Genomic DNA, 144,179 nt, shown 5'->3' on the forward strand with positions numbered 1-144,179 from the left:
AATCGCTGCTCCAGAACATGTAGTGGATAATAACTTAATAATATTTTAATATATACCGTTAATATAGTCATATGCGGCGCCAGGATTTTGGTAATGTGGGTGCAGGGAAGGAAGGCATAACACATCCTAACACTATTTCCAGAACGCTCTGCTTTATAGAGCCTTAATATCTCAAAAATAATCCCTAAGTCTTACTGAAAAAAAGAAAAGAAAAAAATCTGAGAATCGAACTTAATGTCGGTGAAACTGCACCCACTGCATCCAGTGGTGTCGCCTATGAATAGGATCGATAATAGGCTATCTTTTAAAACAACTAAATGTTTTTAATCCAATGTTCTCTGGATTGCTGCCAGAGCGAGTGTTCCTGTGCTGAGCTTTCGTTACCATACAGCGGCAACATCTTCAGAGCTAGAATGATTTACTATTCTATATTTTGTGAAGAGCAAATTCAATCAAAACTGTAAATACACCTCGAACACCGCCATTTTGCATAGCGCGAACCAACTACTCGCATCAAGCAAAGCTGTCTTTTCTGCAAATTCATAGATACACCCAAAATAATGAAATTGCACACACACGCAAAGATAGGCAGATCACAATGTGCAAAGATAGGCAAGTCATGCGTCTCCCTACCTTTTCAGATCCACTTTCATCCCTGATTACACGTATATACCTAGGTAGTTAATGATTCAAAATCAACTCTAGAAATAAACAAACAAACGGTATCCAGTTATAAAAATTTAATGACAATAATCGAGATTCATACAAAACTGGCCCTAATATGATATCACAGTCAAGTTGCCTATAGTCCCAGAAGTGCAAAATACGTAATGACTACGCATCTAGATGTAACCAATGTTACCTAGAGGTATATAAAAATAAAATTGCTTTGATGACATGATACAAATACCTGTCGTATAAGACATCAGTTAAAAAAAATGACTAGATATTTAATGAACATAATTGATTATCTTATCACTCAAAACCACTTGCACAATGACAATTGCAAGAATGAGCTACGTCAAAATACCTCGATAGGTTACAATCTGAGGGACCACATTGTTTCTTATTTGTCTTCTTCATCCTCCTGATCGTCATCCTCGTCGTCTCCTGCACACTTCAATTCACGGCCCTCATCCACTGACTGCAACTCAACACTACTGCTTTCAGAGAGCTGGAGAAGTTCGCACCGTGACAGCATTTCTTGTTGAACAGCAATATGATGAAGTAAACCTTGATTAACGTAGAAAGTGGAATGTCTATCTATAACATTCGGTGATACACTGGGATGCAGGAGGCCGTAAGAACCATCTGGACGGAAACCCACAGGCAACGACACCAAAACTTGAGGTGAAGAATCAACCTTCGGAACCATGTACTGCTGCTTTCCATCACCATGGCCAACAGCTTCTGGCGAAGAGTCGTCACAACCACCGGACAGAGTTATGCACTGCTGTTGTTGCCCAATCCCTGCTGAGTGGCCAGGAACTGGACTTACCATCAAGAGCCCTCCTTGATATGCCGGGACCACAGCTGGTGGAGACCTAGGACAGCAAAGACATTCTCCTGGATAAGGAGCACCAGGAATAACTGGAATCTGAACATGTGCAGGAGCTAGAACACCCTGTTGAGGAACTGGTACAGGAAACACTGGAGGAGGAACATTCGTTGCTGGAGGAAAAGGAACATAAAATGGAGGTGGTGATGGACTAACTGCAGGAGGATGGAAACTAGCGTATTTCTGCATGGATGTTGGACTCTGTTCGAAGCCAACTGATACTCCAGGTGACATAGGCGGCATGGATTGAAATTGGGATACAAAAACAGGTCTAGGTGGGAAGTTTCGAGCAGGAACCGCTACAGCAGGGTAACGTGGACCCCAACAATCGCCGTACCCTCCTCGAGATCTGCACATTCCTCTCCCCTGGGGAAGAGATGTTGGCTGAACTGGTGAACTGTTGATGAAAAAATTCTGTTGTAGCACTCTCGCCCTGCCATTACTCCTTGCAGATCGACGATTACTCTGCGTCCCGGGTCGCGATGTAGAGGCCATCTTCTTATCCTTCTGAGAGTTTAAGCAGCAAGAACTGTGTCGACGTGAACAACTCTGAGTAGCACGGATGCGGAAGCGAGGAGGCGGGTCCCAATACTTTTGAGCCAGGAACACTCCAGGGCAATTTACATGCTGAAAACAAAAGAAGAAGCATAGAATTAGTACAAATAGAAACAAAAAATGAAAGAAAACAAGATAAAACACACAAGTTCTTTTAAAAGCATTAATCTAAAATGAACATAGTTTTAAAAGCTTTAAACCAGAATCAATATAGTTATCACAAGACTATAGACGCGGACCCAAAAAGAGGGAAAACCTGCCTTAAAGTCCCACCCGGAACCGAACCTGGGCGTTCCAAGTGAAAGGCGAGCTCATGAGGAAATTCAAATAAAGTAGAGTGATTGGCACTGTTTCATAGAAATTGCAAGAGGCAATGAATCTACTGCGGATGTCCGGGTCCTGCATAATTCATTGATGTTTTCAAATTGTTCTACTACACAGAACAAATCAGAAATTAAAATCCTCAATAGTAATTTGTCCTGTAGTCAAAGATTTCCTAAACATCTCATGCCAAATTATTCATAAGTAGAATGTGGTAAAGGACATGATACTTAAACACTAGCGTAATTATAAATATATAATGCTACAATAATTACAGTTCACAACTATAATACTCACTTTTGATTGCTCAAAATTAGATAATGTCAACAGAGCATGTACGCATGAACTTATTTCGGGAGGAATCCAAAGATTTTCGATTCAATATTAGGTCAAATTATAGGAATAAATGTAAAATTACCCCTAAAATTATACTTATTTCACAGAAAAATTTTGATTTCGCAGCGGTACAGACCCCCAGGACCCATCCCTTGCGTACGGCAACGAATTCTTGCTTGTAATGACCAAATAATTCTCCATACTAGGCAATTACAGCTATTCTATACATTATGTATGATGTCTAAATTAAATTTCTAATCTTACACCGAAAGCACAGTCTATGACTCACTTGAATATTTGTTCCGCTTCTCTCGAGAATGAGTTATATTGTTCCAAGGGCGAAACAGTTAGGAACATAGGTTTAGATTTAATGAACGTAGTATATCTGCTTTAGACTATACAATCATATATGATTTATTGTGAAGAAAAAAATCTCAATGCATTTTACGATTTCCGAATTTAACTCCTGATATGCGCACACATCTTTTATTTTCAAGTATTTAAGAAAATGAATGAACATCCTTGAACAGTAGCGGATCTAGGCCAGGGGGCCTACCCTCCCCCCAATATTTTTGAGTGCCAAAATAATTTAAGCTATTATTTACATATATATCTGAAAGTTTATACTAAACTCACGATACACCTATCACAATCTGGGCATATGGCTCTCCCCCCCCCCACATTTTTACCTTCTAGACCCGCCTCTGTTGTTGAACTACTATTTGAACTGACTTGGTCTAAAATATTGTGAAAGCATGCGTGCAAAGCCACATATAAGAAAGAGGCACGTAATCCAAATAAATAAGTAGACCTATTTAAATGATAATCCAAAGAAATAAGCATAAAACATCAAGTAGAGAATAACAAAATGTCGAAAAAGAAAACAGGACTGTAATGCAGCCACCGATATACAGTAGCAGCACGGGGCGAATAAGTTTATGGGAAGATTCGAACCCCTTCACTCTTTAGGATACGATAAATGAAAGCATAATAATAAAAATCCGTAACGTAAAAACACTACCACTTTCGGTTTCAATATTAATTTAGAAAATACGGTCTTACAATTCAAAATGATCAAATGTTATACTACATTAGGAAACGCTACGTTAACACCGGCATTAAATCATACCTGCTCATAGGACATGAGTATTAAATGCAATGATCATTTTTGCTTATTCTTTGTCAGTTGACTTGTCTGTTGGACCGGAGAATAGCATTCCTTTCAACACCACGAGACAACGACCTATAGTTTAAGGCGGGACTTCGTAACGCGCTCAAATTCCAAGGGGCTCTTACAGGGTATCAAACTCAGGATCCCGCGCACCAATGTAAAGTAATGTGAAATATATAACGTGCCTGTCCTGACATTTTCGCAAGAGACAAAAGCCATTTAGAGCAGGGCGCAAAATTTCAAAGTCATGAGCACTCGCCAATCCAAAAATGATGGACGCTAATATCTCTCACGTAGAAAGTATTGTAGATCCCCGCCCCCCAAACAGCCTTTGAAAAATTAAAATGAAATGAGATTTATGAGCTTTACGTCCCACGATTATGCCGGCTAGGCTAAAGGACAAGGTGGTGATGAGAAATGAATGAAATGGTGGTATAAAGAAAGTGGTAGGAAACGGAAGAACCCCGAGGAAACTTACGCACACGGCGATTGACCACCACAACGCAGTCTTCGGTCTGACAAAGAAAAAGATTACATCTCTCGCGTTGACGCGCCAGGAGCGAGTTACAACTTTCCGATTGAGGGTGGGAAAGTGGGGTGAGTTACAACGTTGTGAAGACTTCACATTCTGTGCTTTCTCTCATACACTGACAACTATTTTCGTGCGGAACAGGAACTGCGCTGCCCTGTGAGTTTATGCAGAAACATTCCTACTGAACACTGATCGCCAGATCTAAACTTCTAGCTGCCAATGGCGACCTGGCGACCGGAAATTGTGCCCCCTAACCCAGAGGCACTAAATTTAGTATAGGTAGATCGTCACCATATCCAGTCGCGTACGAAGCCGGTTTTTCTATATTACTTTGGTGGGATATTGGATTGTCAAAATATATGCAAAAAGCAGCGATCAATACCTAGAACGCTGGATGTTAGTGGTGGTGATTCAGAGTCCAGGGCCGTCCCCTCCAGCACCAGGACCACAAGAGACGCAAACCTACAGCTTAACGGGAATGCGAACCACATTATGGCAAGTCCAAAATGACTAACCTTAGTACCGACTGCAAAAACTTCCGGGAACACTAAGGTGTTTGGTGATGGTTTCAATAACATTCAAGTACCACTTTAGCAAGAAGAGACACGTGAGATGGACCGGGAATTAATCAGGTCAACAATGAAGGCGCTGCTCTTAGCTAATATATTTTTCACTCATTATTTTACCTTCTTTTTCGACTTGGGAGTAGATATTATAGTATTGACACCTAACCCGTATCTTTCTTCTCCTATAAGGGACTCAATTGTATAAAGGCTAAGCTTAGGACTTAGCCATACCTAACACCAGGACGATGAAACCAGTGAAAATGCCTTTCACGGACCAGCCCAATCTGCAGACGGTCCTATAAGCTACTTTCTCTGTACGTTTCACGAAGGAATTTTTACGCCTCTTACAACTTAAATCTGCTCCAGAGAGGGGGGGGGGATTTTAATACTACTACTTAGAGCTACTTTTAAGAGTCCCAAACTCTGGGATGGGTTTTATTTATATATAAAATAAGAAAGTTCCATCATCTGGGGGAGGCGATGCCCTCCTGGATCCGCCCCTGGTCTGCTTTCAGACAACTTATGTCCTAGAACATTGGGCCCCCCAATGTTTGTCTTCTCCCCATGATATAGATGTTGCTACGTGAATTTTCGAAATCGATACTTGGACGAGACCTCCGAAGTTATCTAGAAATTTGCTTCGAGTTTAAAATAATGGGACAAACACATAGTTTGAATAATAAGCATAGTACTAATGCGTGCACTCCAAATATATGTTATTAAAGATCCACTTATGTATGGTCATGCATTATGAAAGTCAAAAGTAAGTTACATATTTATGCAGTCGTATACTGACTGAATAGGGTTAAATTTAGCCTGTGGGACTACCACGACACTTAACCTCGAAAATTTGAAAGACACCAGATAAAATAGATAACCCTTTCGAAAAAGACACTGACTAAACTACATTAAAACGTCGATATTCATGCAACGATAAATGACACTATGATTGATTGCAAGAAATAACAATTACGTAATCTGATGTCAAATATTTAAACCAAAGCTCACCTATAACTAAACATTATCATGAATACAGAACAGCAATGCAGTTAAACCAGCGCTTGATAAAGACTACTTAGGAGTTTCACAAACCAAATATATCTTACAACCAAATGTATCTTGGTTGAATGCAAAAGAAATTCTTGAATGTTCAAAACATTAACTTAATATTTAACTGTCAAAATTTCAGAAAGTAAATTCCTGGCACGCACGAATTAAAATACAAGCAGCATAACTGCTTAACACCATTGCAAATCACTAATATGAAAATTCAAAACAAAACACTGCTGAAATTTTGCACGTAAATAACAATAAATTGTTCCTAGATGTTAAAAACAACAGATGGTGCATAATCTACCCTTCGATATTAAATAATGTCATGCACTCAATGGGAACAAACAGAATGAGACTAGTAATTCAGCAACACCCTTATTCAGTACAACTGTAAAACATACAGCTTAAAAACCACAAAGAAACAGGAACAAGAGTACATATATCAATTATCCATACATACATATTCCTCTTGAATAGTGTCCTGAATTAGGGACAGAAAATCAGTAAAGGTTTCCGGCTACTAAAAGATCAAAAGAACTCGTAGCAAGATTATAGCTAGACGTTAAAATCTTGACTGTGCTAAAACAGTAAAATCTTGACTACGCTAACCCCAATGATAGTTTCCTAGTAACAACGATAAGTCCTTCCCGTAGCCAGAAGACTAAGAACCGGCAGGGGGGAGGAAATAATCATCTGAAGCTACATAGTTCAACAGTACAAAAGTGCCATTATTATATGAAATATCATTTCCCTTGACGGACGAGCTACGTAGAAATAAAATAATTTTGAACAACTTAGCCCAGTCTAATGTGATCAGCGGCGCACCGGAACCCCAACAAAACTTCCTAATTAAACATACAGTCAGTATACTCTCTGAATATGCAGAGTCGTTCTGACGCGCGATTAGAGCCATACTAAAGAATTCGACTAACACGCTTCTTATAGTAGTCAGGCCTTTAGTATACCCTATAACGCTAATCATACATCAAATCGACTCTGCATATAACTCTCTTTGTTCAACAGGGAAATGATTGATGTAGCATGAAGACTTTACACTTCATCTGTATGTTAAGTCTTAATCTAGTTAACATCTTAATCTAGTTTTATCATTTATTTCCGAAAATATAAGTGGAAATGTTTTACAATTACTTATCGTCTTTTAGGGTGCAGAATAATACCCGTTCAATACTACACAATCGTAGTGCAGAAAACAAAATAATCCGTCCCTCCCCCCCTCACTTCTTAAATTAAACCACGAAACATTCTCAAGGAGTTACCTCAAAGAATAAACCATATTATATCCGTTTTGGGAGCAATTTCCTTTAGAAATAAACGTGCAGAATTTTAAATCACTAATAAATGAAGGTGTTTGTCACACTGCAGCAAATGGTTAAAAAAAAAAAAAAAATCTGAGTTAAGGTTTACCACAATTGCAAATTTAGAAGTAAAATTCAATACTATGCGCGGAAAGACGTTTGAAAGGAACAAATACCTGAAGGCGACAGAATTAAATACAAAGTAATACAGCTGTATTTTGGATTTGCAAGTGCAGGGTTACCAGTGTAAAAGCGTTACAAGTGCTTTACGACGGTAAATTGACTAAGTGCCTTGACTCGATTAGATAGCATTCGTGGCTTTAGTGGATCGAATATATACATATATATATATATATATAGAGAGAGAGAGAGAGAGAGTAGTTTTATACTATACATCCGGAAGTAATATTTGTATGCAAATCGTAAAAGAACTGTATCTTTTCAATAACTAGCTCTGATGCCCAAGGGCGCCGATCCTGTGAGGCCCGGGCCCCCCAAATCTCATGTGGGCCCCTATTGTACTTATGAATATACAATACTTGGCATAATTTGGATGCAATTTGTCTTAAAATTCTCATTATATATATATACCTTCTGCATCTTAATGCCTCCCCCCCAAATTTACAAAGAAACTGGAGCACTTGCTAGTAGCCTCTTTGAATTTCACCAATAGGCCTACTAAATGGAGTAATGTCGCTCAGCCCAAATGTCCTAAACGACAATAAGGAAAATTGTGAAAGAACTATAACTTTTCGAAGAATATCTGAAGTAGTGTGACCCAGACGAAAAATTTATTATTCTGCTGTAAATTACTTGACTGATAGCTCAGCGCCCCTCCCTCAACAGCGCGGAAGTATAACTTGAAACTGAATCACAGGAGCATTAAAAACGTGTACGCTAACCACTTAGTCAGGAGTGAGCTCTGCAGTCAGCAATAGAAACAGCGGCTCACGAAGAACGATATCCGTAAGAGGGAACAGAGATTAACTGAAGATATCAGAGAACTCAAGTAAACAAGCCACCTTCATTCAACGATCTAACCATCTGATTGCTCCATTATTTAAAAAAGAAAAAAAAAATCCAGCTGATAAGCTCCCTCACTGCTAACCCAAACCCGCATTTAGGTAAGTGTTATTATGCGCTCGAGCACAGGGAAGCAGAGTTTAGGGAGTGCTAAATGTTTGGACATTTTAACAGATTCACAATAAAGTAATATTTAAAAGTAGCAACCCGCAAGCGCAGTGTCCCGCGCAAGCAGGAGAAAACATATCAATGTGCTTAATTTGTTCTATTTACAGTGGTTCTATTTAATTAGCTAGCTTATCTGATTGTTTCTAAGCAGTCATCCTCTCCCACCCCAGGTGTGAGTGAACTTTAACAGCATGAAAACTGATCCTGTATGACAAGTTAACAGCTATCTCAAAAACTATGAATTCAGCACTAATATTTATCGATCTTTTACGATTTTTTTTTGTAAATCCCGCCCTCTCCCTGGGGAGTGGGAGTATGACATTGAAGTTGAATTGGATTAGAATTGTCACTATTCTAGTAGCAACCTCAAAAACTATGTATTCAACTTTAATACTGGTCGTTTTCGATTATTTACAAAATTCCCCCATGTTATTGTAATAAGGAATTTGCACGCCCATATCTCAGCTTAGATGCGACCTACGGAGATGAAACAAAGTTATTTGGATAATTTTTCTGAGAGCTTTAAAACATACAGAATTTCATATTTCTATCTATTACGATTCATCTATCTAACACCACATAATAATCATCATTGAGAGAATTAGACCATTTAAAATTACGTTGTAACACCTGTAACTTGCAATACCTAAACCAGCGTTTCCCAACCGGTGTGCCGCGGCACACTGGTGTGCCGCGAATGGGCCGCTAGTGTGCCGCGAGGAAATCGAAAAAAAATTATTAATTCTATAGAAATCAAATGCAAGGGAAAATGTATATTTGTATTTCACATTACTATGAACCTCTACTATAAATCTACAATTTTAAGTTTCATACTGTGTTACTTTTCTGTACATTTTTAATGCTGGAAAACGTGTTTATCATTGTCATGACCATCATTGCTTCTTTATTGTTGCAGACTATTTCGTAACTTGAAATTTTAATATATCATTCAATAAATTCAACAAAGCAAATATGCATACAAATTACCTACATTTGTGTTTTAAAAGTATAGGAGTTTTGTTTATTTATTCGTTATTTAGTGATCTTCCCTTTTAGTTAAAGGTTAGATACAGTTTTCGAAAGAGAAAGTGGATTTTTAAAAACCCGAGTCCTATATTTCATTGCAATTTGTTTTCTATTTTAAAATTAGAATGAAAAATAAGCATAATGATTTACCACGAGGGAAAATCAGTGATCGAGCTTTCTTCTCTGTAAGGAGATCAGTAATGACATAAAAATACCACGGTATTTTATATTTCAAATAATAATAGTAATAATATATATATATAGTCTAATATATGGGTGTGCCGCGAGAATTCAAGTTACACCTATAGTGTGCCGCAAGTTGAAAAAGGTTGGGAAACGCTGACCTAAACTGTTACTCAACAAGAGCTGGCATATTTGCAAAATCAGGGCTTACTTCCCTGTCTCAGACGTAAGCTTGCGCGGGAGCGGGAAGTCATTTAGACTACAAGGGGCGAACAATATATAAATACTGGCCTGGGCTAAGCGGCTAGGATACGTGCATTAGGTATGCTATACCCAGGCTGAATTTCCGGGAGCTCAGGTGATCCGGATCCCACTTAAAGCTGTAGGTCCACGCCTTATATAGCCTCGCTGCTGGAAGAGACGCTATAGTGAAAAGCAAATCAATCCAGACGATCATACCAAATTTTCACAAAAGAAAATCGCTCAAGATTGCACAACAAAATGCGTATGTCGTATTTGCCATTAACACATGAAATTAACACAATGTCAGACTAAAATGTCAGCACTATACAGAACCCATGAAAACGAAGAAATGTGTTACGTATACATTCGCGACCCTCACAAGCTTCACACGGAAGACCGTTTTTGTTTAAACTGCAATATATTTTAGTAGACTATGATAGGTATACCATGAGATTAGTGAAACTTGTACAATAGTAATAACACAAATGAAATATTAATATTATTAATCAGAAATCTTCGTCTGATACCACCAATGGAAAAATGAATCAACTAACCAAGAGATCAGAAATAATACACAACAACATAGAAAAATACTGTCTTTCTGACAACAAAACAACCTAGATCATTTCCGATCCCGCGTACTCCAATAGTACTATTTCCAAAATAACAAGGAAGTAGCCTCTCAAAAATTCACAACGGCATATACAAAGTCATATACTTGGCTCTAACACAGAGGTTTTCAAAGTGTGCGGCGCGCCACCCTGGGGGGCAAAGCTTGTAAGGGGAGGCACGAGGAGTTTTAAAAGAAGATCCTACAAAGGAGCATATTTATAACGCAACACGCATACTTACGTCTGCATCCTTCCTCCTTAGTAATACAACATTTAAATGTGTCAGTTTTTGTTATGTATATTCTCTCTCTGCTCGTATTTTATAAATCTTAACATAAATGTCTGACTTACCACAATTTATAATTATTAACACCAGCTAATAACATTAAAAGGTTAATGATATTTCCATTACTGATCAACAAAATAAGTATAGTTTATCATAATGATAGTCTTTCTTTTAGGGGCACATGGCATTTTTGACAGGAGAGAAGAGTTCAGACCTTGTCGGTTGAGGGAAGCCCCAACTGTAAAAAGTTTCAAAACCCCTGCTCTAACCAATCTTTAAAAATGAAATTTCAAGTAACTTGCTTGAGGAAACTACAGTAGGCACTCAAAGCAATGAAGATAAAACTACCCAAAAGACGTCGAATCAATGTTTCTCACCATTGCAATTACGCACATTATTTCCCCAAATGTCATAAATGATCTCAAAATTTACTGTTGAATGCCAGAGCACGTGTATTAAAGTACGTGTACAGAATCAATCAACCTAACAAATACTCAGAATTACCGTATACTGGCTAAAATTCCTCTCAATTCAAAACAATATGATTACGACCTTCTCCGAATAACAACAGTTTATCCAATACCCACGACATTGTGACACATTTGCTTGACATTATTACCACCAATATAGATTATTAACAAAATAAGAGAGTGGTTTACGCAAAGATGTTCGGTATTAAACCTCACATGAGGAAAAAAGTATGGAAAAACAAACATTTATCGTACAAAAATCATAATTGTCCTGAAAGAATACGGGATTAAATGTCTGAAACACCCAAAGTAAATACTGAAGACTGCCTCTACCACTGGAAGCTTTCACCGGTAGCTTCCCTTAAGAATATTTCAATTAAATAAAAAATCCCCTATGATATATATAAGCATTTTAAAATTTTGCGACACATTCCATAAGACTGTGTGACACACTACTTTGCGGCAACGTATCCCTGGCATCCACTGATGCAGTTCATCGTAAAATTCCCAGGTGTAAGAACGAAAGAGGTAAAAATAAAAATACGTAACATGTTTATGTTTAATTTAAACATGCCTGGAACACCCCATCCCACCGCCTAAGGTCATGACCTTGAACACAACAAATGCAGAACCAAGCAGACAAAAAGACCAGCATGAGTCATCCGGAAAAATTCTGCACAACCCCAACACCTGTTAGAGGGTAAAAGATAATAATCAATGTCTGAAAGAAAAATTAATAAGTTACAAAACGAAGAGGCTAGGTCATGTATCCAAAACAACTTTATGTCAATACGTAACAGAGCACTTACAGATAAGTACATAAAACTACAAATGGATAATATGGAGGGATTGGACGAAATGGCCAAAATCCTTAATAATAATAATAATAATAATAATAATAATAATAATAATAATAATAATAATAATAATAATAATAATAATAAAAGAGAGAAAAGAAACTGGGAACAGATAAAACTTGTTGTAACATCATTTGCAGCCAAGCAGAACTTGGGTTCACAACGACTACAACCACTCGAGTTGACTCCTTTTCGTTAAATTTAAAAAAAAATACAGATGTAAATAATAACTTATGCAGAAGTCTTAAAATATTGAATTAAAAAAAAAAATTCTATCCATCCTACCAGAAAAGTCTCTGGTTATCGATGGAATAAGGATATTCAGTGGAAAACCACCCAGAAACTGTTCACTGAAACATTACTTTTACAGAACAAACAATCCTAAAGACATCCATAGCATGATCTTACTTATAACGCCCTGTAAGATTAAGAACAGAAATCAACACCTTCCCCTAGCAAATGCCACTACAAATGTCCAATTTTTTTCTTTGGGAGGAGTCCAATATCGTCAACCAGGCATGCATCTATGTAACTGCTACTACATTTTAAGAAAAAAAAAATATATAGAACTAGATTGTCTTTATGAGATGTAAGATCAAATTTTCACCAATCATTTCCCCGTCAAACAAACCCAGGAAATAGTATATTGGGAAATAGTACAAATGTATATTGAGCTAGTAAGGCTGGGGAGGGGGGTAGCCCGAACCCAATGGACCCCCTTGTCCAATTCACTTTCAGCAACATCCAATCCGTGTGACCTCTCTCACATTTCACTCAATCCATAAACAATAATTAGAAAACATAAACATAGCAACCAGAGATTTGAGCCATTTATAGAAAATTTCCTCCGGGCGACCATGAATGACAGCACTCGTTTTTTCTTATTTACCACCTCGAAACGGCAACAAACAATCATACTGATTGCTTCAAAATGGAAAAGTTCAATAAATTATTACCCCTAGCCGGTCAAATATTCCTACATATTAAACCCAATTAATCGGAAACATCCTCTACAACCAGCTTCACGCTTGCACTAACAAATGGCATGCATATATTGTATTATATTTTGAACTCACAATAATATTACCTTTTCCCACTGGCCTAACACTTGGAAAACATCATGAATCTCTCATTTAACGGTTATGAAATGACAAAACCATCAGAAATATGCACACGAAAACATCTTACACAAAATAAATACGGCGCACACAGGGGGACTTTCGGGGTTTAAACCATTTACTATTATAACTACTATGTGAAATATTGATCAGCATCGTTTCTACCGTAAAAATAAATGTTACAAAGAAGAGTATAGTGCACGAAACGTCTATAATCCACCAGTAAACACAATACAAATCCACCTCAGACAGCCATACGTCCGGGATTTAAGTTTGTGTCCGAAACCTTCGCATTAGTCAATGGAAGGCCGCGAAATTTCGCTCAATCCGGGCAAGCGGCCTGCTGTAGACTTTCATTTTAAAAAAAGCGATAAAGTTTTCCCCGGGAAAATATTTTCATCATAAAAATGAACTGCCAATCAGAAAATAAAGCAATCGCATAAAATGCATTTCACGTAAAGGTAATGAGTAAAATACTTTTGGTATTTCAAGTCAAGAATTTTTACTCCTGAATACCCCCACCCCTATGCCGTTCCAAAAGGTGTTTGGGAATGGTGTTCAGAAATCACGATAAGCGTAACCTGAGGGTAGGTAGAGAGGGAAAGAAACACAACTTACAAATACGATATTCGAGTATTATCCTCAACACGTCACCATTTACACCCACATTGAGAAAAAAATCCCTCGAAACGCAATTAATATATTAAAAATTAACCTTCAATACTCAAACCAACAAAATTCCCTATATTTCCTTAAAACTGAAACAATTGCAAAACTATTCTAGAGAATAGGCATTCCCTCCTGTAATAACTAAATATTAAAAAGCATTAAAACTTCGAATCGAAAAAACCTTTCGACCTACACTTGGACACAGGCAGACTAATAATGAGATGAATAGAAATCAAATTGATCCTTTCAAAAAGAAATAATTCTGTCAAGGACTACACCTGATGCACGTGAACATGAATTTTCTCCATGGCTACAAACGACGTTGTACTAACCCCTTTACAAATCGGTTACCAATGGATTACCGATAAAATTATCCTAAGAAATTAAAAAAAGAAACTGTGAAGCAAGTAAAATTAATGCAAACACTATAAGAAAGCTGCACAATAACAATTAACCCACCACAAAAAACACAAAACACGAAGTACTGCAACCAATAACAAAATAAAATTACCATCCATTGCTGAGAGAACCTTGCCTCGCCTTAAGTAAAACGTAAGTATACTAAAGATAGATCGAATGTTTACTCTATCAATAGAAACTTAAAAACTAATAACTATGCATCGAAATAGTAGTGCAGCCTAAGAAATGATCAATACCTCGCATTCACTAGATGAATCCATAGCCTCAGCACTTATCTCCCTAAAACTTTACTGCTAATGGCCCTCTCTCGAATTCACAACACTAAATGACAAGTGACACACCTGGGTCAAACCAGCTGGACATTAGGTCAAAAGAAGTGAAAGTCGTACCTGATTGGCTGAGGGTAGTTTACATTCAACAACGTCAACTTTTAATTGGACACACCTGTGTTGTTTATTTTGTGCTTTAATGAATCGCTTCTAAGTGGAAGGAATTTCCTTAAATGTGTCAAAACATTTAGAAAATGCTATTATTCAATTCAAATAAAACATTTAAAGGTCTTGTATTGACAAAATTAAACATACTTATAATACTCTAATATCTGGAGCTCTTTCTTAATAGACCCATAATGTGACATTATAGGCCTATATTAAATAATAGTGAAAAAATAATATTTAAAGCTAAAATTATAAAGTATTAATTTATTTACGCCAAAATTTTTACTATTCTTATAAATTTCATCGAATATAATTTTCAAGATGTGAAACCTCATATACTTCAAATTTGTCCCTAACATTTTATGCTGCTTGAAATCTGATTTATGCTAATAATATGCGTAAGTTCACCATGTACTGCCATTGACAAAATTAAAACATGCTTATATGCCTAAAGCTGTTTTCTTACAGGCCTATAGTAAATAATGTTGAAAAAATATTAAAAGTCAAATTACATATATATTTCACGAAGTTTTCACTGTTCCTATAAATTTCATCAAATATAATTTCCACGACGTGGAACCTCATATACTTCAAATTTGTCCCTAACATTTTATACTGCTTGAAACATGATTTATGCTGATAATATTCGTAAATTGTTCGTGTTAATTTAATGTTCTTAAAGACACCTGGCTGCTCATAGCACTTTGAAGATTGCAGCTCCAATTTTAGTTAATTTGATTTGAGTTTAACGTCTCTTTTAGCATCGAGGCTATACGAGAAACTCCAGTTTTAGGTTTGCATAATAAACCTAACAGATTGTCATGGTTTCTTTGGAATAATTAATGAACTAGACTTTACTTGAGAAGATTATTCTCAAACATAAGCGTCTTAATGAACTATTTATGAGAAAAAAAATGAAAAACCCCTGCCTCGAAACAAGAAGTGTACACTTAGCTGAAATTCTCTGTAACTATCAGGCCGTATTGTACTAATGATTAATAAATGTGTTCGAGTACTCGTAAGTACGTAGTGCTTTCAATTTCGGATCTGAAGCGTGCTCGTACCTATGTGGATAGCGTACGTGCCTTTGGCGTAGGAGACCCAGGTTCGACTTCTGGTTCGGATTCCACGTTAACCTATAGGCCCACGTCTCATATAGACTCGTTGCTGAACCTAGATAACGAAACACATTCTTGCTTAAAGTACGAGAGAATCAAGTGCAATTACCAAAGTCATGAGAAAAAGAGACAAAGCTTGTACTGTACACTTAAGTGAATAAACATTTTTTATATTGTAAGATTCATTTATGATAGTATATTTATTTGTAGAAGTTATTGGCCGAAACTAAATCATATTTAGAAACCATTGATGATGATGATCTGACTTACCATAATTTATAATTAACAACACCAGCTAATAACATTGAAAGGTGTAGTCAGTGCGTACAATGTAGATCACCTGAAGTAATGAGATATTTCCATTAGAGATCAACAAATGGAACATAGTTTATCATAATGAAAGTCTTTCTATTAGGGACACATGGCATTTTTGACAGGAGAGAAGGGTTCAGACTACGGTGGTTGAGGGAAGCCCCAACTGTAAAAACTTCGAAAACCCATCTTTAAAAATTAAATTTCAAGTAACTTGCTTGAGGAAACTACAGTAGGCACTCAAAGCAATGAAGATAAAACTACCCAAAAGACGTCGAATCCATGTTTCTCACCATTGCAATTACGCAAATTATTTCCCCAAATGTCACAAATGATCTCAAAATTTACTGACGCATGCCAGAGCACGTGTATTAAAGTACATGTACAGAATCATTCAACCTAACAAATGCTCAGAATTACCGTATACTGGCCAAAATTTCTCTCAATTCAAAACAATATGATTACGACCTTCTCCGACTAACAACACAGTTTACCAAACACCTACGAGATTGTGACACATTTGCTTGACATTATTACCACTAATATAGATTATTAACAAAATAAGAGTGGTTTACGTAGTATGTAGTAATACTTCTATGAAGTAATTATGAAGTATATATGTAAATATGAAGTATGTAAATATGAAGAATGCAAATTGTGTTATAACTGTTAGTAATAGTTTCAATTAGTTATTAACTGTCAATTAGTAATAGCTATAGTTTCTGTTTTTGTTACATTTCAATAACTTTTACAATTTAAATACTATTCTGGACGAAGTCTATTGCAACTATGTTGTCTAATGACTAATAAAGTATTCTATTCTATTCTACGCAAAGATGTTCGGTGTTAAACCTCACACGAGGAAAAAAGTATGGAAAAACAAACATTTATCGTACAAAAATCATAATTGTCCTGAAAGAATACGGGATTAAATGTCTGAAACACCCAAAGTAAATACAGAAGACTGCCCCTGCCACTGGAAATTTTCACCGCCAGCTTCCCTCAAGAATATTTCAATTAAATATGAAATTCCCTATGATCTATATAAGCAATTTCAAATTTCGCGACATCCCATAAGACTGTGTGACACACTACTTTGCCGCGAGGTATTTCCTGGCATCCACTGATGCAGTTCATCCTGAAATTCCGAGGTGTAAGAGCGAAAATAGTAAAAATAAATATACGTAACAAGTTTAATTTAAACATGCCTGGAACGCCCCAATCCCACCGCCTAAGTTCATGACCTTGAACACAACAAATGCAGAATTCACCTTAACAAGCAGACAAAATGACTAGCATCCGGAAAAATTCTGCACAACCCCAAAACCTGTTAGAGGGTAAAAGGTAATAATCAATGTCTGAAAGTAAAATTAATAAGGTTCAAAACCAAGAGGCTAGGTCATGTATCCAAAACAACTTGAAGTCGATGCGTAAGAGAGGACTTACAGATAAGTACATAAAACTACAAATATATAATATTAAGGGATCGGATGAAATGCCCAAAATCCTTAATAATAACAATAACAATAATAATAATAATAATATACCCGAGTTGACTCCTTTTCGTTAAATTTAAAACAAATACAGATGTAAACGATAACTTATCGTGAAGTCTTAAAATATCGAATTAAAAAAAAAGAAAAAAAAGAAAAAGCATCTTCCCGACCAATCCTACCAGTAATCAACACCTTCCTCTAGCAAATGCCACTACAAATGAGTGTCCAATTCAGGCATGAATCCACAGTTTTTGCTTTGGGAGGAATGCAATATCGTCAACCACTGCATATATGTAGAATTGAACGGGAATTATTATGTACTAGAAAAGACGGTAAGTAATTGTAAAATACTGCTACTACATTTTCAGAAAAAATATCATAGAACTAGATTGTTTTTATGAGATGAACTGTAAGATCAAATTTTCACCAATCATTTTCCCGTTAAACAAACACAGCTTTATTGAGAAATAGTACAAACGTATATTGAGCTAGTAAGCTTGGGGAGGGGGGTAGCCTGAACCCATGGATCCCGTTGTCCAATTCACTTTCAGCAACATCCAATCCGTGTGACTTCCCTCTCTCATTTCACTCAATCCATGAGCAATAATTAGAAAACATAACAAAGATTTCGTCAAAGACATTGGAATCGAAAAAAAAAACGAAAAAAAAACTTGAATCTAAAAAATAAACTCGAATGCCTATACCAAATTGACTTGAGAGAATATTCCTGATTAAACAATGCGGAGAAATATTTGCCTAATTAAGAGTAAGTATTCGTTGAAGCCACCCAGCCTTGACAAATCGGAAGCAAGTATTTGTTCACGTTGCGAGCTGCACTTTTCAAGCAATCCATACGCACGAACGTACTTCCATGAATATAAATTGGATGATTTTGCATCAGTTCCACCAGTATAAGAATTCTAAAATATATACAATTTCCTCTGGCCTTCTTGAAGAAAGTGTACTTCGTTACATATGATCATACATTATTATGAGCGAAATATCATATGCATATGCATGTCTGTCCTTTTACCAAATCCCTGAGGAGATATGAAACGAAAATGAACGACCATAATCGTCATTAGTCCTAACGGTGTTTCTGGCAGTTTATCTTTGCTCAGTACTTCACATCACCAGTTTGAAAAAAGAAAAGAAAAAAAAAAACGAAAAACATTCTGCCTTATCCCAGAAAAGCATCCACCCCCGATCTCAAATTTGAATTAGTGTCAACAAATGTGACAAAAGTTAATACCCATTGTAATAGGCTTGATATAATGATGAGGTACTCTAGTTGATATAGACTTAGAATACTAATATTGACATACAATAGTGAAAATTCATCCATAAATGGAAAACAACACTCGTTTCCTTTATTTACCAGCTCGAAACGGCAACAAATAATCATCCTCGTTGGTCGAAAATAAAAAAGTTCAATACATAATTTCCTGTAACCGGCCAAATATTCCTCCATATTAACTAATTGGAAACATAGGGCCTACTCGAAAACCAGCTCTACACTTGCACTAACAAATGGCATATACGTATTGTATTGTATTTTGAAATCACAATAATATTACCTTTTCCCATTGGCCTAACAAGAGGAAAACATCATTATGTTCTAATTTAATGGTTATGAAATGATAAAACCATAAGAAATACGCACACGAAAATATACACAGAAAATGAAGACGGCGCATATAGGGGAAGGGGGACTTCCGGGAACTCCCTCTCAAGCAAGATCTGTAAAATAACAATTTACTATTATAACTGTTTCATGTAGAATCTTGACCACCACGCTTCTACCACAAAATAAATGTTACAAAGAACAGTATAGTGCAAGATTTAGCACGAAACGTCTATAATCCACCTGTAAACATACTACAAATCCACCTTAGACAGTCATACGTCCGTGATTTAATTTTCTGTCCGGAACCTTCGAACTAGTGAATAGAAGGCCGCGAAATTTCGCTGTCCGGCAAAGCGGCCTTGTGTAGACTTTCATTTTAAAAAAAAGCGATAAAGTTTTCCCCGGGAAAACACTTTCATCAGAAAAATAAACTGCCAATCAGGAAATAAGGCAATCGTAAAAAATGCATTTCATGTAAAGGTAATGAGAAAAATATTCTTGGTACTCCAAGTTAGTAATTTTTACTTCTGAATACCCCCAACCGTACGCTGTTCCAAAAGACGTTTGGGAATGGTGTTCAGAAATCACGATAAGCGTAACCTGAGGGTAGGTAGAGAGGGAATGAAACGCAACTTACCAAATACGATATTCGAGGATTGTCCCTAATACGCCACCATTTAAACTCACACTGAAAAAAAAAAATCCCTCGAAACGTAATTAATATATTAAAAGTTAACCTTCAATACTCAAACCAACCAGAATACGAAACTTCCTATATTTACTTAAAATTGAAACAATTGCAAAACTATTCTAGAGAATAGGCATTCCCCCCTGTAATAACTAAATATTAAAAAGCACTAAAACTTCAAATCGAAAAAGGCTTTCGACCTACACTTGGACACAAGCAGACTAATAATGAGACGAATAGAAATCAAATTGATCCTTTCAAGGACTACACCTGATGTACGTGAACATGAATTTTCTCCATGGCTACAAAAGACGTCGAACTAACCCCTTTACAAATTGGTTACCAATGGATTACTTCTAAAATTATTCTAAGAAATTGAAAAAAAAAAAAGAAAGAAAAAACGGCGAAGTAAGTTACCAATTTTAATGCATTTGCAATTTTAATGCATTTTAATGCAGTTACCTTAAAAAGCTACACAATAACAATCTAACCCTCCACAAAAACCACAAAACGCGAAGTACTGCTGTCAATAACAAAATAAAATTACCATTCATTGCTACGAGAACCCCGCCTTGCCTTAAGTAAAACGTAAGTATACTAAAGATAGATCGAATGTTCACTCTATCAATAGAAATTTAAAAATTAATAACTATGCAACGAAATAGTAGTGCAGTCTAAGATAACAAACGATCAATACCTCGCATTCACTAGATGAATCCATAGCCTCAGCACTTATCTCCGCTAAAATTTTACTGCTAATGGTCCTCTCTCGAATTTACAACACTAAATGACAAGTGACACACCTGGGTCAAACCAGCTGGACATTAGGTCAAAAGAAGTGAAAGTCGTACCTGATTGGCTGAGGGTAGTTTACATTCAACAACGTCAACTTTTAATTGGACACACCTGTGTTGTTTATTTTGTTTTTAATGAATCGCTTCTTAGTGGAAGGAATTTCCTTAAATGTGTCAAAACATTTCAAAAATGATATTATTCAACTCAAATAAAACATTTAAAGTTCTGGTATTGACAAAATTAAACATTCTTATAATACTTTAATATCTGGAGCTCTTTCTTAATAGAACCATAACGTGACATTATAGGCCTATATTAAATAATAGTCAAAAAATAATATCAAAAGCTAAATTATAAAGTATTAATTTATGCACGAGATATATCTCGCCAATATTTTTACTGTTCCTATAAATTTCATCGAATATAATTTTCAAGATGTGAAACCTCATATACTTCAAATTTGTCCCTAACATTTTATGCTGCTTGAAATCTGATCTATGCAAATATCCGTAAGTTCACCCTGTACTGCCATTGACAAAATTAAAACATGCTCATATGCCTAAAGCTGTTTTCTCACAGGCCTATATTAAATAATGTTGAAAAAATCTTAAAAGCCAAAATATAAAGTATTAATTCATGTAGGAGATATATTTCAGAAAGTTTTCACTGTTCCTATAAATTTCATCGAATATAATTTCCAAGACGTGAAACCTCATATACTTCAAATTTGTCCCTAACATTTTATGCTGCTTGAAACATGATTAATGTTCTTAAAGACACCTGGTTGTTCATAGCACTTTGAAGATTGCAGCTCCAGTTTTAGTTAATTTGATTTGAGTTTAACGTTACTTTTAGCATCGAGGCTATACGAGAAACTCCAGTTTTAGGTTTGCATAATAAATCTAACAGATTGTCATGGTTTCTTTGAAATAATTAAGGAACTAGACTTTATTTGAGAAGATTATTCTCAAACATAAGCGTCTTAATGAACTATTTTTGAGAAAAAAAAAATGAAAAACCCCTGCCTCGAAACAAGAAGTGTACACTTAGCTGAAATTCTCTGTAACTATCAGGCCGTATTGTACTAATGATTAATAAATGTGTTCGAGTACTCGTAAGTACGTAGTGCTTTCCATTTCGGATCTGAAGCGTGCTCGTGCCTATGTGGATAGCGTACGCGCCTTTGGCGTAGGAGACCCAGGTTCGACTTCTGGTGAGAGCTCGTGGTTCGGATTCCACGTTAAGCTATAGACCCACGGCTCATATAGACTTGTTGCTGAACGGGAGGATAGACTAAAAATTCAATTTCGGATCTATTAATTTGTCACGTCTACTATATGAATAGTAATTATAACGTCTCAAGACAAGCTTCTCGGCTGCATTTTCTTTTTCCACACTAGTTAAATTAAAGTTTACTTTTCGTTCAGCGTAGAAGATACGGGACGTGGACGTACAGTTCAGATGGATTCCGAACCGACTTAATGAGTCCAAATTTTCGAAGCCTCTCGAACTGGGAATCGAACCCAGCACCCCGTGCACCAAAGATGTAGGTAGCCCAATGGAAAATTCCTGTTCCAGCACGTCAGACGCGGCTATTCATAGGATTATTATTATCATTATACCTGCAAAAATATCTAAACTTAAAAAATAAAAACTTTACGTACGTTACTACCAACAGAAAAAAATAAAACTTTCAGATGAATGGAAGTTTGTCTTTTTAATTCTTTTCGGTGGATAGTCATTTAAAAGAATATATTTAATTTATAGAGCAGTTCTTATTAGATATTACAGAGAAATATTTGGCCAATTGGCGCGTTCAGTGCACAGGAGAATCAGTCTTCTTTTGGTCATTTTGAACTATTTTATATCTAAGATCTCTATCCGAAGCTATTTTCAGAGCTTATATTGATTGATGTGCAGCTATTATAAACATATAACTCATACAAACTTTATGCAATTGTCACGCGTTTTAAGCAAGAATTTCTTTCATTATCTAGTTTCGATCAATCGAACTGTTTTGGGTTGCAATTTTGTATCAGTTTATATCCGTGCTTACATTTCTCTGAACAAATTGAATGACTTTACGTCAATTCCGACAGTTTTAGATTTCAGTGTATCAAGATCTAAATTTACACATGATAAATTGTCACTTACGATGTTTCTTGGTACATTACTAAGAGCAAAATAACAGGCATGTGTAGGTTCCCTGTGATATAGCATAGTCCTTAAAAAGTTCTTCCTATACATCTTTATTACGAAGAAAGAAAGAAAAAAGTTTTCCTCGGAAAGAGTATTTCTTTATATCTCCACATGAAGTTTTGCCAATTTAATAAATGTTGTGCAGCTCCCTCGTGGCTAAGCGGTTAGTACACACGCCTTTGGCGTTGGAGACCCGGCTTCGATTCCCGGCACGAGCTCATGTAGTTTAGATTTCATGTTAAGCTGTAGGTCCACGTCTCATACAACCTCTTTGCTGAAAGGAGACGGTATATGATGAAACTGAAAATCAAATAAATTTTGGGAAAGTTGCTTTCGGATGTAATATATCTAACATAAATTATTATAGTTTATTTAGATTGCTTCCGATTGGCCAAAACTAGATAACGAAACACATTCTTGCTTAAATACAAGGGAATCAAATGCAATCACCAAAGTTATGAGAAAAAGAGACAAAGTTTGTACTGTACACTTAGTGTTGTAAATAGAAAAAAAAAACGTTCGTATTTTTTCTGAAATGTACGTTTTTTTTAGAAAAAAAACATTGCCTCTCGTTTTTTTTCTAAATTTCGTTTTTTTTCAAATAGTCATTTGTAATGTATCTTACGTCATTTAAGTCTGAAGTATTTTTATGTAGGTGGAATTACCATAAAATGCAACATAAATTAAACACTAGATACTGATACGGTACAAATATTTTACAATTTATATGAGTAGCGTACCTACTAATAATCCGGGTTTCTGTACTGTTTCACCAATATCAACGAAGAAATAAAAGTATAAATGAACATTTGTTTTATTCGTGAAAGTAGGCCTTTAATAAGAACGAAAATAATATCACGAACAGTATAAAATGCAAATAACTTGTCTAAAGGTAAAAACTAATACTAATTTACTAACATTTTTCTGAATATCATATATAAATAATTTGTCGACTAGATATATGATATGCATTGCTGGCTCTACCATATGTGCAACACGTGCATTTGCACTGTTCTGCAATATCTGTCATAAGTATTTTATTTAAAATAAATATTTCTTGTTGAAGATAGACTTCATGATCATGGTAGCTAAATTTACTAAGCCAGAGGTGCCCACAAGGGAGGGGGGGCTATGACGCAAATTGCATCATTGAAATATTTGGGGGGTTAAAAATCTATATAAATATGCTTGAGGGTGTGTAAAAATTAATCGAAAAGATTTTTTTTTTCATGGAAGAACACCTACGGATAGACAATTGACGGGGGGTGCGTCATGGACATGAGGGGGTGGGCACCACTGACTAAGCTGACCTTCTACTTGAATACTACATTCATAAATTATGTTTAGGTCGCATTAGTTTAAGTCACATGATCAGTGCTAAAGCAAATGGTAAAATAAATCCCAGAATAAATTGCTTGATTGTTGTCAAATACAGGAACTCAATTCTCGAATGCATGTCCCCTTTGGTTAGTTATCAAAGTTCTGATACGAAAGCTTCTCTTGTCTTTGTCGCAAATAAGATCATTATCATGGAAGGTGGAAACACTTTAAAAAAATAACAGATGTAGAAGGAAAATCAAGAAATAAAGATAAAAGAGCTAGTTGCACTATAATTGCAAACTGATATGTTGAGATTGAAACTCGATATTGAATTCTATAAAAAGGATTATCATCTTTCAGATGTATTTGCTTTATCTTTCAATAACATAAAAGATTAATATTTAAAGAAAAATACAGACACAACAATATTGTATTTGTATTAAGTATTTAAACCTTTTGAGTGCGAGTGTAGTTTCCCTCCCTTTCGTTGTTCATGCTGGAGTAGCATACTTAAAATCGCGACTTTTAAGATTTGTTCTTTCTGGAGAAAGATTTAGGCGGCAAATTACGTCATTGCGCGGGCGACAAATTGCCTAGGGCCGGCCCGATGATATGTACACTCATGTCCACAATGATTGTCGCATATCTATAACTGTCTCCTTTAAGAATATAATTTGATAATGATTTTGCAGGGTACTTTTAATACTGATGCTGTGTGTATAATCGGAAAATGTATATTTGTGGTAAATTTCAAAGGAAAAGAATTATAAATACGAAAATGAGAAAGAGTAAAAGAAACTGTTTCTAAATGGACAAGAAAGTTTATTTTCGTTTTATTGTTCTTATTTACTGCTGTTTTGACATGAAATTTACCGCATACATGTCTTTGCCGATTATACACATACTAACATTATAAGAAATACTAGGCGGATTCGTTATCAAATTATATTCCTACAACAACATATTTATAGACATGCGACAATAATCTTGGACATGAGTGTACATACAAGATATGAATATAGGATGACATAATTTGAAGTAATGTAGGGTGTTTCAAAATGAATATTAGGGTTTTGAAACTTGTAGTATCTATTACAATTAACTTACAATTATAAGTGTTATCAAATAAAAGAGCAACTCAAACAGTTTTGTACACACGCATGCCATGCATTATTTCCTCTGTCTGCCGTTAGAAAGAGCAAGTAGCAAAGATGGAGACTAGAGACCAGAAAGCTTTGTGTGTTTTAACTTTGCAAAGACTGAATCTGTATTTACAGTGCAAACGTCTGGGTGAATTGAATGTTTTGTGCCATATGGCGGAAAGTTTATGGGCCTTTCTCACCTATTGACTCAATGTGTGGCATGTGACGAATGAAGCTCACATCGAACACTTGAAGCAAAAACTATTTGAGGTGTTCTTTTATTTTATGTATCGTTTATAATTGTAGATAAAATGTAATAAGTACTACGAAGACTTAATTCCCCGATATTCATTTTGAAACACCCTGCATTTCTCAGCATCAGTATTGGAACTAAGATGTAAAAAGAGAGATTGTGATTGTTTACAACAACGATATTATTATTAGTCAAGACTATAATTACTACAACAACACAAGTTAGTATTCAAAAAAATGTAATTAAATGTACACTCGTAACCCTTTCGGATCCAGGTGGCCACAGTGGCACATACGGGTGTGTCAATTTTTTAATCCGCTCTTGTATGGTCACTAATTAAGATATCGGTATATATATTTTTTTGCCAAATATGGTTGGTTTATAGTTTATCATTTTAGTTCCTTTTTCTTCTGTGTGTCGAATTTCCCTCTCAAATTTCACTCCAGTCAAAAATTCGAGAATTTTCGAATTTTTTTTATTACTTTTCCCTGGAGCTTCATTCGTTGTAGAGAGACCTCCTTAAGACTTGTCAGGTAGATACATCGGATGGATACCTAATTGTTGACATCAATTGGACGGGCTTGCGCGCAGTGTTACCAACTACGGAAATTAAAATCTCCTTAAGTTTGGGCGAAAAATTGGAAATTTTTGTTATAAACCGTACCTATACGTCCGAATGCAAGTCAACTTACGCCAGTCGAACATTTGTTCTTACTGAACAAACTCGGGTACATATCGTTACAGGGGGGTAATTAGGGGACGCACGAAAAATTCGGATTAAGGTTCTAACTCTTGATTTTCCCCTACTTTTCTCTTTATCGAAATATATTTTCGGTAATTAAAAGCATTGTTTCTTAAATATCGCCATGATAATTGTAGGATTTATTAGTAATGTACCAGTGTTTATTTTAAGATAGTTTTCGTCTGTCTGGTAGCAGTGTTGCCAGCTACAGAAAATTTTTATTCAAGATGTTAGGGGAAAATTACGTGTTTTGTCTATTATATCACTCTTGTTGGCTACATAGGAACAAAAGTGCCAGTATCTGAAAGTCTTGTCTTTACCCATCACAACGCACTATAGACAGTTTCAATAGGATAGTTAGGGGAAGTACAGTTAAGGTTTACAGTAGACCTTGTTCTCTGAGTGGAAAGATAACTGTGATTTTTTTAGGTAGACTGAAATATTTTTAATGACCTGCTTACTTTATTAGATATCGCCACAATACTTGTAGGGTATATTATAGAGATACCAAAGCTTCTTTTAAGATAGTTTGTGTGTGTTGCCAGCTACAGAAAATTCTTTTTCCGATTTTAGGGAGAAATTTTGAAAAAAATTCCCTTTTTGTCTCTATTATTTCCCTCTTGTTGGCTACATTCGAACAAACGTACCACTGTCTGAAAGCCTCGTCCTTAGCCTACACAGCACACCATAAAAAGTTTCGGTATAATAATTAGGGGAAGTACAGTTAAGGCTTATAATAAACTATGTTCTGTAAATGTTAAGAAAATTGTGAATTTCTGAGGTAGAATTAGATATTTTTTAAAAAAATCATGCTTACTTTGTTAGATATCGCCATGATACTTGTAGGTAGTATTCTTGGGGTATGAAGGTTTACTTTCAGATAGTTTACGTCTGTTTTATGGCAGTGTTTCCAGCCAAAACAATTAATTCCCGATTTTAAGTTAAAAAAATTGGCAAATTTCCCTTTTCCCTCTATTATTTCCCTACGCTACGTTGCAACAAATGTACCACTACCTAAACGCCTTCTCTTTAGCCTACAGAACGCACTATAAAAAGTTTCAATAGGATAATTAGAGAAGCTGTAGCCCCGACATATCTGGTGGGTTTTGCTTCTGAGGCGTAAAAAGTGTCAAAATTTCATGTGTATGGAAACAGAGAATTTTTTCTTTCTCTCTTTGAATGGAAGCCAGCGACTTTAGGTTTTTACTGTACCTTGTCAACGCATCAAATAATTTTTTTAGGTGACTTAGACCCATATGGCAACAGTGGTGCTAGATACAAAAAATCTTGAAATTCGGTTAGGGATTTTTTGTAAATTTTCACCCCTACATTTCCCTCAGTAATTTCCCACCCGCTCGCAACACTGCAATGTAACGTACACCAAAAAATAGCCGCTTTCCTTTTCTAAGAAACAAGGTCTTAACCATATCAATAGGGTAAATGGTTTTTGAGCAATAAGTCACTAACTGACAAAGTAGGAAAACGCCAAAAATGATCTGAGTCGAGAGGAATAATCACACGATTTTGCTCGTATAGGTACAAGGAAACAAACGATTTGTAAGTTACGAGGGCTTCGACTCAAGTTCTATTGATTATTTCAATAATCTTCAACATAAATCAATAAATAATAGCTGCCAGAAAAAAAACAGACATTTGAAAAAAAACATGAAAAAGAACGATGTTTTTTATTGAAAAAAAACTTCACAGAAAAAAAACCGTTTTTTTACAACACTATGTACACTTAAGTGAATAAACTTTTTTTTTTTTTTTTTTTTTTTTTTTACAATGTAAGATTCATTTATGAGAGTTTATTTATTTGTAAAAGTTATTGGCCGAAACTAAATCATATTTAGAAATCATTACTTGTGACTGGCCAAATGTTTGTCACCTTATTTAATATAAAGTATTCTATAAAGCCAACGTGGTTTTCTGAATTCCTTTTCACTAATAAATGAAATGAATACATGGGTGTGTTGGTGAGGGAGAGTCCCAGTTTACGGGTAGTTTTCAATTTTAAACAATGAATTTGAAACCATTATAAATTGTATGAGCGAGGAAATGTGCCATTGGAATTTTATATTTTGGGCTAATAAGGGGCCATTTAGGTAGGAAAATGAAATACTTTTTCGAGGAAAATAATTATCTTTCCTTCATTTGAAGTAAACTTAAAGAAGCTCTGGCTTCGAATAATAAATGTTCAGATTTTCTAAAAAATTGCCTCTAGAGGTTGGCGAGGAGTTGCACTTGAGAAGTCACAGAGGACGGACGCACCTGACGATCGCTCTGCGAGTGAGAAGTGTAGCCATATCATGGGTGTTTCTATAACCCAGTGGAGAGCAAGAATAGGGACTTTCAACAGAACTAAATACAAGCAGCATGTGAATCGCAGCGAGCTTATCGATAACAAAGGATGGACAGGAAGGGCAGTGTGTTTAGCAATAGTGTTGGTGTTACTATGGATAGGAAACGTCGAACAGCATCCAGGCCCAGGTAACAAGGATAGCATAGACCGAAAGATAGAAGACATCCTGGAAAGAATTACCAACATGGAACCGGCGATTCAAAAGATAGGGAACATAGACTGCAAAATTGACAGGATAGAAACGAAGATGAACCAGCTAACATCAGAAGTAAAGAACCTACAACACGAGATGACTAAGCTCAAAGAGGAAAACGACATTCTGCGGAGAAGATTGACAGAATTGGAGTCAAAACAAGACTATCTGGAAAATCAAAGTAAAAGGAATAACCTGATCTTTCGCAATGTGGAAGTGCGGAGTGAGGGCCGAGTGTCATGGAAAGACTGTGAGGACGCGGTGAAGGCAGTGATAGTTGATAAATTAGGTGTTGCTATAAAGGATGACGATATCGAACGCGCACATTTTATTCCGTCAGGTCGTAAAACATCTGATATTGTGGTGAAATTTTTGAGATACACAAAGAAAAAAGAGGTGTTAGATGCCAAGGCCAAGTTGAAGCACAGCAAAATAATAATTCACGAACAGTTTTCGCAAAAGATATCACAAGAACGGAAACTATTAACGGACAAAATGTTAGCAGCGCGAAAAGAAGGAAAATTTGCCTCGTTAGTGTTTAACAAACTGAAAATAGACGGGGAAACATTCAAAGCGGATTTAACAAAAAATGTGGTTTTTAAAGTGAGCGGTGTTTCCAGAAGTGAAAGTGAACATGTTAGTGGAATTGGCAACGCTGATGAGGTCAGCAATAGTGGTGACAAAGAACATACAAATACCTTAGACAGATGGTTACGCCCCAGGGGACCAAGAGACACTGGAACACGGCGCGGCAAAGTGACAACGGACAAGGCATAGGATAGCGCAGGTACCACCCCCCGAAGTCAGCAGGTGAGTGAGAATTGCAATTCTAAAGATAACACGAGGTCAAAGACATTGAAGATATGCTGTCTAAATGTGGAAGGGTTAGCAGGGAAAATACAAAATAAGGACTTCGTTCGCTACATGGGGCAGTTCCACATTTTTGCCTGTGTGGAGACGTGGGGGACAAAACATAGTGACTTTCAGTTACCAGGTTACGTAGTATACAATAAAACAAAGCAAAAGGCAAGTAAATATGGGCGCGCGCCATCGGGTATCACAGTTTTTATTAGGGAATCAATTAAATACGCTAGTTGTATTGAAATGACACAGTGTTCAGATGTGATGTGGATAAAATTTTCGAATCCGATTGGTTTATGGATAGGAATTATATACAACCATCCACAAAACTCTAAATTTGCAAATGAACATTTCTTTGAAGAGTTAGAAGCAAATATTTTACAATTTGAAGACGACGGGAACAGGGATATAATAATCATGGGTGATTTTAATGCTAGGTCTGGGGAACTAGATGACGGGGCTAATATTGCAACCGATAAATACGACAGATTAGAACTGAATAATAGTGCGTCACTCCCAGAGAGGAGTAATCAAGATAAAATAGTTAACCAAAATGGAAAAAAACTCATTAATTTCTGTAATGCCTGTAATTTTGCTATTGTAAATGGTAGAGTAGAGGGTGACGAGGAAGGGAAATTCACATATCTAAGTGAGCAGGGGTGTAGCACGATAGATTATTGTTTGAGTGCGTTGCACACATATGATCGCGTAACTCGCTTTACAGTAGGTGACCTGATTGACTCCAAACATCAGCCTATAATAGTAGAATTAAACAGCACAAAACACAACCACGCAAGCGATCAGCTCTATAATGAGCACTACACACACACACAACCAGATAAGGGGCAAACTCAAAGTGTATTGAAATACAAATGGCAGAAAAGCAATGAAGAGAAATTCAAACAAAATCTGGACAATCCTCTAACAGAACTATACCTAATAGGCATAAACACATATGTAAACAGCAGAGATATTGAATCTGCAAACTCAATTCTAAACAAATTACTATACTCAGTGGGGGGGATCATGAAGATTGACAACACTAAAGTAATCAACAATAAAAGTCCATGGTATGATGCCGATTGCATCGCTGCGCGTCGGGAAGCAACTTCAGCATTACGTACATTTAAACGAGTCAGAGGGGATTCTAATCTACTAACGGAATATCTGAAGAAGCGGAACCGATACAAAGAAGTATGTAAAAACAAAAGGAAAGAATGGAGTGAACTGTGGTTCCAGAGTTTACAAACAGCACTAGATACAAACGATAGTAGATGGGGGGCACCTGACACCCGGTAGCTGAAAAATCGCCTTTTTTTCCATGGTCTCCTGAGAGCAAGGACTCAATTTTCCACTGTCTCACGATACGCTATGACCCACGCCCCGTCAACTCATGGTCTTTTACGACCTCCATGTTAGGGGTGTATTCATTCCCTTTTATGACCACTTTTAAGGGGGTGTACTCGTTCCCTTTTATGAGTACTTTTTAGGGGTGAACTCGTTCTCTTTTATGGCCATTTTTCCAACCCCTACGAACATCAGACTACGTAACACACAGCAGAGCAGATAACAGATAAGAGTACGTAACATAACAAGGTGTACTCGTTCCCTTTTTATGAGCATATTTTTGAACCCCTATTTTAACATAGCAGATAATACATAACATAACAAGGGTGTACTCGTTCCCTTTTATGAGCATATTTTCCAACCCCTATTTTAACACATAGCAAAGCAGATAACACATAAGAGTACGTAACACACAGTACGTAACATAACAAGGGTGTACTCGTTCTCTTTTATGAGCATATTTTTCAACCCCTATAACACATAAGGCTACGTAACACACAACAGAACAGATAACACATAAGAGTACGTAACATAACAAGGATGTACTCGTTCTCTTTTATGAGCATATTTTCCAACCCTTATTATAACATAGCACAGATTACATAGCAGATCTAATACAAGAGTATGGCTTATTTTCCAACCCCTATTTTAACATAGCAGAAATTATGAACACACTGCAGAACAGATAATACATAGCACAGCTAATAAAAGAGCATGGCATATTTTCCAACCCCTATTTTAACATAGCAAAAATTACACTGAGACTATGAACACACAACATTTTAGGGGTGTACTCGTTCTCTTTTATGAGCATATTTTCCAACCCTTATTATAACATAGCACAGATTACATAGCAGATCTAATACAAGAGTATGGTTTATTTTCCAACCCTTATTTTACCATAACAGAGATTACGAAACATAGCGGACATAGCACAGGGGGTGTATTCATTTTCTCCACCCCTAATTGAACGTAGCAGAAATTACACTGAGACTACGAACACACAGCAGACCAGAGAATACATCAAATTCATTCCCTTTTATGAGTGCATTTTAAGGGGTGTACTCGTTTTCAACCCCTATTTTAAGACAATGAATACCTATGTAACATAGCGATTCGATACGCTCTTTGAACCGATTTGGATGAAACTCAGCATATGGGGGATTTCGACCATGCTGAGTACGAATATTATACTTATTTTTACCTGGGTCCTATAGTTTATGTGGCATACGCCCTTTCTATGACAATTTGAACCGATTTGGATGAAACTCGGCATATGGGGTTTTCAACCATGCTGATTACGAATATCATATTTATTTTTACCTAGGTTTATAGTTTATGTGGGATACGCCCTTTCTATGACAATTTTAACCGATTTGGATGAAACTCGGTACAGGGGAGTTTTCGGACATGCGGATTACGAATATCATACCTATTTTTACCTAGGTCTTATAGTTTATGTGGGATACGCCCTTCCTATGACAATTTTATCCAATTTGGATGAAACTCGGTATATGGGGGTTTTCGACCATGCTGAGTACGAATATCATACTTATTTTTACCTGAGTCCTATTGTTTATGTGGGATACGCCCTTTGTATGACAATTTTAACCGATTTGGATAAAACTCGGCATATGGGGGTTTTCGCACATGTTGATTACAAATATCATACCTATTTTTACTTGGGTCTTATAGTTTAAGTGGCATACGCCCTTTGTATGACAATTTTAACCGATTTGGATGAAACTCGGTATAAGGGGGTTTTCGGACATGCTGATTACGAATATCATACCTATTTTTACCTTGGTGTTATAGTTTGTGGGATACGCCCTTTGTATGACACTTAAAGCCCAATCACTCGTAAACGAAGCAACATATTGTGGTGGTGATTCCACATTTAGCAATTGGTCATCAACTACTGCAAGTTCCAAAATAATGATCATCGAGGTCAAAGGTCAACATACTTAAAACCTAATAACTCAAAACCAGAGCCACATATTGTGGTGGTGATTCCACATTTAGCAATTGGTCATCAACTACTGCAAGTTCCAAAATAATGATCATCGAGGTCAAAGGTCAACATACTTAAAACCTAATAACACGAAAACTGAGCCATATATTGAGGTGGTGTTTCCACATTTATTAATCGGTCACCAACTACTACAAGTTCCAAAATACCGATCATCGAGGTCAAAGGTCAACATACTTAAAACCTAATAACACGAAAACTGAGCCACATATTGAGGTGCTGTTTCCACATTTAGTAATTGGTCATCAGGTACTACATGTTCCAAAATACTGATCATCGAGGTCAAAGGTCAACATACTTAAAACCTAATAACACGAAAACAGGGCCACATATTGAGATGGTGTTTCCAAATCTAGTAATCGGTCATCAGGTACTACAAGTTCCATAATAATGACCATCGAGGTCAAAGGTCAACATACTTAAAACCTAATAACACGAAAACGGGGCCACATATTGAGATGGTGTTTCCAAATCTAGTAATCGGTCATCAGGTACTACAAGTTCCATAATAATGACCATCGAGGTCAAAGGTCAACATACTTAAAACCTAATAACACGAAAACGGGGCCACATATTGAGATGGTGTTTCCACATTTAGTAATTGGTCATCAGGTACTACATATTCCAAAATACTGATCATCGAGGTCAAAGGTCAACATACTTAAAGCCTAATAACACGAAAACGGAGCCACATATTGAGATGGTGTTGCCACATTTAGTAATTGGTCATCAACTACTACAAGTTCCAAAATAATGACCATCGTGGTCAAAAGGTTAAAGTACTTAAAACCAAATCACTCGAAAACGGAGGCACATATTGAGGTGCGGTTTCCAAATCTAGTAATAGGTCATCAACTAGTACACGTTAAAAAACGTACTGACTTTCGAGGTCAAAGGTCAAACTCGAAAACGAAGCAACATATTGATGGGCGGTTTCCACATTTAGTAATCGGCCACCAACTACTACATGTCCTAAAGGTACTTACCACGGAGGTCAAAAATCAGACTAGTAAACGAAGCAACATATTGAGGTGGTGTTTCCACATTTAGTAATTGGTTACCAGCAACTACATGCCCCAAAAAAGGTCAAATATTTAAACCAGAATAACTCGTAGATTGAGCGTCGGAAAATTTTTGTACCAAGGAGAAAATGTGAAGGAGGAATAAATTTGAGTGCCCTATTGAATTTTGTACAAACGAGAAATCTCATTTGCAACTAGCTTAGAATTTCTGTACCTGTTTGGGTTATTCAAAATTTGGATAGACTAAGAAAGCAAGATATGCCATTTTAACCAGCTGAGAATTTAAAGAAACAAAGCTGAACCTACTCAATTTTCTATCGACGAGAAATGCCATTTCAACTACCCCAGAATTTATGTGCCTTTTTGTGCTAAGGTCTATTTTAACTCTTCTTGACTAATTAGATAAACGAAGGAATATTGTACCAATGATAAATGCCATTTTTTCTAGACCATGTTCTAATATTTAAACAAACGAAGGGGTGAATTTGATTGAGCTATTCAATTTTGCACCAATGAGAAATAGCAGCGTATTTTAAATAAACAAACAATCGGATAAATTTAACCGGCTTAGAAGTGTACTATTTAAACAAACGAAGGTCTCTTGAGTGAGATTTCTAACTAACTCAGAATTTCATTTCATTTTGAAATACTCAAATTTGGATGGAGTGTTTAGTTTTGTTCGAACCAGAAAAAATTGATTGGATTATTTCCTTATGTACCAACTGGAAAAAGGGAAGGGCCATTAATCAAATAAATGAAGGAATAAATTTGGGTAGAATATTTAGTTTTGTACCTAGCAAAATTAGAAAAAGAAGTGAAGAACGAATAAAATCTGGATGGACTATTTTCTTATGTACCAACAAACAAAATGGAGCACCAGCGACAAAAAAGAAACCGAAGAAGGAATAAATTTGGGTGACCTATTCAGTTTGCAGAATCAGCATTCTATACTTTTTTCTGCCATTCATTGGGGGTGTCCTATTTCTTTTCGTGCCAACGAGACCATTTTTAACCGACTTAGAATTTGTACCAAACAGAAAAGAGGAGCTACACGATTAAACAAAGCAATCAATTTTTAACTAGCTCAGAATTTCTAGACCATGTTGTACTATTTAAACAAACGAAGAGATAAATGTGTGTGACCTATTCACTTTTGTACCAAGCAAAATAAGAAAAAGAAGTGAAGAACGAATAAAATTTGGATGGCCTATTTTTCTTTTTACCAACAAAAATGGAGCACCAACGACAAAAAGGAAACCGAAGGAGGAATAAATTTGGGTGACCTAATCAGTTTTGTACTAATCAGAAAAAAAGCGAAGAAGGTAAAATTTAAATAGCTCAGTATTTATGTACATTTTTGTACTACTAAAATAAACGAAGGAATAAATTTGGGTGTTCTACAGAAGAAAACGGGGAAGGGGCATTTTATTTAATTTTGTAGTACTCAAAATATACAAAGATATAAATTTGTGTGACCCATTCGGTTTTGTTGGCTTTTTTAAAAAGACTATTTTATCTTTTTGTGCTCTACAAATAAACGGAGGAAAAGCAAAGAGAGACCATTTTATGTGCCTTTTGTAACGAAGAAACAAATTTGAAGGAGGTTCATTTTAACTAATCCTGCTGCGAGTAGATCAATTAGTACATAGTAAAAAAATAAAACAATATGGCATTATTGCGCCTTTCATTTTCGAATACATACGGATTAAGCCACTATGGCAAAAAATACTACTCTCTCCTTATGCTTATTTGGAGCAGACTTAAGAGGACCAAGCATTAGAAACCCGCTAGTAGGGCGTCGATTCAGTAAACTCTACATCTAGTAAAAGAAAACGAACCGATAATTTTGAGACAGTTCCATACGGGTAAATACTGTATTAGTAGAAACGATAGTTTTTAATTAAGTAGAGATAAGGAGAGAGTGAAAAAAATGGAAAATTAAAATTTAAATCATTATTATTATTATTTTAGAGGTCAAGAGGAAGAATAAATGAATTTGAGTGGCATATGTACGGAATTTAGTTTTGTAAAGGGCAAAAAAAAATTTGAATGGAATATTTTATTTTGTACCAGCTGGGAATTTAGTGTTGTACCATTGTATCAATTTAAGTATTTTGTACTATTTATTACCACCGAGAAGGTGTAGAATATTTAGTTTTGTTGGCTTCTTTATTTTGTATTAACGACTAAAACCTTTAACACATACTTGGTTGTGTGCATCAAGTTTTTCATTTCCCTGTGGTACAACGTAATGGTCGCCCCGCTTATTCTAGGTCTACAGTTAGATATTTTCGGTTGGATAATGGAATAAAGCCGTGTTTTGTTGAGCACAATGCCCACTATAACGATGTGGTAGACAATTATTTGATGGATAGATATTTGTTTAATAGTCGCTATAACAAATGGTACATGGTAGAATTTGTTAAGCATTTATCGCAGGTAGATATTAAGATAGACTTTTTGTCGTTGGTTACTCGTTTAACCGCGCACAGTTCTCTTTTCCAATCAGCTACCTTTTTTGCCATGAAAACTAAGGGTAATAGTTATACTGTGATAGCTTTCTTTCGCTATGGGGGAACGCAGGACACTTTGGATGAGTTATTAAAGTTTTGGAATCATGTGTGCGAGTTCAGGCCAAGTATCCAGATTGCGGATTTACTTGGTTGCTTTACACGATGTGGTAAAACTGGACTTTTTGCGGTATCTCCTGATACCTATCTGTTGGACCTCGCGGTATTTGGAAGCATGGTGAAAAAGAATAACAAATGGTTTTTCTCACAATAAAACTATACATACAGAATAATCCATTATGGCAAAAAAATACTACTTTCTCCTTATGCTTAGTTGGAGTAGACTTCGATACATTGTGTAAGAATTTCCAATTAATAGCGGTATTGCACTGTCTGTAATAGTGCAGTTTATTTTTCGAGTGAGAGTAGGTTTTAAAGGTGTATTGTAGGCTACCAGCAATAATGATCTCTAAGAGAGTTATTAGGTAAAGATAACCATTACACAGCCATTCTGCGAACACATTTATACGATCCAATTTCTCAGATTTAAACAAAGAAAGACCATATTCTGCTACTCAAACAAACGAAGGAATAAGCTCAGAATTTCTATACTTTTTTGTGCTATTCAAATAAACGAAGGAATAAACCTATTCACTTTTAGTTTTGTACCATCCACAAAAAAGGGAAGAAGGACCATTATAACAAGCTCACTATTTTTATACCATTTTGTATTATTCTATTTCATTTTTGTAACAACCAGAAGAAAAGTGAAGATGATACATTTTGTATATTTTTGTGTCATCCAGAGAACAATTTAAATTGCCTCTCCCGTCACTAAATGGGTATTGACGTGTGTTTAGCGAATTAGGTTTACAAAATACTATCGGCGACGCTAAAGTCCAAAGTTTCCCGGTCACTAACTAAATATTTGAGCATGAGATTTAACAAACCGGAGTTGCGTGATAATTGTGTAGAACAGACTACATAGCAATTAGCGTAATATCATGCATGGCCATTTTTGATCACCGCAGAAGAAGAGATTATATCAAAGTAAGAAAAGTTTTCAAAGTTCCATGTTGCTGCAGATATTTAAACAACGTTATGAATGGGTTACCTAACAGGTGTATTGCCTATTGCTCAACGATTCAATTATTTTTAAACTTTCTTTCCTCGTCTAAGTCCAAAAAGACAAATATATATTTTTGCATTTATGTATTTTATTATAATGGACTATAAGATTATGGAGTATATTTGGAAATAATAGAACATACATCATGACGTTATATTACCGAATTATTTTGCATTGCCTTGAAACATATTATTAAACACGGCGAATGCATAGAATGCTTTTATTGTAGGTATATAAGTAGATGTGTCACACTTGATTTGTTTTTGCGGAGAGTAGAAAAATGACTAGCATGGAAATTGCTTATGTTTCACCTAGAGAAAAAGAAATTCAGCGTGAAAACGAGAAACCAATACTGTTAATACAGCCGTCTTACCCTGATTTGCCAGATGAATTACGTGATAAAGTGAGAATCATATATCCAACACAAGAAATAGAAGATGTGTATTATTTTAGACGCTATAATAGGTATAATGATGAAATACTCCCGGAAAGTGATGATGACAGTGTTTCAAATATTACCTGTTTTGAACTGGAAGCTAATGAGTGCGGATGTACTAGTGGAAGTATTAGTCATACATGTGTTATACAATTATTTAATGAGTATACACCAAATTCAGTATTATTATGTGAAGCATGTTCTAAACATAATGAGAATGAAAAAGATCACAACTGTTTGCTGCAGTTTGATTACGAATTATTGCAAAAGGTGTGGACGATCATAATTAAATGTGAAATGAGAGAGAAAATCTATAAACTTTATTTAAAGAAGCATTTTAAAGGTTGTAATATTAAGAACACTTATACTGTGGAGAAAAAATTTAATCTGGTATATGAATACATTACAGAGTGTGATTATTATATTAACAAAATAGTAGAAATCTTTTTAGAGAAAGATAAACAATTATTTAATTCTGTAAATGAACACTGAGCCCACTGTAGCATATGCATTTGATTGTGTAAGAATAGAAGAACTTGAACTGTTAACTGGATCAATTTGTAGTACAGTAATATTAACAATTTAATAGATAACTAACATTGGACTCTGGCAACTGAATTGTCAGAGAGAGGCAATTTAAATTGTTCTCTGGATGACACAAAAATATACAAAATGTAACTCCACAAAGGTATAAAATTCTGAGCTTGTTATAATGGTCCTTCTTCCCTTTTTTGTGGATGGTACAAAACTAAAAGTGAATAGGTTTATTCCTTCGTTTATTTGAATAGCACAAAAAAGTATAGAAATTCTGAGCTTATTCCTTCGTTTGTTTGAGTAGCAGAATATGGTCTTTCTTTGTTTAAATCTGAGAAATTGGATCGTATAAATGTGTTCGCAGAATGGCTGTGTAATGGTTATCTTTACCTAATAACTCTCTTAGAGATCATTATTGCTGGTAGCCTACAATACACCTTTAAAACCTACTCTCACTCGAAAAATAAACTGCACTATTACAGACAGTGCAATACCGCTATTAATTGGAAATTCTTACACAATGTATCGAAGTCTACTCCAACTAAGCATAAGGAGAAAGTAGTATTTTTTTGCCATAATGGATTATTCTGTATGTATAGTTTTATTGTGAGAAAAACCATTTGTTATTCTTTTTCACCATGCTTCCAAATACCGCGAGGTCCAACAGATAGGTATCAGGAGATACCGCAAAAAGTCCAGTTTTACCACATCGTGTAAAGCAACCAAGTAAATCCGCAATCTGGATACTTGGCCTGAACTCGCACACATGATTCCAAAACTTTAATAACTCATCCAAAGTGTCCTGCGTTCCCCCATAGCGAAAGAAAGCTATCACAGTATAACTATTACCCTTAGTTTTCATGGCAAAAAAGGTAGCTGATTGGAAAAGAGAACTGTGCGCGGTTAAACGAGTAACCAACGACAAAAAGTCTATCTTAATATCTACCTGCGATAAATGCTTAACAAATTCTACCATGTACCATTTGTTATAGCGACTATTAAACAAATATCTATCCATCAAATAATTGTCTACCACATCGTTATAGTGGGCATTGTGCTCAACAAAACACGGCTTTATTCCATTATCCAACCGAAAATATCTAACTGTAGACCTAGAATAAGCGGGGCGACCATTACGTTGTACCACAGGGAAATGAAAAACTTCGGCCATTGTGATGCACACAACCAAGTATGTGTTAAAGGTTTTAGTCGTTAATACAAAATAAAGAAGCCAACAAAACTAAATATTCTACACCTTCTCGGTGGTAATAAATAGTACAAAATACTTAAATTGATACAATGGTACAACACTAAATTCCCAGCTGGTACAAAATAAAATATTCCATTCAATTTTTTTTTTGCCCTTTACAAAACTAAATTCCGTACATATGCCACTCAAATTCATTTATTCTTCCTTTTGACCTCTAAAATAATAATAATAATGATTTAAAATTTAATTTTCCATTTTTTCACTCTCTCCTTATCTCTACTTAATTAAAAACTATCGTTTCTACTAATACTGTATTTACCCATATGGAACTGTCTCAAAATTATCGGTTCGTTTTCTTTTACTAGATGTAAAGTTTACTGAATCGACACCCTACTAGTGGTTTCTAATGCTTGGTCCTCTTAAGTCTGCTCCAAATAAGCATAAGGAGAGAGTAGTATTTTTTGCCATAGTGGCTTAATCCGTATGTATTCGAAAATGAAAGGCGCAATAATGCCATATTGTTTTATTTTTTTACTATGTACTAATTGATCTACTCGCAGCAGGATTAGTTAAAATGAACCTCCTTCAAATTTGTTTCTTCGTTACAAAAGGCACATAAAATGGTCTCTCTTTGCTTTTCCTCCGTTTATTTGTAGAGCACAAAAAGATAAAATAGTCTTTTTAAAAAAGCCAACAAAACCGAATGGGTCACACAAATTTATATCTTTGTATATTTTGAGTACTACAAAATTAAATAAAATGCCCCTTCCCCGTTTTCTTCTGTAGAACACCCAAATTTATTCCTTCGTTTATTTTAGTAGTACAAAAATGTACATAAATACTGAGCTATTTAAATTTTACCTTCTTCGCTTTTTTTCTGATTAGTACAAACTGATTAGGTCACCCAAATTTATTCCTCCTTCGGTTTCCTTTTTGTCGTTGGTGCTCCATTTTTGTTGGTACATGAAAAAATAGGCCATCCAAATTTTATTCGTTCTTCACTTCTTTTTCTTATTTTGCTTGGTACAAAAGTGAATAGGTCACACACATTTATCTCTTCGTTTGTTTAAATAGTACAGCATGGTCTAGAAATTCTGAGCTAGTTAAAAATTGATTGCTTTGTTTAATCGTGTAGCTCCTCTTTTCTGTTTGGTACAAATTCTAAGTCGGTTAAAAATGGTCTCGTTGGCACGAAAAGAAATAGGACACCCCCAATGAATGGCAGAAAAAAGTATAGAATGCTGATTCTGCAAACTGAATAGGTCACCCAAATTTATTCCTTCTTCGGTTTCTTTTTTGTCGCTGGTGCTCCATTTTGTTTGTTGGTACATAAGAAAATAGTCCATCCAGATTTTATTCGTTCTTCACTTCTTTTTCTAATTTTGCTAGGTACAAAACTAAATATTCTACCCAAATTTATTCCTTCATTTATTTGATTAATGGCCCTTCCCTTTTTCCAGTTGGTACATAAGGAAATAATCCAATCAAATTTTTCTGGTTCGAACAAAACTAAACACTCCATCCAAATTTGAGTATTTCAAAATGAAATGAAATTCTGAGTTAGTTAGAAATCTCACTCAAGAGACCTTCGTTTGTTTAAATAGTACACTTCTGAGCCGGTTAAATTTATCCGATTGTTTGTTTATTTAAAATACGCTGCTATTTCTCATTGGTGCAAAATTGAATAGCTCAATCAAATTCACCCCTTCGTTTGTTTAAATATTAGAACATGGTCTAGAAAAAAATGGCATTTATCATTGGTACAATATTCCTTCGTTTATCTAATTAGTCAAGAAGAGTTAAAATAGACCTTAGCACAAAAAGACACATAAATTCTGAGGTAGTTGAAATGGCATTTCTCGTCGATAGAAAATTGAGTAAGTTCCCTTTGTTTCTTTAAATTCTCAGCTGGTTAAAATGGCATATCTTGCTTTCTTAGTCTATCCAAATTTTGAATAACCCAAACAGGGACAGAAATTCTAAGCTAGTTGCAAATGAGATTTCTCGTTGGTACAAAATTCAATAGGGCACTCAAATTTATTCCTCCTTCACATTTTCTCCTTGGTACAAAAATTTTCCGACGCTCAATCTACGAGTTATTCTGGTTTAAATATTTGAACTTTTTGGGGCATGTAGTTGCTGGTAACCAATTACTAAATGTGGAAACACCACCTCAATATGTTGCTTCGTTTACTAGTCTGATTTTTGACCTCCGTGGTAAGTACCTTTAGGACATGTAGTAGTTGGTGGCCGATTACTAAATGTGGAAACCGCACCTGAGTATGTGGATCCATTTTCGAGTTTGACCTTTGACCTCGATGGTCATTATTTTGGGGCATGTAGTACCTGATGACCAATTACTAGATTTGGAAACAACATCTCAATATGTGGCCCCGTTTTCGTGTTATTAGGTTTTAAGTAGGTTGACCTTTGACCTGGATGATCATTATTTTGGAACTTGTAGTACCTGATGACCAATTACTAAACGTGGAAACACGACCTCAATATGTGGCTCAGTTTTCGTGTTATTAGGTTTTAAGTAGGTTGACCTTTGACCTCGATGGTCAATGTTTTGGATCTTGTAGTACCTGATGACCAATTACCAGACTTGAAAACACCATCTCAATATGTGGCCCCGTTTTCGTGTTATTAGGTTTTAAGTAGGTTGACCTTTGACCTCGATGGTCAGTGTTTTGGATCTTGTAGTACCTGATGACCAATTACCAGACTTGGAAACACCATCTCAATATGTGGCCCCGTTTTCGTGTTATTAGGTTTTAAGTAGGCTGACCTTTGACCTCGATGGTCAATGTTTTGGATCTTGTAGTACCTGATGACCAATTACCAGACTTGGAAACACCATCTCAATATGTGGCCCCGTTTTCGTGTTATTAGGTTTTAAGTAGGTTGACCTTTGACCTCGATGGTCAATGTTTTGGATCTTGTAGTACCTGATGACCAATTACCAGACTTGGAAACACCACCTCAATATGTGGTGCCGTTTTCGAGTGATTAGGTTTTAAGTATGCTGACCTTTGACCTCGATGGTCGTTATTTTGGAGCATGTAGTACCTGATGATCAATTACTAAATGTGGGAACACCACCTCAATATGTGGCTCAGTTTTCGTGTTATTAGGTTTTAAGTATGTTGACCTTTGACCTCGATGGTCATTATTTTGGAACTTGTAGTAGTTGGTGACCAGTTACTAGATTTGGAAACAGTACCTCAATATGTGGCTCAGTTTTCGTGTTATTAGGTTTTAAGTAGGTTGACCTTTGACCTCGATGGTCATTATTTTGGAACTTGTGGTTGCTGGTGACCCGTTACTAAATGTGGAAACACGACCTCAATATGTGGACCCGTTTTTGAGTTATTAGGTTTTAAGTGTCATACAAACGACGTCCAGGTAAAAGTAGGTGTGGTATTGGTAATCAACATGGTCGAAAACCCCCATATGCCGAGTTTCATCCAAATCGGTTAAAATTGTCATAGAAAGGGCGTATCCCACATAAACTATCAGACCCAGGTAAAAATAAGTATGATATTCGTACTCAGCATGTCCGAAAACCCCCATATGCCGAGTTTCATCCAAATCGGTTCAAATTGTCATAGAAAGGGCGTATGCCACATAAACTATAGGACCCAGGTAAAAATAAGTATGATATTCGTACTCAGCATGGTCGAAAACCCCCATATGCTGAGTTTCATCCAAAACGGTTCAAAGAGCGTATCGAATCGCTATGTTACATAGGTATTCATTGTCTTAAAATAGGGGTTGAAAAAGTAATTATAAAAGAGAACGAGTACACCCCTTAAAATGTACTCATAAAAGGGAATGAATTTGATGTATTCTCTGGTCTGCTGTGTGTTCGTAGTCTCAGTGTAATATCTGCTATGTTCAATTAGGGGTGGAGAAAATGAATACACCCTCTGTGCTATGTCCGCTATGTTTCCTAGTCTCTGTGATGGTAAAATAAGGGTTGAAAAATAAGCCATACTCTTGTATTAGCTCTGCTATGTAATCTGTGCTATGTTATAATAGGGGGTTGAAAAATATGCTCATAAAAGGGAATGAATACACCCCTAAAATGGAGGTGGTTGTGTTTGTTATCTGCTCTGCTGTATGTTAGTAACTGTTATGTTACATAGTCTTATGCTAAGGGATTGAAAACGAAAACACCTCTACTATGTGTACGTAGGGGTTGGAAAATATGCTTATAAAAGAGAACGAGTCCACCCCTAAGATGGAGGTTGTTATGTGTTACGTAGTCTTATGCTCTTCTATGTGTTCGTAGTCTCAGTGTAATTTCTGCTATGTTAAAAGAAGGGTTGAAAACGAGTACACCCTTGCTATGTTATGTATTATCAGCTCTTCTATGTGTTCGTAGGGGTTGAAAAATATGCTCATAAAAGAGAACGAGTACACCCTTGTTATGTTACGTACTCTTATGTGTTATCTGTTCTGCTGTGTGTTACGTACTCTTATGTGTTATCTCTGCTCTTCTATGTGTTCGTAGGGGGTGGAAAAGTGATCATAAAAGGGAACGAGTACACCCCCTAAAATGTGCTCATAAAAGGAACGAGTACACCCCCTTAAAAGTGCTCATAAAAGGGAACAAATTCACCCCTAACATGGAGGTCGTAAAAGACCATGAGTTGACGGGGCGTGGGTCATAGCGTATCGTGAGACAGTGGAAAATTGAGTCCTTGCTCTCAGGAGACCATGGAAAAAAAGGCGATTTTTCAGCTACCGGGTGTCAGGTGCCCCCCATCTACTAACGATTATAAGGAAGTATGGCGTATGATTCGCGGAAACAATACACAGGGAACACCGAAACAAAACATCCCTACAGAAGTATGGGCGGAACACTTTAGGCAAATTCTTGGTAGTAAGGACACATGGAAAACAACGCGGTCAATTCCCTTACAAGTTTCAAGTACTGATCCCATTCTCGACAAAGAAATATCCATTCACGAAATTAAGCTCGCTACAAAAAGTATGAGAAATAATAAAGCAGCAGGGGTCGACGGTATTGTAGCAGAATTTTTTAAACACAGTGTAGAGAACGAAAAATTTATGAAATCGTTAGCCGGAATGTTCAACAAGCTGCTACGGGGAGCAGACATACCGGACTTATGGGGAAGGGGTATAATTGTCCCACTGTACAAAAGGAAAGGTAATGCACAGGACCCTAACAATTATAGAGGAATCACACTTTTACCGGTCATAAGTAAAATTTACACAAGAATTCTGGCCACAAGAATAGAACGCTGGGCAAACTGCAATAACAAAGTATCGCCACTTCAAGCAGGGTTCCGAAAAGGCTATAGCACGATAGACAATATAATGGTGTTGCGTACGTTAATTGACAAAGCGTTGACGCAGAAACGAGGCAAAATGTTCAGCTGCTTCGTCGATTTTGAAAAAGCTTTCGACACCGTTAGCAGAACTGCTTTATTGTACAAACTAAGAACGTACGGGATGTCCACTCAGACACTTCAAAGCATCGAAAAAATATACAAACGGGTCGATTTCTGTGTAAAAAGCGGACGAAATAAAATGTCCGAACCCATACCATCTTACATAGGCCTGAGACAGGGGTGCCAACTTTCCCCAATACTATTTAATTTATTCATCAATGACGTAGTTGATGCACTAGATAAAACCGATAGCCACCCTCCGCATGTACTGCAAACATCAATTCCAGTATTGTTGTACGCTGACGACTTGACAATCATGTCACAAACCGTAATAGGATTGCAGAGAGCATTAAATGCTTTAGAAGCATATTGCAAAGAATGGAATCTCAAAGTGAACGTAAAGAAAACGAAAGTAGTAGTATTTAAAAAGGGGTACAAACTGGCAAAAGCAGAGAGGTGGTCATACCAGGGGGAAGAGTTGGAAACAGTTAAAACTTTTAAATATCTGGGAGTGAACATATCGTATAATGGAAATTGGATCGACCACCAAAGAAAAGCGGCAGCAATCACAGAAAAAAGCATATTCGCAACACGAAAAACCTTGAACAGACACAACAACGTTTCGTTCAAATTGGCCATGCGTGCATTTAATACACTACTGCAGCCCATACTTCTGTACGGATGTGAAGTCTGGGGTACAAACTGTGCTGATAACATAATTAATAAAGCAGGAACCAAGTTCATTAAACAAATATTAGGGGTACCACAATCGGCACCTAACAGCGCGATCCTACTTGATACAGGGAGGCATCCCGTCAGCTCAATCATAAAAATAAGGGTTCTAAAATATTGGCTAAACCTGTGCGAATCAGAAAACGGGAGGGAAATTCAGAAGCAATGCTTTGATTTTCAAATGAAACAGAGAAGTAATAACTTTTGGATAATGGGAGTAGGGAAACTATTGCACGAGCTAAATATGTTCGACTTCTTAGAAAAAAGAAACAAGAAATCAAAAGAAATGTGTAAAGTAATTAGAGAAAAAGTAATTTCAGATGCAACTGAAAATTTGAAAGCTGATTGCGAGACTAAGCGATCTTTGGCAACATATGTAAAGATTAAAACAAATGAGGGGGCAGAAAAATATCTCGAGCTAGGGAGGGACCAAAGACGCGCTATAGCAATATTTCGAATGGGGATATACAGGTGGAAAAGTCCGAAAAATGAAAACGGAAATTATTTATGTAGTTTATGTGGTGAGATTGAAAATGAAATACATATTTTATTCGAATGTAAGGTGCTAGAGGAAGAACGCAATAGGGGAAGGATAGGGGATAGGATCCATGACAAAAACTGAGAATTAAACAAAATTCTAAATGCAACTGACAAACAGAAGCTATCAACTCTGGCGAAATTTTTGCAGTCATTTTATCGTTTACGGGAAGAAGCTTTGAAAGAGGTTGAGGACAACAATGCACCCTCTACTCCATCATAAGAAAACACATTTGTAAATTAATGTTTTAGTGTACCTATTTAGTTGTATTTGTTGTTGTGTATATTCAAACTAGGAGTGTGTCATTAACGTGTAGAATTGTATTATGGGCCATAGGCCTTCAATACAAATAAATAAATAAATAAAATAAATAAAATAATAGAGGTTGGCGAAAGTGGTCCTTTTCCCCATTTATTGAAGTTCGTGAATGAGCACGTTACTTTTCCTCCTATTTTAAGTTATAGGAATAACACCAGTATACATAGTTCATTTAAAATTTGTCTATTTTAGAAATAAAAAGGGGTTCACACAAAATGATCCAGTTTCCTATAGAAGCGTGATCACTGATCATAAGTATGAAATGCTACCAAAAATTGCAGTTCAAAACAATACTTGCTTCTGATTGACCACAACTAGATAATGTCAACCGAGCACGTACCAGAAATTTATTTCGGGAGGAATCCAAAGCTTTCGGTTGTCCAAATCAATATAAGAGTAACTTATATGAATAATTGTAAAATTACCTTAAAATTAGACTAATTTTACAAATAAGTCGGAAATTCGCGGTAGTTTAAAACCTCCACGACCCAACCTTCGTACATTCCTTTCAACGAATTGTTACTTGTAATGGGTCAAATATATCTCCATATTTGGTAATTTCAGCTATTCTATAAATTACGTATGATTTCTAAATTGCCTCCTTCCCATACTTATTTTGAAATAAAAATAAAAGTTACTTTTCCTCTTGGTAGTATCAAAGAAATTACTTATTATTTTTTCTACTTATTGGCTATGAAATGAATAAAATTAAAGAAATAAGCTCCACAAAAAATCTCATTGAAAATGAGTTAGCACGTAGCATCCGAAAGAAAAAGGTTACATTTCTATTCTTGTACTCAAAGCATACTCTACGACTCATTTGAATTGCAAAACTAATGTTGCATTGGTGTATCATAACGGATGGTTTTACAAGGAACGTTTATTCCTTATCATTAAATTGCTGTAAATTCTAAGTTGTACGTGAATATAGAGTGGATAGAGAAAAAAATATTTCTTTAAGTTGGATATTTTAATATTCCTTAAAAAAAAAAAAAAAAAGAGAGAGAGAAATATTTTGTGTGTTAATTTTTTAACATCCATCTCGGATGAATTCCTAATGAATCTAACAGTTCACATGATCACAAATGACGCGTGTATTTTAATATTCTTGAAGATAAAATGATTATATCATCTAGGGATGTACCCAGGGGTTGGGTTCCGGGCGCTTGGACCTTTTCGACATTCCGACTTTTCTATAAATTTAGTCTGTTTTTAGCGGTGATTTTATAAATGTTAGTTAATAAACTTTATTTTGATATTGAGTTTGGACCCCCCGAAATAACTTTCTGTGTACGTGCCTAATCTCGTCGATAGCCATGTCTGACGCACTTCAACCGGAATTTTCTCCATGGCCGAAATCAGGCACGCCCCCAGAAATTTTTGTTGTGAGGGGTCCAACCTTTGGTGGGGTGTCCCATACTGCAAGCCATTACATTTATGTAGCATTGAACGAGTATTATTCTGCATCCCGAAAAGACGATAAGTAATTGTAAAATACTTCCCTCTATATTTTCAGAAAAAAAAAATACTAGAACTAGATTGTTTATATAAGATAAAGAGTACAGATGAAGTGTAAAATCAAATTTTCAATAATTTCCGCATTAAACAAGGATAGCTTTATTGAGCAAATGTGTAAATATATATTGACCAAGTGTTACGAACTCCAATTTTGTGCAATCATTCTATTAATTACAAGTTCTATTTTGGATTGGATCCTGGGTAAAAGTGAGGGGGGAACGCGGGGGGACGCCGTCACCCCACCTCAGAAAAATATGTACAGCGGCCCCGCAGTTCCTAAAAAAAAAAAAAAAAATACAATGGGCAAAGATTGACAGGGAGAACATCGTGGCGTCATGCCGCTATCTACCGTCCCCTCACCTTTTCAGATCCAATTTTACCCCCGGATTGCATTATTTTGCACTTTATTTTCTTTAGTAATGTGTAGATATATCTGACGTCAACATATCTATTAATTTACTTTGTAAAAATTTATCATTTAGTGTGGGCGGATTCAGAAATATGCCCACACCATTTTGGTTGTAGTTTGTGCTCTAGTACAAGATAATGCATTAGACTGCCATTTATGATTGAAGAATAGAATAGAAGAATCTTGGCTTCAAACTAATCTCATATCATGCATTAAAAAAAAATGCCTTTTGAAATAATTGAAATTAGTTTCTTCCAAGACCATGATTAGCCTAGTGTGAGTTCTAGTGTTTATTGCCACGTATGTTTATTATTATTATTATTATTATTATTATTATTATTATTATTATTATTATTATTAAGCTTAGGAAATTAACTATTGCTTGGAATTGAAGTGGATAAACAATAAGGGAATGAAAGGGGAAACTCACTCCTCCAATTTTTACATTTTTAAACTTAAACTAGAATTACAAAACACTGGGCAAAGCATCCTTTATTTAAAAATAATAAATGTGTAATAGTTTTGCCAACTATCTGAACATATTTGCTTCATCAGACACTGTAACAAACAGGAGGGAGTTGTGAAAAAAAATTAAGGATTCTAGAAGCTAGTACTGAACGCTGATTGGCTGGTCAGAACGGACTTAGCCGATCATAGTAGTTGCCAAAAGTAAAACTACTTAAAACTACAAAAAGTTGAAACTACTTAAAAGAAATAAACATATAATGAGTATATTGCTCTTACCGACAAAAGAAAGAAAAAAAATGTTATCTCGAAATCTTTGTTAATTATCTCAGGAAGAGACGTAATTCACACAATCTAGATCTACCAAACAAAATAAGAAATGCTTCATGGAATTTATCGATTACTCAAAACAAAGAGGAAACCACACTTTACGATCACATATTTATTTCATGATCCTATAGTAACGTGTTCTCGCGTAATCAAATAGTTAGCGTGCCTTACCTTGGGTCACTTCAGATAGGGGCAGCAGTGCCGATTTATTTTAACTTAAGGGGACGTTCATGTATGTGTGTTGTCAGATATTCAAGCAAAGATATCCAGACCTGGAGGGCTCAAACAAATTTTTGGTCTGTACTAGCCCCTTCAAACACCCTAGGATCGGGACATTTTGTAGAACGGGTCCGAAGTTTTCAGTTTTGATCCACTGTCGTGAGCAATTGGGGAGTTACCTGAATTGATAATTATACAACTTGGATGGAGAAAGTTAGAAGAAAGCATTCGAGTTCATTAAAAAGTTGAATTTTAAGAAAATCTTGATATAAATTTTAATTTATATAAAGTTCATTTTCATTATCGAATTCAATTACAATAGTTTATATGTGACCTGTTATATCCAAGAAAAAACTTTACAGAGTTGGTGAAATTTTCCTCTAGCTAACTCCATATTGTAAAATATAATGATTTCGAACAGCAATCCCAGCGAGGGAGATCTCCCCGGAGGTACGTAATCTCCCCGATGTATTTCTCCAATCGTGTTCAACCTGGATTCCAGTACTTTCGCAGTACTACCTTCACCCTTCGTTTATTCAGTCTTCCCGAAAAAAAAAAAATACTTTTTAGAGGTATTAAAATATCGAACTCGAACCTATATACGTTTATTTTATTCACAATATGCGTATATGGGTTCACCTCACGTGTTCTTATAATGAATCGAATTAAATCAAATTGAACCTAACAGTTCCTCATAGCCGCAAATGATACGTTTATCTTAGTATTTTTTCCAGATAAAATAATTACATCGATTTCCACATCTGATGCAATTGATCAGAATTTTTTTTCTGCATGGCCGCAAATGATGCTGAACCATTCATAAACGGTTGTGTGTCTTTTTTTTTTTTTTTAATTGGCATCATATTACCCAAACTAGTGTTAGACAATTGACTAAAAATGAGAAATACAGGGTTATTACAAATGATTCATCAGGTTTTAAAGTCTTCTAACTTCAAATATTCAATGCCCAACTATTTGTATTAATAACCAATCGGAAGAACATACTTTAAAGTTATGTTTGTCATTGCAGGTTCCGTTGTGACTCTCCAGGTTGCAGGGTGATAGTTTGCAAAATGGCGAATAATCAACAGAAAGTATTATGTGTGATGGAATATGTGAGACAGATTCGTCACCACCGTGCAGTGTGCGTTCCGAAGATAGTACAACATACAACAACCAATCCACCAAAGAATTTGAGATGGTATCGACAGTTTAAGGACACAGGCTCCCTCTGTAAAAGAAAAAGCCGACCACCTGTCTGGGAGGAAACAGTGGAGAGCTCGAACGTGTATGGGTTGAGCTTGACTACCACATAAATTTGTGTCGTGTACAGTGGCGAAGCGTACTATGAGGCTCTGAGGCCGGGCCTACCCTGTTTTCTAGCATCTATTTTCTTTATCTTTGGTTTCTTATAAAATAAAGTCAATACTTCAATATTTTGTAGAAGGAGGAGGGTATATATATATGAGACTGAAAGTGACAAATAAATTTATATGAGACTGAAAGTGACAATTTTTGTAACTTAATAACTCTTGAACTATCCGACCGATCTCAATCGAATTTTCAAGATGCATGAGGTTCGGATCTGGAAACATTTTTGTAATTTCACTTTAACGGTAGATCCTAGGGGAGGGGACGTTTAAATAAAAACTAATCAAACCTAATAACTTTTAAACCATCCAACCAATCTCGATCAAATTTTCAACATATATGAGGGTCAGACCTTTGGTGTTTATTTTATCGTTTCACTTTGACGAGCCAACGTAGGGGAGGGGGAGATATATGTAAAAAAAATAACTAAAAATGACTGCCTTTGACTTCATCACTCTTGAACCACCCGATAGATCTCAATCAAATTTTCAACATACATGCTTTTAGTGGCAGGGATTACTTTAGGCTATTCATTTTGACAATGCAACGTAGGAGAGGGGGAGAGAAATTTAAAAATGATCCAAAATAACCGGTATTAGTGTTGAATCCATAGTTTTCGGGGTCGATGAGCAAAACAGTGACACTTCTGATCCTGTTTCAATCAAAATACAGCCATGATAGTTCGGGAGGAGGAGGGTACAACGTAAGGGAGGGGAAACATTTAAAAATGATCGAAAATGACTAATATTAGTGTCGAATCCGTAGTTTTAGGAGCAGCTGAGATTAACAGTGACAATTCTGATGCCGTGTGCCGCAGCATGGAGGAGGAGGGGGAGCTATATATAATAATGATCGAAAATGACCAATATTAGTGTCTAATCCACAGCTTTCGGGATCATTCAGATGAACAGTGATATTTCCGTTCCAGTTTAAATTAAAAATCAGCCCTGCCACTTGGGGAGGGGGAGAAAGAGATCTATAAAATTGATCGAAAATGACCACTATCAGTGTCGAATTTATAGTTTTCTGGGTCCCTTAGATGAACAGTGATACTTTCGATCCTGTTTACATCCAAATTCAAACCCGCAACTTGGGGGAGGGGGAGGAAGAGATATTTAAAAATCATCGAAAATGACCGATATTAGTGCCGAATCCATTTTCTGGGGTCGCTGAAATGAACCGATGAACCGTGACACTTCCGATATATATACATGGTGTTTCAGATAAAACGTCCAGTGCTTATAAATCCGAAACGGCTGAGAATAAAAAGATGAAACAATAACTGAGATAGGAAAATGTCATAGGGCGCATCACATGGTGATGTTGTGGTGACCCCCAGGGCCCTTCTTCAAGAGGGCCCAGGGGCCAACTTCAAATTTTCAAATAGGAATATTATTGATTCATACCTCATTCAATAGTACTTGAAAAACGAAACAACTTTTGTAGGAAACAATTTTCGATTTGGGCCACCGTTTTCAAAATGGCCGCAAAAAGGGGGTCCTATATCAGATAAAACGTCCAGTGCTTATAAATCCGAAATGGCTGAGAATAAAAAGATGAAACAAAAACTTAGATAGGAAAATGTCATAGGGCGCATGACATGGTGTTGTCGTGGTGACCCACAGAACCCTCCTTCAAGGGGACCCAGGGGCCAACTTCAAATTTTCAAATGGGAACATGTATTGAATCATACCTCATTCAATAGTACTTGAAATACTAAACAACTTTTGTAGGAAACAATTTTCGATTTGGGGCACCGTTTTCAAAATGGCCGCAAAAAGTCCTGTATCAGTTTGAAGTTGGCACCTAGGCCCCCTTCACTGAGTTTCCTGAGGGTCACCACAACAACACCACTTGATATGCTTTATCATCGTTTCTATCTCAGTTTTTGTTTCATCTCTCTATTATCAGCCGTTTCTGATTTAGGCCTATAAGCACTGGACGTTTTATCTGATACAGAACCCACTTTTTGTGGCCATTTTGAAAACGGTGGCCCAAATCGAAAATGGTTTCCTACAAAAGTTGTTTCGTTTTTCAAGTACTATTGAATGAAGTATGATTCAATACGTGTTCACATTTGAAAATTTGAAGTTGGCCCCTGGGCCCCCTTGAAGGAGGGCCCTGTGGGTCTCCACAACAACACCATGTGACGTGCCCTATGACATTTTCCTATCTCAGTTTTTGTTTCATCTTTTTATTCTCAGCCATTTCGGATTTATAAGCACTGGACGTTTTATCTGATATAAGACCCACTTTTTGCGGCCATTTAAAAACGGTGGCTCAAATCGAAAATTGTTTCCTACAAAAGTTGTTTCGTTTTTCAAGTACTATTGAATGAGGTATGATTCAATACGTGTTCACATTTGAAAATTTGAAGTTGGCCCCTGGGCCCCCTTGAAGGAGGGCCCTGGGAGTCACCACAACAACACCATGTGATGCGCCCTATGACATTTTCCTATCTCAGTTTTTGTTTCATCTTTTTATTCTCAGCCATTTCGGATTTATAAGCACTGGACGTTTTATCTGAAACACCCTGTATATATAATTGCCAATAATGACCGATATTAGTGTTGAATCTATAGTCCTTGCGGTCGCTGAGATGAACAGGACACTTCTGATGCTGTTTAAATCCATTTTCATCCCCTACACTTCGGGGATGAGGAGAGGTGCCATAAATTAAAATGATCGAAAATGAGCAATATCAGTGTGCATTTAAATTATTTATTTCAACCCAGCGAAGTGGGTAATATATGCTAGTATCTTATAAACTGATTTCCTTAACACAGAGTAATAAGTTTCTGTGTAGAATTATATGTTTCTATTAGTGATAATTTATTTAATTTAGGTATATACTTTCAGGAGTTATTCAGAGTATCTTTTTTTTTCTACATGGGGCCTGCTCCATAATAGCTTGTAGAATATAAGTCTGATACAATAACCATATGTATAAATTAACAAACGCTACCGTACAGGATAAAGTAATAATATTTGTGTGTAATTTTAGTTGAGTTTTCCTGGGGTATTGAGACATTTCTCTACAAGTTCATGATTAAAAAAAAAAAAAAAAAAAAAAAAATGAATTTTCAAGTCTGAAAAGAAACTTCGTGGACCGCAGCATGGATGGGACACGGCATGACACCCCTATGTGTGAATTAGCTTTTTAAGTTACACAGCAAACAGCCGCGTACGAGCAAATTCGCTACAGGTCAAAAGTCACATTAACCTCCCGCCCTTCTCATCGCTTTTCCAGCGCGTAAGTCAACTCGTTTCATCCGTGAACGCTTCATCGTATGAGGTGTCAAAAATGTAAATAACTTTTTGTTGTCTTGTATTTAATGTTTGAATGGTAATTTAACGCCATTTTGTTACAGTATTCATAATATTCCTAAGTTAAAGAGCCATAAGAAACATCGTAACAGCGCAGTGTTCGAAGCGGAGAAAACGCAGAGGTGGTGTGTCTGCTTTTACGATTTTGACTCGACATACCGCTGTTGAGGGTATGCTGCCTTAAAAAATTGCATTTCTAGTTACATAATGACTCAAAACCATGGAATAGTTTACAGGTTACGGGGGGACCGAGAAAAGCTTTGCCCCGCCACCAACTCTGAGATTTTTTTTTCTAAATCCCCTAATGTTGTATTAAGGATAATTATACACGAAAATATTCAAAAACCAAATTTTTATATTAAGAATTTTTAAGCAATTTTCCGAAGGACAACTCCTGAACCCCCTATTCGACTGAGGGGTATTCCAGAACCCCCGGAAGGTCCATTTCCCACAGTAGACATCTAAATCCACCCATGGTCAAAACACGGCATTTATATACATTGAGGCAAGAAGATACATATACCTGTACATATGAAAGAAACAATTTAATATGGCACAACAAAATATAAACTAGGTGAACTTCTTTATAGACATCTCATTTTTGAAACAAAAGTTAGGAAAAATATAACAAAAATGTTAGTGTTACCAATTTAAAAATTACTTCTACATAGGAAATAAGATCTTTCTACATGCGAAGCTATTAGTCAATTACTGTGTATGACGTTTGGTTTAATAAAGGTATACAGTGAAACCTCTGAATAACGGACACCAATGAGACATGAATTTTTGTCCGTTATTGAGAGGTGTCCGTTACAGAGAGGTTACAGAAATTTAATTTCTCACAACGGTAATTGTGTGCTGTAATATACAGTAAATACATTTGTATGAACGTAAGTACATAATATTCAATATGAAAATACTTTGTTTAGTACGTATTTGAATTGAGAGGGATGAAAGAGAAATTCATTTCTGTTAAATAATATTAATGCTGGAGGATGTGTTAATATATTCGTACACCGGTACTGCAAAAGATGATACATTATGTTAAAATTCTTAAGTACGTGTCATCACCCTGTAAGCGTTTCTTATTTATTTCAAATTCTCATAACTTTCTCAAAACATGCGTTAGGAACCAACTAATCGGCTAAACTCTTTGGTTTAGCGAAAAAGTAATACTTTCTCCTCTACAAGGGTAATGAAACTCATTAGAAAGTGTCCTCTAAGAATCCTCAGTATGCCTACGGTTGTGGAAGAAACGTGTGTGTGTGTGTGTGTGTGTGTGTGTGTGTGTTTGTGTACTGGCACGATATCTTCGTTGGCGGAATGGATGAAAAGGCATATGGGAGTGCATATGTTTATTGACCCAGCCCCAATCACAAAGAATATCCTCTTAGAGAAAGGGAAAAGGGAAGCTGGGAAAACTCCAACCCAAACTTGTTTCAGTATCGTAAGTAAAAGAAAAACGTTAAAAAAACATTCCTTGTTGAAAATGTTATTGTAAAACAATGTTTGTTTTGTTATCTATGAAATTGTCAGGAAACATGCTAGGCCCATAGGAAAAAGGACTAAATTTGTTACGGAAGGGAAGATATTTCGCATAGAATTCTTGGCCATACGACTGACCCTGCATGAGTGTTATCACGTATTGAAGATTTTTAAGGATTTCCACCAGAAAGCAGTTTATTGCGGACAGAATGAAAGAAGAATTTCAAGTTCAGCTTGAAGCCGTTCTGTTTGATGGTTCACCAAGTCTAGACTCATGATAGATACGCTTGTGAGGAATAATATATCGCAGAATCGACAATAATTTCTGTCCGTTATGAAGAGGTTATTGAAACGTCTGGGGGAAAAAAGGACTGTCCGCGTCCGTATCTGAGAGTGTCCGTAAAAGGGAGGGTTTTGTTCCATAAGGGAACATATATTTTTGCCGGGACAAAAAAATGTGTCCGTATTATAGAGGTGTCCGTTATTGAGAGGTGTCCGTTAAGGGAGGTTTCACTGTATTAGTATCCATTTTCCAGTGACGGTATGTCTTGATCGCTGAAAAACCAGAGACGGTATCACTGAAAAACAGGGTTGGCAAAAACCATGGTTTTTATTGAAAAAACAAAAAAAACGCTGTTTTTTTAGTTAAAACCCGTTTTTTTTCTTGGTTTAAACCAGGTTTTTTTGGTTTAAACCAGATTCTTTTTGGTTTAAATAATTTGCTCTGTGCATTTATATCACATATGGACAGAAATAAGTTTGTTTCGCCTTGGCGTTATTGTGCAACAACCAGGTTATGTTGGAAGGGGTCACATAACCTTAAAACAGAATCGAAACCGCTTCTCGTCTTACATCCGAGCTAAATTGTCCTCTATTTGAACTCAAAACCGGGACTAATTGGGCACAAATGCGATACGTCTGCCGACTCACGAAGGACTCATGATAAAAATACGCTATACTGATCTTTACATACCGGTACTTATTAATATAATTGTCAAGAGTCATTTCAGAAGGACAAGAAGATAAACAGTTGCACAATTGAAACCATTATAAAGAATTACATATGGACAATTTCAAAATACTGTAATAGTTTAAGCTTGTTCACAACAATATTTATTAGTACAAGTTAAAGAACTACAACGACTTAATTTGCATATCAGTAAGAAAATTGAATAATGGTGAATAGAATAATGAAAAGTGAATAATAATAATGGGGGGCTTTGGCTCTGACCCATTTATACATATATACTACCAAACAGTGGCGTATTTAGGGGGGCTTCCGGGCTTAAGCCCCCCGAAATTTTACTTACTATTGTAAAGTATATGAAATATCTTGCTGAATTTTTACATTTTCAGGCAAAGCTTCCTCCCCGAAAGTTATCAAAGCCCTCGCGAAAGAAAATCGTAAATACGCTACTGCTACCAAAGATACTTCTGATTTCAATAAATGCATCTCGTGGGGTTTGTAAGTCCCCCCAAAAAGTACGGAATTTCGATGTATTTTATCAATAGTAAACATTATTAAACGAAACAATATTTAGAATTTTTCTTTGATTGCAATTACATAACAATAATAATGAACTAAAAAAAATCACAGATGAAATATTCATAAACTTATATTTCAAAAAGCAGAAGCTGCTATAGTAGTATAATCTCTTTGAGTAATAAATGGGGAATTAGGTCTGAATATAATACGAATAATATGCGGGAGTGAAACGTGATAACCCAAAAATGTGTGTTTATCAAGGTTTTACGAACACTTACACCTTTACGAACATTTTTCGGTTTTTGGTTTAAACCAGTTTTTTAAAAAAAAAAACAGCTGGTTTAAACCATGGTTTAAACCACCTTGGTTTAAACCAGCCAACTCTGCTGAAAAACCAGAGGCGGTATAGCAAACCACCGCACACCGTTCACTTCGACCACTGCACTGTTACAGTGCCCTTCTTGGCTCCTTGTAAATCAGTTATAGTTGGTCTAAATCAGGCATGTGCAAGTTGGAAGACATGGCCAATCCCAAAGGCCTTACCAGTGTCGAGGGCCATACGAGAAAATGTATAACATTTTCACAAGAATTGACAAAATAGGGAAACTTGTTCATTCTACAGTAACACCAAAGGAACAGGAAAACTGATAGGCCTATAATGGTAACCAAAATATTTACTTACTAAAGAAATGCACAAAAATCTATTTACTTATTATTTTAGTGGGAAACTTGGTCCTTTATGTTTTGAATTAGTCTCTCAATGTACGGTAGTAAATTCGATGTTCCAACGCGAAGGATATTTTTAAGATGGACATCAATTATTCGAGATAAAAATTCAGTTTAGGTTAAAAGGTTACGTAAGAAATACATTTCCAATAAGGGATCAGGTGGGCCGGATGAAAGGGTTCAGTAGGTCCCAACAGAACCACGGGCCGGCTGTTGCAAATGGCTACTCTAAATGTTGTTTTTATATTTCAAAACTTCCAACAATACCGACAACCATTCAGACAAGAAATGAAGTCAACAGTAAAGAATGCAGTTGACTCTACAATGCAAGAAAAATATAACAATACTTCTGTTTCCGTGCTTCAAATAAATAATTAAAGTCCAATTTGTATTGACTTGACGAATGTAACTATATTATAGATCTATACATTGCTTTTTTTTTTTTTTAATATTTTACATATAAGCATAAGCAACCAACTTCTAACTGATACTACTTTCTTTAAAAAAAAAAAAAAAAAACATGAAGAAAAGAGTTACGAAACAAGATCTTAATAAACAAAATAATATTAAAAAATAATTTCATAACTTATAGAATACTTTTGTCGAATTTTCTAGAAAAAAAAATCCGTTGTCAAAACTTTCTGTGCTTTTGCCTTCCTTCTTTTTAACAAAGATTGTTAAGTTCTTGGATTTTTAATGCCACTTGCATACTCCTTGTAATTCGTCAGGGGTAAAAGTGAAGGGGAACGCGGAGGACGCCGTCCTTCCACCCAGGCCGATAGCCAGCCCAAAAATGTAGAAGGGACCCGGTTGAAGTTAGGGGGGCCGATCCAACCATATTATAGTTCATCACCATATTATCGTTCCTTTGCAAGCGTACCGTAAAAATTTTAGGGGGATAGCAAAAAATTAGGAGTGGCCGGTCCTCCTAGACCCCCCTAGATACGGGCCTGCTCCCACCTCCAAAAAATATGTACGGCGTAACCCCCAGTTTCTAAAATTACAATGGGCAAAGATAGGCAGGGGACGACATGCCACTACTTACCTTCCCCCCAACTTTTCAGATCTACTTTTACCCCTGATTCAAGTCTAGTTATATTTAACAGAGCAGCGCTTTTCTATCCATGAACGATATCAACTTTAATTTCTTGGAGGAGGACAAAGAGGCAGACCAATTTTTGAGGTGGAGCTACAGTTTTATGGAGGAAAGGATTTTTAGGGGTAGATATAACTAGGGGAGTTCTCACCCTTCCCCCATCTGATGTAGTCACTGCCAAGGGCGCCCATAAGGGGGGCAAGATGTGGCACTAGCCCCCTAGGGGAAATTGTACTTCAGAATATCGAAAATCCAATAGAATTTTTACATTAGTCACAGCAAAATTTGAAATATTTTTGAAACGTCGTTTATACTTGCCCTCCCCTTGGAAACCACAACATGGGCGCACTTGGTCACTGCTTGTCCGAAGGGAGCTACCACTAGACTACAGTATATGATTAGCGTATGCGTCTTCGGCCCGGGATACTCGGATTCGATTGGAGACCATGAGGTTCAGACCCCCCTCACTTACCTCGAGGCCGCCTCATATATTCTTGGTGCTGAAAGGAGACGCTAAACTTCCATCAAACCGATCAACTAGTCTGTGCCATGGTTAAAAAATGTGAGATGTAAAAGTGAAAATGAAATTTTTGTTTAAAGTCCCATGATTATGCCATTTAGGCTAAAAGAAACGAATGTTTAAAGCAAATAAATGATGGAAAAATTGGTGGAATGAGAATGTGAGGAAACGTGAATAATCCCGAGAAAGTCCACGATGTTGTCCACCACAAACTTACTTGGCCGGGAATTGAACCCTGTACTCCACGTACCAGAGGTAAGCGGTCTACCCTTTAGCCACCGTGCTCCCTGTGAAAGATGTAAACTATAAAGTATTCAAATCAAGGAATATCTTAAAAATACGCATTTTATAAAAGTATTCCGCTCGTCAAGTAGTACACTAATTGAATGAGAGAAATTTTGTCAGCCTTACAGCCGTTATTCCTGCCACATTTTAGAAACGCGTTTGCTTTTAAAATATTTCTTTAATTTTACTTACCAATTTCTTCTTTACCAAAGGTATCCAGTTCACTTCATTGTGGAACGAGCTCAGCCTACAGTCATACCTCAGTTCAGTTTTCTGAACTATCATGTCAATCTTACAAATACGCACTTCCATCGCTATCAATAATCGGAACCCAGCCCAGTTAGCAGAACTATAAGTTTTAAAATGCCGTTGTGACAGCGGACAGCACGGGTCATGTGATAACTTGATATATTAAAACGTGATTATTGGCCGAAACTTGTATACGAATATTTTGCAGGCATAAATTTTCGTTCAGTATTGTCAATTAAAGGAAAATACATTTCTTGAAGAGAAATTTTCAGATACAGCATGTTGTTTATTTGAACATTATTATGTTCTTTTGAATACAGAATATTTCTAAATTTTTATCAGACTTTTGAAAGGAAAGTTAAATTAAATACTCTTAAAATCATAGCAAACACTTGCTTGACCATCAGTATAATCATTATCTTTTATCAATTAGTATTCAAAGACAAATAATGTTGCAGTGATGTAAATTGTAATATAACGTACTAGTAATTCAATGAGTAGGTGTAGATTAGTGGTGGAATGTTACTATTCTTATCAAAACATGTTATCGCTGTGATTACAATTTTGATTACCATGACATACATTTTAGTTGGAATATTTAAATATTGAATGTGAAACTGTATGAATGTGAAAGACAGTCGTTAATATGCAGAGAACAAAAACTAACGTTTTTCGAAAGCAAAATTTGATAGAAACATTTGGTTTGAAAAGAGATGAGAAAGTGATAAAAATTAGGTCACACAATGAATAATTTTACAATACATCCAGATCATTGAATATAATACGAACAACAAACTCGAATGCTCGAAGATGGAGAGGACACGTCGATCGTGTGGGTAATAAATTTGGGGTGCATAGATACAAAGTTAGGAACAGTGACGACGCCAGAGGGGGGCAAGGGGGCGAGCGCCCCCCTAGTAGCTACTTCTGCCCCCCTGACTGCTACCTAGACTGCCCCCCAGACTCCTACAATCCTTAAACATTCTACATATAGTATTTTATATGAGTATCATAACCAATCTCATTGTCAAATTGTAGTCTACTTTCCATGCATTTACTATGTGGCAGATTAGTCTTCAAGCTTTCTTCTTTGGGCGTCTGGGTATGCACGCATATTTCTGTTTTCTAATTTAGCGCCTTTTGAGGCAAATTTTAGTTATTATTTCTTATGATTTTTAATTATTGTGCCTAGCGAACAATAGTAGATTTGGTCGAGTTGTTTTCTTCTCATTGGATCAACTTCGATTGGAAACAAAAGAAAGGTAAAACCAGTTAAGCAACTTGTTTTTATTTGGTGCTTGGGGTCTCGGGTTCGATCCCAGCCCCCGCCAAGTGATCTTTGTGGTGGACAAACACCGTGCGCGTGGGTTTCCTTGGGGTTCTCCCGTTTTCTCCCGCTTTCTTCATTCCACCATTTCATTCATTATACATCATTACCGTCTCCTTTAGCCTAACTGGCATAATCGTGGGACGTAAAACTCAAAGATTTCATTTTTTGTTTGTATTTATCCAGGTTTGAAGTTTTCAGTTTCATATTTTGTTTTATTTAAAACTTTTTTTTTTCCTGAAACATTATTCTTGGCTTTCTATATTCAGAGGATGTGCTTATAACAGCTTAGTTTGCAACTACCAGGGCTTATTTTTTTGAAGGGGATAAAAAGTGTTGTCTTTTCCCTTCCTGCAAATGATAATAATAAATTTATGGAATTAAACTGGTTCCCAATAAAACGTATTGTCAGAGTGCTGATCTTTCGTTACTAATTGGTATATACTAAGGCTCCCTTATTTTGTTTCAATGTACTGACGTCACGTCTAGCGTATTGACTAGGAACTGCTGAAAAATTCGTAGCCCAACCCAGAAGGAGTGCGCGTGGAATGGTGAAGTTTTACTTCTTCTACCCTCCCCCCGAGGGTCAATATACTACTTTGTATATACAATGCTCCAGTTTTTGCAGAAAAGTTAAAAAATCTGAAGATTTCCTTGCACCACTGTTTGTAGCACTTCCTCTATCAGATCTAAAATGGAGTCCTTTCAAGTGTTATTTAAGTTTGGGAAATAAGTACATGTAATAGTTAGACGGAACTAAATCTGCGGAATAAGAATGATGATCTAGACATTGAAATTCTAGATTATGCAATGCCAGTTGTGTTCGCAGGGGCTTGATGGACAGATGTATTCTCCTGAAGGAACAGAATTCCTTTCTTTTCATTTTCCGCGGCATTGAACTTTGAATTTTTCTTTCAGTTTTGTAAGTAATGTAGAGACTCTGGATTAAATATCTGACGGTTGCGGAGATAGCCTATGAGTACGACTCCATACTTATCCCAGAAGAATGTTGCAAACAGTTTCTCAACCTACTTCTGTGTCTTGAACTTCTTGGGACGATGGAGAAATGAGTGCTACTACTCCATTGACTGTTGTTTCGTTTCAGGATCTTAGTGGCGCAACCATATTTCGTCTATGGTTACTATTCGTGAGCGAAATTGATCAGCATTAGGGTCAAATTGGAAGAAGACTTCTCTTAATGCCGTTACTCTTTTATTCTCCTGATAGATATTTTGGGAACCCATTATGCCGTAAACTTTGCGCATACCCAAGCCATTCTGAATTATACTACCGACGAGTTCCAAAGAAACGCCCAGAACTGAGAAAGCGGGGTGCAGCCAGACCTCAGACTATAATAAGTATATCGTGAGTTTACTATACACTTTAAAAACTATATAAATAATAGCTTAAACTATTTTTGTCACTCAGGTCCTCCTAGGTCCTCCGGCCCCGGGCTATATCCACCACTGGCTGAAATGCTGTAATTTTCAAAAATAATGTCACAAATTGCATCCATGACTTCGGGAAGAGTCATTGCTTTTAATCATCCTGGATGTAAAGCATAATTTGTTGAAAAATCGCCACGTTTATACTAAGCCACTTACATCTTCACCACTGTATATAACGGAAGAGAGTTCCGTGGTGTTTCACTGATTTCCTAATTAATTTACTTCGGTGACTTTTCTTGGTGAAACAAGAATGTTATAACAGTTAGGATCTGGATGTTCGTGAAATTCGCTGTTTGGGCACACATAATCACTTCAGAGGGCCTGAGAAACAATAAGAATTTCGTTATTAATATGAGAATTTGTATTTGTACAGTACATACAGAGATATGTTTCTCTAAACTGCGGTTTCATTTTTCTACCTATAGGTACTATAGTACCTACACTCCTTCTGGATTCGACTACGACATTTTCAGCAGCTCTTCGTAAATATTCTCTCTCTCTCTATACATATATATATATATATATATATATATATATATATATATATATATATATATATATAGAGAGAGAGAGAGAGAGAGAGACGTAGCATATAGTTACTAGACGAATGTGTTACTTGTAGCATACACGAAAGTAATTCAATTTATGTTTAGGCTTCAAAAGTTTCATTGAAAAATATTTCATGTGCAGACGTTACTTGTTTGTTAGTAACAAATTTTACTTGAAATAACTTTAATTTATAATTATATAGGTCTCATATAAAAACAGCAACGAAATACACAATGTAATGTATAATAAGTCAAACGTAATAAATATGTCATTTCTGGTATGGCAAATAGCCCCCCCTTCCGAAAATGTATCTGCCCCTCCTTTGCCCCCCTAAGAACTTAAAGCTGGCGTCGTCACTGGTTCGGAACCCTTGGATAGATAAAGAAGAGATGCAACGGAAAATATTGGGTTGATGCGATTGAAAATACCGGCTGACTTGTATCTGTTTCAAAATCCCCCCAAAACTGAAAACTACAATACGAGGAGTGTTCAACAATTATTGGCCCTGACATAGAAGATCTGCCACTTTTCACATAATCCCCCTCATTGTAATGCACTTCTCCCACCTATGTTCTAGAGCACGATACCAGTTTAAAAAAAAAAAAAAAAACTTGATCGCTGTTCTAGCAGCCATTCTTCGACAGCCTGTTTAACCTGTTCGTCGTTGACAAATTTTGTCCCTCGAAGGTGCTGCTTAAGCTTGGGGAACAACTGAAAGTCACTTGATGCAAGATCTGGAGAGTAAGGAGGGTGTTCGAGTACTTCAAGCCCGCATCAGTAATAGCGGCGACGATAAGGTGACTCCTATGAGCAGGAGCATTGTCCTGCAGCAACAGCACTTTCCTGTGTAGCATCCCTCTGCGTTTCTCCTTGATTGTCTCCCTAACTTTGGAATCAATTGTGAATAATAGTCACCTGTAATTGTCTTTTCAATCAATGAACAGTACGCCTTTACTATTCCAAATAAAAAAAATAGTGGCCATAAGCTTCCCAGCTGATGGCATTGTCTTGAATTTCTTGGAGGGCTGAGTCATGGTGCTGCCACTGCATACTCTGTTGCTTGGACTCTGGATCGTAATGTTGTATCCAGGTTTCACACATCTAGCAAGAAAGTTACCCGGGTGTTTCTTAAACAAGGCCAAATTTGTCTCTGAACAACAGACTCGTTCACGCTTTTGATCAATAGTTAATATTTGTGGTATCTCATCGGGCTGGTACCTTGTGCACCTCCAAGTGTTGGAGTAAAATTGTATCCGAGTGGCAAGCTAGTAACCTCAAATAACCTCCACACAGTAAGTCGTCTATCAGCCATTATCAGGTAGTGAAACATGTTAATGTTTTCTGGTGTGCACATTGTTACGGTTGATTCTGCACCTGATGCATGTCCACAGCTCTCCCTGCCGCACCGGAAGTCATGTGAGCAGTTCTTGATGATTTGGTATGTAGGGATGTCATCATCTGATACATTCACCATGTCTTCATGAATCTCCTTCGGTGTTAATTCTTCCTCTGGAAATATTTAATGACGACTCTCTGTTCAGATTTGTCCATTTTCACAATCGTCCCTCACCTTGACCTGAAAAACAAAGCAGAATATCTTAACATTATACACTTGATATGCCTGAAGCTTTCTCTCTAAACATTCAAAGGATGCGTTATGCTGCATATTCAATTTCATCTATTTAGAATAATGCCTTCTATATGAGGGACAATAATTGCTGAACACTCCTCGTACCTGCAGACACATTCCGCAACCATTTGCGTCAGTGCAACACAAAATTTGCTATTTATTTTACGATAATTAGCAAAAGTATAATGACTTTTTTGCATTTTATGCGTTGTGTTGCTGTACGCAGGATTTTGCGGAGACTGGTGCGGAATGACGGTTAGTGAAAGTAATCTCTGCCTGCAGTCGTAAACTTTTCCCATCGGTCAGTCAACGATTGGGATTCATTACTAAAGAAATCTGATATCTGCGATGCGAAGTCCTCAAGCGCAACTCGGTCATCAGAGAATTTATTCTCTCTCAAGAAGTGATGGAGATGCCGGAAAATGTGGCAGTTGGTGGAACCAAGGATGCTTGGTGGAACAGACGTCAGGAGAATACTGTGCGTAAGGAGGGATTTCATACTACATATAAATGAACAGTCTGCACGGTCCTTTTTATTGACTTATGGGCATAAATTTTGGCACAATGTATGTACTTTGTTGGCCATTGCTAGATGATTGTGGAAAGTTTGGTGAGTAATTCATGGAGTTTAATACGTAACGATCTGCATTTATGGGGTGGGGCCGCGGTGGCTCAGTGGCAGAGCGTTCACCTCTGGTGCTTGGGGTCCCGGGTTCGATCCCAGCCCCTGCCAAGTGAACTTTGTGGTGGACAAACACCGTGTGCGTGGTTTTTCTCGGGGTTCTCCCGTTTCCTCCCACTTTCTTCATTCCACCATTTCATTCATTACTCATCATCACCGTCTCCTTTAGCTTAACCGTGGGACGTAAAACTCAAAGATTTGCATTTATGGGTTTGCCACGGATCATCCCCGCCATAGACCGCCATAATGGTAACAACACCTTCGCGGGTGGAGAAGCTGTTTTGGAAAAGTTCCGGACGTTGATCACAGACCAACTACTGTTCTGACTGTTTGTTATAATCGAAACAAATCTACTTTTTATTAAAAGAGATAATCTGATGATATTGTGTTCAATTTGTAGACACTTTTCCGAGGATCCGCCTCCAGAGTGTTCCTGAGGAGGACATCTCTACGTGCTATTAATCGGAGTACATCTAATTTTTGTGTCACCTCCGGCATGGAATTTTGAAAACCTTCTATGCATGATACGTTCGTTTTTTCCGCTCCTAGTTCAAATGTACAATTGATATTCCACGTTTAAATGTACAGAATTTGCCAGTTTCAATGAATAACAAAAGAAAATTACTAGCAGTATGTTCTCCATGGTGCATTTCATACGACGTTCTTCAAAACACTGGCCGTCTGACTGACTAAGCAGCACCCCAGCCTGTTTCCTGAATATATACTTAGTTTACATCGTCGTACACTTTATTTGTATCTATCAAGTGGTGAGACAATGCAGGTGATTTTCTGCTTGACTGAAAAAAATGAAAGGAAATGAAATTTTTTTCGTTTTACGTCCTACGGTTATGCCGATTAGGCTAAAGGAGACGGTGTGGTGATGATGTGAGATGAATTAAATGGTGGAATGAAGTAAATGGGAGGAAACGGGATAACCCCCAAAACCCCACGCACACGGTGTTTGTCCGCCACAAAGTTCACGTGGCTGAACTGCTTGACATTGAATCGGACAATTCAATAGTATCAACACAATAATAACAATCCAGAAGAAGAGGTGGGAAATGTTCCTTTTATTGATATTCTACGATTTTTTTTCTCATTCCTATACTCTGGAGGTCTACATACGTTTGCGGTTGTACAGGAATAAAAGAAACCTTATCTCTTGACAGTTTATAAGTTCATCTTTAGGAAAGGAACTCCACTATAAAAGACTACCTTGTGAATATATCATTAGAATGCGCGTCTGCAGAGCAAGATATCCTTCGTCACAGGCCCGTATCCAGGGGGGTCTAGGGGAGCCCTAAATTTTTACTGCCCCCCTAAAATTTTTACGGTAGGCTTCGAAATGAACTATAATATGGGGATGAACTATAATGGTTGGATCGAGCCTCCCCCTACATTTTTGGGCTGCCTACCGGCCTGCTTCGTTATCGAAACTTTATATGATGAAGTAGAAATATACGTTGTTCGCTGCTTGGTTCTTCATTTAATAATGTTTATTCCATTACACAAGTGTTCGTTTAGAAATTATCTACACGTTAAAGGCATCATAATCAAGGGCAGGAGAGTAGGACCGCCGCTCTTTTTCTTCCAGTACCGTTATGTTTTATATTTAATATAGAAAGTCATGTCCTTTCACGGGCTGTGTTGGCAGCCGGTAGTGTTAGGTCATTAGGGTTTGTTGACCTGGTTACGTGTATTGGAAAGTTGTTATATTTTTGTTTTTAGTTGTGATGACATGTCTGTATTGTTGGAAAAGGTCGTGTCCTCTTTTTTGAGTTTGTATGCGTGTCTGTAGAGACTTTATACTGGGTATTTTTAAAAATAATAATAATGGAAATTTGAATTAAATCTGTTGATACGTCATTTTGAGAGAATAAAAGATTACACGAACAATATGTGAGAGAGAATAAAAAGATTACACGAGCAATATGTGAGAGAGAATAAAAGATTACACGAACAATATGTGAGAGAAAATAAAAGATTACACGAACAATATGTGAGAGAGAATAAAAGATTACACGAACAATATGTGAGAGAGAATAAAAGATTACACGAACAATATGTGAGAGAGAATAAAAGATTACACGAACAATATGTGAGAGAGAATAAAAGATTACACGAGCAATATGTGAGAGAGAATAAAAGATTACACGAACAATATGTGATAGAATAAAAAGAAAATGAAATATTTGAGTCCCACCTGTTAGGCTAAAGGAGATGGTAATTATTTTATTTGTTAAAAATAAGAAGCTCAGAACACTTATAATGTGTGATACGCACTGGGATCGAACCCGGGACCCTTAGCACTGGCGGTGTATACTGTATTGTATGGGGATTGAATATGGAACCCTTAACACCAGAGATGAACGTTGCATTGTACGGGGACCCTTAACACCAGAGATGAACGTTGTATTGTACGGGGATTGAATATGGGACCCTTAGCAACAGTGGTGAATGTTGTATTGTACTGAAAATGAGCCTGGTACCCTTAACACCAGAGATGAACGTTGTATTGTACGGGGATTGAATATGGGATCTTTAGTAACAGTGGTGAATGCTGTATTGTACTGAAAATGAGCCTGGTACCCTTAGCACAAGAGATGAACGTTACATTGTACGGGGATTGAATATGAGACCATTAGCACAAGAGATGAATGCTGTATTGTATGGGGACCCTTACCACCAGAGGTGAATGTTGTATTGTACGGGGACTGAACCAGGGACCCCCAAGCACCAAAGGTGAACGTTGTATTGTACTGAGAATTATTGCAATTCTCCCATGTAAATTGGCGAGAAAAAAAAAACATATGAAAAATACGAAATGTGTATGTATGATTGAATGCTTTATTTATTTTGTTAATATTCATTATTTTTATTCCTTATAGTTAACTCCGTGTTTACAGCCAAGTTTGAAATACGGAGCGAGTGAATTGTTCTTCCGTTTCTGAGAGAAGGCTGTCTTAGAATGAACAGAGTTTTTATTTTTGTAAATTCCATTATTTCCGGGTCGTTGCCTTACACGCTTTCTCCTTGCTTCCGTTAGAACTATGACTTGTGACACGCATGTATAGAGTGTCAATGCACTTTCTAATTTTATTTCCGCTTGTACTGGAATAACCTTAGACACTTTCTCCCTTGTTTGTTGGAACTTTGACTGATGACATACTGAAATATTTTTCCATTAACGATGGTTGTCACTGTGATACTTATCGGCAGTGATGAAGAAGACAGATAGAAATTTTATGTTTCTTCCCCCTTTAGAAGATGTATTTTTGTGGCAATATCTGATTTTGGCAGAATATCTAATATCTGATGAACATGTAAGCATTTTTCCTTAATTAGATGAAAACTGTATATAGCCTGTCCTGAATGTTGATCGTTCGATACCCTGTCTGAATGAGATTTCTCCAGCGGTTGACGAACTTGAAAATAAGAAATTTTTAGATTTCTCGCTGTGGCAATGAATGAATAAACGATGTTAGCGGATATGATGACCTTATTTATTTATTTATAATTAATGAAATCGGGTTGAAAACCCGGTGAAAACATGATGCTTGGGGGAGGGACATAATGAAATCCTTATATATATATATACAGTATTGAAATAAAGTTTGTTATTATTGTTTTTACACCGTTTCATAGTGTGTGTGTGTTGATCTTTTGTGTGTTGAACTTTTTTGTGAGTGATTTAACAGAACGAACTCTGATTTTTAAGGTGAGAACTTTTTAAATGTCATGTATTATTCACTTAATTATAATAATGAGTTTTTTTGAATAATTATTGAAAAACTACACGAGTTGCTTCTGAGAAACATTATCCGGGAAATAAACCTACGACCATTTTTTGTAATTATGCAAGAGGATAAGCTTTGCGATATACTGAAAACGCTTGAAATGTAATTGCGATTTTCGATTACTAAAGTTATTATTATTATTATTATTATTATTATTATTATTATTATTATTATTATTATTATTATTATTTTTCACGGATCGTATGTTATACTCTGAACAAATTTATTTGTGATTATTTTATTCGTTCGTGTTATTTTATTTTATTGGTTCGTGTTATTTAAAATAACACTCGTTTTAAAATAAGAAGCTCAGAACACTTGCAGTGTGATTATTTTACGGATCGCTTGGTGTACAAGCTCAGAACACTTGTAGTGTGAACCTACAAATAAAAGACGGACCATTTACTTGTAGAGTTTTATTTGCTTAATTATAGGATGCTTAATTACAATATGTTTGATTCATTTGTTACGATTTTTTAACTGTTATACCGATCACTTTAAATCAGTTATACCTAATATATATATATGTACGTTGTACAGATGGGACTTGAACTGTTTAAGTAAGCTCATTTGCCAATAGATGGCATTCTACTACGCTTTGGTAACACAACTGATAATCTTTTTAGGAACGCAAATGTTTGAACTAAGACTAGTATGTGCAGAAAGAAATGTTTTAGTCTTGGGGGGAGCGCTTTTCCCCAACATTATTGTGTTTTAATAGTAAATATTACTGAATGTTAGTTATTTGCGTGGGTGCTAGCAACATAGCGCAAACAATAGCTTTAATGTCAAGAAAGAAAATTTTACGGAAACCCCTAAATACATTGGTTATTGAACACTGTCTTTTGACTTGAAAACCTGTTGTATATCCGCAAAGCAAAAGGAAAATTACGTAGCTATAACTGGCGGGGCCCATTAGTTATAGGCGATTCTAGATTTTAACAGTATTATCTTATAGCAAAAAGAGAATTATGTACGTCTATTTGTAGTATATTTTTACAAGTAACGGGGAGCCCTTCCCCCATAGTTATGGGTTCCTCTAGATTTTAGCAGTATTGTATTATAATGAAGCGAATTGAAATGATGTCCCTCCAACTAAGTGGCTTCTGCCTCCCAGATAGAGCCCATGTCCCTCAACGAGGGGGTTTTGCCTCTCAGATAGACCAACATAGATTTAAACAGTATTATAGCAAAAAATGAAATTATGTAGTCCTATTTGTACTATATCCCTCCAACTAAGTGGTTTTTGCCTGTCAGATAGATTGCCTAAATTTACCAGTATTATAGCAAAAGAGAATTACGTACGACTATTTGTAGTATATTTTTACAAGTAACGGGGGCCCTTCCCCCCGTAGTTATGGGTTCCTCTAGATTTAAACAGTATTGTATTACAAGGAAATTCTGTAGTCTTATTTGCAGTATAACTGGCGGGTCCCAGTCACAGGATTACTTAGAAATTTTTGAGTCCCCACAATTATGCCGGCTAGGCTAAAGGAGACGGTGATTATTTTTTTGGTTCGTTTCTTATTTTTATATTCTACTAATAAATTAGTCGGAGCAAATTATTTTACGGATCGATTTCTATGAAATCTCATAAAGAGAAACTTGTTTCGAAAATATTTTAAAAATTGCGAACTTGCAAAATAAATCGTTTGCTGTGCAAACTCGTTGTTAAAAATAAGGTGTTTGAACTAAATATGGGAGCTAAAATAAGCTCTTAAAAGTATATAGGAAGTGGGAGGAAACCCGTGGACACGGTGTTATCCACCACAATTTATAAAAAAAATAAATCCAAACAATGTTTGTCATGAAAATGTTGAAATATTTGGTGTGAACCCGGGACCCCAAACACCAGAGGTGAACGCTTTACCACCGAGCCACCGCGGCCCCCAGGCTTACTTAGATTTTAACAGTATTATATTATAGCAAAAAAGAGAATTATGTGGGGGTGTTTTTTACCATATACATTGACATGTGTTAAAGTTCCCCATTAGTTAATTCCTACAATTGCGGTTTTTTCTGAATAGGTAATAACATGATGATAATTATGTTCAACTGAAGGGTCCCCCTTAGGGATTTGTAATATAATGAACGTTTGGTGGTTTACTGATAGAAGAAGAATCAACTATGCCCTCACAAATTATGTTTTATTAACAGAACACAACTGCGAGAAGGGTACTTATTTAATGGCTAAAAAGAAATATATATCATACTGTACCTTTAAAATATAAATATATATATTCAGGACTAATAATAAATACGTCAACACTGCACACGGCTTAAACTAAAGTTAATTTAAAATTTCTCCGACAGATGTCACTGTTAGTGGTGGGAGGGGGAGAACACTTGATAGAACATGATATAACATGTATTTGATGTGTACGCTTATCATTTTTTCTTACGTCGGCGTGCGTTAAAGATCACAGAGAAAGCTCTCCTGATTATTTAACCTATTTTAATAGTATTAAATAAAGTATACAGGATTACCAGTATATTTATTGAGACCTGTTTTATTACAGATATTGAAGCTGTGCTAAGCGTTGTGGTGCTAGCAATTAATTAAAAAAAGTACCGCCTATTCCAGCTGAGATTTCTTCTTTTTCTTTTTTTGTGGATTGTGAACGGAGAACTAAACCTTGAAACGTATGTATTTCTTATGGTTATGATTTTTTTTTAAAAAAAGAAAGAAATTATATAGTTTTTAATTGTACTTGACTTGTATTTAACCAATATTAATGAACAAAGAGAGACTCTCTCTCTCTCTCTCTCTCTCTGTGTGTGTGTGTGTGTGTGTGTGTGTGGATATTTTTAATAGAATAGTTTATAATTCAATATAAGTGAATATATTTACTGATTTTTCATAAAGTAACTTGATTGATTTCTATTTACATATTACTAATTAACTAAAGGTGATTAATTTTTTCTTTTATATGATATTATTATGTGAGCGTTGCTTAAAAGATGTATTTATTTGATCTTTTTTTCTTTTATTAAAGTGGTATTGATTACTCAAAATAGTTTTTTCTTTGTTTTATTTTTTTTAGATGGATTTTTTCTGCCCATCTGAAGAATTTAACATGATTGATGAGATCTACCTGCAAGAGGTTTTGCGCGGTCTCAACGAGTACCCTAGGGTTTTTAGTACGTGGAAAGCCATCATGGAATTAAGCAGACTTGGCCATAGGGGAACCGTGAGATGCGAAGCCATATTGCGGACCCTTCGTGTCTTTGAAGGTAATGATATACTACTTCTCCAGCACTGTGTAAGCAGTGCTGACGTACTGGATTTGTTTGTGTACGGTTTTTTCCGTAGTAAAGAATCATATGAATTGGCTCTAGATAAAGTTATGTATTTATTAGCTTGTGGGGAAGGTCAGGTAGATAGGATAAATGATACAGAGTTATCTGAGTTTTTTGATTTTGGCTCGCGATTTGTTTTGGAACCATGCTTAATCCCATCTGAAAATAATAATAATAATGCCATAGTCATGACCCCTCAAGAAACTCATAACTTGAGTTCTAATAATTTATATTTGTTATCAAATGAAGATTTAGCTTTCCTAAATGATAAAGCAGATGGGATTGGCAATCTAAATTCCGTTGAATTACCAATTGAAGAAGAAATGAGGAGATTGGTTGAAAATGCGGACAATGCTGTGGTTATACCCACGCAACAGGTCCAGGGAGAAAATCCTGTATACAATACAACTCAATATTGTGTACAGGATAATCATGACTATGGGAACCAATTGATTTTTTCTCCTCAGCCTGGACCGTCATCTGCTAGTGTACCACCAATGGTTGGACATGGCAACATAAATAAGAATAGTGCAAGTAGTACTACTGGTAGTCATAATAGTGGTAGTACAAGTGGTAGTAGTAGTGATAATAATAATGGCGGGGATAATCAAAGAAATAGTAATTTCGAAGTTGTAAGACAAAGCAGACAAAGGTTTCGTAAGTTTCATCTTACGGGCCATGAAATTGTCGTTAGACCTGTGGGTAATGAAAGGAATATTAATAACCCAGAGGCCTATATCGAAAGTTTAATTGATTTTGCGTTGGAACATGTGATCTCCAGTGCACGCCCCATGGACTACATTGGTTTATACGTTGAAAGTAGTAATAGTACTAATAACAAACCAGTGTATGTCCCGTTTAGAAGAAAGGACAATTTCACTGCTAGAACAGTCCTCACTTCAATCGAACGAGTACTAAATTCGAATGAAGTGTTCCTTTTAGGGGAAGAAGTATTGTTTCGATTCCATATAGCTGAGAATTTCCACGGACAAGGAAGAAATACTACATCGAGTGCCGTTGACAAGTATGGAAAATACCAAGATTATTTGGAAAAGCGATTAATTCGCATTGAATATGTACTGCCTCCCCATGGCCATAATATATGGAATAACAAAACATACCGCAAGTAGTCAAGTTTTATATAATTTAAAAACAAAAGATTATAATAAGTGGCTTTTTAAAGCAGAAGTTCTCTGCGAGATGGCAGGAGTTAACGTTAAAAGTAAGCAAGGTTGTGACATCTCTGATTTGGATCTCTTTCAAGCATATTTGAAAGGGGAATATCAAATCGTTGTTTATGAGGAGGTTGAAAAGAATAATCGGGAATATATAGTACTTTATCCGGGAGAACCTGCAGAAAATAAGATTTTTATCCTATATCAAAGAGGTAAAACTATTGGTCATTTTGAACCCATTCGTACTATTAGAACTTTTCTCAAGGCACGGAAGTATTGTTATTATTGTTTGGAAGCTTATGATGAGAGATATTGGGTACACAAGTATAAAACTCGTTGTACTTTTTGCGAACATACGAACGGGACGATACTGCAAACAAAATTAAATGTAATGCATGCAATAGAGAGTTTGCTCAGGGTATTTGTTTTGACAGCCATCTGACATGTAATAAAGCGGCTAAATCCGTATGTGATAATGTAAAGCTCTGCATCGATTGTGGTATCATCTTTGATAAGAGGGGGCGAAAATCTGAACACGTGTGTGGTGAACATTTTTGTTCAACATGTCGTGCATATGTTGATACAAATCATACATGTTTTGTTCAGAAACAGCAACCTGTTCATACGAAAAGGTTTATGTACATTACCTATGATGTAGAGACGATGTTGAAGGCGCCGAATGATCGCGGTGAAAGGGAACATGAAGTTGTACTGGTGTGTTGTCATCATGTATGTCACGTCTGTATAAGGAAAGGCATCGATGAGCCTTGTAAAACGTGCGGTGACAATATTGGAAATCGTTCGTTTTCTTTTAAGACAATGACGGATTTTATTAACCATGTGTTAGTAGAACGTCCTGTCTTTCAGAAGATCGTGGCGATCGCTCATAATGCATCCAGATACGATGGCCTCTTCTGTCTTAGAACTCTAATAGAAGACCAGCATATTGTACCTAGTGTTCTTATTCAGGGTCAAAAGATTTTTAATATTAACATAGGTAACCGTATCTTTTTTCGCGATTTTTTCCTCTATATTGGTGCTAAATTATCCAAATTACCGAAAACGTTAGGCCTTAGTGAAAATTTAAAGAAGGGAGATTTCCCATATTTGTTTAATACTGAAGAGAATCAAAATTATGTCGGTCCCTACCCTCCGCTTAAGTACTATGACCCTGAGGGACGAAGCACAGAAGAAAGAAAACAATTGGAAGCCTGGCACCAAGAACGTGCGGAAAGTGGCGAGGAGTTTAACCTGCAGAAGGATATGTTGGCTTATTGTGAAAATGATGTTAGAATTCTAACAGAAGCGGTCATCAAATTTAGCGATATTATTGAAGAGAAAACGGAGGGTTTGCAATGTTTCATAACATCATCAACCATTGCAAGTCTTGCAATGCGTACATATCGTACTTTGCACTTACCGGAAAATACTATTCCTATCATTCCCGCGTTGGGATTTCATCATAAGACCAAGTATAGTACAAAAGCTATGCAATGGCTTATGTATATGGAAGACCAATTAGGGATAGAAATCCAGCATGCTAGGAGAGGTGGGGAAAAGTATATTGGTAGGTACAAGGTCGATGGATGGCACGAAGGACTCAACGCTGCCTTCGAGTATTACGGATGTTATTTCCATGCCTGCCGCCATTGCTTCCCCTTTAACCGTGACGCGGTTTTGCACGATGCACAAGACTCGTACAATACGATGGAAAAACGATATGAGCAAACCATGCGTCGCCGTAAGTACCTGAAAAGTATAGGTGTAAACCTATATGAAATATGGGAATGTTCTTGGGATAATAAGGTAAAGACGGACAAGGAAGTGCAAAAGTTTGTTCAAGAACGTTGTACTAATCTGCCTGATTTTCTTATTCCTAAGAACTGTTACAACGGTGGTCGCACGGAGGTCTTTCGTTCTTACGTCAATTGTACGAGTGATGAGCGTATATCTTATGCCGATGTAACGAGCCTTTACCCTTGGGTAATGGCACGTAAACCTATGCCGGTTAAATCACCTAAGATTCACACGGGACCGGACTTTCCAGATGTGGAAAGTATTCACGGTGTAGTCAAATGCACAATTGTCCCTGCAAAGGACCTCTATTTTCCGATCTTACCATACGTTGCGAGAGGTCGATTACTTTTCGGCCTTTGCCGCACATGTATGGAAGAAGAAAACACTAATGAATGTACTTATAGTGACGCTGAGTGTGCTCTCACAGGAACATTTTGTACTCCAGAGTTACACCTTGCTCTTAAAAAAGGTTACAAAATAATCGATATACATGAGATATGGGAATTTGAACTCTTAGATCCTGAAGAGGGGAATTCAGGTGGGCTGTTCGGGACCTATGTGAATTCCTTCCTTCAGATGAAGCAGGAAGCCTCTGGTTTTCCTGCTTACTGTACCACTGAAGAAGACAAACATAAATATATCGAAGAATATTATGCCCATGAAGGCATACGATTAAATTATGATAATATTAGGACGAACCCTGGATTGAGGCAATGTGCGAAACTATACCTCAATTCATTGTATGGAAAGTGGGGGCAACGCACAGATATGTCACAGAGTATAATTGTTAATGATGAGGTCACATTTCTTAGGTATTTAACTACGGCAAGGTATGAAATTCAAAGTGTGGTACCAATTGATGATGACCATCTCATTGTCACATACAGAGACATTGAAAACGAAAACGTTCCGTTAGCGTTTTCTAATGTGATACTAGCCGCATTTATTACTTCGTGGGCTAGACTTAGACTTTACGAACTACTGACGACTGTAGGACCTGACAGAGCAATTTACTCTGACACTGACAGTATCATGTATTTACAGAAAAAAGATGAGGAACCATTGTTACCGCTCGGAAACTATTTGGGAGATCTTACAAATGAAATTCCTGAAGGTTGGGAATTTATAACCTTTATAGGTCTTGGCTGTAAAAACTACGCAATGCGGCTAACAAATGCCCAAGGGGATGTTCGCGATATATTCAAAATTAGGGGGATAACACTAAACGATAGAACCTCTCAAAAAATTAACTTTGAGAGTTTCTATAAATTAGTGTCTGGACAATTAGAGTCCACAGTAATAGAAAACCCAAACAGTATCGTTCGTAGACCAGGGTTCCGTATCTTTAGCTGTAGAGAAACAAAGACACACCGTGAGGTCAACAAAAAACGAAAACGTATTGACGAACCTGACGTAACTGACGATGAACCAGTACAAAAACGTGCGAGTGTACCTTACGGTTATAGACCCACGAATGAATGAATGTGAGTTGTATGAATGTCTCTTTTTTTTTTAAAACCGGCTCGTACGCACAGCATAACCGTTCTTAAAAATATTTAATTTATTCCTAATTTATTTTAATTTATTCATAATTTATTTTAATTTCATATACCAGTGATTTTTTTTTCATTTCAAGCTTTAATTTTATATACCAGAGATTTTTTATCCGTTTCATTAGTATGTATACTCCGAACAATCAACGATTGTGAAAATATTAAAATTCACATGTTCGAAAATATGTGAATGTATGAGTGTGTGTGTGTATATAAAGCAGAGTCTCTATTGTATGCATTCATTTGATTACAAGATGTTAAAGTTTCAACATCCCTCTACTATTTTAATTGCTGGTCCTTCAAGTGCTGGTAAAACTTGTTTTGTAAATCGTTTACTTAATGAATGTGATCAAATGTTTAGTATAAAATTTAATGATATTGTTTGGTGTTAGGGTGCAGTAATACCAAAATTAGATGCAAATGCAAAAATACGTTTTGTAGAGGGAATACCTGACATGAATAATTTTGAAATTAAAGAAAATTCATTATTAATACTTGATGATTTAATGTCGGAAACTAATGGCGATGTTGCTAATTTATTTACAAAGTATGCACATCATAAAAAGTTAACTGTAATATTTATTATTCAAAATTTATTTCCAAAAGGAAAACATGCACGTGATATTAGTTTAAATGCACATTATATTATAGTATTTAAAAATCCACGTGATAAATTACAAATACAATATTTAGCAAGGCAAATTATGCCTCGGTATAGTAAAGAAGTCGTGAGTGTGTTCGAAGAAGTAACACGGGAGCCTCACACTTATTTATTATTTGACTTGACACAAAAAACAAACGATGCATTGCGAATACGTACAAATATTTTTCCGAATGAAATCATGCATGTGTAAGCTAACGTAAAAGACATGCATACAGAAATTTTTGTTTAGTCGGCATCAAGATGTTGAAGGTGAAACAACACTACAGCACGCTCCGTGCTCTGTGCAAATGCAAAAATGCAAAACGAAAACAAATTTTACAAAATGCTTCAGGGGATTTAATAAGAACAATATCTCAAGTAGCTAAAAACACAATAAAAGGAAACATTCCTTTAAATTCTCGTCAGAAGCAACGTTTACGTAGACATAAAAAGATCTTACGTGCTCTATCTCAGCAGCGTACTGCATTAAATAAAAAGAAGAAGTTGTTACTACAAAAAGGTGGTGCGCTTTTACCGTTAATCTTGGGACCACTTCTTGCAGCAGTAGGAAGTAGTATTTTCAGTCGTTAAATATGTCAGAGTTACGTAAAATGATTTTAGTTCCTGAAAATGCTGTACATGAAATTCAATCAAATCTTAAATCCATAGATTCACATCAGTCACGTTTAGATGAAGAAATGAATAATATCTTAAAACGCCGTGATCTTAGTGTACAACAAAAGTGGAAATTATATCAACAAGCTTTGCATCGTTATTTACAGTATACATCTTCTTCTTCACATAAGCCTATTACTTTACCTATCATTCAAGAAGAAGAAGAAGAAAAATTATCATCAAGTTCCAAACAAGATAGCAATACTTCTATTTTACCATTTGTATCAGACATTTTACAATCAGTACCGAAAACACTTCGTAGGAAAACAGATCTATTATTAAAACAGTTGACAAGTTCTGATAAAATTCAGTGGGATAAGTCTGGCATTGTACGTATTCAAGGAAAAACAATACCAGGTTCAAATTTTATAGATTTAGTAAATGATGTTGTTCGTACAAGAAAATATTCAAGAAATCCTTTAGGTATTCATGAATTTAAAAATTTATTAGAAGATCTTAATGTTCCTAAAGAATTTATTGGTACATCTATTAGCACACCAGCATCAAAAGTAAATAGTAGTAGTAGTAGTAGACAACGTATTCGTAAAGTAAGAAAATCTACTAGTCCTGCAGTAGTTGCTAATTTATTTAAACAGTGGAAAGAATATAGTATGTAAAAATGACAAAATTATCAAAAATATATTATGATTATTCAAATCCTGATTCTTTATCAAGTATACAAACATTACAACGCAAAACAAAGTTATCTAAAAAGAAAATTAAAAATTGGTTAGCTTCTCAAGATGCTTATACATTACATGCACCAGCTCGTAAAGTTTTTGAACGTAAAAGGTATTATGTTAGTGCACCAAATGAAACATTACAAATGGATTTAGCAGATATGCAAAATATTGCAAAGTATAATAATAATTATAAATATATATTATGTTGTATTGATATTTTTTCACGTTACGCATATTGTGTTCCGTTAAAAACAAAGAAAGGTCCGGAAATGGTAAAAGCAATAACAAAAATGTTTAAAAATTTCAAGTTACCCGTATTTAACGTACAAACAGATTTAGGCGGTGAATTTTATAATCGTCATGTAAAACAATTGTTTAAAAAATATGAAATTAATCATTATAGTGTTCATTCCGAAATTAAATGCGCGTTAGCAGAACGTTTTATACGTACATTAAAAGAAAGATTGTATCGTTATTTTACTGCAAAGAATACTTATCGTTATATTAATGTATTAGATCAAATTGTAAAAAATTATAATCATTCATACCATTCAAGTATTAAAATGGCACCTGCACAAGTAAATGATTCCAATGTGAATCAAGTGTGGGAAACATTATACGGAAATAAAAATAATAAAAAGAATATAACATGTAAATTTAATGAGGGTGATTATGTACGTGTTAGTAAGTATAAACATGTATTAGAAAAAGGATATTTACCTAAATGGTCACAAGAAATATTTATTGTTGACAAATGTATTAAGTCAGATCCTGTCACTTACAAATTAAAAGATTGGAACGGTGAAGAAATTAAAGGAATATTTTATGCACAAGAATTACAAAAAGTAATTATAAATTCAAAGAAAACATATCTCATTGAAAAAGTATTAAAACGTAAAAAGGGTGGATGTATGTAAAATGGTTAGGATATCCATCAAGTATGAATTCGTGGATTAGATCAGATTCTATTCAGTCTGCAAAATGAATTCAAACTTTACACACGACTTTTACGTTACTCTTCCTTCAAATGCAAGTAGCAATCTTTTTGAGAATAATACTACATCATCATTTCGAGTTAAATTGGCACAACCTATTGATTTAAGTGATGGGTAATGGGGTGTTGCATTAACACAAATTAATATTCCGTGGAGTTTTTACAATGTTGGTGAAAATGAAGAAATTATAATTACTAGTGTTATCGATGATAAAGTTGAACGCTACCATGTTCCAATAACACCTGGATATTATTCATCAATTGAATCAATTCTACAATTAATTCCTGAAAATGTTCGTATGTTACACTATTTACAAAATAAAAATCAAGTTGTTATTAAACATTCTTTAAAATTAGAAGATCAATGTATGATTGGTGTTACACCAGGTTTACAACAGATTTTTGGATTTATTAATGAAAATACGCTTGATGTTAAAAATGTTATATACACAAAAGTTAAAAATGTTGATTTAATATTAGCACGTGGAAAATTTCCATGTGATTTAGATTATAATATTCCCAATACAATTAATGTTTGCATTGATATTGTAAAACAACAACAAAATATAGGTCCATTAGTTCGAAAACTTAGTGTATATAATGTACAACACGGGCATGTAAAATCTTTTGTATTTCACACACCACATTATGTTAAAGTTGAAAAGAAATATTTTGATACAATAGAAGTAAACTTAAAAGATGAACACGGGTTAAAATTACCATTTCGTTTTGGAACTTCAAACCTAACACTTCACTTTAAACGAAAATGATTTCTGAAAGTATTGATGATAGTTTTTACATTACATTAGTTTCAAATGCTAGTGCTGATGTATATCCTACAAATAGTCCAACACATTTTATTATCAATTAAAAAATAATATTCGTTTATCAGAATCCGATTGGTATGTAGGATTAAGTGAAGTACATATTCCATTAACATGTTATAATGTTACCGCGGGTGAAATCGTTATATGGTACAAATTTAAAAATGCAAAACCTATGAAAAGTAAAATTCTTGTTGGATATTATCCATCCATTCATCATTTACTAGAAGAATTAAACGCAATATCGAGTTTTATAAGATTTAGTTTTTCAAATGTTGTACATGTTGAATGTGATGAACATGTAGAATCAGTTACATTGTCGCCTACATTAGCTTTACAATTAGGTTTTTCTGAAAAATCAGATCTTGTAAAAGAATCTCATGGATTCAAACAACCATACATAGATATCGGATATCCACATCAAATTTTTATTTATACAGATATTATACAATATCAATTTTTAGGTGATACAAAAGCACCATTATTACGTATAGCAACAATCTCTGATATTAAATATGGAAAAGTTCAAACAATTACATTTGAAGATATTCATTATATGCCACTTGCAAAATTTTGTTTTAATACAATTGAAATACTATTAAAAGATCATGCAGGGCAAAATTTGCCATTTCGTTCTGGGACACTGACCGTAACACTACATTTTAAACGCTCTCCGGCATCTTCTAAATAATAATAATAATAATAATAAAAATGAGAGCAAGACGTGTTACTTATCATCGTGGGCGCGGAATACCATATTTTTCAGGACCTGTATATCAAAGGGGGCATGGTATAGGTAGTTTCTTTAAAGGATTATTTCGTTTTGCTTTACCATTTCTTAAACAAGGTGCAAAAACTGTAGGACGTCAAGCATTACAAACCGGTATGCAAGTTGCGGGTGATGTATTAGAAAATCGACCATTTAAAGAATCGGTTCGTGCACGTGTAAAAGAAGCTGGTAATAGTTTAAAGACAAAAGCAATTAATAAAGTTGGGCAGTTGCTAACTGGTAACGGCAAGAGACGGTCACGCAAGAGGAAAGCTCCTGCAATTGTAAAGTTTGGACCAACAAAACGTAAACATATACAGGACATCTTTTCATAATGGCGTTCCTAAATTCAAATAGTTTTGAATGTTGTACCAATGAATTTGATTTCTTTTCTATACCAATGACACAAACAGCTATTGAAGCAACTACAAATGCTGAATATCGTCCTATTTCCACATTAACCTCAGAAGGACCTATTGAATTTGTTATTCCGGGAGAAACAGGTGAATTTATTCATCCTGCATATCTATATCTTTATGCACGTTGTAAAATTACTAAAGCTGATGGTACAACTTTAGCTGACGATGATGTTGTCGCACCCGTAAATAATTTCTTACATTCTTTATTTAGTCAAATTGATATTTCGTTAAATGATAAATTAATTAGTTCTTCATCAGGATCTTATCCTTATCGTGCATACATTGAAACATTATTAAATTATTCTCATGATGCTTCTCAAACACATTTAGCATGTGCCATGTGGCATAAAGATACTGCAAAAAATTTTAATAAATTAGATAATACAAATGCTGGTTTTCAAAAACGTGCTAATATGGTGAAAAATAGTAAATCTTTTGAAATGTATGGACGTCTTCATACGGATATTGTAAGTTTAGATCGTATGCTTCCTAACAAAGTAAGTTTGCGTGTAAAACTACATCGTAGTAAAGATAATTTTTGCTTAATGTCTGCTGAAAATACAAGTTATAAAGTTGCACTTGAGGAAATTATTCTTCATGTACGTCGTATTCATGTAGCTGCAGATTTAGCTATGCAATTAAATACACGAATGGGTTCGGAAACAGCCAAGTTACCTCTGACGAGAGTGGAAACAAGATCTTATACTATACCTGCACAAGTAAAGTCTTACAGCCTTGATAATCTTTTCCTGGGTAATGTTCCTAAAGGCCTGATTATTGGTTTCATCTCCAACACAGCCTTCAATGGGAAATCACATCTTAATCCCTTTGAATTTCAAAACTTTAACGTTAACAAACTGCAATTACAAGTCGGTTCAAAATCATTTCCTCCCAACCCCCTCACACCTGATTTTAATAATAATTTATACCTTCTAAGTTACTATACTTTGATTTCAGGTACTGGTATATATTATCAAAATTATTCACATACTGTTACTCTTGATGAGTATCCAAACGGATATGCTCTGTATGCATTTATTCTATCTCCAACAGGAACTTTAGATGATAACACGTGGGATGTAGTACGCGATTCCCCTGTAAATTTAAAAGTATCATTTTCAGAAACTTTAACTGAACCTGTTACATCCATTGTGTACGCACAATTCGATTCTTTAGCACAAATAGACAAAGACAGAAATATTTATACTGATAACACCTTCTAATTTATTTAGTTTAGTACAATGCGGGTTGTTGTTCACTTCTCGGCGTATCATGATAACGAAGATGAGTTTATTATAAAAGAGCTAGCCATTGTAAATCCTGACGTTCCCTTTTTTCAAAATTGGGTTTTTAAACCACCATTTCCTTTAAATAACTTATCTGAGCCAATCATAAGCACAAACAAATATCTAGGTGAAAATGTGTATGGCATTACCTGGCACGAAGGGGATGTAGAATATTCACATCTTAAGGAAATTCTTCAAACATATTGTTCAAATACTACAACCATATACACATACGGAATAAATAGAAAGTGTTTTCTTCAAGAAATTCTTCAAAGAGAAGTTACAAATTTGGAAGAAATAAACTGTCCAAAGTATACTGCATTAAGTTTTCACGTTCATCGGTGTGCACATAATAAGCATCGTTTCGGACAATATAGATGTACTGTTCATGAAGCATTACTGTATAGTGAATATGTGAAAGTGTATGATTATGTGTTACATGTGAATAACAGTGATAATTACATACCTACTACAATTAAAAATAATCTTTATCATGTATAGTGATGAATTATTAAAAGTGTTACTAACTGATAAAGTGACTGGTGCAAGTGTTACTGGAATTTACCCTATTGACAAACTGCCTGTAACGGTAAAACCTCCTGCAGCACTTGTGATTAATCTTGATACATCTGATTCTGCTGGTTCCCACTGGGCTGCAGTGTACATCAATAAGAAAAAACATGGATACTACTTTGATAGTCTTGCTATGGACATTCCCAAGGAAATAAAAAACTTTTTATCGAAAAATACTAAAATGTACTTTACAAATATTCAACAATATCAACATGATAATCCTGTGTTATGTGGTTATTTTGTCTTATATTTTCTGCATCATATTATTCGCACTCAATCATTTGAAAAGTGTTTAAAATTGTTTAACAAGAAAATTTTGAAAAAGAATGATGCTATTGTTTATAAACATGTAAACAAATTTTTAAAAAGAAAACACAAATATTTTTTTTATTTTTTTATTTATTTATTTATTTTTTTTTAAATTTACATTTTTAATTTACAATAATTTTTTTAAACTTACACCCATGCATTTTATTTACAATTCCTCATTACAATCTTGATAATGCATTAGTTAATGCTGTTGATCTTTCATATTTCCACCAATAATTCAACTGTTGTGCATTACGATATGCACATCCTGATTTCTTTACAATACTTGTGTGAAAAGAACAATATTCATTAAATGTATTTCCACATAATTCATTTAATGAAGGACAATGTTTTGTTTCTAAATCAATGACATTATCTAATGCAAATATTCTTTTAATCCAAAGAGATTTCTCTAAACCTTTACAATAAAAGGTTGAATTCTTTGCACATAATTGATATACAAGGTTTCGTATGCCTGATACAGTATATCCAGTTTTGCTATTCCATTTCAATCCATGCAAATTTAATGTTAACCACTCAATTTGTTTTTGACATCCTAGTGATAATAAATTATATTCAACTGGTGATTTTACCAAGCAATGGAAATTTACTGTATCATCGCATGCAGTTAAACAAAACTCACGAATAATAAATTCGTTATCAGACATTTTAAAACCTTGAATATCGATAATATACTGATTTACACATGGTGAAATTTCATTTGTATGAAAAATAAAAAACGGAATTATCTGTCCAACAAATTCTGTATTTTGTAAAAGATCACAAGTTTTATGCATAAAGCATCGAAATGAGATTTCACTATGTTCTTGTTCAAACACTTCAAAGAGTTCAGTAAGAGTTTTGTCAAGAGATAAATACTTCACTGCAAATGATCCAGTATTATGAAAATGTCTACATTCATGAGGAAGATGTAACTTGCATTCCACGCATTCCATTGGATTATTGTTGTGTAAGTATACTTTTATAGTTTTTAATACACAGTTCACATTAATGTTTTCACCATTACATAACACACATGAAACACTAGCACTATTTGAATACATTTTTTCAATCTGAAATATTCGCTTTCCGCTTGTCTTTTCTTATGAAGATCTCTAGTAATTCCGGTAAATAGTCTGTATCACTTAATAATTCCACATAGGCGTCATAAAATTTTTCTCTTGTTAATAGTCCGATAATATGCGTGTTTGCGTACAAATAAAACACATCATCTTCAACACTAGGACTTGCTATAATACTCCAAGCACGGATTTCCAATAATTCTGGACACGTCGTCATACAATCATGATCAAAATCATGATTAGATCCTGTCGTACAACCCTCACATATTAGTGTTTCATTAAAATTCCATTTTTCAATAGCCTTCTTTATACATTCGCGATCCACTTTTTCACTATTACAACAACAATCTAAAGCCCAAAATCGTGATGTTCTTGATAATACAATTGGAGATGCTGGCGGTGTTGGTGAAACTGTTAGCGCTGGTGAATCTATTGCATCAAAATCAAATTCTTCATCTGACGATGATTCGTATATTTCTGTTTCAGCATCAGATATTGCTTCAATATTGCTATTGCAAAGATCCTTCTTCTCATACGACTGCATGATGTATCTTTATATATTTTGTCTCTTATAACCTGTATTTAAAGTATTTTCATAACCGCAAGGTAATCACGTGTTCGGCATTCCCAACATTAAAGTTATTTTTATTAGTTTGTCCCCAATTTGTGATGCTTATCTCCCACGTCCGTAATATTCCTTTTGTTCACCTACCGCGGCGCCAAAGTTATTTCTATCAGTCTAGCGGTATTCTGTAATGTTTACCAAACGTGTCAGCAATCTTCCTTTGTATTAAAATTCAAGTTTTAGCATGTACACATCATCACTCTTACCCAACCGGTTTTCCAAAAGCGCGCGAAAAGTTCAGTTCATGTCTTAAGTTCATCAGCAACAGACGTACGGAAACCACGCTCTGTATATGTACCATCATAGTGTATCATACCGTACACGAAGTTTTACCACGCTCACCGAGTATGCTATGCATACGATCCAACAAATTAAAAAAGTCACGTATGAATAAATATTTCCCTCCCATCATACAGTATTCAGCTCCAATAATAAGGATCCCGGGTTCGATCCCAGTGCGTATCACACATTATAAGTGTTCTGAGCTTCTTATTTTTAACAAATAAAATAATTACCATCTCCTTTAGCCTAACAGGTGGGACTCAAATATTTCATTTTCTTTTTATTCTATCACATATTGTTCGTGTAATCTTTTATTCTCTCTCACATATTGCTCGTGTAATCTTTTATTCTCTCTCACATATTGTTCGTGTAATCTTTTATTCTCTCTCACATATTGTTCGTGTAATCTTTTATTCTCTCTCACATATTGTTCGTGTAATCTTTTATTCTCTCTCACATATTGTTCGTGTAATCTTTTATTCTCTCTCACATATTGTTCGTGTAATCTTTTATTCTCTCTCACATATTGCTCGTGTAATCTTTTTATTCTCTCTCACATATTGTTCGTGTAATCTTTTATTCTCTCAAAATGACGTATCAACAGATTTAATTCAAATTTCCATTATTATTATTTTTAAAAATACCCAGTATAAAGTCTCTACAGACACGCATACAAACTCAAAAAAGAGGACACGACCTTTTCCAACAATACAGACATGTCATCACAACTAAAAACAAAAATATAACAACTTTCCAATACACGTAACCAGGTCAACAAACCCTAATGACCTAACACTACCGGCTGCCAACACAGCCCGTGAAAAGACATGACTTTCTATATTAAATATAAAACATAACGGTACTGGAAGAAAAAGAGCGGCGGTCCTACTCAGGAGATAATGCACTTTGCATTAATTATAGCGCTTTCCGTTTATAATATGGATTAACAATATCTATATATCGCGCTAGATGGATATGCAAGTCATAGTTCTTTAATGCTTGAAACTTGTATATTAACACTACTCCAAGCTGATGTGATTTATTTTATAATATAAAATAACCATTAATGTATTGGATGGTCTACAAACTATCAACACAACAGTATTATTTCTTACCATGAAACATTATGACACATAACTCCCAGAACTTATGAACAGAAGCTCTTTCCATCCACTTGTAGTGTGTTTTGGAGCTAGCCCACATTAATGATTCCGAGCTGGTATCACTTAACTTGGAAGGATTGTAGTGTAGAGAAGGGTAAGCAGCATGTAAAATATAGGATGGCACCTGTGAAAGTTGGCGATACCTGATGGACTCTGCTTCGAGTAAAGTATTATGTATTGAATCATAAGATTAAAATATATATATATATATATATATATATATATATATATATATATATATATATATATATATATATATATATATATATATATATATATATATATATATATATATATTAAAGAATTAAAGATCAAATTAAATTGTCAAATTAAACGAGTGGTTGCAATGTCTGATTGTCAGTATTTTACAATATTTTATTGATGACTCAATTAGTTTTTAACGGTGCCCACCAAAAATTTTCTGGGTGGGGGGACAGTACCCTTCACTCAACATCGTGGGCCAAATTTAAAGAAAGGCTGATGTCATTGCACCCCCCTTAATTTTCAAAATGTCACATAACATGAATTAAAGTGCCGCAATTTAGGATAGATAAATCCTATCAATGGTGATAACAGGTTCTATTCCAGCGACACAAAAAATCCTATTTATGGTACTGTTGACAATATTTATTATAATTAATGGAATTTCCAGGGCGATGATATTAATTTGTAGGTTTCATGACAGTACAATGAACTTATGATCAGTGACTAAACATAATATTCATGTTTTCATTTATGATTTGTATTGGTTCCCATTGTTTTACTGAAATTGGGTCTTTAACCCTTTGGGGATCCCATGGTACAATTTGTACCATACGGGGTGTTTCATGGTACATTGCGTTATAACTCTCCTATTTGAGTTTTTCGTCGGGTTTTTTTTGTTTGTTTGTTTTTTTTTTTTTTTGTTTTTCAAGTCCAGAGGCATTGCAGAAGACATTACGGATGGTTTCACGGGAGTTCTTAAGTTGACATAACCACAGCAACAAGACATGACGTCACTCAATGTCGTCACTTCCCTGGAGCACTTAATGCGCAGTGTATCCATAAGCAAGGCAGCTCTGTTGACAGTATTACTGATGAGATAATATGCCAAGGTGGATTATAATTTAAGACATACCTGAAATTTGTTCGTGTACCGGTGGACAATAAAAAACACATTATGTTGTTACAGTGGTTTTGTGAGTTGCGTTTTACATTCAACAAACGAACAAGATTATACACAAACAATGGACTGAATAATGCGTAAATAATTGCGGCTTGTCCCATCAAAGGCGGGAAGAACGCCGGGATTTTTTTTAATCTCATTTCGTGCTGCGCACTGATACGTGTATCAAGATTGAAATTTCAGGTTTCCTCAGTTATGTTCTATTTTATGTGTACTGACATTCATCATATATCAATTTATTTTAGCACCAAATGAACTCTTGTACGTTTAGTAAGTGTTTTGGAGTGGCAGAAACGGGATTAAGAATACGTGGACATTTTTAAAATTACAATTTACAGGTAAAAGGTGTTAATTCAGAACAAAAGACAAATGTTTAGGGAATTTATTTATGAAGGCGCAGAATATGTAAGTCATCTGTGAACATAGATACAGCAATAAGATGTTGCTTTAATTCTATGAAACTCTCCATAAGGGCGTTATTCCAGGGCTGCAAACTAATGTACAAGGGACTTGAAATATGACTATTTCGCTGCCTGAACCCACCCTAACCTAACCCGAACTACTGCTACTCTACTACTACTAGTATACTATTATTATTACTACTACCATTACTGCCTTACTATACTATTACTACGACTGCTACTAGCCTATTATTATATTATCATTGCTACTACCAGGGCCGTAAACCAGCTACAAAGGTTTGGGAGGACAGTGAATATGTTACGGGGGCCAAGTCTTTAAATTTATCTTATAAATATCTAAATTGTGTTTTTTGTATTAATAATAAAATTTTGAGGGGCCACAAAAAGTTTAGAGGGGCCTGGCCCCCCTCTGGTTGCGGGCCAGGCTACTACTAAAGTACTCCTCTACTACTACTGCCTTACTACTACTATACTATCATTACTACTATTACTACTACTAAGTGTGCACCCATTTTTTTAAATGTAACTTTTGAACAATTATCTCTTGTAGCGCCTCTGAATTTTACCTGTTCCTGGTGGATCACTGGCATGCGCCAACACATATACAGTCTAGAAGGCGTGATGACACTATTTTCATCGAGAAATGTGGGTTTCAAACTAATAAGAATTTGTCCACGTATTATTGATCTGAACTGCTCTATCCCAATTTAAGGATGCACATTAACACTGATGTAATAAAGTAATTATGCAGCCTATACCTAAGCTACACGAGGTTTACGTCTAAGCACCCACCGTTTCAACTTTTGAAGTATTTCGTTTTATTAGCTTATCGACGTCGACCATACCCTAGACGCCGCATGGACAAAGTCGCACATAGTACGAACTATTCGCAAAATCAAAGTAGGCGAATCACTTATCGACAATTTTCGCATTTATTACTGCCTTAAAATGGGGAGGTCCTTAAGTGACATGAATCCCCGCCTATATCTGTGTGTGTTGTGGATTACACGCACAACATTTAATGGATTTATCAAGAAATACTGGACCCACAGGTCCAGCACCCACATAACAGCATTACTTATGAACAAGGGCGCCCATCAAGGGGAGAAAAGTGGAGCGATTGCTCCCTAAGAGGAAATTGTACTTGGGAATACCGAAAACCCAATAGAATTTTTACATTACTTACAGCAAAATTTGAAACTATACTTGAAACGTCGCTTATATTTTCCCCCCTTGGAAACCACAACATGGGCGCCCTTGCTTATGAACTGCACACTAAGAAAAATTATAGCGGCATATTGTACAAATATACAAAATCCTCTTGCTTACTACAGAAATCAGTATGGAGCATACGTTATCCATATGCTACATACGCACTACCCTTAGATGTTACATCATGCCATTGCAGGATGTCTGACATCTAACAGTTTTCCGTATATTACCTATGTTACATTCTGCAGCTATATTCTATTCTACTATGGACATTCTGCGTCGATTTGTATGTGAGATCCTGACCATCTATATTGTTTCATATGGAAAGTACGTATAGATGGAACGCTTATACGGAAAGTAAGTATTATAAAACATGGGTTTTCAGTTATACGTTTGCTGTACGTTAAGTCCAAAAACTACAGGAATTACGCATGTAACCTACCGTTTTGAGTACGCTACCTACATTTTTTTTCTCAGTATGTGCTTTGAAAACTAGCCATATGTCGGATTACTGGGAGAAAACATTTTTTGTTGATCATCATTGCTGTTTTCTTAAATGTTTTTGAGGTTAATCTACCTAAAGCCAAACATACCACTAACCAAAGAGTTTCAGACAGTATTGCTGAGCATGAGTAGTCGCTAATTCTCTCACCTTTGGTGCTGTGCTCGATTTCCGGCAGGGTCAGTCGGTCGAAAAGGTGTAACAGCTTTTTCAGGCTAGCTGTCCTAAATGAGGCTTTTCCTGGGATTTCCTCATTCACACCAGGTAAATGCCGGGATGGTATCTAATTTACAGGCCTCAGGTCGCTTCTTTCCTTATCCGTTCCTTATATCCCTCCCCCGTACCGTGATTGTGTGCTCGCCGAGGATGTCATGCCTCCAACGTGACGTGCTTAAGGCCATAGATGTCGGTAATGGCCATGACTTGTATCAATAAATAAATATTGACCAGCGAGCGCTAGCAAGCGAAGTCGGGTTAGAACGCCGCAATGCACGTTGTATTCGTCCATTCTAATTAATAGCAAATAGTAGTTGCAAAATTTTCCATTCCGCACACGGCATTTCCAGTCTACTCAGTTCACAAATTACTCACATATCAATATCAATTATCTTTCCGCAACTTGGACTCATTCCACCTATAAACATTGTGTTTTTACGTAGTTTTGGTCCCCCGTAATCCTACAGAACCCGAGAAATATATTACATACTTCTTTCGTAAATTTTGCAAATTCAAACTCAAAAATAGGACTGCACCATCGTTTTCTACATACAGTAAACGTTATATAATTTTTAAAAATTAGTAGTACAGTCCTCTTTCACACGCAGTCATTCATTTTAATCATAAATTACTGTTTTGTGTTCATGTATTCTACACCTGCATCAATTTATCCAGCGCCGTAACTTAATTTTTTTTTCTTGGGAGGGGGGTAAGCATTAATACGCGTATTTGGTGCTCCTAGAAAAAATATGTTTCTCTAATTCTTGGGCTCCCTCTTTCCATCTTTCTCTTACTCTTTATAGGCCCGGGTCGTTCGTTACACCTTTGGGCCCGTTCCATACATGACAAATGAATTAAGGGAACAAGGGCCCCTAATAGTAAATTATTTTTATTGAAATGGGCCCACGACTCATTTTTGTTTTATTTACGTTTTATGTGTTGTTTTGTTTATGTAATATAGTGGACATATTCGATGCTTCATTTATAATTTCATGTTCGTATCGTTTACGGAGTAAGAAAATGTTGTCTTAAAATGGGTCCCCTCGAACGGCGGGGATCTTCCTTGAGGAAGCATTTGCCCCCTCCCTCCTCAAGTTACGGCCCTGTCAAATATCACATACTAGGCTGGTAGCCAGCCCAAAAATCTAGGGGAAGCCCGGTAGAAGTTTGGGAGGGAGTCCCGATCCAATCGTATTATAGTTAATCATCATATTATAGCCCAGCGTACAAATTTTCGACTAGAAATTTAGAGCTGGCGACCAGTGTTCAGTAGGAATGTTTCTGCCTGAACTCACAGGGCAGCGCATTTTCTGTTTCGTAAGAAAATAATTGTCACCGAGTGAGAGAAAACACGGAATCTGAGGTCTTTCTTTGTCAAACCAAAGGCCGTTTGGGGGGGGGGGAAGACATCCCAATTTGTACGTGAGAGATACTGGCGACAATTATTTTTGATTTGGCGAGTGCGTCTGACTTTGAAATTTTGCACCCTGTTATAGTTCATTTGCAAGCGTACTGTGAAAATTTTAGGGGACCAGTACCGTAAAAATTTAGAGGGGCCCGTTCCTTTAGACCCCATGGATAAGGGCCTGTCACATATTAATATGATGTACACCTATCATTAATTTTTTTGTCAATTATATATTGTGGATCTCCAAATTTTTTGTGGCAACAAATCTTTCGCGAAGCACATAATCAAATATCGCGTGTGGAAATGCTATGTTTTCATACAAATAAACAAATGTCTCTTTAAGTATATTGCTTCATTAACAGATAATCATTTTTAAACATATTTTCTTTACCGGTCTATTACTCTAGTATAAAAATAATAAATTGACACCAAATCAGTTGCAAACACTGCTCAACTTACTATCACATTTAGTGACGTCATGATGTGTGGTGCTCTGGTTTTGTCAACTTAAGATCTCCCATGGTTTCACACCTTCCTGTGTCGAGACATAGGAAATGATGACGTCATAAGTCTAAAATTTATATTTTCGTGTAATACTTTTTGGGGGGTTTATGTAAAGTATTTTTGGCGGGCTTATTTTTGCACGTAGAAGATTGAAATTTTGCACAAACATGCAGTCCACCGAGTAGTATTTACCAGATTTTTTTTTCAGATTTCTGCGTTAAAACAGGGGGGGGGGGATCCAGATGGTCAAAAAGTTGAAAAAAGGGATATTTTTACCCAAAATCCCGTTTTTCCTCATTTTCCCGCCTTAGATACATGATGGAGACAAGTGAATGATACCGCCTGAAAGGCAGTTCTATTCTGAAGAGAATGATGGGCGAAACATGACCCTAGGATAATTAGGGATGTCTCAGGGAATGTTTAAAAATTTCCCTCTGTATACGGGAATATGGGACATTGTCGGTATATATATATTTTTTTTGGCGGGCTTACTTTTGCACCTGGAAAATTGGAATTGTGCATAAACATTCAGCTCACCGAGTAGTATTTACCAGTTTTTTTCAGATCTCTGCGTTAAAACAGGGGTGTCCAGGGGAGCTAAAAGTTGAAAAAAGGATATTTAGACCCAAAAGATCCTGTTTTTCCTCATTTTTCCGCCTTAGATACATGATGGAGACACGTGAGTCATACCGCCTGAAAGGCAGTTCTATTCTGAAGAGAATGATGGGCGAGACATGACCCTAGGGTAATTTGGGATGTCTCAGGAAATTTTTTACCTGAGATCATGGTGTTTTACGGTAATTTGGGGCATGGTGGGAATTCCTGATAAAATTTCTCCCGCCCTTGGTATTCAAGATAGAAACTGGAAATTTGGCACACACATTCAGTATACCAAGTACTATTTATCAGATTTTTTTAGATGGCTACGTTCACACAGGGTCGCTCCAGGGAGGCCCAAAGTGCGAAGAAAAAAATTTCCCTCCAAAAATTTCCCTTTGACATCATTTTTCCCGCTCCTGGTATATGGTATGAGCATGCAAGTGGTATCATTTGAAAGCCAGCTCCATTCTGAAGAGAATGAGGTATGAACCATGCTCCTAGAATAAATAGTGACGATGCACTAGCTGCTTGACTGAAAGTCTAAAAAATAGCCCAAAAACCCCGGATCTCTTAAGGGTTAAGTGTCCTGTTAAAAAGCTCCTACCTCTGATAAGATCTCTAGCCATATGATCCCAAAAAACGTTGATCCTTCTTCAAAAAGCCGCTAAAGCCCAGCTGCTGATCCTGAAGATGTGTTGACAATTCCGTCAGTCTTCATCTTTCGAACGTAGAGAGAATATCTTCATAATGTTAAACAGAGGACAGTTTTGAGATTTGATTTTGTTACATATATGAAAAGCAATTTCTTGGCCCATGGTTTCGAGATTTCGTTCTGGATTTTAACATCCATGAAATTACATCTCTTCATGTTTCCCTTTCTTCGGCTTTTCAATTGTGGAAAATCTTCAGAGCAAAGGCTCATCAACTGAAATAAATTCCTGAACCGGGAGTCATGTCCTCTAAATACGAGTCCTTATCTTGCAAGATAACGTATACTTGAGATTACATTTTTTCCAGGAATTTCCTGGTTTTCAGTTGTTTATTTAAAATTTGTCTGTTTCGTTGGTTTTCTGTTGGAATTTTCCTCTGGGTGTAGCGCAGTACAGCCAGTTCATGACATTCTGAAGTTTCGTGTATACTTAATTTCTCTTTAGCTTTCTTCCAGTTGCAAAATCCTACAGTAGTCTTCCATGGTTTTAGTAAGAACTTTTTTAAAAATGTTTTTCAAGATGTCCATACAGTAAAAACAGAAAATGACGTTAATTTTGTTTGGATCGACGTGCAGCCACCGAAGGAACCAAGTTGACACGACATTTCAGAGTCTATTGTGGAAAATTTGTAGGTAACACTATAGTCTAATTGGGCTTTGAAAGGTTCGAAGGGTGGGGAAAGCTCTTAACCACTTGCTAGACGTGAAGATTGAGAGGTTTCTTCTATAGACACTGATGGTGATGGTGACCGATACAAGATTTGAATTTCCATTGTCAGTTTCAGATTGTAATCCATCAGCTGAACTATCATTTGAATTAATTTTTCACTTCTTTTAATCAACAATGGCAGTGTTTTGGCCCACGTGCTGTCTTCTTTTCTTTTAATATGACAAATTGATTAATTTCAAACAATAAAACAACACTAAACAGAAACAAGAGATGAAAAACTTCATATCAGCGTTTTATTCAGAGTAACACACATAAACACAGCTGTCTAAATAACGTTTCTGTTGGCGAAAACACGGTGCAAAACATGTCCTTTCAAACACACTTGCGCACAGCCCAGTTGACAAAGTTCAACAATACATGCGAACACGCAAAGAGACCTACGTTACCCGCACACGAAGATAAAGGTCTTTTTTAGGTAGGTTTTGAGTTATATTCCCGAAGCTAAATAGTGTTGTAAGTCTTCCATCGATTGTCCAGGTTGGCACAATAATGGTGGTATTTTAACACTAAGCCGATACAGCAAGAGTCGGTATATTAAATAAAAAAAATCCACATTTTATCTTTTCTCTTTGTAATGTTATAAGTGTAGAGGGAAAGGAATCTTTTTTAGATACTTAGAAACCGACATTTTTTTCTTGCAGCTACCGCTTTCTTGGAAAACTAAAGATCAAATCTCAAGGCAAAAATATTTTTAACTTTTGATAAGTACTAAGTCAAATTTGAAATATTTTTGACTTGGAACTAAGTTGTAAATCCTACAGAAAGTGGTAGCTGTTCAAAATGAAAAGACACACTAAGAATTGCGTACTTTCAATTAGAATCTACTATTTTCAAAAATATTCTAGCTCACACACAATTAATTATAATGTCAGTGATAGGCTATATGGTGTTCATTGGGCCAAATACTCCAGATAATAAAGATTCATCTTACACTGGAGAAATAGTTATGCTTCGTTTTTCATTATAATTTGACCATGGAACAATGCCGGAGAGATATACTAACCTCGTATACAAATGTGCGGTGTTTTGATGTATAACTCGTTGAGTTATGATGCTTTACTTTCAAATTTTCAATACTTCCACGTTCTCCTAAAAAAAAAATGTAATAAAGAAATAACGTCCATTTAAAAAATATTCAATTATAACTCAACAATCTTCAGAAAATTTGCAATCAATCAGTGAAAACGGCATCTTTCCAGAGCTTGTAGTTTCCGAGATATCATTGTTAAAAGAATTTGACACAAACATATAAACTTTTCTTGACCACGAATATATAAACGTAAGCATTTTAGTATATAGATATTTCAAAATTTTCTTTTTGCTGCAAATGAATGAATGCCACGCTTTATGGTAGTTTTCGACGTAGCTAATACAGTGTCGCTACTTTCTGTACTTAATTTATATACCCTGGTAATTGTTACAGAATTTTCTTCAATGAAAGTGTAAGTCCTTTCAATCCCATTAATTATTAATTGACAATCAACGTTCCCATTCCAGTATTTTATCATTTTTGCCGAGATATTTGTGGAAGAATTTCTGCTATACAATTTTCTGGGGGGACAATCCCCTCCTGGGGAAAATTTCTGGGGAGACGCGTCCCCCTCATCCCCCCGGCTGACACGCCCATGGTGGATACTTTTTGTAACAAATTTATTATTCATATGTGAACATTCAAGAGCATTGAGTTCATAATCAGACATAGTATGTTAGCTTAACAAACAATTTATAAATTCACCCAATGCTAAACCAATTATAACAGAAATAAGCTAAATATTTAAGTATTCAAATTGCCTGTCACTTTCAGAGACCTCCCAATATCATGTCAAATGCATATAAACAGTTAAAGTTCTCTGATATCGTACTTTACCTTATTGCAGATTCTGCTTAAGTTTTGACAAAACAATGGTCCCTTTTTCGGTATTTGTAATTTCTTAGGGACTTATCCATTTCGGCGCTGGATGCAGGATCCAGAGTGCAGAATGATTTTTTTAGTTGCAAACTTGGTTCTTTTATATGGACTATTATATGTCCTTGTTTGCCTTAACTATTTTTTCTTCTTACTTTGCCAAAAGCCAATATAAAAATTTACAAAATATTAGGAAAGTTTTAATTACATTTTTTGAAAAACATCGTTATCTAATAATGTAAAAATAAGTATTTTTGAACTTTAATTTACCCTTAGATTTGCTTTCACTTTAATTTACCCTTAGATTTGCTTTTATCTTTTTCGTGATTTTATTCGAATTGTTAATTACTATTGAAAAAAAACATTGTTATTTGACTACAGATGATTCTTAACTATTTTGCTTCTGCTACCAACGATTTATTTATTACAAATATATCCTTGTGATATTTAAAAATAATGTTATGCACGTATCCAAAAGTTAAGATATTACAAAAAACTTCGTTCCATTTTCACCTATCGAATTGCCATTATGATTTTTGTTAATAAAAATGGTGATTTTTAAACTCTTCGTTCATGGTTTCATTACATTATCCTATCAACTGAAAGAAAAATTCCTGAATAATACTTTTAGTGTAGGTCATTTTTTTTAATTCTTAATTCTCAAAAAAATAAAAACAGCTATGGTAAATCTGCCAATCGTACAACTATACAGCACACAAAATACAAAACATTTATTAATAACAAATGCTTCAGCAAAAGGCATAGGGGCGTGTCTTTTAAAAAAATAGGCAAAAATTATAATCTTGTATGCTAGGTCTTAACTCATCACCCTCCAAAAATTAAACCTCTGCCAATTCACAATTTAAAACTTTTTGCAATTTTCTAATTACTAATGAAGTTAAAAAATATCACAAAGTAAATATTTTACCTTAATAGCAAATAATAAAAGTCTGCTAACATTATAAACTACTATACAATTAACTTCTAAACTTACGAGGTGGCTGGAACAAATACAATTCTTTAATTTTATAGTAGTTCTCGTGAGGTTTAATCAAAATTCACTCTCTAATTTATTGTCAAAACCCTTTGCCTTTTAATAAAGAAAACATAAAACTTGTCAACACCAAAGTTCACCCCTTTCATCTCTTAACATTAAATAAAAAAACTAACATTGCACACCCTCCAAAAAATAATCCCTTTGTAGTGTTTAGTATTTTCTAAATATCAGTTGAGTTAGTTTGTATGTATAAAAAAAAAGAAAAAAAGGAATTGAATTAGTGGTATTATATTGTAGTTGGATACACTGAATGTGAAAAGAGAGTTCAATAAGTCAGTTAGAGAGGTACGAGCCTAGTGTTGTTGAGACGTCCGTGCGACATTGTAGCATTTGTAATAGCTAACGTTAAAATATAATTATATAATATATTAATGAGCACTCATTTAACATACAAACGAATTAACCCGTCCATGCGAGCTTTTATTATAGCGTGCTATCGGAAGAGATTTATATAAAAGAAGTTTCGTGGAGTCAGATTACAGAAGACATTATCCTTTCGATAAAGAAGACAAAAGGAACATTGCAAATTGGTGACCCCGACGTGATTCAAAAGTACGTGTTGGTTCGGGTGGTATTCTTGACGTTTGTGGCTTGTTCAAAAGTGAGTTATTTCCATTATGTTATAGTGTTTGAGCAATTATAGTGTTTCAGATTGTGGCCACGTTTATTTTGATAACAATGTCGGACACGAGCACGGAAGCTGTTTGTTGTGACGATAGTGGACTTTCTATGGGTTGTGATGTTTGTAATAAATACTATCATTTTAAGTGTTTAAAAATGAGTGCAGAGGAGCAAGACTATTATTCACAACCAGATACTCCATGGAAGTGTGACGAATGTACAAAAGAAGACACGCACAATGACAAGTCGGTAAAAGATGACAAACTGGACAAATTATTAAGTTTAATGACAGGACTCGATAGCAACCTCCAGGAAGTTCGTTCTGAAGTGAAAATCAACCTCCAGGAAGTTCGTTCTGAAGTGAAAAACAACCTCCAAGAAGTTCGTGCTGAAATAAAGGAAGAGATGCAAGGAATGCATAAACGATTAGAAGAGAGTGTATTTGGGTTCCAGCGCCAAGTTAAAGATTTGGAAGTAAGAATAATTTCTAATAGAACTGTTTGCAAAAAGGAAAACGATCAGCTTCAAAAGGAAGTGGAAAAATTAACGGAGAGATTTGATTCCCTGGAAAAACTTGTCAAAGAGCGGCCAGACGACTTGTGTGTTCGTGAAAAGGAGACAGCCATTAAAAGTAGAATCTGTCAAGAAGATGAAGAAGTGGAAGACAAGGGCTCAGAGGTGCGAAATCAGCTCGAAGAAAAGCAGGAAGACGTGTTTTATTTGTGTGCAGATCAAAATCGCCGAAGGAGGAACACTAACCAAGTTGTAAGTACAGCTTTTCAAGGCACATTTGGCAAACTACCGCGGTCTAATGATAATACTTTTGTTGCCGACTGTACTAGAAGTTTAAACTCTCATGTTGTGTCTAATATCAGTAATAAGAATTGTTCTGCTTATGATGAGTCTAATAATAGATTTTATTTTCCATTTAATGAACAAGTTGAAGGGTCTGGTTTGTTGCAAAATTTTCAGAACGATAATTTTAAATCAACTAATTTTGAACAGGTAGAAAGTAATAGTTCTTATTCTGGTTCTGAAACTCACGAAAAATTAACAGAATGTATGAGATCAAGGGAGGAATTGTGCTCAGCTGTTTGTAAGAGACGTGAGGGGGAATATCATTGTTGCTTTCCTACTGACTCACGTGCAAGGGAGAGAAACTTGATACGGCCGGTCGAAGAAAGCAGCAGAATGCGATTGTTTCAAGGTGGAAAGGTCAAAGAAAAAAATATAGGTAATAATTGTCAACCAAGAAAGGGTTGTGACAAGGAAAGGGATTGTATGTGTGTGTGTAACCATACAGTGTTTCCTACTCACTATGCAGATAATGGTCAGTTTAATCCTAATAATGAGGGTTTCGATAACGATAGGATATGTTTTAATAGATGTTTTGGTAATAATGTAGTAGCATCTAGGCCAGTTAAACTAACAGAATTAAATGCTTACCCTTCGTTTTCTGGCGACATCATGACTGAAAGTCCGAGAAAGTTCTTGGAAGAAATGACCTCATATTTTGAGATGGGATGCATTAATGAAAGGGATCGTTTATTAATCTTGGAAAAGAAACTTACTAATAGTGCACAAGGTTGGTTTTTGTCGATGAAGAGTAAAATAAGGTCTTATAACGATTTTGTACACTATTTTCTTCGGAAGTATACTGATAAAAGGATTGTAGCTGCACAACTTCGTGCTTTGTATCAATCTAATTTTAAATCTTCAGGGTATAAATCACTTGTTGATTATGCATGGTCAGTGTATCGAAAGTATGTGAACTTAGTGTCTTGCCCTGACGAATTTGAGACTGTGGATTTATTGTTATCAGTGTTGCCATATGATGTACGTAAAATGCTATCACTTGTTAAAATACAGAGTGTGTCTGATCTAATTGAGAGATTAGAACGTTTGGATATTCCAAGCTATAATAGAGTTGTTGATAGTTGTAAGTATTACGATGATGATAAGCGTGGTAAAGAATCAAGTAGCCAAAATGACAGATATGCTAAAACAAACAAATATGATGTAAGGAATGTACAAGTAAATGATAGGGGGACCCAATGTACTGATAATAAGAGTAGGCCTTACGCCAAAAGTAAATTTCGCGAAGGAAAGTATTTTCACAGCAGGAATCGTAGGTTTTCAAACAGAAATGACAGATGGTATTGGAGACGAAGAAATAGGCAAGATTATGAAAAGAACGATGACAATGATGATGAAAGAAGTGTACAGAATGAAACTAGTAGAAGTGGTGCTGAGCATGATAATAGTGTAAGTGCAGAACAAGATGAAAGAGACAGGGTTTCTAGAAGTTTCCCTGATCATCGTGTATTTCACACTAATGAAACTAGAAATGATTGACTAGGCGTAGAGTCAGGTACACAAATTTCTGAATTGAGAAATGGTGAGGTAGAGTGTTATCATGATGAAACAAAAGTACAAACTAGCACCAACTTAAAAATTTGTTTTGTTGTTGACGACGAATTGTTGCTTAGTTCTGAGGGAAGAAATTTTGAGAGATGTAAATTTTCTTCACCGCGATCGAGTTGTAGTATTGTAGGATTAGAGTTTACATGTATTATTGATACTGGTAGCGAATGCTCTATTTTATCAAAGAAAGCATGGAATAAAATTGTTGCAATAATGCCTAAAGCAAAACTGAATCCTGCAAAAAATGTGATATTGTCTGGATTTGTAAATAGTGTCAAACAGTGTGTAAAAGGTTGCCAGGAACTAAATATAATAATAAATGACAGGGTGTTCAACATTTTTGTATTTGTTGTCGATGGTCTTCATGTAGATTTGTTGATTGGTGCAGATTTTTTGTATAAATACAACGCTGTCCTAGAGCTTCAGAAGAATATAATGTGTTTAAAGGATAAAGTTGGTACTGAAACTCTTGTTAACTTAAATAGTTTTAATGTGAGTAACTGTTTCATAAAGGAAAGTGAGAGTTCAAATTGTATTACTGAACAGAATATAATAGATTCTGTGCAAGCTAGGGATGACTTACCTATGTATGTTAAGCCAAAGTTGATAGATTTATTAATCAAATATAAAGATTTATTCTCAGATGAGCCTAGGTTAGCCAATTTGGAGCCATATAAGATTGTTTTGAAGGATGAAGAGATAGTCAATGTCAAACCTTATCCTATACCAATCAACTTGAAGGATAGCTTTAGAGAACAAATAGAGAAATGGTTAAGACTCGGAATTATCAAAGAGGCTACTAGCCCTTATAGTAACCCCATGTTTTGTGTTAGAAAAAGCGATGGTACAGCTCGCCCTGTTCTTGACTGTAGATTTTTGAATGAGAAAGTGGAAGCACCTAAAGTGCAGGTTGAGCCTATTCAAACTTTGTTACATCGATTATCAGGTAGTAAGATTTACACGTCTTGTGATTTGAAGGACTCGTATTACCAGCAAGCCTTGCATCCAGATTCGTATGCATGTACAGCGTTTCTTTATGAAGGTAGACAATATGTATGGACACGCCTACCCATGGGGTTAAAGAGTAGCGCCTCGATTTTTCAGGCGGCAATGAATCAATTATTTGGGTTAGAGACTACCAAATTTCTATGTTGTTACTTAGATGACCAATTAATATTTTCTGATAGCTATGAGAAACATCTGGAACATCTTGAGTATGTTTTAAGTGTTTATCGTAAGGCAAATATAACTTTAAACTTTGCTAAGACGAAGTTTATTGTTAGAAGTGTAAAATTCTTGGGTCACATTGTTGATGGTAAAGAGATAAAAATTGATCCGAAAACAAATGATAGTATTTTGAAGTTTTGTGAACCAAGGAATAGGAGAGACGTTCGTAGATTTTTGGGTTTAGGAACCTGGAGGAGGAGACATATAGATAATTTTGCAGAAATTAGTCAGCCTTTGGTGAATTTGTTACGTAAAGATGTGAAATTTGTATTTGGCGAAAAGGAAAGGAAAGCTTTTAATACTTTGAAAAATGCATTAGTAACAGCACCAGCGTTAGCACAACCTGATTTTTCTAGAGAATTTGAAATTTATGGAGATGCATGTGAGTATCAAATTGCTGGTTATTTGGCGCAGAGAAATGACAATAATGAGATCGAGGTAATATCATATGCTAGTAGGGCTATTAAAAATAGTGAGATGACACTTTCTATTTTTCAGTTGGAACTTTTAGCTTTAGTCTTTCTGTGTGAAAAGTTCGCAGATTATGTATTGGGTAGAAAGATTGTAATATATACGGACAACAAAGCTGTAACGAGAGCCCAAACTATGTTAAACTTAGACGCTAGAACAACCAAACTTCTTATCAGATTGCAAAGATTTGACTACGAATTAAGGCATTTACCTGGGCGTGAGAATATTATTGCTGATACATTGTCACGCTATCCTTGTAACGATTCTGTGGGTAAAAGTGAGGAACTGTTCGTAAACCTGGTATTTAGCGAAATGAAAGAAGAAGATGAAATTAAGTTGTGGAGAGACGAGCAGAATAAAGATAAAGTGTGTACAAAAATAAAAGAGAATATTGTAAATTTGAATGGCTTATATAAGCTCAATTTTGGTGTGCTATTTAAGTTCGAGAGGAATACCGGAAGTTGGTTGTTAGTTGTACCTCAGGAGTTAATTAAAAGAATTTTGGAATGTGAGCATAAGAGAGGGCATTTTGGGATAGCGAAAATGTACAAACATTGTAAAAGATTGTATTTTTGGAAAGGTATGCGCAGAGATATAGCACGATTTGTAAATGACTGTCTGGAGTGTTCAAAAACAAAGGTTGTAGCAAAAAATATTCTCAGTCAGGAAATACATGTAATCGTAAAACATCCTCATGAGCAGCTTTCTATAGACCTGATTGGTAAATTAGTACCTTCTAAGGGTTACCATTACATTTTAAATGTGACTGATGTGTATAGTAAGTTCGTAGTTTTATATCCATTAAAAAGAGCAAGTACTAAAGAGATTGTGACAGTGATGGGAAAGAAATATTTCTATCATTATGCCATTCCGAGGCAGATATCGAGTGACAGGGGGGCACAATTTACATCTAAACTGTGGGACAGTTTTTGTAAAGAACATAGCATCAAACACATTACGACTACTGCTTTCAATCCAAAGTCAAATGTATGTGAACGTGTAAATAAGGAGGTAAACCGGCTTATAAGATTGTATTGTCACGAAGATAATGCTAAATGGAGTGAAACGTTACAGGAGATTCAACATTTGTTGAATAATTCTGTCTCATTGGTAACTGGATATGCACCTTGTGAGTTATTTCTTAATGCTAGTGCTTTAGATTCGTACAAGAGAAGTATGTATTGGCCTCAGGAATTGTCTCTTATAAATGAAAAGCAACGATATCAATTGGTTGAATCCAACTTGTGTAATAGTAGAAATAAGAACAAATGTAAACCAAGTATTGGTCAGGTAGAATTAAGAGAAGGAGACCTTGTTTTTGTGAAGTCTCATGAGTTGAGTTCAGCAGTGAACAGAAAAAATAAGAAATACCTATTAAAATATATTGGTCCTTTTTCGGTATTAAAAGTCTTTCGAAACTCAGCAGCTTTGGTATCGTTAGATGGTAAAAAGCAATTAGGAACACACAGCTTTTCGAATTTGAAGAAATTTAATTGTTCAGAGGAGAGAAAACTTGAACTTTTGGGTAAAGATTAAAGAAAAGATAAATAGATTATAAGGAAGATATGTATAATAGTATATATAGACTTATATAATTGTTATTGTATCTTATAATAAAGTTAGTATTGTTTTGAAGTATTTAGAAGTAAAAAAAAAGAAAAATTAACTACGTTAATTTTCTTCAGGCAGGGAGAGCCTGTAGTGTTTAGTATTTTCTAAATATCAGTTGAGTTAGTTTGTATGTATAAAAAAAAAGAAAAAAAGGAATTGAATTAGTGGTATTATATTGTAGTTGGATACACTGAATGTGAAAAGAGAGTTCAATAAGTCAGTTAGAGAGGTACGAGCCTAGTGTTGTTGAGACGTCCGTGCGACATTGTAGCATTTGTAATAGCTAACGTTAAAATATAATTATATAATATATTAATGAGCACTCATTTAACATACAAACGAATTAACCCGTCCATGCGAGCTTTTATTATAGCGTGCTATCGGAAGAGATTTATATAAAAGAAGTTTCGTGGAGTCAGATTACAGAAGACATTATCCTTTCGATAAAGAAGACAAAAGGAACATTGCACCTTCTTTAAAATAGTGCAAACCTTACTAACACAAAATAAAAACAATAAAAACTACAAAAAAATAACAAAAGCAATATGTTTTCAAAAAATCTACTATATCGTAATATATATTCACCATCACAACCACGCACCTTATTATACATACCAAAAGTACTGCGCAATACAGTGTTTAACAAGTTTCATAATAACTCTCTAGTTCATCCTAAATACTTAAAATTATATGAACTAATTCATAAAAGATATTATATATCAAATCTAAAAAAAATACATCATACAGTTAACTCATGCTTAAATTTTGGCCATTTTAAGCGGAGTTGCCAGCAAAACATTAACACAGTTCAAAAAGCTCCATTAGGTAACCTCTTCAACTGCTAAACAATAAATATATGCATAGGGGGATCACAGGGTAACGAATGTCATCAAAGGGTAACGAATATACACATTCTTTGGCGTTGTAAGGACATTCCGCTTAAATCACAATCTACGCATACAAGCTCCAAATCAAAAGCCTTTCTCAATTCACTGGGCATTAAAACCAAACGCGCGTTGTCAAATTTGCATAAATCTATAAAACAAATAAAATCTAAAATTTCAAATTTACAAAAAACTTTTTTTTTTGCCAGATAGGACCATAAAAAGTGGCCCTTGTATTTACACAAAGCGACAGCAATAATTAATCACACTCGTTTAACACAATGTGGCGTATCGCCTTTTCATATTTTATTTAAAAAAATGCAATTCCCAATTAAAAACTTTCCGCATAATGATTCGCCTCCCACTAACATCAGTAACAAACTACTTAGGCTTTTTTTTTTTTTTAAATAGAAAATTGTCCGAAAAATATCCCACTCAAAAGTAAATTACTTCTCGTGCATTACTTCAGGACAAACGAGTGGTGTCATATTATCAGTTTTTTAATGAAGTATTAATTTATAAGATATAAAGAATATCGCGTAAGTCGATTTTGATAATAGGGACATTCCATGTGAATCAACCAATGAAATGGCAAAATCTGACCTGACGATCTTAGATTTTTGTAAAAATTGGTGCACAGCTTTATTACAGTGGGAGATGAAAAAATCCCAAATATTACCTCTCTCATCCTGAAAGTGTCCCCATACAGGGTGTTCAAAAACACAGGGTGTGAAAGCAGTGTCCCTGTGTTTCATAATACATTTGATACAAATATTGAGAAAGGAAGGAAAATATATCCCTCCCTTTCATAATATGTTCTGTAATAGCAATCCTGAAACAAAGGAATGAAAATAACATGTATCAATGTAGCCAACATAAATTTAGAAACATCCATACTGACCAACAAGAATAATGACCTGTATTAAGTACTGTTTGGAAACGTAATACCTCTCTAAATAACTCAAAAGGTGGATAATTGTGTAAATTCAAATGAATACATCAAGAAACAAATCAAATTGAATATAAATTACTTTGATGCTGCATGGTCAATATCGTGCAATGCTTGGTTTATGTTGAATTTTGAATCAGATCCCATTGAGTGCCCAAAATACAACTTTGTGGTGTTTTAGGAAATATATGAGACTACAATCTGAACAATTTTGAATAAATTCAGAGGAACATTTCTATGCGAAATTCAAATCTTAATTTGAATTTTTGAAGTGTTATTTTTTATTTTACGGGTTTTTTAATATAGTACAACTTGTAGAGCAATCTTTAAGCTTTCCAATGGTGTTGGTTTCACGTCTCTAGTCGACATATTTACCATTTTATGACAATTTTTAATAACCACTGTAACTGAAAAAATGCATTTTTTTTGACATTTTTGAACTCTGTATGCAGACACTTTCAGGGGGGAGGTAATATTTGGGATTTTTCATCTCCCACTGTAATAAAGCTGTACGCCAATTTTTACAAAAATCTGAGATGGTCAAGTCTGATGAGTTGTTGATTTGACATGGAATGTCCCAATATCGTCTGAAAAGTACTTTCTCAAGAATAAACTATCCCGGTCATGTATCTTTTCAAAACAACTGAGTTATGGCACATTGTCAGTTGATCTATGAAATATGAACAAAATCGCGTAAGCGGTTTTTGAGATCAGCCAAAATACTCACCCCAATAGTAAACTACTACTATCCATTTCATAAAGATAGGCCCCTGACTTGGCGGTGCTGCCGTGACGTCCAGTCAAAACTTATATTACATTGTCGTACCTCGTTGGAATTGTTGGAATGTTGTCTTTTCAATACTTAAGACATACAAATTTTCTTTGTACTGTGTAGTGAGAAAAAAATAGAAATTAATGAAAAAGTGCGTATTTTTTCGTACTTTTTTGGTAAATCAATGTTTATAGGACTATATCTCGGAAAGGAGATAACATGAAATAATTTCCTGTGCACCATATGTAGATGCGTATGTTACCTGTAAGTTCTGAAAATTTCATTACTCAACACGTAGTAATTTTCTTGTTATTCAGTAAAAAGTGAGACATCATTATCTCTGAATTGCTGCGGTGTATTAACAATCTTAAAAAACTTTTAGAAAGATCTTAAAATAGCTTTTTCAACCAAACTGTTTTGACTTGTTTTAAAAGATAAACAATCACAAATATGACATTATGATTTTCTCAGCTTTGCGCCTTTCGCTATCGCAGTTTATACGGAGTGCTACGTTGCCATATTTTCCTGGCGCGTATACACTCTCAGACGGACGGGTATTTAAACTTGTCACGCACACTGTCCGTCACTTTTCAGAGATATTTTTAAAATTTTATGTCTCCACAGATTTTAAACCAATTTCTTAGAAATTAACAGGATATACAGAAAATGTGCCAAATATTCAAAATTAGAAAAGCGAACTCTTATTTTGTTTGGATTTGCATGCGATGGTCTTCGAAAATTTGTTGCTTTTTGTCAATTTTTCACTTACTGCACGCAGTACAAAATATACTTGCACAGAAACAAATACAAGCATAAACTTTATTATATGATACAACCTTAGTTGATATGTAATATTGAGTTTACACTTCACAGAAAATCTGTTCCACCACTTGACAGACATACTAATAGCTCTTGCGTAGTTGATTTGTAAAAATCGCGTAAAGCTGGCTTCCGTACAAGGCTTATGTGAATAATTAGTGTAAAAATTTTATTGTTTTTAATTAAAGTAACACGCTTTCATTTAGAAAACAAAGATTTTTGTTTTAGTATTTTTTTCTTTTTCTCAATCTGGTGTTTTGCGTATTGATTCATAACTTTTACTACTATTCCTGGGGGGAGCTCATGTAGTTCGGATTCCACGTTAATCAGTAGGTCGACGTCTCATATAGCCTCACTGCTGAACAGGACGTTCAACTCAAAATCAATTCAACTTTTCTTTTACTATAAAACTTCATCGGTAAAAACAGCTGAAACACTTTATATGCGGAATACTCTGTAGATAGCCCAGCATTTTGATCAATTCCCGGGATACCACTAAACAGGGGTATGCATTTACTCTAATTTTATCGCTCCAAGCTACATCAGAATCTGTCTTTGAATAGGAACGACACGTTTTTTTCTCTCTTTCCCGGCGCAGCCTCAGGTTCACTTCAAACAGAGTTATTATCTTGTTCTCTCCCGAATACGCCACTGAGCACAGAATAATCAATGTCATTACTATTCATTACTAACTCATAACCGTCTGAGTCGGAGTCATTCATCAGTTCTGCAATTTCATTATCGCTAAAAATTTTGCCTCTTCTCTTTGTAATACCGCCGCTCGTAAAGGAATATCCATATATATATATATATATATATATATATATATATATATATATATATATATATATATATATATATATATATATATATATATATATATATTTTAATCAAAAACCACGACATATACTAAGGAAAATATAAATGGCCATTCGTCCGTCTCATTGCAATGAACCCATATGGTGTGAGTGCATGTCTAAGTTTTTGACGCCTACGAACCGAAGGGAAGTGTTGAAGACGTAATCAGTGCAACGTGATTAGACGCAAATACAGCCCTCGTCACCTACACATTGCATAGTTTTCTTTCGTTGAAAGAAAACAAAGGACCCATTCTGTGTTATTGTACATTCGGCAGGGGAATTGATCGCAGAACTTGGGTGAACACGTGATTGCCAAGGATACATTTCTTTTTAACCTTTAACATGTTCGTAAGCTGGAAAGTGTGTATAGTGATAGATCTTGAGGTAGAAATGGAGCCATTGTTAATAAGTATACAGGAAGATAACAGGAGTAGCAATGAGTCAACAAACCCATTACGAAAGTGAATGAAGTAAATAGATTAAGAGATGAGTTTTTGGATGTTTTACTTCAACGTTTTATTTCGATTAAATTGAGATGTGTAATGCGTTATTATTATTTTTATGATGTTGTGAAAGGTTATAATAAATATTTTTTCCTATTACATTCTTATGAAGTAAGGTTCGCGCTACAAACTTCCTGAACGCGACAACATTGCACGACAGCGCTGCCGCACATCCACTTACTGTATGCTGTTTCTTCATATAAGCGCGGGGGATTTAAAGATTGGGCTGCAACATGGCTCACCGCTTAACGCAGAGAACATGTTGAAGTAAAAAAAAAATAAATAAAAAAATAAAAAAATAAATACTCTACCAACTAAACCTTTTTATGTTAATAGTTTCAAATATTTGGAACACTAGACTTCCAAATTTTCGAACAGTGTTTTGTACGTTTCTCTAACTACCATGGTAAAGGAGATCAGAGCGTCGTACATTTGTTTTAATTACACAGAAAGTATCAAGTGATGAAAATTTAACTTTTCACAACTTACAGTTAATGGATGCATCTACATATTGTACACAGGAAAGTATTTCACGTGATCTCTTTTCTGAAATATAGTCCTATAAACATTGATCTACCAAAAAAGTACGAAAAAATACGCACTTTTTCATTAATTTTTATTTTTTTCTCACTGCATAATACAAAGAAAATTTTTATGTCTTAAGTATTGAAAAGACAACATTTCAGCAATTCCAACGAGGTACGACAATGCAATATAAGTTTTGACTGAACGTCACGGCAGCACCACGAAGTCAGGGGCCTATCTTTATGAAATGGATAGTAGTTCTCTATTTTTCCCAGAGATATTACTTGTATCCCAGTATGGAATTGTTATTGAAAATTGATATCTGTTCTGAAATATAAACAAAATCGTTATAATGTTTTCGAGAAAGTAGCATTTTTTTAAAATTTTAAGCCTTCAGTAAATTACCCTTACTTTAGGAGTAGAACAAAAATTCAAAAAAAAAAAAAAAAAAAAAAAAAACATTTATGGAGAATCATAAAACATTGAAGTTTAAAATTTATTCTCGATATTTTGAATAGTGTGGCCTCTAGGCGAGTGTACATCAAGTCAAACAGAGGGACAGATGCCGAACAATCATTTTTCCAGTATCTATGGGCCATGGAACGTGTAAAACCCATTAAAATCTCGAAATGGATTTTTCACAATTACTACACTTTCTTCTCTCCTTTCGTCGTTTCAAAGTACAGACGTCCTAAACAACACCGTCAGCTATTCGTTGGGCTCTCAAATTTATTGTTATACTTTCATAAGAGATATAAAAGATGAATGATATAGTGTATAAATTCAAACATAAGTATGAAAGCAATGGCCTATACTCCCACATTTTTCTCAATTTGTACTGTTATTTATTTAAGGATAATAATCATTGATTAAAATAATTCTAATGATTAAAGTAACATATTAAAAGAGAAATAAAAGTAACAACATTCATAAGCACTAGAAAGAAGGCATATTACAAACTTATGGGGACGAAACGTTTTACCCCTGCTAACCATCGGCTTGTAAAGTCGTAGATATCAACGATCGTTGCTAATAAAAAAATGTTAGGTCATGTCTAACGTTTTGAGCTGAGATTATCAACCCCTATATACCGTATATAATAATATGGTGAACTTCTTTCCAAAGTATTATGAAAACTCGGGTAGGGCCAAATTCCATAACGGTTTGTGTAAACACAATTTAAAATTTTCGTTTTAATTTGGGTTAGTTGGCGTAGGAGTTATAATACGGTAGCTTATTGCATTGTTAGTGTTTGTTGTGGTCTGCAAAGTATAGGTAGACCGTATGCTCGAAGCTTGGACGCAACCCAGATTCCATTTGGCTGCTGGTAGCAAGAAAATTTTATGTAAAATACTAGTTAAACCATGACCGAGAAACTTGTCCTAAAACTTCTAAGTTGTCAGACTTCTACCTTAAATGAATTACTCGTGTTTTCCTTCATTATAATAATTTAGAACGATAGTCTAATCTAAATCTTTCTGAAGCATGTTTTGAAAAACACAAGGTGTAGATGGCAGCAGCTTATATCTTGAAATAAAAACTTCCCAGCAACTTTCCCATCTGTTTGTTTATAATCTATGAACATTCGTAACCGGAAGTTCGCACAAGATGAAAATGGTTTCTTGCGAGGGGATAGGATTGGAGTTGGTGCATTACACTTTTTATTCCCTGTCCGTATGAGTTTTATTACCATTGTGATAAATTGGAACCTTATATTCTTAATGCAAATGTGACAGGTCAGTATGATACAGCTGAGGTTACAAAGTGTAGGTATTGTTTACATTTTTGGGTTGCGCCCCATACAACACTGTGTTGTAAACTTAGATATTTGTACAACAAAACTGAGTTTGTAAATCTGATAGAAGTAATTTAAATGATGATACAAATGTGACTGTAAGTGGTGGGAAATATTTCATACATTTCTCTTGAGGTGCTGCTAACATAATCGGTATATTAAGTTTCCAACAGATATTTTATGGGTGTCACCTTGCTTAGCGACATAGCACTGAAGTCTGCTTAATGATGAGCTGTCGATTGGTGGTCGGGCATACTGTAATCTGTTAAAAGTAATTTCGTGTAATTTGTATCGAAACAAGCTTATGGAGTATACTTAATATTTCCAGGGGGTATGTTTAGTACAAGAATGAGTGATGTAAGTACTTAGACGTAACATAAGGTAACCAAATCTAACCTAACATAAGCTAACGTAAGCTAATCTGAACTAAACTAAACTAATGTAATATTAGTAGAAATAAGCGAAATTCTATCATTTTTTTGTAAAATTATGCGGGATTCCTATACTAATACAACATAAACTAAACGTAACCTAACTTAAACTAACCAACCCTACCCTACACTAACCGAATGTGAACAGAAATTACCAAAATTGTAACGTTTTTTAGAGAAAAGAGCTGGACCCCTTCTGCTAAACATAGGCCGTTTATTTGCATCATAAATAGATTGATCAAGTTATTTTTTTTTTCCAGGAGGAGAATGTGGGGACCACGCTATAAAATTATTTTATTTTAAATAATGCCCTGATAAATTCTATTTTCACGAAGCTTTGCAGCTCTGTAAACAATACAGTCTGCAGCATAGAAGTGTTGCCTACTAACTAAATTTTAGAAATGTTTATATATAATATTGTGCTAAATCATGAAGAAACAGAGGGGAAATCAATGAAATTAAAAACGAAATAGAATAGGTTTTTGATACCAGGACATGAGCTATTTTCTCACTCATGAATCCCTAAACTAGTATATAGAGCACCAGCAGAAAGAAGGGCAGAGTCATACCACTGCCATTGTAAATTACAGGTAATCGTGACCAGCTATAATCCTTTGTTTTCTGTGTATCAGACAGTTCATGTTAATGGCCCAAAAGCTGCAGTTTACCACAATTAAACTTTATTATGTCTACTCCTAATGTTTCTGGTATCTGCGAACCAACCTACAATGTTGAAATCAAAGCCACCCTTACATCTATTAGCTTAGTAGCTCCACTAGCAGATCTGTGGAGTGGCATTTAGTATCTCCTCCAAATCTATAGATGGCTCCGAAACCGATACTGTGATCAGTAAACGACCTCGTTTATGCGTATACCCACCGTTGCTGATGGGCCTGCTCCCTACGGTTTGACCCCCTCACTACCGCTTGAGCCTCCCCCTGCGCTGACTCGGTCAAATAGCTTGTGTGCCTGTGCTTTTTAGTGATCACCTAGCACAAGTTGTATCGTGTTTTATGCACTGGTTTTTTGTCCATACGTCGACACTGTATGTTTACTCATTACAGTTGTGAATAATGAACCGTAATCCCTACCGAGTGATTTGAGGGAGACAGTAAATAATGCCCGATCTGTGATGTAGATTTCGAGTATAGCGTGCCACCGAGGCTCTATGAGACATGACCTACAGCGTAAAGTAGGATCGTAATCACATAAGCTCCCACTTGGAATTGAACCCGGGTCTTTCTGAATTTAAGCTTCCGTATTAGTGGAAGTTTCGATGCACAGTAAAGAAAGCCGCATTCTGGGGAAAACCGGTCTTGTGATAAGTGTTCGGGAAATTCCCGTAATTGAACGCACAAAGAAACGGAAATGAACTTTAACAATAAAACCTTTTATTTTACGCTGGAAAGTATTTATTTCATATAAGACATTTTGAAACATTTATTTTATAAAATAGAAATTATGTTTGTTTTAAATTAATATATTTGGTATTCATTTTTGGCGATCGTCACTGACGCTCCTAGGATGATTCGATCTACATTTGTTCGTTTATCTGCTTGTACCGTACGCGCTATAGGGTACACCTTTCGGTGTTTTAAGTGTAAATTTTCAGGGTACAAGCACAAGACATTCTGAATTTCCTGTATAGACTTTGGCGGCATACCCAACTTAAAATTTCAAAATGGCTGCCATTTTTTTTTTTCAAAATAGCGGGTTATCCACGCTACAAAGCGCAATTTTCAATCTTTTAAGTAGGAATTTTCAGAGTAGGAGCACGAGACTCTCTACATTAGCCGTATATATTTTGGCGGCGGTCCGACGTAAAATTTCAAAATGACTGCTTTTTTTTTCTCCAAAATAGCGGGCATCCACGCTACAGAGTACAATTTTCGGACTTCGAAAATTTGAGTGTAGAAGGACGAGACATTCTAAGTTGGCTGTGTAGATTTTCTCGGCGGTCCAGTGTAAAATTTCAAAACGGCGGCTATTTTTTCGGCAGTGAATAGAAAATAGATGCAAGTTATGGAAATGATAGTCTTGAAGTATAAATCATATTTTAACATAATATATATATCATCCCAAAGACATTGAAGTACTCTGAAAAATAAACAACTAAACCCGAAAATGCCCATATGGGCCCAGGTGGGATGTTTTTTTTCGAACGAAAGAAAAAAAAAAGAAAAGATTTTTCAAACCCTGGTGACGGTGAGAGTGAGATCAGAACCTCACATCATAGCGATAGGAATATACACACGTTCTGCAGCAGAAATATTGCGGGAAGCAGACGAACCAACTTTCCTGTTCACCAATTGGTAAACACTTGCACACAAGAGATACAAAGTCGAGTTACGCGGACTATTTTTGAAGCCTGTAAAGGGATATAAAAGTCATTTTAATTGTATTTTATTGGTACATGCGCAAATAACTGCGTACAGCTTGATAATATGCCAACATTTATTCCGTTAACTCCCGCCATCTTTTCAGCTTAACAAGTTAAAGATATGCAAAAAAAAAAAAAAAAAAAGTGCTATGTGGCCATTAAAAAGCACGAATGCAACTAGTTCGTTGCAGTGGAGCACCTAAGCGGCGATACGTTCTTATACGATGGTAGCCATTATCACTCCACAGATATTCGCCATTTAGAGCAAGCATTTTAATGTCGTTTAGGTTAAGATAAGTAATTTTAATAAGAATTTTTTGTTATAATGAACCATGTATTAATATTTGAGCTAGAGGTTATTCTGCTACGTACAGAAGTTCCTTAACCTCTTCACCGATATGGCATCAAATGATGCCACGTATTTATCGGGAAAATAATCCGAATTTTTTTCACGAAGAGGAGTGCGAACTGAAGGTAAGTAAAAATAATATTCTGAAGCACTTGTTTCTAACTTTAACATTCAGTTCACACTCTTCTTCGTGGAAAAAAAAAAATCCTGATAAATATGTGGCATCATTTGATGGCATATCCGTGAAGGGGTTAAATTCATCTTTTGTGAAGTAACACATTTTATCTGTAAATTTTCCAGAAAGTGGCCCCCGTATTCCCTAACTGCTCCAATTATTTAATTATAACTGTTTTAATACGAGGAGAGAAATACACAATTTATAAGCTATAATTCTTGTTCATAGATCTAAGTTTGTGTTAGAATTTAGAGGGCTTCCGTGCGGCTATAGGGCATCACAAGATATGGCTTTGGTATGAAAATTGTGTTCAAAGAACAATAAATTTTGCTGTATTCATAAAGAAGTGTACTGATTCATAAAGAAAGATTAGGTGCGTTGAAGTTATTTGTTTAGACACTGTACTCCTAATTAAATAAGGAAGGTATAAATAACAATAGAAGCGTTATGACCATATATGCAGCTTCGTAACATCGTACATGCATATTTTAAGTTGTTTTTTTTTTTTTTTTTTTTTTTTTTTTTTTTTTTTTTTTTTTTAATAGCCAAATTGACTAATTTGCGCCTTCTGTACGATAACTTTGCTACTCACCTACCTTCGACCGGTTAGGCTCCCACACTTTCTGGTGGATTGCGAGATAAATTCCTTGTGAGCAAGCATAATGAAAGTGTAAAGTCACCAATAGAAAAAGTCATTCATATGAGTTGATGGAGTACAACATACGAAGGCATTAGGAGACTTTTTTATTTATTTTATTTTATTTTATTTTATTTTATTTTATTTATTTATTTATTTATTTATTTATTTATTTATTTTATTTTATTATTTATTTATTTTATTTTATTATTTTATTTTATTTTTATTTTTTTATTTTTTATTTATTTATTTATTTATTTATTTATTTTATTTATTTATTTATTTTATTTTATTTTATTTTTTTTTTTTTTTTGTCAAAGAACTATATTTACAATCATACGATTGGTCTCCAGATTCGTGAACTTACGGATAGTATTAACATGACTGGTAAGGTACAGGTGGGTCGTGTGAAAGGGATATTGTTACAGATGCAAATAGTCTTTGTAGAATAGTTACGAACGCTTGCTATGGGATACATTATTTAGAATCAAAATCTCTTCCTGCACATTGTATTGTCATTGCTGTTATGGTTTAACTTCCACTCTAAATTACAGTTCCTTCTACGTCTATGGGCATATGGCGCTGAAATGAAGACTAGAAGTAACCGGACAATCATTGTCGTTGTGTTGATCATATATCTTAAGAAATATGCCCAAATATTCTGAACACGTTGAGTTTTTAATTAAAAAGTGTGTTTGTGCAGGATACTTGGGATTATTTTTCAAGTTACAGACCTAGGACAGCGACTGTCGTTTTCTGGTGATTTTTAACTTTGATTTCATCGCCACATGTTCATGGCTACACGGGGAATAGAGGCTTGCACGGTCTCGGGGCATTAAATTTTTAAATATACTATCATATTCTCGGCCCTCACTTTGTAAATATACTGTACAACGATATTTGTCGGATCGTTCTTTCTGGAGGACTTTTAAACCACATCTAAATTTGTAACTTGAGACGCCCACACTAAAAAATTGATTATTATTGTGCAGTTGGGAGTAAAGCTAATTGTGTAGTGGAGGGAAAAAGTAACAGTAATAAACATGCTTAGCTTTCTGTGAGTGAAAATACTGTTTCTTACATTGAATTAATGAAACAAGGCATTCAGAAAAGTTCTTATTTTTCTTTCTTACTTCAAGACAATGTCAGATTATATTTTAGTCATTATTATTATTATTATTATTATTATTATTATTATTATTATTATTATTATTATTATTATTATTATTTCTTTTACTGATATCAGAAGCATTTCTTTCACAAATTCTCCGCAAAAATACAGCATTCCCATTTTCACTTGTAAAAAGGAAAATCAAATGTTGCCGAAACTGAATAGCAACAATTGCACCTATTACCCCAAATCACTCCAACAGTTTAAGAAAAAGGAAAATTGTTTTTAATTTGAAAACACGCCAGGAAGCTTTATCTTTGGTGGTGATGGTTTTTATCTCTGAGAGCCGAGGTTTTAATAGTCATTTCTATTAAAGGAAAACATCTATTTCGTTGCAACAGTTCTATGAGGGTAGAATGAATAGATTGTTACAACTCTCCACATGTTTCCCGTGTTGCAACCGTAAGGAAATAGCGAAATAAACACCAAGTCACCAACTGTATGGAAATGACTTTGTTTTTATATAGTCTTTCTATTGGTGTCCAATAAAAAAAATGAAAATAAAACAACACACACCAATACAAACATATGTATATATATATATATATATATATTTTGTTCAGTTGAATTTTTGATTCCGGCGTTTTTTGCTCCGATTAAGTCTTTTAGCGGGATTAAGGGTTCGAGAATTGACAACCTTAGAAAACAGTAGTTGTGGAGAAACAAGAATAGGAGTAGGTAGCTCGATATTGAAGGTGTATTAAGTTAAAACATTGACTACTAATATTTTTCTGTGTATTTTCTGTGCAACACAATGGATGTCGAGAATATAAGAACAAAATTACAAAAGAAAAAGATGAATTAGTGGAAAATAAGCACTGGAAAAGTTAACTGCAACGTTAAACCTATATTTGTTGCAAATAAAAATACAATTTTGCGTTAATTATTAAGTTTCTGTAATTCGGGCTCTTTGATTATCGCGCCGGCCGGGCTTGGGCCTAAAGGTGAAATATATTTTGGACTCTGGTCGGGCCTCACATTATAAATTCACGGGCTGGGCTAAAAGTTCAAGCCCTTGCAGATTTTTAACGGGGGTCGAATATATAGTGGAAGTTAAACCTTAATAGGAACGACAGCCGATGGTGTACGGTGAGCTTTTATTCATATTAGAAAATGATGTGTAGAAAATTTATATGTGAAATTTGGCATGTAGTTATTTTATGGTGCGCAGTAATGAACCAAGTAGCACAAGTGAAACATTTTCAATTTTCACCAACCAAAACCTCATCTGAGTATCTCGTCGATGGTCGATGTCAGAGTTTCGGAAATAAATAAATAAATATACATACATATATATATATATATATATATATATATATATATATATATATATATATATATATATATATATATATATATATATATATATATATATATATATATTAGTTTAACGTTGCACGGTTATGCCCTTAGGCCAAAGGAGACGGATGACTAGCGAAAGTTAATGGATGTGAAATTAAACTTTTGTGATCTTCCACCGGGAATAGAACCGATTACCACGTACACCAAAGACACACGCGGTAGCCACGAGACCAGCATGGCGGGCGTTACAGCTACGGAAATATATAGATTAAGTTTCACTTACCTAATTATTGATGAACACTGAAGTGAGTTTTTGATAAGTAGCAAGAAGTTTTAATCGGTCAGAAATAGTTCTTAAGTTGTCTGTTAAGAGGCTAGTATGGACACGGAAACGTGTCTGTTCCTTGTCTCAAAATTTCTTGGACGGAGTTTTTTGTACCGTGTTTTTGATTCGAGGCTAAAGGAGACGGAGATGATGATGATGATCGAAAAGGTGGAATGAGGCAAGTTGGAGAACGCAGAAGAATCGGCCACAAAGTTCACTTAGCGGGAAATGGTATCGAACCATGACACTGTGGTAGAAGTTAGTGCTCTATTACTGAGGCATTGCGGGGCTTAAAATTGTTCTGGTATTGCCATAATTCAGAGAACGTGGTGCTTTGAAACTGAAATAAAGGCAGTAGTATTTTCAGTAATGAACTTAGGTAGCTATTCAGGTTTACTTTCTTTTTCCACGCCGTTTATACAGAGAGAAAAAGAATGGCAAAATAAAGTCCGATTAAGAAAGTGATTTCTTTCTTTAGCATATGCTTACCATCAATAAGAGCCAACCTGGTCCACTTTCCACGTGGGCCATAGTTTGGCTCTGCCTGGGACCGGTTTAGATTCGAATTCAAGAAAAGGGCTTCGTACATTATTAGGTCTAGTGAAGATCTGCCTATTTACCAAATTTACTGGTTGTGGGTAGCTTTCCTATGCGAAAAGTCTTCAATAGGCAGATACGCGGGCACACACATTATTGTATTACTAGTAAAGATGAAAAAGTAACGAATTGTTGATTACAAATAAGTAGAGAAACGTGTTTTTGTTTCGTGATAAAACAATGATAAAAGTAATTTTAAATTAAAGCATCTCTGAAGTTTCTACTCTGCAAAGCGTTCTTTATCTGAAAAATCAAATTATTATCTATAAACCCTAACTCGGCTAAATCGTACATTATACACATTCATTATCTATTGACTTTACATATTGTCCTTGAATATTAGTTCTCTTTTTGACATTTATCAATTTGTAGGTCTCCATTATGGCTATTCTAATATTGCTACAGATTGAATTACTACTGCTACCACTTTATTACTACGGTTATAGCAGGGCCAGCAAGAGAAGGTCTCTGACAGATTGCAGTGGCGTTACCACTACTCACGTGTCAAGGCTTTTTTCGGTGCATCTATAGTGAGAATTTAACTAATGGTTTAAGACAGAGTGACCGTGGTTGGTAACAGTAGTACTAAAGTAGGAACTGCATTGTCCCTTCGCATGTGGTAAGAAACGTCAGAGACTATCTCTTGTTGGCCCTACTATAGCATTCATAGTCTATCCTACGCTATGCATTAGCTACACCCTCCATTCCAAAAGAAACCGAACTTTTGAAAACAAATAATACCACTAGTGCCATCTGTTGTAATATTTTACCGGTAGTTTTCGTAGTCCCTCATTGACAACTGGTATAAATGTCATGACATTTGGATGCACGGCAACAAAGTTATTGCGTTTCAACTGTCAGTGTGTTGTGTACATCGGTCGGAAAATGAGTTTCAAACAACGAGCTGCAATTGAGTTTTGTGTTAAACTGGGTAAAACTTTTAGTGAAACGCACCAAATGCTACAAAATGCATACGGTGATGAGTGTCTATCCCGTACGCAAGTTTACGAGTGGTTCAGGCGATTCAAATCGGGTAGAGAGACGCTGGATGATGATGAAAGATCAGGCCGTCCCAGAACCGGATTATCGGAAGAAAACATCGAAAAAGTGCGTGAATTCATCAAACATAACAAAAAAACGTCGGTGAAAGTTATTGAAATGGAATTAGGCATTCCTCAAACAACCGCATACCGCATTTTTACCGAAGTTTTGGGCCTTAAAAAGGTTAATTCGCGGTTTGTACCACACAAACTCACCGAAGACCAAAAAGTTGATCGAATTGCGCATTGCAAAGACATCGTTAAAAGTGCTCGGCAGGATCGAAACTTCTTGAAATCGATTGTAACTGGTGACGAGACGTGGTGTTTTGAATATGAGCCCGAAACAAAGCGGCAAAGTGCTGAATGGAGAGCGCCGGATGAAGGAACACCCAAAAAAAGTCGCTTGGTGAAGTCAAAAGTTAAGGCGATGCTGATTTGTTTTTACGATTCAAAAGGAATTATCCACAAAGAATTTGTTCCGCCCGGCCAGACAGTCACTGGAGAGTTTTACTTGGGCGTCATGAAGCGTTTGCTGGCAAGAATTCGTCGTATTCGGCCCGAATATCGCGAAATCGGCAGTTGGACTCTTTTGGACGATAATGCACCATCACATCGTTCGCGACTTGTAACTGAATTTTTGGTCAAAAATCACATTATTCGGTTGCATCATCCGCCCTATTCACCAGATCTCGCTCCGTGCGATTTCTATCTGTTCCCGAAACTGCATTTGGCGATGAAAGGAAAGTGGCACGCATCGATTGATGCCATTGAGAAGGCGACGACCGCCGTCCTAAAGACCATTCCAATAAAGGACATGGAGAAGTCTTTTGACAACTTGTTGGAGCGTGCAAATATGTGTATCGATGCAGAAGGGGAATACATTGATTAATAAAAATGATTTGTTCCAAAATGTACATTGCTTTTTTGTTTTTTTAAAACGTTCGGTTTCTTTTGGAATGGAGGGTGTATAATCTGTAGTACTTACAATGCGAACTAATACTAACTAACTACAAGGCTTTCTGTGCTACTAGCGAGCCTTCAAAGCCTATATTACTTGTAATCCTCCAGAGCTTACTTACGCCACAGCCAAGCATCACTACTACTACTATTTAAATAAAATTAAGCCATTTACCTTTTAATGGAGACAAATTCTGAGGAATCAATTCGTGGAGCACATCCTGAATATTCACTTTCTTGTTTTGGAAACTGCCTACTGTCTCAGCTATCTATAAAAGAAAGAATTGAAATATTAATCTGTTGTTTTAGGGCGTTAAAATGTAATTTGTTGCAACGATAATCATTAGATAACAATATATTGCCAATGGTAAAATTTTAGTTCATTATTTATGTACTTAAGTTAATCATTTAATCGTATGGTTTATGACAGATTCGGGTACCATTCCATTATTCATCCTCATTCCTTTTCGAATGATTTAATAATTCAGGAAGAGTCGTCTACCAGGAAAACCCAAATTCCATGACACCGGACCTGAAGTTACATCAATTTCAAATTGTTTTAAGCATTTAACCTAATAATTGCGACTCACGCGTGTCAAAACATGAAGATGAGACAAAGCACGGCAGCGTCGCACAAACGTGAAATGGAAAAGCCAAAGCACACCATCAGTGTGGAAAGTCAAATGCCAGTAGAAAAAGGCAGTGACGCTTTCATCGTAAATAAAATTCTTAAACAGCATTGCATTCAATACCAAGTAGTGATTGTACATTTTCAAATAGTTTCCTTCTAATTTTGATTTTTTTTTTTTTCTGTAATTACAGATTAAAGAAGCCCAGAAGATGGCAGGCCAACAGATTTGTTTAAAATGGAACAGTTTTCAAACAAATATTGTTACCAGCTTTGAGCATTTATGGGAAGAAGAAGGACTTGTGGATGTAACATTGGCCAGTGACGGGCAATTTATACGTGCTCATAAAGTAATTTTATCAGCATGTAGTCCATTTTTTCGAAAAGTATTTCAGGTAATATAGTTATTATTTATATGACTTGCAATGCTGGTTTATAGCTAAGTTTTCGTAAAAACAGATATTGACGCATGCTTGATGAAATTATCTTTTAAAAAATATAAATAAATAAACTCTGTTGATTGCATCTATGATAGTTATTCTGAACAGTTACGGACACTTATGCTGTGGTCTTGTTTACAATGTCAAGTTACTCAAATGAAAATCGAATCTCTTCACAAATACTCCAATGTGTTAACATTGACTGTCAGAGTTTGATTTTCTTGTGAGTTTTAGTGTATTGTAATGGTTACATACAGAACAATTTATTATAACAGTTATAATGTAAATAATAATAATTCTTAGGTACCACTTTAATGGTACTCTAATGTACCGTGGGAACCTATGAGGTATGTTATATTCTTAAAGATTTTGGCCACCCATCCTGTTGCCTTCGACAACTACATTTAAGGTAATAATAATAAACTTACCTTAGCTTGAGGTAATTATAAAACAAATTATTGTATGGATTATGCTTATAACCTATTTGAAGTAAAATACGTAATTTTTATATTTTAGAAAATACTTTTCGTGAATAGTGTGCTCGCCGACTCGGCCACGCCGAGGGACGTTATCCCTCATACGTTTGACGGGTTTAAGGCCATAGGTGCTGGTATTACTAGTAAATATCTAGTGGATTAGTAAAACTATTAGTATCATTTTTTATTACCTTTGATGGTAACACAAGTATTCTTCAGTAAAATTTGGTTTTCGAACGACAACAGTTTAATTCAATTATTTGTTGCTACTCTTCAGATAAGCATTCTGTAGAATCAACAACAGCAATAGCGTAAATTTAAATCTTGTCAAATTTAAGAAGCTTAATGCTCGGAGTTCCGAAGACTACGTAACGCTTACTATTTCAAGTACTGAATTCAAACTTTTGTACAAGTGGAAGATTCGATGTACGGTAAAGAAAGCTGCATTTTCGAAGAAACAAAAGAAAGAAAAAAAAAAAAAACGTCGTGAAAGAAGTGCTCGGGAAATTCCCACAATTAAACGCACAAAGCATCAGAAATGAATTCTTCAACAATAAGACTAAGTATTTTGCGCTGGAAGATATTTAATTTCATGGAAGGTATTTTGAAACGCTTATTTTATAAAATATTAATCATATTTTTATTAATTGTTTTAAATTAATTTTCTGGAAAGACCCATCTTGCAACAAGTGCTCGGGAAATTTCGTAACTAAACGCACGAAGTATCGAAAGTGAACTTCAACAATGAAATCATTTATTTTACGCTGTAAAATATTTGTCGTATAAGACTTTGTTGTATTTTGAAATATTTATTTTATAAAACAAGAATTATATCTTTGTTTTCAGTTAATATATTTAATGTTCATATTTGGCGAACGTCACTGTCTCTCCTGGGATGATTCGATCTACATTTGTTCGTTCGTCTGCCTATACCACACATATTACAGGGTACCACTTTCTGTCTTTTAAGTCTAAATTTTCAGGGTACAAGCACGAGACACTCCTGTATAGATTTTGGTGGCATACCAACGTAAAATTTCAAAATGGCGGCTTTTTTTTTTCAAAATAGCTGGTATCCTCGCTACAAAGCGCAATTTTCGGTCTTTTAAGTTGAAATATTGAGGGTAGAAGCATGAAACATTCTATATTTGCTGTATAGATTTTCTCGGCGATCCAGTGTAAAATTTCAAAATGGCGGCAATTTTTTCAAAGCAGCAGTAAATAGAAAGTTGTTGGAAGTTTTGACAATGATAATCTTGAAATATGTCACATTTTAATAGTTTTAGCCCAAAGACATTGAAAAAAAAAAAAAAAAAAAAAAAACCGAAAAAACCCATATAGGCCACGGCCTTCTCAATCACAAAGCCATGGGGCTACATTTAGGTTCAGCTGTGACGTCACAACGAGTGGGTACAAAGACGACAGATTCATACGCACGGGTGAACGACACTTGTGTGTGGTTAGTTAAGGATTGAGAGTTAAACACTTCTTATTTGAAGTGTTTATTTTTGTTTATTCTAAGTGTTTTAAGTGTTTATAATTCTGAGGCAATAATGCCTTTTACATGTGGAATTAGGGAAACGGTCCAAACATTTTCCGTAAGTTTCCAGTTGAAAAGAATATGCGACAAAAATGGCTCCGAAAAAAAAAAAAAAAAAAAAAGTCACTCAATCCTGTAGGGTACGGCTGTATTTTTGGAAGATATTTATTTATTTTGTTTTAAGTGTGATATTAACACACTTCTTTGCAGCATTATTCACATACAAATACAGAACTTTCAGATTCTCTGTATGCTTAAAGTAGGTAGGATTTGAACAAATTGTCGGTTGAAATTCAATAATTCAGGAAGTAGCCTATATATAGTATATCATGTAGTCTTCTCTGGCAGTAGGCAACAGAACGATGTATTGACATATTCCTCAGATTCAATGATCATAGTAACTATAATATTTAAGTACCAAATCAATAGATCAGTACTTTTTAAAATAGATTGTTATATTCCCGTTTCACCACAGAGACCCTATGTCATATGTATTTATAGTTTAATTATCGAATTTGTCTATTGTATCAATGGCTGTGAGGGTGCTCACATGTATCAACAGTGCCTACGGTTGTGACAAAAAAATATTTGAAAAAAGGATGGTAATTCATTGATTGGGCATATATGATTGGGTATTCACAATTGACAGACAGCAGCAATATTTGATTATCATACATTAATTATAAAAAGAAGCAACGGCATCAGATATGAATAAGAAGCCTGTATTTCCTTCGAAACAAGCTTCAGTAATTTATATGGTTAAGAGGGTCAGTGAGTTGAAATGTGATTATTTAGATACTTCATTTGCATAACAAATTCAGGGTGCGAAATCCTGAGAGGATGGAGGGAATTTACTTCTTCTTAATATTTTTTGGCTTAAATTCCACACCCATTAACAAGTTATTGGTGGGGGTAAATAAAATGACAAGCCAAGACTAGTGGAGAACTCAGTGGCATATGCAAAATTTTAAGAAGGAAAGGATTCAAACATTTAATTTCATAACATTTCATGACAAGTATGATTTTTGTATACGTATCATAATATAATAAATATTTATTTTTCCGTAATATCTTACTCCGGGAGAAGTTAAACCCCAAAAGCCCCTTGCACACTCCAATGTGGAAAGACAAACAACTAGAGTTATTATGACCTGACAACTTTGTTTTCATAACTCCACATTATTTAATAATTACGAATGTTCATATATGTGACCTTTGTCAAAGCATTCCAGTGGGGAGTTTATTTTTTTCTTTTTTAATCCTACACACAATTCGAATTGTGATGATTTGACACTGTCTGTGCTATTTCTTAATTGTTGGTTGAACAGTGTAATTTTATTGACTTCTGCGATTATCTTCGCTGGTTTGTTCAGTGGCTAGCGCGTAAGCCTTTCGCGCATGTGGTCTCGAGTTCGAATTCCACCTTCAACTGTAGATCTACTGTCTGCATCTCATATAACGTCGGTGCTGAAAAGGTACGGTAAAACTCACATTTTGTTTGATTTGGTTTCGTGTCTCTCCCGGTTACATAACCAATTACAGAGGGCTGATCTCAAAACAAATTTGAAGTCCTCTCACCAATTACCATCAAGAAATAAAATTTAGCAGATTATTTTTTCTGTATCAAGACCAGAAATTACTTTACAAGGCGAGATGAGAAAATCTTTTTAGACAATCTAGACGAGACGAGAAATGATTCTTCGTAAATCGAGGCGAGACGAGAATCCTACAAAAATTGAGAAAGGTTTTCTCCTGTCGTGGTCCACGAATCGTGTTATGTAACATTTAAATCATATTGATTATTGAAGTATATTGTAATCACTTGCGTATCTTCAAATGTTGATGAATGCTTTTCATTGTGTTCGATCTGCGATCTAAGACTTGGGTGAACCAGTGTTGTCCACAAGACTTGACAACTATCTTATCTCGAAGATGAGAGGAGAATTGTCATTTTCGTAGGCTCGTCTCTAATTTCAACATATACTTCTCGTCTCGTTTCAGAGACGATACGAGATATGTCTGTATCGTAGGTAACATTCCTTTTGCGCTTCTCTAAATACTGAATTTGTTAGTCACCTTTTATGCCACGTGTCTTCATTTGCTTGGTTCATGAAGTATTTAAAAGTTAAGGTAAATTTAATTAATTCTTTTTGAAGTATAATTTCTTCCTAATCAGATTTTTTTTTTTAGTTTCATCTCGCAAACGCGAGGGCCGTATATTGCAGTTGCCAAGAGCATTTTCTTAAATGCAAATAGCTAATAATAGCAAGCAGAATTGGTAAACGCGTTTGATCGCCGGACCTTATGGAAAGCGGTGAATAATAGTAATAATAATAATAATAATAATAATAATAATAATAATAATAATAATAATAATAATAGAGGAAGATAAAGAAGAATTAGTAGGAGTAGCAGTAATAAACTATTTATTAATCGACTTTTATTTCCTTAGTATAACAACATTAATTTGCAATAGGTTCGTGGTCCAGAGCACTCACCTCTGGAGGATGGGGTCTCTGGTTCGATCCCAGCTCGAGCGAAGTGAGCTTTGTAGTGGACAAATATCGCATGCATAAGTTTCTTGGAGTTCTCCCATTTTGTTTACTCCGCTATTTCGTTCATTATCATTATTACCGACTCTCTTAGCCTCGGATCATAATCGTTAGTTAAATAATAATAATAATAATAATAATAAAAAATGAAACATCCCTAGCAAGCATAAACCATACCTAAAAATAAAAAGAAAGCAACATATGCGTACACACTGGCAATACATATATGTTCTTTGAAACATTTTCATAAACAATCTCTCTATGCGCTCTTACATGATACGAAGATTTTGAAACAACCTGTAGTTTTAAATGTTTCTAATCTACTATTCTGTTGAAATGTCAGGAATAGCTATGATATTTAAGAATGATTTTCTTAATAATATTGTACCATAAATAAGTAAGTAAAAAAAAAAAAAAAAGTAATAAAGCTTGAATTAAATTAGATTCATAATTAAAAGTAATAATGAATTTTTATTTTAAAATAGAGGGTGAGGAATAGTGAATTTTTAAATTAGAGAGTGAAATTAAATGAATGGTAGTAATTTTTTATTGTCATAAGTGATAATATTTTATTGATGACCCAATTAGCTTACAATGGTAGTAAAGTGGTTATTTTTTGTGATAATTTAATTATTTATTTGTGAACATTTAAAAGTATTGAATATAACGCTAGACATAGTATGTTATTGTAACTGCATAATAAACACCTTACAAATTTACTTAATGTTAACCTAATTACTATAACAGAAATGAGCTGAATATTTAAGTATTAAAATTTTTGCTTATTACTTTTAGAGACCTCTTAATATCATGTTACATGCAAAATAGACAGTTAAAGTTTTTTGTAGTTATACTTTACCTTATTGCATATTTTGCTTGGTTTTGACCAGACAATGGTCTCTCTTGCGGTATTTGTCATTTTATATGGACTATTGTCCTTGTTTCCCTTAATTATTTTTCCTTTTTACTTTGCCAAAAGCCAATATAAAAATTTACAAAATCTTAGGAAAGTTTTAATTACATTTTCTGAAAAATATTGTTATTTAAAGATGTAAAAATAAGTATTTTTGACTTTAATTTACCTTGTTTGCTTTTTTTTTTTTTTTTTTTTTTTTTTTTTTTACGATTTTATTTGAGTTGTTAATTACTACTGACAAGTATTGTTATTTGACTACAGGTCATTCTTGACTATTTTATTTTTGCTTTTAACGATTTTTTTTTGATTACAAATATTGTCCTTGTGATTTTAAAAAATGTTATGCACGTATCCAACAGTTAAGATATTACAAAAAACTTCGTTCCATTTTCACCTACCAAATTGCCATTATAATTTTTATGAATAAAAATTATGTTTTTTTTAAAAAATTCTTAGTTCATGGTTTCATTACAATATGTTTCTTATTACTATTATCGTCCCCAGAATAACAGTCTTAATTTGATATGACCAAAGTTCTCCCTCTCTCTCTTCGTAGCTCTTCTTAGCACTCAATGTGTATCGCTTGAAATTTATATATATTGAAAACATCGTTTTTGTTAAACAACTTGTTTTCAGTTCTCATGTAGAGCTGATCAACTCTGACGGCACACTGCGCCTGTCACACGCTACGACGAAGGCCTTCTCTCTTTCGAGGGTCATGTATGGGCCCAGGTGGGTTGGGCTTTTTTTTTTTTTTTTTTTTTAATAAACTGTTTTCTTTTCAAACCGTGTAAGGAATACATTCCATGTAATACAAGATGATAATGACCTTTTGCAAGCTAATACTTGGAAGATAAGGAAATGTAAAAGGTAAAAATTAAAAAGTTAAAGTGCACTTGAACATCTATACATAGATATTGTTTGTGGGTTGACGTATAGAGTATGATGGCTTCATTACAATTAGCAGTTTAAAACATGTAACATCATATAGGATATACCAAGTTTTATTCCACTAATGTTAATATATCAAGTATGTGACAGATTTATTACGTAGGATGGTTTAAGCTTGTTTTCGGTTCCTGAGGAAGAGCATTTTAGAAAAATATTCGAAATGATGGAACAATATTAGCTTGGAAAAGAATGTAGAAAGATCATTCATATATTTTAATGGTAGTATACAAATCTGCCCATGAACAAACCTGAAAAGTTGCTTCCCTATACAATTTATAATCACAGATATTTTTATTTTTGCCGTGTAACGTGAGTTCTTGTCACCACTGCATGACGTGTCCTCAAGTTGGGGATCGATAAGAAGGCCTTTGGATATATAAGTTGCAAATATATTTAGTAAGCAGTTGCGGATAGTTAAGGGCTGGTTCTCAAGCGTGGGGTTTTGGTGTAAGACTAACAGCCTCGTCCTGTGAAAACTACATATATTGAGAAACACTCATAGAAGCGTCAGACCAAGACTGATAACTTGAACGAACTCAACAAAGTAAAGTGGAGATTTGGAACGTGGAATATAAGAAATATTTATTTGCCAGGCGCATTTACAATTTGTAACTAGCGAGTTACAGAAATATAGGATGGACCTGGTAGGAGTTCAGCAAGTTAGGTGGAAAGGAAACAGTGCAATACAGACCGGAAATTTTACGTTTTTTAAATTTGTTTATGGGGAAGAAAGAAAAAAACTAGGAACAGAGTTTTTTGTTAACAAACTAATAATATCATCAATTAAACGAATTCATGCTAGGATATAACTTTTTTTTTTTTTTTTTTTTTAATTTTTGGATAGAAGTGTAAATGAAGGGTATAAATTATGAAGAGAAAATAAGTGCCTACAGGACTCTTTAGTATATACGGTAGAACTGTTAAATCATCTGTTCTTTCATAATGAAAATGCTTAAAAAAAAAAAAAAAAAAAAGTAAACAATTGTTTTTATCAAGAGGTCTCATTCCAATTTTGAATCCTTGGTCCGAAAGAACAAAATTTTATGAATGGCTTAGTCTGGCAGGGTTCCTACTGGTCAGGGAAATCGGGGAAGTCAGGGAAAAAGACTGGAAATCAGGGAAATTTTAGAAAATGTTTTTTCTTACATTCATTGTATACCAATTTCAGCTTACCCAACCATTAGTGATCATAGTATGGAACGTTGCTCAGATTTTTATGGGTGGTAAGTGGAATGTACACTCATGTCCAAAATGATTGTCGCATATCTATAACTGTCTTCTTGTAAGAATGTAACTTGATATACTGATACCATGTGTATAATCGGAAAATATATATATTTGTGATAAATTTCATAGGAAAAGAATTATAAATACGAAAATTAGAATGAGTAAAACAAAATGTTGCTAAATGGACAAGAAAGTTTTATTTTCGGTTTATTGTTCTTATTTACTGCTCTTTTGACATGAAATTTGCCACTTACATGTCTTTGCCGATTATACATATACTAACATTGTAAGAAATACCGGGCGAATTCGTTATCAAATTATATTCCTACAATAATATATTTATAGACATGCGACAATAATTTTGGATATTAGTGTACGAATGAGCAATTGATTATTGTTTGTTTATATGGAATAAATGTTCTCATATAAATATTCACCGTTATTTATTCCTTATTTGTAATGTCATCCGATACCTGTCATGAAAGGCAGGGAATTTCCTGCCAAAGGTCAGGGATTGTTAGGGAGAGGTCAGGGAAATAAATTTCTCCAGTTCAATAGGAACTGTGTCTGGTGAACAAGGCCACGCAATCAACGGAGTTAGTGTTTTCACGCATATTTTTAATAAGTTTTCATAATGAATTTGGCAAATTATATGATTATATTATATATTCCGTCACCCTCTTACGTAATACGCAGTTTGGCAGTAACATGCCTAAGATATACTCAGTTAATGTAGTGGGGAAACATTGATTGAAATAAGTTAAAACAGCTGCTTTAAGTGAATGTTTTTTCTTCTTTTATTTATTTTTGTGTAAGGGAATATTTAATTCCAAGTATGACTGGTTTCTTTTTTCAGAGTAATCCTTGTCAGCACCCAGTAATCATATTACAAGATGTTCATTTCTCTGAGTTGGAATCTCTTTTGTGTTTTATGTACAAGGGTGAAGTGAATATAGGGCAGGAAAGTCTTCCTGCTCTCCTAAGGGCTGCAGAGACTCTTCAGATACGTGGGTTATCTGGAGCATCAGAACAAGTCAAAGAAAAGGTTTAGTATTGATTAGGGCATGTCTAGTACAATGTCAGCGAATAGAAGTAACAATTGCGCGCACTCGTAATGTTTTGAATCGCTGGAGACGGAGCAAATATTTGTTTTGCAGAGAGCAGGTGAACTAAAGGATTATATAGAAGGGAGAGAGTTAAAGAAATAGGTAATTGGTTTGTTTTTCGGCGATTTGTAATCGTGTTAAATAAAAAATGTCAAATAAGTTCATATATAACTCGAAATAATAATAATAAAAATAAATTTCATGTCTTGAAATGTCCTAAAGACAAAATATGCGTATAGTTTCGAGGCACTCTTCATCTCTTCCTCAGCACATCTGAAGAAAATTGGCTGCTAGATAATAATAATAAAGTGATATAGATGTATATGCAAGTTTTTCTTTTTATCATCACATAGATGAAAAACGATATGATTATTTGATAGTAAAATTTGCTTTTCTTCCGATTTTATGTATGATGAAAGAACCTTGGTACTTAAAAAAAAAAAAGTAGTAATAATAATAATAATAGGAAACGCTCAGTAAACGATCTTGAACTGACATTCCTTTAGCGATCTCATGCATCCCGTTGTATCAATTAGCAATTAAGACATGTTTTTATCTGCTATGAGTGTGTTTGTGAGAATATACATAAATTTTGTTTTTCTCGTTTAAAAGCTATTTTCTGAAAAACTTATTTTAAGGTGTGAGTATTTTATTATAAGCATGGAGAAAATAGGAATTATGCGGAAGAAATGGAATTTGATACTGAACGTGTACCGCTTTATTGCCAAATTTACAATTCACTGTATTCGCTGTGTGGGTGATAATTGGACTGCTAGCTGATTCAGAGAAGAAATTAAACCAAATGCTTAAAACTTTTAATAAAATATTTATTACATAAGTTTGACCTAAAAATAAGCAGCAAGAAGACAAAAGCACTGATTGTAGAGAAACGTCAACATTAAGATAGTAAGTTTGACCTAAAAATAAGCAGCAAGAAGACAAAAGCACTAATTGTAGAGAAACGTCAACATTAGGATAGTAAGAGAACAAATATATATGTTGACAAACGGAATATGGGTGTGGTACAAGAGTTCTGTTGAGTAAAATAACAGATGCCTTGAGGAATTTAAACTAAGAATTAAGCCAGCAAAACATGCTATTCAATGCATGAAAAATCTACTGAACAACCATATCAATATTGAGACAAGAAAGAAGTTCGTGAAAACCTTTGTACGGAGTGTATTAATCTATGAATGTGAGACACGGGCATTACGAAAAATAAGAGGAAAATAGACTTGAGGCTTCGGAGATGTGGTTATGCGAAGATTTACGAAGACCAACTGGACAGAAATGAAAAGTAACTACAGAGCTAAATGAAATGAAAGAGTACTGTTAAATACAATAAAGTGAAGGAAACTTAAATTCATAGGACATTTAATTAGACATGGTACTTTCAGACAGAACATCTGGGCAAGAAAATAGGACAAAGTCACCCTCTCTAAAGATAGTGAGCAATGAAATTCACTGTTCATGTGAACTATGTCAAGATTAAGCAGGCGTCTGAGGAAACGAATTTGTAGTTACAACAATATTTAGTAGATTTGTAATGTCTTTTTTCCTCGTTTTAGAATTGATAATGAGGAAGAAAGACATAGAAATCTGCTAAATTTCGACCGTAAGTGCTGAAGTTAAGCATGGTGTCAGTTCTTTTTTCCTAAACACAAGAGAGAAACATGAAATAAGAAGGAAACCGGAGACTGCATGAATTAGTATACAAGTGTGATTTGCGAAATATTGTAGATAATAATTACCCCAAGACACACCATACAGGTAACAATATTTGCTCTCTCTTATATAAGGCTCTCTAACAAAATCTTTTCATGAAGTGGATAGTCCATCCAGTAAAAACTCTTAATTATTTTACGTTTAGTAGGCTAACAGGAGTGCTCGAACCTTTTACTTCTATTCGCTACGTTAATATTACAAGAAAAGAAAGTGCATGAATTTATTTATGTGGCTTTTTGGGGTAGTCTCCGAAATTGTTTCTATGTATTTGTATAGTAATTGACTAAAATGTTCTTAACTCCGAATCCATGTAAAATTTAAAAGACGTTAAATCATTTTCACATTCTCTGATGTCTTCATCGTAACATACCGCCTAGTTACACCAGACTCTTTAAAAAGTGGGAAAATAATTAAAGTTGAAGTATATACAAAATTCCAGAAAACCAATGATTCCTTTTCGTTCTTAAACACATTCTTCAACTTCTTTGAGGATTTCTCTAAAATTGAATACACTAAACTTGAGAATTGTGAAGTGAAGATTTATTGTGCATATTGTTTAATATGTATCGTATAGTGTTCATAAGTGAATATTTATATAATATTTCATAATCAATTCCTTCTGAACGGGCGTCATTCGTCGACTTCATGGATTCGACCACAGCGTGATAGGTAGAGTAACATGTTCGAAAAAGTGATCATAACAAAGAAATTATCACATATATTGCGTATAATATTCTTACCTTGTATCTCCAGTTAGGTAATTTATTTATTATGTAATTATTTCAGTATTCTCTGCCAATTTCTTCAGTAATTTCGGAAATTGATGTATTGGACCCATTGTAAGGACCTTTTCTCCTATGGAACTATTCTAAAAAAATTAATGACACATAAATCCTTGAAAAATTTGGTTTGTTTCGAGACAATGACGAACTTCCAGAAAACTGATCTTTTTCTACACTTAAACGTTAACACTGAGTGTATAAATCTTCCTGAGTGGAGTAAATAACGAAAATCCAGAAAATCATTGGCTACTTTCACTCAACGACACAAAGTTTGACAAACTCATTGTTTTTGAGAAATGCCGCGAAAGATCATTGAGCAAAACTTCTTACATTATAAAAGTTCTTCACTAATCCGTTTGATTCCGCATGTACAGTACTTATGAAGTGTCTCATGTGTATTTCAAGACACTTATACAGAGTGTTTCTAAACAACACCGACAACGTTTGGAAGGTTACTTGTGACAAGATGTCTGATGATTCTAATTCCAACAAGTAAGAATAAACAGTCATTTTCTTTCTCAGCTGCATCTCGTCTGCACCCAGTGTCGGTCAATGCACTTAGGTTTTCCCCCTCGAATCCTCTTACTGCTTCTGTTTCAACACTGCTGACCTATCGTAGTTACATTTGCGGCCGGATTTAGGAGGTAGGAAGAAGAAAATGCAGCCGACTAAGAGCTACTCGTTTTCTGACGGCTCCTAAAGGTCAAATTTAAAATCAGTATGTTCTGCTTATAAACATGAATATCATTACTGTATTGATCCGAATGTGATACGGTATATCGTTTTTTAACATAAAAACAGTTTCATAAATCCGTACTTGCATTATAAACATAGCCAGGCCCTTTACACATGAATGAAAAAGTATTTTATGTCACCCAAGACTATATTATATGTGTCACTTGCTTATGCTGTGCCGTTTCGGACTTGTTAAAAAGAGACTATCGGCTATTTCGGGTTCTATAGCTCGCGCCATGCTTAGCAGGTGGGTGATACTAGAGGTAAAGAGAAGACGAAAGCACGATATAACATTTAACCTCGGTGTCTTTGTTTCGGTTATAGGGCCGGATAAAAATATGAAGAAACAAACAGTCTTGGAATAGTAAGCGATAGACAGAAAAATTGTCTATCATGCAATAGAGGTAGCGTGTGTAACTGATAGGCGATTCGTGTTCAAATACCATCACTACTTTTTATTTATTTTTTATACGGTACGAAAGGTTTCAAGATTAATGTGAATGGCAGCAATGGAGCAAGGTAGGAGTAGTATGCAGAAACAGAAATAAGCACACTGATGTACCATGTAAATGTCTAAAAGTGCCTGCATCGGGACTGTAACTAGGCTCACGTGCACTTAATATGAGATTCCTAGCTGTTTAGTTACATGCATATGCATGTAACTTGCTTGTGTGTTTGTCAGAACATTTACAACCGTATGTTCACAAATTAAACACGTTGAGACATTTACATGATATGCTAGTGTGTTTATTTATGTTTCTGCACACTGTTCCCACTTTGTTTCATTGTTGCTTGTTATTCACATTTATCTTGAAATAATATTTTAAACCAGAAAAATAAAGTGGTGGGATTTGAACACATATCGCCCAGTTCAAATCACATACTTTATCCTTACTACATACTAAGCAACAACAAGACTTATCTTTACATGTATGTGTAGAACGCTTACCTCTGATCCATGGGGTCCCTGGTTCAATCTCCTGCCAAGTAAGTTTGGAGTAGACAACATCGTGTCCGTGAGTTTTCTCGGGGTATTCTCTTTTCTTCCCTCATTCTCATTCCACCAATGCTTCCATCTTGCTGGGCCCTACAGCCGAAATAAGGTCCCGGAAGTTATTATGTTTTCGTCTTCTTTTTATCTGTAGCATTCCACTCCCCCGCTGAGCGCAGCCACGGGTTTTAGAACACCATATGTAGGAAATAGGTAATGCGACATGTTTAGGTACGATTTGATTGATACTTAAGATTTGCTGTTAATGTAGCGGTGGCTCAGTAGTAGAGCGTTTACCTCTGGTGCTTGGGGTACCTGGTTCGATGCCATTTTGCGCCGTGTGGACAAACACCGTGCTCGTGGGTTTTCTCGGGGTTCTCCCACTTTCTTCATTCCACCATTTCATTCATTTCTCATCCTCACCGTCTCCTTTAGCCTAACCGGCATAATCGTGGGACGTAAAACAGTTTTTTGCTGTTAATGTATTTTCACCACATTTCCATGCGGGCATTCAAATCAATCTAAATATACTTCTGTGTTCAGTACATTCTCACTGGGATTTAAATCTTAGAAAGAGGTTCAAAATGGAAAGTTTTTCACTAAATCATTTTCTCAGTGTGTGTAATATTTTATATTTCCGTTAAAATCATGCGAAGAATTTGCGGTCGTATTATATTAGATATCATACTGCATATAACGTATACTGAGGCTAACACTTTATTCATGCCATAGACTTGATTGTAATAACGAGATAATTCGTACACAAAATATCTCATGTACTTGCACGAATTTAGTAATGCGAACCTCCCAAAAATGGGAAAAGAAGTAGGAATTAAACTATTATTATTGTCATCAGAACCGTTGTGCTTAAATGCACTGACCTTAGAGTGTATTCCTTTTAGTTTAGAGAACATTATACCATTTATTTCCATGAGGTTATTATGGACAGTGAAGGGTGGCAGCATGAAGGAGGAATCTCAAAATATTGTCCACAGTAGCACGTCGGGATATTTGCTAATTATTGTATGTTTATTTTGCAGATTGGTGTTCAACCAAAGAAACCATCGCCTGGTACTCAGGAAAGTTCAGACGATCCTCCAGTAAAAAGACACCGAAGTTCACTGCATTCTCCCAGATCGCCACAGTCTTTTCCATTACCTCTTAACATGTCCCAGCAACATAAAGATATCAGTCAATCCACAGAACCGTGGGGAGATGCAGTCAGTGGGAATCGCAATGACAGAAGCTCGTCTCCAGTAAATAATAAAATGAGTCCAAAAGTAGAACCTCCACAGTATTGTGACAGTGAGTCAGGAAGTTTGCCGTTGGAGGAGACAATGGAGGAAAGTACAGATGGGTCATTGCCATTGCTAGAACAAGATTTACATCAAGAGAAAACGGTGGAGTCATCAGGTGGAGATATGCACAACCAAAATAAGCTATCTTCAGTGGATGGAAAGACAATTGTTGACACGGGGCAATTGAAAGGTAAGTGATTAACAAATTCTTTTTTAATTAAAAACAAGTGGGTTTCGTTTCACAGTGTAAAACTACGGTAGACTTAAAACTATGCGAATCCAATATTCAAACTTGTAGTAGTATGTCCATAACAACTAATTGGAATAAGGGAATAAGATCAAAAATACAACGCTGAATCTGTATCTGAATCTTTTACTGTTCTTACTCTGTGGAGATTAACGCTAAAACCGGTACTGCTAGTCGATGTCAGTCACTTCATGTTGCAATAGAGGAATAAAATCAGAAGTGAAAAATATGGACTGAATCCTTTAAATAAAAAAATTAAAAAAAAAAAGGCTTGTGGCTGTCTTTTCCGTTTTATTTATTACGCGATCAGTGTTGCAGCCAAAAAATCATAGATTTTCATCACTTCCAGTTTCAACAGAGATGATAAAATCGAGACAACCCATTCCCGGGACGCTGAATTGATTTCAAGAAACCACTTCTCTATATCTCTTATACCACTTCTTTTCTATGGAAATCAATATTAAAACAAGAAGAACTAGTAATCTTTTCTTTTCTTTTATACGAAGGAGAATCAAATGAAAACTTTAAAAGTTCAGTACGTTTTAGAATGTAACAATGAAAAGGAAATCTTACCTCTTATTTTTCAACGTAATCCCCTTGACGTTGGATTCAAGTATTCCACCGCTTCAGAAGTGCGTAGATACCACGTTGGAAGAATTCTTTGGATCAAGAGTGTAGCCACTCGTGCACCGTATTTTTCATCTCTTCATCACTATTAAAATGCTTGCCTCCCATCGCTTCTTTGAGGGGTCCAAACATGTGAAAGTCACTGGGGACAAGGTCTGGTGAATACTATGGATGAAACACTCAAATTTGATATCAGCGATAGTCTCAATGGTCAAACGGTTAGTATGCGATTGGGCGTTGTCATGCAGTAAGAGGACACCTGAGGACAGAAGTCCTTGTTATTTACGTATGATTTCAGGGCGAAGTTGATTTTACAGCAGGTTTGAATACGAGGCTGGTTACTGTCACTTCTTTCCCCATGTATTGTTCCAGAATTACTCCCTTTGCATCCCAGAAAAGAGTGAGCATGACCTTTCCTGTAGATGGTTGATTGCGGATTTTTTTTTCTTTTTCGGCGAAGAGCTATGTCGCCATTCCTTGATCGCTTTTTGGGTTTCTGGTTGGAGATAGTGAACCCAGTTCTCAGAAATGCATCCTGTCCAGAAATGCATTACCCTTGGCGTTGAGACGACGCAAAAGTTCTTCACAGGCGTCGACGCGGCGATCTTTCAATTCAGCAGTCAACTGATGTAGACATCGTATTGAAATGCAGAACATAATCACAATATGTTGACTGAACCAAAGCTAACATTCATGATTTTGGCGATTTCTTTCAGCGTAATACGCCTGATTTTCTTAACAAGCTGTTCCACTAACGCAATGTTTTCGTCAGTCACTACGCAGGGAGCCTGTCCCGGTCGAGGAGCTTCCTTCACAGATGTTATGCAACTTTTAAACTTCCTACACCACGCGTATGCTTGCTATAGGGGCAAACACGAATCACCATACTTTGTTTCCATCCTGTGATGAATTTCAATTGGTTTCACACCTTCACTGCTCAAAAACCGGATCACCGAATGCTGCTCTAATGCGGTGCATGTGGACAGTGGGGCCACCAGCTTGTTACTGACGCTGCCGCGTTCGTCGTTCTTCGTGTCGGTCATTAAGTTCAACTCAAGGCATATTACTGCCACGTATCGCAGCAGTCTTCCAATTTTGCGGCATTTGATTGCAATTTTAAGGTTTTCATTTGACCCTCCCTCATATTTATACAATATCCCCTGTGGGTACCATAATGGTCAGATGTAAGGACACTGAGGAGGCCTTGTCTTAGTGACACTTTAAAGTAGTGTGGAAGAAATAAATACTTGCATAAGTTATTTGATTTATTCTGATAACTCTATTACTATGTGCTTTCGGAGCTCGATCTATGATTTGTTTACTGTCGTTTCTGTGTATTGTCAATTATAGTCCGTGAGACTAGTGAAGCCAAAAGATTGTTCCGTAAGAGTACGGATGAATAACAGTAGCCGTGCTTGTAATTTCCTGTCTACCCAAGCAGGTTACTAATCAGACGTGGAAACACTAACACGTTAATGGTTAAGTACTGGCGTAGAGATTTGAGTGTGGGAAATAGATTGACCATCAGGTCTTTATAATCGAGTCCACAATCCATAACTGACTTTCTGGGGTCTCACTCGTGACTATGGTTAACATTACGCATCTTCGGTGCGGGAAAATCGAGTTCTATTATTGGGACTTCGTGCGGTTTACATCCGACATGAAGCTAAATGGTTCATGTCTCATATAGCGTCCGTGCTGAAAGGGACAAGGAACTCCAATTCAGGCTACCACAACTAACTTTTGTCCTGTGTACTTTTATTGCGATTTAGTTTTTACACGTGCATTTAATTTTTTAAAGTGCTGTTTGATAGTACATTTTCTTAACAATATAAAGATGAAACTTCATCAGTCTGAGATATGGGATAATCAATCTGCAAATATCCTTAGAGCCATAGCAAACAGAACTGCACATAAATGGAGATTTTGCTTTCTAAAAGTATATTTCTGTGGTTCTGCCATAAGCTTTAACTGTCTTCTATTTAAAAGTTCTGGAGAAGAAAGGACTAAAAATAAAGTTTAAGAGTTAAGAAATTCACAAGTGTTCATTAAACTTGCTGTAACTACTGTATGTATATTAGATAGTCAGACTTAATATACAAAGAGTAAAAACGTGCACTATTCGATCGGGATGCAAACCAGGGATCTTCGCTGTACCGTGCCGCTGCCAAGTCCACTCCCAGAACAGCCATACACTCACTCACTCTACAGTGTTCTTCCACTCATACGACGTGGCTTATACCACAGCCTAGCTCTTGTGCTTAGACAATCCAGTGTCCACGTTCAGAAATTGTTGGCGGTTGTGTATTATCAATGTATTGATAAAAGGAGGAAACAACCAATTTGAACTTATTTTTACACACCAAATCCTATGTAGAGTGAGATTGTATGGCTGCTCTGGGAGAGGACTGGGTAGCGTAGTGGTTAACGCGTCGGCACGGTACGTGGAAGACCCTGAGTTCGAGTCCCGATCCAGTAGTTCATTTTTTCACTTTGTGTATTATTAAATTCGAACCTACAGAGGATTTGGTGTGTAAAAATAAGTTTAAGTAGCTTGTTTGCTCTTCTCATTAATATAATTCAAATTTCTCAAGCCAAAATAGAGAATTGCTAATATTGGGCAAACAGTAGTTGTATTCATGACCAATGTGTATTTGTTCACTTACGAAACAATACCATTTTACTTGGAAGTTCTAGAAACTACAACGAATGGTAACTCAATTAAATGAGTCAAAATAAGGAAGTAACAATATAAATACTAGGATGGAAATAAATCAAATTTAGCTTTTCTTACAGAGCAGTTCATAAATTATAAAATGTACAGGGTGGGGCAACAATATGGACCAAAGTGCAATAAGCATTTAGTTTTATATTATAAATTACTTCACAGTCCATGATCTTGTTGATAACACTTCTGAAAGAATCAAAGCTGAGAGTTGTGCTTCTGTTAGTAGTGTTATTTCTGATCACGATATAAATAGCACCTTTTCAGTTTCGATCAAAAACCATATTAACAAAAATTTATTCATATTTTCTATATGGGTTGGTTTATGTTTGAAATATATATTTTTCCCACTAACTGAGAGCTGAGTGACCTGATACAGTTCTTGAAATTCAGTTACATTACATATCTTTCTGTTAAATAAGTGCAAAACCAATTTGAACTTACTTTGGTTGTTCACATTTTTTTATGTGTACTTCAATCGTACACTTAAATTGCTAAGGAACGGGATAACCGTGGGTAAATGGCTGTTTGTCCACCCAAAGCCCATTTGGTGAGAGTGCAAATCAAACCAGGGAGGACCAATTTCGAAATCAGTTTTTTAAGAGAATATTAGGCGTGGAAAAGAGACAAAGAAACGAATGAAAGCTATACCATACATCATTTCACAAAGCTAGAAGTTACTTAATATACAGATGATAAATCGAGATGTCTAAGATAAATGAATCACGTCTCACAGAATTATGTTCGGGGTACTTAAACCCCTAGTCGAGAAAGATTAAGGAACAGATTCCAGTTCCTGTCTTACGAGTTTATTAGTTTGCCTTTTGTTTTGTTTTGCCGAATTCATTTAGCTAGTGCTAATTTCAATATCACATTCTGTGTTGACCCAAGTGACATATTCTTATAAAAATGTAATCTGTGAATTTGCATCTAGCAAGGAACATTTGCACTTTGAAGGGAATGTCGAGATGTTTTTAAATTTTACTCTGTGTATTTGGAGATGTAATAGAAAACATATAATAAAAGTTGTAGGTAGAGAATCGTAATAGAAGTGAAAGTACAGAATAATCGAAAACTGTACCTTTTGAAGCTAGCCATAATGAAATGCAAAGTGGAAATGGTGGACATTTATGCAAGGAAGTCATGTGAAAAATATCCGATAATGGCCAGTGGCTCCAAGCTTAAGAAACGTCAAATCAAAGGCCTTTTTGACGACATATAGTAATGTTGGAACAGGTGTCTTGTTACAGCACTCAACATTGCGTAGTAACGTCTTCAACTTGATGCCCAATGATTTTCTTGGCGTTTGTTTATCGAAACGGAGTACAATTATCGCGAGAAGGTGTCGGTGGAAAGACTGGGTGCCTTTTTTAAAATTGTTTTTAACTTTCTTCTTTCTTTGTGCTGTGCTAGCAGGAGAGTTACAAAAGTGTGTACATACAATTAAACTTAAATGTTCAATTTTTTGTTACTTTTGTTACAAGTCCGCCCGCACGTTCCACATTCACCGCGGTTTGTTGCATTCCTAAATACACAGAGTAAAATTTGGAGTTAAAGGTATCTTTTCGGAGATACCCTGTTGTGAATATTCTTTGTAAGTACTAAAAGTCTAAATTGTTTATATACAAATGTTGTTTCATTAGAGTGTTCACAATTTTACAATTCTAAGTCTCTCTCATATATGTCTTCTATATATATATATATATATATATATATATATGTATGTGGGTATCTGATTAAGAATATTATATGTGAAAATTTATGTTGTGCAACAACTGTAGTAGTAATAGTATACATGTCTTTAAACTGCATTTAGCAAGTAAATAATATTGCATTCCGTGTCTGAATCTTAGATGTTTTAAGAGTTAAATTACGTGCAACCCTTTTCTTTTATTTGGCAAAAACACTGCATGTGTTTTGTTGTTTTTTAAATATAAAAGTGCTCAACGGATGTCTTTGATTTGGTTGAAACAGTAATATTAAACATTTGCCTGTGTGAGTAAATTATGCAAACAATCTAAAAGCAAATGAAAATTATTTGAGTTAAGCGATATTGCGTATGTGTAATGCCACATAGGTTGTAGTGCGCTTTTTATTATTATTATTTTGATATTAATTGTCATCGAAGCAGTATAAGATAATTTTGCATATTAAAAGATAAATTAATATATGTTTTGTGTTCCGCATGGTACGTTTTGTTTCTTTTATAGATTGACAAAATGCTCTTGTTGTGCTGTGTTAAATATTTAGTGTATGAGAATTTCAGAGGTGGTGGATTTTTTTAGATAAGCCAACCTCGAAAATTATTAGATTATGTTTTGGAAGAGGACATGAACAAATCTGTTTGCGCAGTTTTGTGTTTTTTTGAGCTGGGATGCTGGGCAGGGCACAACAATTATGATAGATGGTGGCGAATAGTAAAATTGTGGACACTAATGTGTTAAGAGAACTTTTGAGACTAAAGTCGTTGTTGTATGTGCCATGTGCAGGGGACTGTGGAGATGAGCAACAGCAGTGCCTGCCGTACCAGAAGCTGCCCTATGCCTTTCTTCTACCACGTGCGGACGTACTGGCTACCTGGGCGAAAGCAAGAACCTTGGAACAGTTGGCGTGCGACTTGATGAAAATTCTGTTCACGACCGAGGAGCGATTACTGTGCAATGTTAATGGGAAGATGGGCAAGAGGCAGTTTAACGTCCATAAAATTCATCTCATCAGGGAAGTTCTGCATTATTTTAGTTGTCTACCTCCAGGGGAATTCGAAGAACAGTGGAAAAGTTGTGTGACAAAAATAGACACTGCAAATAGAGGTTTAAAACGAAACCTTGTGCTCAAAGGAAGGAAAAATAATATCCTTATTTAAGCGGTTACTGCTTTAGCAGTTCCTTATAAAAAGAGCAAACAAGTTCTAAGAACAGTTTCAAGTAAAAGGGGGATGTAAAAAGAGATAAGTCCATATTAAAACATTGATTTTTTTTAAATATCTATATGATTCTCAGAAGTAAAAAGAAGGTGCCAAAACAGAAATTATTTTTGTTAGTAGAAAAGTAGGAATTTATAATAAAATAGAGCGTTAGGAATTTGTTTTGTTTCTGCTGCCGTTTAGATTATCTTAACGAAGCAGTGGAATAAATGTGCCAAGTAAATTTACCAGATTGCATAGATATTTATTTTTTGAATATTTGTTAGAAATTTTACATGATAAGGAACATACTACGTGAAGTAGTGTTATGTGTTTCGTGTACGTGTCGGAATATATTGTATAATATATGTACGCCTGTATGTATGAATGTATGTATATGTATGCTGTGCTTCACTATGTTGTGATAAGTAGAGAATGTTGTTTTGGAAGTTGTAATATATATTTGTAGATAATTGTCAGTAGAATATTTTGTACTCAGATATATATATATATATAACGTGAACTCTCCGTAATATAGTAATGGTAAAGAGCACGGATTGTAGAGAGTACGAGACGAAATCTGTGATTCTGTTCAATTTTTTTAGTTTCGTATAGTATTTCGTAAGACGTAAAGTTAGCTTTTCGAAAAAATGTTCTAGGATTATGGTCATTACAATAATAGTAATAGATATCGTCGTAGTAGGTAATGGTAATGTATCAAGCACATAG

The 144,179-nt window shown here is 35.3% G+C and overlaps 3 protein-coding genes across 9 annotated transcripts in view; 2 read left to right on the forward strand and 1 right to left on the reverse strand.

Annotated features, from left to right (window-relative positions):
• Window positions 1-725: 725 nt before the first annotated feature.
• LOC145686598 (uncharacterized) lies at window positions 726-60,836 on the reverse strand. 6 transcript variants are annotated; one of them, XM_081760058.1, is made up of 2 exons: window positions 60,685-60,836; window positions 726-2,185 (listed from the first exon to the last, which is right to left on the reverse strand). In XM_081760058.1, the coding sequence occupies exons 1-2, from the start codon at window positions 60,802-60,804 to the stop codon at window positions 1,067-1,069; spliced, it is 1,239 nt and encodes a 412-aa protein (XP_081616184.1). In that variant the 5' UTR covers window positions 60,805-60,836; the 3' UTR covers window positions 726-1,066. The 6 variants fall into 6 exon arrangements, with proteins under 6 accessions (XP_081616184.1, XP_081616190.1, XP_081616219.1 ...); XM_081760064.1 differs by lacking the exon at window positions 60,685-60,836 and adding an exon at window positions 20,858-20,954; XM_081760093.1 differs by lacking the exon at window positions 60,685-60,836 and adding an exon at window positions 16,308-16,368.
• On the forward strand, window positions 28,921-51,688 carry LOC145665503 (uncharacterized). The gene is made up of 2 exons (XM_081732812.1): window positions 28,921-29,976; window positions 51,227-51,688. Exon 1 carries the CDS (start codon window positions 28,921-28,923, stop codon window positions 29,941-29,943), a length of 1,023 nt encoding a protein of 340 aa, XP_081588938.1. The 3' UTR covers window positions 29,944-29,976; window positions 51,227-51,688.
• Window positions 60,837-111,981: 51,145 nt separating the features above from the next.
• LOC145686632 (uncharacterized) overlaps window positions 111,982-144,179 on the forward strand; it is an 83,877-nt gene continuing 51,679 nt past the window's right edge. Inside the window, exons 1-5 of one of the 2 annotated variants that reach the window (XM_081760112.1) lie at window positions 111,982-112,159; window positions 122,405-122,605; window positions 131,169-131,357; window positions 136,692-137,139; window positions 143,038-144,179. The exon at window positions 143,038-144,179 is cut by the window's right edge and continues 19,819 nt beyond it. In XM_081760112.1, the coding sequence (XP_081616238.1) occupies window positions 122,423-122,605; window positions 131,169-131,357; window positions 136,692-137,139; window positions 143,038-143,411 (1,194 nt within the window). In that variant the 5' untranslated portion in view covers window positions 111,982-112,159; window positions 122,405-122,422 and the 3' untranslated portion in view covers window positions 143,412-144,179. The remainder of the gene's footprint in view (window positions 112,160-122,404; window positions 122,606-131,168; window positions 131,358-136,691; window positions 137,140-143,037) is intronic. The other variant, XM_081760104.1, reaches the window with a different exon arrangement.

This window comes from Thermobia domestica, chromosome 1, assembly GCF_964235325.1.
Source record: "Thermobia domestica chromosome 1, izTheDome1.hap1.1, whole genome shotgun sequence".
Lineage (NCBI taxonomy): Eukaryota > Metazoa > Arthropoda > Insecta > Zygentoma > Lepismatidae > Thermobia > Thermobia domestica.

Coding starts and splice junctions, on each gene's coding strand:
- LOC145665503 (XM_081732812.1), top strand. CDS start 28,921: ATGGGTGTTTCTATAACCCAGTGGAGAGCAAGAATAGGGACTTTCAAC.
- LOC145686598 (XM_081760058.1), bottom strand. CDS start 60,804: ATGGAAGTGCGTATTTGTAAGATTGACATGATAGTTCAGAAAACTGAA. Junction 2,186..60,684: donor CTTTGGTAAAGAAGAAATTG/GTAAGTAAAATT, acceptor TTTTGTTTTCAG/CATGTAAATTGCCCTGGAGT.